The sequence below is a fragment of the Entelurus aequoreus genome, linkage group LG04 (genome assembly GCF_033978785.1).
Source record: "Entelurus aequoreus isolate RoL-2023_Sb linkage group LG04, RoL_Eaeq_v1.1, whole genome shotgun sequence".
Taxonomy (NCBI): domain Eukaryota; kingdom Metazoa; phylum Chordata; class Actinopteri; order Syngnathiformes; family Syngnathidae; genus Entelurus; species Entelurus aequoreus.
Genome location: NC_084734.1, coordinates 9,741,501 through 9,883,166, shown reverse-complemented (window position 1 = coordinate 9,883,166; position 141,666 = coordinate 9,741,501). Strand labels below are relative to the sequence as shown.

General features: G+C 41.1%; 2 protein-coding genes and 1 pseudogene across 2 annotated transcripts; all 3 read right to left on the bottom strand.

Moving 5' to 3' along the window:
• Positions 1-24,765: 24,765 nt before the first annotated feature.
• On the bottom strand, positions 24,766-44,431 carry LOC133648257 (oocyte zinc finger protein XlCOF8.4-like). Its single transcript, XM_062044166.1, has 4 exons — positions 43,977-44,431; positions 36,252-36,337; positions 34,600-34,675; positions 24,766-26,857 (listed from the first exon to the last, which is right to left on the bottom strand). Exons 1-4 carry the CDS (start codon positions 44,257-44,259, stop codon positions 26,130-26,132), a joined length of 1,173 nt encoding a protein of 390 aa, XP_061900150.1. The 5' UTR covers positions 44,260-44,431; the 3' UTR covers positions 24,766-26,129.
• A 5,768-nt stretch (positions 44,432-50,199) lies between these two features.
• smtnl1 (smoothelin-like 1) lies at positions 50,200-64,092 on the bottom strand (the record flags this gene model as incomplete). Its single annotated transcript, XM_062043933.1, has 4 exons — positions 50,200-52,850; positions 55,825-55,976; positions 62,711-62,825; positions 62,906-64,092. Coding segments are annotated over 4 exons (1,737 nt in total), but the record flags the coding sequence as incomplete, so codon positions are not given.
• Positions 64,093-74,732: 10,640 nt separating this feature from the next.
• LOC133648150 (equilibrative nucleobase transporter 1-like) lies at positions 74,733-140,086 on the bottom strand (annotated as a pseudogene).
• Positions 140,087-141,666: the final 1,580 nt, after the last annotated feature.

The window sequence follows — 141,666 nt, the reverse complement described above, 5'->3', positions numbered from 1 at the left end:
TTCTTACTATCTTATTTTTAGCATCCACTCATGAGTGTGAGTGTCACTGAAATAGAGGATTTTTTTTTATTTTTTTTCATGAAGAAATACAATCATGTGTGCTTACGGACTGTATACCTGCAGACTGTATTGATCTATATTGACATACACATACACAATATGTATATATTGTGTTGTTAATGTTGATTTAATTTAAAAAAAAAAAAAAAAAAAAATTTTTTTTTTTTTTTTTAAATTTAAATTTTTTTATTTTTTATTTTTATTTTTTATTTTATTTTTTTAAATTTCTTGCGCGGCCCGGTACCAATCGGTCCGCGGACCGGTACCGGGCCGCGGCCCGGTGGTTCGGGACCACTGAATTATAGCACTTCTTACTATCTTATTTTTAGCATCCACTCATGAGTGTGAGTGTCACTGAAAAGAGGATTTTTTTTTTTTTTTTTCATGAAGAAATACAATCATGTGTGCTTACGGACTGTATACCTGCAGACTGTATTGATCTATATTGACATACACATACACAATATGTATATATTGTGTTTTTTATGTTGATTTAATTTAAAAAAAAAAAAAAAAAAAAAATTTTAATATTTAATTTTTTTTTAATTTCTTGCGCGGCCCGGTGGTTGGGGACCACTGAATTATAGCACTTCTTACTATCTTATTTTTAGCATCCACTCATGAGTGTGAGTGTCACTGAAAAGAGGATTTTTTTTTTTTTTTTTCATGAAGAAATACAATCATGTGTGCTTACGGACTGTATACCTGCAGACTGTATTGATCTATATTGACATACACATACACAATATGTATATATTGTGTTGTTAATGTTGATTTAATTAAAAAAAAAAATTAAACCCTTTTTTTTTTTTTTTTTTTTTTAAATTTAAATTTTTTTTTTTTTTTTTTTTTTTTTTTTTTTTTAATTTCTTGCGCGGCCCGGTACCAATCGGTCCGCGGACCGGTACCGGGCCGCGGCCCGGTGGTTGGGGACCACTGAATTATAGCACTTCTTACTATCTTATTTTTAGCATCCACTCATGAGTGTGAGTGTCACTGAAAAGAGGATTTTTTTTTTTTTTTTCATGAAGAAATACAATCATGTGTGCTTACGGACTGTATACCTGCAGACTGTATTGATCTATATTGACATACACATACACAATATGTATATATTGTGTTTTTTATGTTGATTTAATTTAAAAAAAAAAAAAAAAAAAAATTTTTAATATTTAATTTTTTTTTAATTTCTTGCGCGGCCCGGTGGTTGGGGACCACTGAATTATAGCACTTCTTACTATCTTATTTTTAGCATCCACTCATGAGTGTGAGTGTCACTGAAATAGAGGATTTATATTTTGCCTCAACTTGTGGCAGTATTCAACCTTCTCCACTCTTTAGGGAACAGCCTATTTCAACATTTTCAATTATGCAAAGTACAAACCCCAAAAGCAGTGAAGTTGTGTAAATGCTAAATAAAAAACAGAAATCCTTTTCAACTTATATTCAATTGAATCGACTGCAAAGACAAGATAGTTCATGTTCACACTGAGAAACTTTGTTCTTTGTTTGCAAATATTGGCCCATTTGGAATTTGATGCCTGCAACATGTTTCAAAAAAGCTGGCACAAGTGGCAAAAAAGCGTGAGAAAGTTGAGGAATGCTCGTCAAAGACTTATTGGGAACATCCCACAGGTGAACAGGCTAATTGGGAACAGGTGGGTGCCATGATTGGGTCTAAAAGCAGCTTCCATGAAATGCTCAGTCATTCACAAACAAGGATGGGGCGAGGGTCACCACTTTGTCAACAAATGCCTGAGCAAATTGTTTAAAAACAACATTTCTCAACCAGCTATTGCAAGGAATTTAGGGATTTCACCATCTACGCTCCGTAATATCATCAAAAGGTTCAGAGAATCTGGAGAAATCACTGCACGTAAGCGGCAAGGCTGAAAACCAACATTGAATGCCCGTGACCTTGGATCCCTCAGGCGGTACTGCATCAAAAAGCCACATCAGTGTGTAAAGGATATCACCACATGGACTCAGGAACACTTCAGGAAACCACTGTCAGTAACTACAGTTGGTCGCTACATCTGTAAGTGCAAGTTAAAGCTCTACTATGCAAAGCGAAAGCCATTTATCAACAACACCCAGAAACGCTGCCGGCTTCGCTGGGCCCGAGCTCATCCAAGATGGACTGATGCAAAGTGGAAAAGTGTTCTGTGGTCTGACGAGTCCACATTTCAAATTGTTTTTAGAAACTGTGGACCAAAGAGGAAAAGAACCATCCGGATTGTTCTAGGCGCAAAGTGTAAAAGACAGCATGTGTGATGGTATGGGGGTGTATTAGTGGCCAAGACATGGGTAACTTACACATCTGTGAAGGCACCATTAATGTTGAAAGGTACATACAGGTTTTGGAGCAACATATGTTGCCATCCAAGCAACGTTACCATGGGCGCCCCTGCTTATTTCAGCAAGACAATGCCAAGCCAGGTGTTACAACAGCGTGGCTTCATAGTAAAAGAGTGCGGGTACTAGACTGGCCTGCCTGTAGTCCAGACATTGAAAATGTGTGAAGGCTAAAATATGAGAAGGGAGACTGTTGAACAACTTAAGCTGTACATCAAGCAAGAATGGGAAAGAATTCCACTTCAAAAATGTGTCTCCTCAGTTCCCAAACCTTTACTGAGTGTTGTTAAAAGGAAAGGCCATGTAACACAGTGGTGAACATGCCATTTTTGCAATGTGTTGCTGCCATTAAATTCTAAGTTCATGATTATTTGCAAAAAAAACAAGTTTCTCAGTGTGAACATGAAATATCTTGTCTTTGCAGTCTATTTAATTGAATATAAGTTGAAAAGGATTTGTTGTATTCTCTTTTTATTTAGCATTTACACAACGTGACAATTTATAATACGGGTGTGCTAATCCGATATTGGATATCAATCCGATATCAGCAACAACAAAAAAACAAGTATATCTAGCGACTGGCTTGTAAACTCTTGGATGTTAGGCTCCGATACAAGCATTCCTACTTGTGCAAAGGTAGACATGGTAAGCTATAGGCTACTAAGAGTTAGCAGCTACACTGCAGCTAAGCACACAATAGCACACAAGCTAGACATTCGTAAGTGTCCTTGATTGAAGAATATTGCAGTCTAAAACAACACATTGGTTCTTATGAACAATAATGATAAGTCCATATTAGAGATAAAGTCTCCAGGGAAGAAGCTTATTTTAAAGTATCCAGTAACAAACGTGTCCGCATCATTCAACTTACACAAAAACTATCATCAGCCCGGTTGAAATGAGAGAGAGCATAGGATGGTTCATAATAAATAGTTTAGTGTTCACTTCATCAAACCTTTCACAACAATCCACACTACAAACTACTGCAGACTATAAACCCCACTGCTATCTAAGCCACGCCCACTAAACTACCACAGACTATAAACTCCACTGCTATCTAAGCCACACCCACTAAACTACCACAGACTATAAACCCCCTGCTATCTAAGCCACACCCACTAAACTACCACAGACTATAAACCCCCCTGATATCTAAGCCACGCCCACTAAACTACCACAGACTATAAACCCCCTGCTATCTAAGCCACACCCACTAAACTACCACCGACTATAAACCCCCCTGCTATCTAAGCCACACCCACTAAACTACCACAGACAATCAACCCCCCTGCTATCTAAGCCACACCCACTAAACTACCACCGACTATAAACCCCCCTGCTATCTAAGCCACACCCACTAAACTACCACAGACAATCAACCCCCCTGCTATCTAAGCCACACCCACTAAACTACCACAGACTATAAACCCCCCTGATATCTAAGCCACACCCACTAAACTACCACAGACTATAAACCCCCTGCTATCTAAGCCACACCCACTAAACTACCACAGACTATAAACCCCACTGCTATCTAAGCCACACCCACTAAACCACCACAGACTATAAACCCCACTGCTATGTAAGCCACACCCACTAAACTACCACAGACTATAAACCCCACTGCTATCTAAGCCACACCCACTAAACTACCACAGACTATAAACCCCACTGCTATCCAAGCCACACCCACTAAACCACCACAGACTATAAACCCCACTGTTATCCAAGCCACGCCCACTAAACTACCACAGACTATAAACCCCACTGCTATCTAAGCCGCACCCACTAAACCACCACAGACTATAAACCCCACTGCTATCCAAGCCACACCCACTAAACCACCACAGACTATAAACCCCACTGCTATCTAAGCCACACCCACTAAACACCACAGACTATAAACCCCCCTGCTATCTAAGCCAAACCCACTAAACCACCACAGACTATAAACCCCCCTGCTATTTAAGCCACACCCACTAAACTACCACAGACTATAAACCCCACTGCTATCTAAGCCACACCCACTAAACCACCACAGACTATAAACCCCCCTGCTATCTAAGCCAAACCCACTAAACCACCACAGACTATAAACCCCCCTGCTATCTAGGCCACACCCACTAAACCACCACAGACTATAAACCCCCCTGCTATCTAAGCCACACCCACTAAACCACCACAGACTATAAACCCCCCTGCTATCTAAGCCACACCCACTAAACCACCACAGACTATAAACCCCCTGCTATCTAAGCCACACCCACTAAACTACCACAGACTATAAACCCCACTGCTATCCAAGCCACACCCACTACACTACCACAGACAACAAACCCCACTGCTATCTAAGCCACACCCACTAAACCACCACAGACTATAAACCCCCCTGCTATCTAAGCCACACCCACTAAACCACCACAGACTATAAACCCCCCTGCTATCTAAGCCACACCCACTAAACCACCACAGACTATAAACCCCCCTGCTATCTAAGCCACACCCACTAAACTACTGTGACTGTACTTTCTTCCTACACTTTGAACCCTGCGGTCTGAAGGACGGAGCGGCTGGATTCTTCTTCTCTGACGGCCATAATAAAAATGATTGGATGAAAAAAGAGCAAAAACACTGAGAGGGAGTTTAATTGTTTATGTTCTGAAACTATCTTTTGGACAAATTCACTCCCTGGAGGCTGCGGTGTCCTTCTATTTAGTGTTTTCCACAGGGTTCTAGTTTTATGTAAAACTGTTTGGACTTACTAAACCTTCCCATGTGTGATGGAGCATATTTGTACATGCTATTGTAATGTAGCGTCGTTAGCATTAGCTAATGAGTGTCTGTGTTAGTATTATTAACTTACATTCTTTTTGTATTGTTTCACTTTCACAAATTTCTCAGTAAATTCACCAAAACATCAGCGTGGAGTTATTAAGTCTGTGTAGCTGTTTTGTTTGATCGGCCGTTTTACTGCCGTGTGACTTGCACCGTTAGAGAACAATTCAAGTATGTAAATAAACATTTATAAAATAATACTCTGTAAATAACTCATTTGCAATGTATATACACTATATACATATACTTTATATACACTATTATAGTGTATATAATTGCGTCATTAGGCCTATTCTTAAGCCCCCCTAAATAATTTGGTGTTATATTTTATTTATTTCTTTTTTCTTTTCTTTTTTTTACAAATACATGCCGACATATTCATTATAAAGTGGCCCGAATATGAGTTTAAATAAATATTCATATAACTTGTCATTATTCACTCAGTTTCCCCTCACTTCATAGCGTAAGGTAGAGAGCCCCTTTAGTGCGTCGGTATCCAATCCATTCCACTTGTTCATATAGAAAATGCCCACATCACTCAAAATCCAGTCCGCATTTTCTCTGCGACCTTGCTTGCGGTCCTTGGACTTGTTCATACAGAAAATGCCCACATCACTCAAAATCCAGTCCGCATTTTCTCTGCGACCTTGCTTGCGGTCCTTGGACTTGTTCATATAGAAAATGCCCACATCACTCAAAATCCAGTCCGCATTTTTCTCTGCGACCCTGCTTGCGGTCCTTGGATTTGTTCATATAGAAAATGCCCACATCACTCAAAATCCAGTCCGCATTTTCTCTGCGACCTTGCTTGCGGTCCTTGGACTTGTTCATATAGGAAATGCCCACACCACTCAAAATCTAGTCCGCATTTTTCTCTGCGACCTTGCTTGCGGTCCTTGGACTTGTTCATATAGAAAATGCCCACCATCACTCAAAATCCAGTCCGCATTTTCTCTGCGACCTTGCTTGCGGTCCTTGGACTTGTTCATATAGAAAATGCCCACATCACTCAAAATCCAGTCCGCATTTTTCTCTGCGACCTTGCTTGCGGTCCTGCAGGTGTGCAGGCAGCTTTGAAGCACACAGCGCTGCAGAACAAGAACGTGAACGGATCCAAAATGGACATAAGAAACTTTTTCAAGAAAGTAAGTATTCATCACTGCTTGTAGTAAAATGTTTTAGCTCCACTTTACACCAGGTCTGTGATTGACAAATAAAAACCTGTCTACTATAGACAACCTCTGTGCACGTCGTACATTTGTTGTTTTGCAGGCAAAAGTTACATTCCCGCTGTAAAACAATGCTGCTACTTAGTTAGCTATAAGGCTGCAGCTAACGATTATTTTTCTATCGATTAATCTATAGATTATTTTTTCGATTAATCGGTTAATCTATAGATTATTTTTTTCGATTAATCTATAGATTATTTTTCCTTTTACCGATTATTTTTTTTATTCAAAATGAAGATGAAAAAATAAATGTAGGCCCGTTTTTTCAAAAGGCATGGCTTTTATTTACAAAAAAAAAGAAGTATGGCCACCCAGTCAACATTGACAACAACATGACTAAATATTCTGTAACAATGTAAACATTTAAAACTTTTAAAATTTAACAAAATTAAAAGTAGCTTATTTGCTTTTTAATGTGCAAATATAAGAGTCAACATCCAGTGCAAATCTTAATATTCTGCAATAGTATAAGCATTTCAAAAGTAAAAGTATTGCTTATTTTGCTTTAAAATGTGCAAAAATAAAGATAAACATCCAATACAAAAAAGTGCAAAACGAAATATTCTGTAACAACAGTGTAAACATTTCAACAAAAGTGAAAGTATTGCTTATTTGCTAAAATGTGCAAAAATAAAGATAAACATCCAATACAAAAAAGTGCCAATCTAAATATTCTGGAGCACTGTAAACATTAAGTATTGCTTTTAAAATGTGCAAAATAAACATCCAGTCCAACACAGTACACAATAACCAATTCTACTCATTCCAGTGAGTGTCTAACAGTTGTAATGAAGAAAGGTTAGCATGTCTACATGCTTTGGTTCTTTTCTTATTTACAATATTCCCAGCAGCTGAAAATAGGCGCTCAGAAGGGGTCGATGTGGCTGGAACTGAGAGCTAATTAGCCTTCACCTCAAGCCAGGATTGCGAGTGAGCTGAGCTGCAGTTTAAGTTTCTAGAAGGTCAACGGGCTCATAGTGATGTTACTAGTAGTTGACTGGGAGGTGTTTATTATCATTTGGGGAGAGTCCGCTGCCTGATGCTCACCTGCTAAACACCTATCTGCTCCACCCTGAAGCGCTGACTACATGCGCTCTGAATACACACTGCTGATTGGCTGATAATGCTTCGTGTGTACCAATCAGATGGTTGTGTGGGTGGGACAATGCTGCGTGCTGAGACAGAGGTAGACGGAGCAAAGCAGCTTGCTAAGACTTTAGCTTAGAAACTCGTTCGGTACACCCCCGTACCGAACCGAAAGCCCCGTACCGAAACGGTTCAATACAAAACACATAACGTTACACCCCTAGCAGATACAAATGACACATTCATGTTTTTGTGTAATGATGACAACGTATGCTCGCGCGGACGATTGACTAGTTGATGGTTTTCTTTCAAATGTTCGTTCATAGCCGTTGTGCTGCTATGATAGGCCATTTCCGCTCGACACAGTGTGCATACAACAACATTATTAGGCCGTTTATTGAAATACTCCCACACTTTTGACCACTTTTGGCATGCTTTTCCCCCCTCGCTCGCACCGCTCGCATCGTCTTCTTTGATCGTCTGCTTTGCGCTTCGCCATGACGGTAGTGTGACGTCATTATGCGACGCGTCGACGCACAAAAACGGCGTCGACGTATTTACGTAACCGATGACGTCGACTACGTCGACGCGTCGTTTCAGCCTTAGTTAGCTAGTTAGCCTGAAATGCATCATGAAGGTCCTGGTTATTTATAAAGTTAAATGTGCACTCTTTTTTTTACCATTTGCTATCTTTGGGGTTACTTCCTTCTGGAGCATCAGCGGTGTTTCTCACTTTACACATGGAGGAGAACAGGAGCTCATTCACGTATGACTATCATCAGTAGATAATAATAATAATAATCACTCCACAACCCCTATTGCCCTGTAGGGGTCAGGGCAGAGGAGCACAGAAAGTGAGAGGGGAGAGGCCTCTACTGGAAAGGTGAGTAGGAGAACTCCAACAATTAATGTTGAAGTAAAATAAAAATGATTAATATATGATATTTTACAGCAGTAGGTAGAATACTTGATTTCTCATAGTGTGAAGTGGTTTTAAGTACTTCAAGATTATGCCTGACCTGTACAAACGGAAGAGAAATGCATTCAATTGGATTCCTCTATCTCAGGAGTCACCAACGCGGTGCCCGCGGGCACCAGGTCGCCCGTAAGGACCAGATGAGTAGCCCGCTGGCCTGTTCTAAAAATAGCTCAAATAGCAGCACTTACCAGTGAGCTGCCTCTATTTTTTAAATGGAATTTATTTACTAGCGTGACAGTCCTGACAGCGTGGTTATTTACAGCTAGAATTCACCAACTCGAGTATTTCATATATATATATATATATATATATATATTTATTTTATTTACATAGGAAAAAAAACCAAAAAAAACTTGAATTTCAGTGTTCCGGTGGCTATCCATTAGATGGCAGTATTGTCCTGTTTAACTTCTCCGTTCATTGGGCAGGCAAGCTGTTTATATTGTGGGAAAGCGGACGTGAGAACAGGCTGTCCCCACTCAGTCTCAGGTCCGCATTGAGCTGGAGGGGGCGTGGCCTCCAGCTCCGGCTGAATACCGGGAGATTGTCGGGAGAAAATCTCTGCCGGGAGGTTGTCGGGAGAGGCGCTGAATACCGGGATTCTCCCGCTAAAAACGGGAGGGTTGGCAAGTATGGCTAAGAGTTGACTTATGAGTAAATAAATTCTTCGCTGAAAGCTGCACTTCAAAGTTAGTTATCAAGCGTCTTACTCACACTTTCAGCGAAGTGTAGGACTGAATCTTAAGTGTCACACTCAGAGCTGAATTACGACATTACTATGTGCCGTAAACGGAATTTTAGGTGACGTCATTTCTGTGTCCATAGAAATGACCAATCACGGAAGGGAATCCGTTGTCTAAGAATAAAGAAATATCTTGGAAATATTTAAGTGGACAATGGGAGTGTATATTTTGACAATAAACTACAAAATAATACAAAACAAACAATATTGGCAATGAATCAAAAATAAATGTTTCCTTTTCTTTCCAATTCATTAATTAGGGAACTAATTTGAAACTGGTGTTGTTGCTGATGAGATGACGCCCCTTATTAAATCTGTGACAAAAACAATACCCGCTCTGTCTAAACGAGACCGTTTGATCAGCTGCTCGTCATCAAACAAAGCCAGGACATTCGTGCACGTCTCTCCCGCCTCAATGCCATCCCCCGCTGGCAACTCCTAACCACTTAGGACACCTCTGAAGGTCTCTTAAATATCGTGGAGAGTAGGAGTGATTCTTAGACTTAAGAAAGTTGATAAATAGCTTTTATTCTTAAGTTTGAGAGTAGGACTAAATTTCGCAAATTCTCAGGACTTAAGTGTAAAATAGCACTCTAAGACGCTTGATAAATACGGCCCCTGGTCTCGCTTTGCTCGACATTTTTAATTCTAAGAGAGACAAAACTCAAATAGAATTTGAAAATCCACTAAAATATTTTAAACACTTGGTCTTCACTTGTTTAAATAAATTCATTTATTTTTTTACTTTGCTTCTTATAACTTTCAGAAAGACAATTTTAGAGAAAAAATACAACCTTAAAAATGACTTTAGGATTTTTAAACACATATACCGTATTTCCTTGAATAGCCGCAGGGGCGCTAATAATTTTAAAACCTCCTGTCACTCCGGCGCTTACCTTATCATGAAAAGCACATTTAATTAAAAAAACGTTATTATTGTCTTACCTTTAGGTACAAATGAGTCCATGCCAGCTCCTTTTGAAGAAAAGCATCGATATAGAAGTCTTACTTATCTTTCTTCAGTTTTAAAAGTCTCTCTGTCTCGATGGAGATCTTCCTTTTAAGTATTACCTCCTGCTTCGATTGAAAGTCCAGTTTAGATATGTAATCCTCCATGGTAAAAGTCCAAGCAAACAATGGCTGTGCACTCTTGCTGCCGGTTGTCTTCTTCTGCAGTACCAGCAGTCGCAAGAAGGATCACTAGCGCCCTCTACCACCAGGAGGCGGGAGTCATTTAATGACTCATATTTGACCCGGCGGAAGTGCCGAGCATGCGCTAATTAGTTTGCGAAACGAGTTTGACCCGGCTGTAATTCGAGGCATGCAAATACTATATTCCCGGCGGCAATTCAAGGAAATACGGTACCTTTTTACCTTTTAAATTCCTTCTTCTTCTTTCTTGACAATTTAAATCAATGTTCAAGTAAAAAAAAATTTTTTATTGTAAAGAATAATAAATACATTTTAATTTAATTCTTCATTTTAGCTTTTGTTTTTTCGACAAAGAATATTTGTGGAATATTTCTTCAAACTTATGATTAAAATTCAAAATGAATATTCTGGCAAATCTAGAAAATCTGTAGAATCAAATTTAAATCGTATTTCAAAGTATTTTGAATTTCTTTTAAAATCTTTGTTCTGGAAAATCTAGAAGAAATAATGATTTGTCTTTGTTAGAAATATAGCTTGGTCCAATTTGTTGTATATTCTAACAAAGTGCAGATTGGATTTTAACCTATTTAAAACATGCCATCAAAATTCTAAAATTAATCTTAATCAGGAAAAATTACTAATGATGTTCCATAAATTATTTATTTATTTATTTTTATTTTACATGAGTTATTATTTGTACAAACATGGTGCAAAGTAATTCATGTTTTGTTAAACAAATGTTAGTGGCTAGTTAGTTAAAATGGGATATTGTGATTTCACAAGACTGTCTTAGATGTGATCATTTGAAAATGTTCAATTTGAAAAATGTGCACTTAGAGAAAATATAAAAATAAAAGGTCGCATATTGATATTTATCTGTTTCAATATATATTTAATGTGAGAAATCATTAAGATGATCAGTGTTTCCACAAGATAAATATCATTAATTATTAATAATAACATAGAGTTAAAGGTAAATTGAGCAAATTGGCTATTTCTGACAGTTTGGCTGATACATGTTCGCTGCCATCTTGTGGACACTAGGAGTAAATCAGGCCCAATGGTCTTGAATTGTGCTACAAATGGATTTGCGCAGCATTTACCCATATGACACAATCCAAACAACCTTCCCTAAACATGGCGCAAAAAAATAAAATGCAACCAACACAAAAAGTCAACACACATGGTCACACAATCTGCTCACTGGACTTTGTGGAGATTACACCCAAACACCAAAAAACACACTTTAAAATTGCACCCATTTAAATGCATTGCAGTGCATGATGGGAAAATGCAAGACACTCTTGTCCACACTTACAGTATGTATGTTTGGCACATTTTAGCTGCTTAATATTTCTGCTTGATGACAAAGCTTTAAAGAAGTAAACAAGGTAGGAGTCAAACTTTCACATACTCTTAATATTCAATTATATTAATTATATATATATATATATATATATATATATATATATATATATATATATATATATATATATATATATATATATATATATATATATATATATATATATATATATTTGTGTGTGTACATATTAATATAATATATATATATGTGTGTGTGTGTACATATATATATATATATATATATATATATATATATATATATATATATATATATATATATATATATATATATATATATATATATATATATATATATATATATATATATATATATATATATATATATATATATATATACTGAATTGTCCAAAATGTTTTGGTATCCTGAAGCATTCAAAGTTCCTTTCACTGGAACAATGGGGCCAAGCCCAACTCCTGAAAAAAAAACTAACCCCACACCATAATTCCTCCTCCACCAAATTTCACACTAGGCACAATGGGGCCAAGCCCAACTCCTGAAAAAAACAACAACCCCACACCATATTTCCTCCTCTACCAAATTTCACCCTCGGCACAACGGGGCCAAGCCCAACCCCTGAAAAAACAACCCCACACCATAATTCCTCCTCCACCAAATTTCACACTCGGCACAATGGGGCCAAGCCCAACTCCTGAAAAAAAAAACAACCCCACACCATAATTCCTCCTCCACCAAATTTCACACTCGGCACAATGGGGCCAAACCCAACCCCTGAAAAAACAACCCCACACATCATAATTCCTCCTCCACCAAATTTCACACTCGGCACAATGGGGCCAAGCCCTACTCCTGAAAAAAAACAACAACCCCACACCATATTTCCTCCTCCACCAAATTTCACCCTCGGCACAACGGGGCCAAGCCCAATTCCTGAAAAAAACAACAACCCCACACCATATTTCATCCTCCACCAAATTTCACACTCGGCACAACGGGGCCAAGCCCAACCCCTGAAAAAACAACCCCACACCATAATTCCTCCTCCACCAAATTTCACACTCGGCACAACGGGGCCAAGCTCAACCCCTAAAAAAACAACCCCACACCATAATTCCTCCTCCACCAAATTTCACACTCGGCACAATGGGGCCAAACCCAACTGTTGAAAAAATAACCCCACACCATAATTCCTCCTCCACCAAATTTCACACTCGGCACAATGGGGCCAAGCCCAACTCCTGAAAAAAACAACCCCACACCATAATTCCTCCTCCACCAAATTTCACACTCGGCACAACGGGGCCAAGCCCAACCCCTGAAAAAACAACCCCACACCATAATTCCTCCTCCACCAAATTTCACACTCGGCACAATGGGGCCAAACCCAACTGCTGAAAAAATAACCCCACACCATAATTCCTCCTCCACCAAATTTCACACTCGGCACAATGGGGCCAAGCCCAACCCCTGAAAAAACAACTCCACACCATAATTCCTCCTCCACCAAATTTCACACTCGGCACAACGGGGCCAAGCCCAACCCCTGAAAAAACAACCCCACACCATAATTCCTCCTCCACCAAATGTCACACTCGGCCCAATGCAGTCCGAAATAGCGTTCTCCTGGCAACCTCCAAAGCCAGACTGGTCCATCAGGTTGCCAGATGGAAAAGTGTGATTCATCAGGTCCAGAGAAGGCTTCTCCACTGCTCTAGAGTCCAGTGGCGACGTGCTTTACACCACTGCATCCCACACTTTGCATTGGACTTGGTGATGTATGGCTTAGATACAGCTGCTCGGCCATGGAAACCCATTCCGTGAAGCTCTCTGCGTACCGTACGTGGGCTAATTGGAAGGTCACATGAAGTTTGTAGCGCTGTAGCAACTGACTGTGCAGAAAGTCTCTGTCAGTTTACGTGGCCTACCACTTAGTGGCTGAGTTGCTGTTGTTCCCAAACTCTTCACTTTTCTTATAATAAAGTTGACTTTGGAATATTTAGGAGGGAGGAAATTTTCACGACTGGATTTGTTGTGCAGGTAGCATCCTGTGACAGTTCCACGCTGGAAATCACTGAGAGCGGCTACTTCTTTCACAAATGTTTGTAGAAACAGTCTCCATCCCTAAGTGCTTGATTTGATACACCGGGCCAAGTGATGAGGACACCTGGTTCTCATCATTTGGATGGCTGGCCTAATACTTTTGGCAATGTAGTGAATATAGTTACTTTACATGCCGGCCCCCAAGTAAAAAAAAGTTTGACAGAAGGGAAAAACAAGGAAAATCTAAATGAGAAAGGGTTGTATTTATTCACAGTAAGACAACAAAACCACAGCAACTTTTGTTATAAATACAAAAAGTCAAGACATCAACAATGGAGGTAGGTTAAATATTTAATCTGTATTTGACCCCTAATGCTTGATTATTAAATTATCATATTATGCAGCTCAACTGGTCAAATATCCAAAACTATTAGTGAACAACTATTATCTAACATATAAACATCCCTACATAAAGTACAACTCATAAAAAACCGTATCACATCTCCAGTAGAACCTTGTATTGATTGATTGAAACTTTTATTAGTAGACTGCACAGTACAGTACATATTCCGTACAATTCACCACTAAATGGTAACACCCCAATACGTATTTTCAACTTGTTTAAGTCGGGGTCCACGTTAATCAATTCATGGTAAAGCCAACGGAATTTCAGAATCCATCATAAATAAACAAAAAACGAGCATATTTCCTCATATAGTGACCAGGAGAAGTGTGTTTACCCAGAGGGGAGACCTTTAGATTTACAAAATAATGTGGAATATTAAATACAGATTGCAATAACCTGTATGTTTAAAATGAAGTCCAGTCCATAGTGGATCTAACATAATAGTGTGAGAGTCCAGTCCATAGTGGATCTAACGTAATAGTGAGAGAGTCCAGTCTATAGTGGATCTAACATAATAGTGTAAGAGTCCAGTCCATTGTGGATCTAACGTAATAGTGAGAGAGTCCAGTCCATAGTGGATCTAACATAATAGTGAGAGTCCAGTCTATAGTGGATCTAACATAATAGTGTGAGAGTCCAGTCCATAGTGGATCTAACATAATAGTGAGAGTCCAGTCCATAGTGGATCTAACATAATAGTGTGAGAGTACAGCCCATAGTGGATCTAACATAATAGTGTGAGAGTCCAGTCCATAGTGGATCTAACATAATAGTGTGAGAGTCCAGTCCATAGTGGATCTAACATAATAGTGAGAGTCCAGTCCATAGTGGATCTAACATAATAGTGAGAGTCCAGTCCATAGTGGATCTAACATAATAGTGTGAGAGTCCAGTCCATAGTGGATCTAACATAATAGTGTGAGAGTCCAGTCCATAGTGGATCTAACATAATAGTGTGAGAGTCCAGTCCATAGTGGATCTAACATAATAGTGTGAGAGTCCAGTCCATAGTGGATCTAACATAATAGTGTGAGAGTCCAGTCCATAGCGGATCTAACATAATAGTGTAAGAGTCCAGTCCATTGTGGATCTAACGTAATAGTGAGAGAGTCCAGTCTATAGTGGATCTAACATAATAGTGTGAGAGTCCAGTCCATAGTGGATCTAACATAATAGTGTGAGAGTCCAGTCCATAGTGGATCTAACATAATAGTGAGAGTCCAGTCCATAGTGGATCTAACAAAATAGTGTGAGAGTACAGTCCATAGTGGATCTAACATAATAGTGAGAGTCCAGTCCATAGTGGATCTAACATAATAGTGTGAGAGTACAGTCCATAGTGGATCTAACATAATAGTGTGAGAGTCCAGTCCATAGCGGATCTAACATAATAGTGTGAGAGTCCAGTCCATAATGGATCTAACATAATATTGTGAGAGTCCAGTCCATAGTGGATCTAACATAACAGTGAGAGTCCAGTCCATAGTGGATCTAACATAATAGTGTGAGAGTCCAGTCCATAGTGGATCTAACATAATAGCGTGAAAGTCCAGTCCATAGTGGATCTAACATAATATTGTGAGAGTCCAGTCCATAGTGGATCGAGCATAATAGTGTGAGAGTCCAGTCCATAGTGGATCTAACATAACAGTGAGAGTCCAGTCCATAGTGGATCTAACATAATAGTGTGAGAGTCCAGTCCATAGTGGATCTAACATAACAGTGAGAGTCCAGTCCATAGTGGATCTAACATAATAGTGTGAGAGTCCAGTCCATAGTGGATCTAACATAATATTGTGAGAGTCCAGTCCATAGTGGATCTAACATAATAGTGTGAGAGTCCAGTCCATAGTGGATCTAGCATAATAGTGTAAGAGTCCAGTCCATAGTGGATCTAACATAATAGTGAGAGTCCAGTCCATAGTGGATCTAACATAATAGTGAGAGTCCAGTCCATAGTAGATCTAACATAATAGTGTGAGAGTCCAGTCCATAGTGGTGCTAACATAATAGTGTGAGAGTCCAGTCCATAGTGGATCTAACATAATAGTGTGAGAGTCCAGTCCATAGTGGATCTAACATAATAGTGGGGGTCCAGTCCATAGTGGATCTAACATAATATTGTGAGAGTCCAGTCCATAGTGGATCTAACATAATAGTGTGAGAGTCCAGTCCATAGTGGATCTAACATAATAGTGGGGGTCCAGTCCATAGTGGATCTAACATAATATTGTGAGAGTCCAGTCCATAGTGGATCTAACATAATAGTGTGAGAGTCCAGTCCATAGTGGATCTAACATAATATTGTTGTAATATTGTTTTTCTGTCTTGCCTCTTGGTGAGGGTGGTAACGCCTTCACCACTACCTTTTTAAGGAGCGCCCTAAGTGGCTGATCCGTTGGCGGTCCCGTCTTGTCTCCCTGTAACGTATGTCTGCTCTTAGCGGGATTGTGCCAAAAATGTACTTTCAGTTCTTATGTTGAACTCTTGGGGCCGGCCTCGGCCCATAAAGACAATTCCAACATCTCACCCAAGTTAATTGGGCATACATGCACGCAAAAGCACCTGGGTCGGACTCTTGAACATGTTAAGAATGGACAAATAAAGCTGCTCTGCTCTGCGAGTCTAGTCCATAGTGGATCTAACATAATATTTTGAGAGTCTAGTCCAAAGTGGATCTAACACAGTGGTTCTTAACCTGGGTTCGATCAAACCCTAGGGGTTCGGTGAGTCGGCCTCAGGGGTTCGGCGGAGTGTCTGCCGTGGGGGTCAAGACACACCCGACTCATCGTGTAAATAAAAACTTCTCCCTATTGGCGTATTGTGGATACCCCCGAACAATGTTCCCTCTAATTTTCCATCTGATCAGCAGGTGTGTCATTTGTTGTGAGTTCATGCACTGTGTTGGTTTTGTTCTTTGAACAAGGTGATGTTCATGCACGGTTCATTTTGTGCACCAGTAAAAAAAACATATAACTTCCAAACACTTTAGAAACACATTTCTCAAGTCAAGAACTATAGAAATGATCCCTGAAAGTCTTGAATTAAAAAAAAAAAACACATTTTATTTTTCACTAAAGGGTTCGGTGAATGCGCATATGAAACTAGTGGGGTTCGGTACCTCCAACAAGGTTAAGAACCACTGCTCTATGAACTTAGGCAATTAGTCAGAGGAATAGCGGTCACTATTTGAGGAAATATAACAGAACATGTGGAGAACTTGTTTGTAAATGAACTGGTTATGTAGTGCTGAAGTGAGAAGCACCAATGATTGACCACTGTCAAGGTTCACACGTTGCCAGAAAAGAACGGTCCAAATTCCAAAATGTCTGGGGGGGAGGCTGACTACAGAACCAGTTCAGAATCCAAATGTGTCATTTGGATATTTGTGAAAAACACCTTTATCTGGTCAAAGCAGTAGAATCCATGTTTACGCTTCTTCATTTGCTATTGCTGAAGTTTTGGTTCCTCATATCATGAAGGTTTGTAAAGTAGGTAAAGGTCCCCTATTATGCAAAATGTACTTCTTTATGACTAGGGTTGCAAAATTCCGGGATTATTCAAAGTCGGAAACTTTCCAATTAAAGGGAATATAATATATGGGTCCGCTCCCTGTACGATCAGTATCAGAGCTTGGTCCACTCCCTGTGTGATCAGTGTCAGAGCCTGGTCCGCATTACCCGTTTCCAGTGAGGGTTGGACGCCGCCAAGGCACGGTCAGGGCGTTGAGGGGATCTGGTTTGGTGGCTGCAGGATTAGGTCTCTGCTTTTTGCAGATGATGTGGTCCTGATGGCTTCATCTGTCCAAGATCTTCAGCTTTCACTGGATCGGGTGGCAGCCGGGTGTGAAGCAACCGGGATGAGAATCAGCACCTCCAAGTCCGAGTCCATGGTTCTTGCCCGGGAAAGGGTGGAGTGCCAGCTCCGGGTTGGGGAGGAGATCAAGTACCACGGAGTCTTGTTCACGAGTGAGGGAAGAGTGGATCGTGAGATCGACAGGCGGATCGACAGGCGGATCGATGCGGCGTCTTCAGTAATGCGGACGCTGTATCGATCCGTTGTGGTGAAGAAGGAACTGAGCCGGAAGGCAAAGCTCTCAATTTACCGGTCGATCTACGTTCTCATCCTCACCTATGGTCATGAGCTTTTGGTTATGACCGAAAGGACAAGATCATGGGTACAAGCGGCCGAAATGAGTTTCCTCCGCCGGGTGGCGGGGCTCTCCCTTAGAGATAGTGTGAGAAGCTCTGTCATCCGGGAGGAGCTCAGAGTAAAGGGTTCGGGCATCTGCTCAGGATGCCACCCGAACGCCTCCGTAGGGAGGTGTTTAGGGCACGTCCGACCGGCAAGAGGCCACGGGGAAGACCCAGGACACGTTGGGAAGACTATGTCTCCCGGCTGGCCTGGGAACGCCTCGGGATCCCCCGAGAAGAGCTGGACAAAGTGGCTGGGGAGAAGGAAGTCTGGGCTTCTCTGCTTAGGCTGCTGCCCTCGCGACCCGACCTCAGATAAGCGGAAGAAAATGGATGGATGGATATGGGAATTAATGGGAATAAACATTGAATGCAACATGCTAGATCTTGCAGCATGATTATTAGCTAAATCAACCTGATTTAATGCAAATTCAGTAGAATTTCAACCCTTTACTGTGCATTCCTCCATCACACGTGCAGTGCATTCTTCCATCACATGCACAGATAATTCCCAGCATGCTACACACTACAGCAGGGCTATTGAGGCCACACTAGTATTTGAGCCCAAGGACTGGTAAGTGTTGATATTACTGGGGTAAATATATTTGATCTATGGTATTTAAGTGTAATAGAGGTGTAATTGCTTGTTACTGTATGACTGTAGACTACTCTAGCTGACTTCCACTCAAGCTAGCTAGCTGTTCCTGTACTTGTTCAATGATTTTGCGGCCAACATCTCTAGCTAGCTAGGTTTATGTACCACCACCAGTCTCATACTGAACCAAAAATATTTATCCATTAGCCGTGATGCTAATTTTCTCCATGTTAAATCCCCCCACATCTGCGGTCCCCTCCAAGGTTTCTCATTGTCCCATTGGGTTGAGTTTTTCCTTGCCCTGATGTGGGGATATGAGCCGAGGATGTTGTTGTGGCTTGTGCAGCCCTTTGAGACACTCGTGATTTAGGGCTATATAAGTAAACTTTGATTGATGGAATTCTAATATTGATACGACACACGGCTCACATCCTCTGTGCTTTCAGCTTTTGAAGTCAGGGAGGCGCTACAGAGCTTTAAAATTATATTTTTAATTCCAAATGCCATCGCAACGTTTGACCTGACAAAGTAAACAAATGCCCATTTGACTTGAACTGCTCTACTTTTATGTTTTACTGATACTCTTTTGGATCTTAACTGATATTTACTTTTACTCCTATTTTACCTAACCTCTCTTATTACTGTCTGGTATATGTTTTTTATATATGTTGGTGAGCCTCAGTGGACAATAAAGATGTATCCTATTTTGTACCATTTTTAATCACAGTTATAATTAGTGTTGCGTCGACCAGCATTCCTCCAATGGGGAATTCAAATTGCTAGTCTCTCCCAGATTCTTTGTATGGCACATAAGCTGATGTTTATATTCAATCAACAGGCAGCAGTTGGTATTTTGTGGTTTATTCTCCAAGCTTAGAGGACAAACTGAGACCAATCCAGCACACCAGCGTTCCCCAGCCCGGTCTCCCCTGATACCCCCGGAAGTCCCGTGATCTTCCCTCTGTCCCCCACCTGCTGTTTCCCCAGTCTAGCTGTGCTCCTTATCTTAGGAATGTAATGGCAGTCTCAACAAAGAGAATAAACAGCGCTCTGACTCTAACCAAGGACACTCGAATCCACACTTTGTACCACACGAGACATTAGCTGATGTAAATATGACTATAGGAGTTTTTAGAAAGAAGTAACACTTAAATATGGATATGATTCTGATCTGCTTCCAACATTAGACAAAAAACAGATTATGGTGTAACAATATACAGTACAGGCCAAAAGTTTGGACACACCTTCTCATTCAATGTGTTTTCTTTATTTTCATGACTATTTACATCGGGAACCTTTTTGGCTGTGAGAGCCATGCAAGCCAAATATTTTAAAATGTATTTCCGTGAGAGCTATATAATATTTTTTAACACTGAATACAACTAAATGCGTGCATTTTTAAGTCAGACCAACATTTTTAATATCGGCAGTCCGATATTATCGTCCGATAAATGCCTTTAAATGTAATATCGGAAATTATCGGTATCGGTTTCAAAAAGTAAAATTTATGACTTTTTAATAAAAACGCTGCTGTGTACACGGACGTAGGGAGAAGTACAGAGCGCCAATAAACCTTCAAGGCACTGCCTTTGTGTGCCGGCCCTAACACATAATATCTACGGCTTTTCACACACACACAAGTGAATGCAAGGCATACTTGGTCAACAGCCATACAGGTCACACTGAGGGTAGCCGTATAAACAAGTTTAACACTGTTACAAATATGCGCCACACTGTGAACCCACACCAAACAAGCATGACAAACACGTTTCGGGAGAACATCCGCACTGTAACACAACATAAACACAACAGAACAAATACCCAGAACCCCTTGCAGCACTAACTCTTTCGGGACGCTACAATATACACCCCCCATTCCTCAACCTCCTCATGCTCTCTCAGGTAGAGCATGTCCCAAATTCCAAGCTGCTGTTTTGAGGCATGTTAAAAACAAATAACGCACTTTGTGACTTCAATAATAAATATGGCAGTGCCATGTTGGCATTTTTTTCCCATAACTTGAGTTGATTTATTTTGGAAAACCTTGTTACATTCTTTAATGCATCCAGCGGGGCATCACAACAAAATTAGGCATAATAATGTGTTCGTTCCACCACTGTATATATCGGTATCGGTTGATATCGGAATCAGTAATTGAGAGTTGGACAATATCGAATATCGGCAAAAAAAGCCATTATCGGACATCTCTAATTTTTAGAGTATAATAAGTATCAGTGTTTCCCACACATTCATTTATTTGTGCCGCCACGAAAGAATTACGTCCGCCACAAATAAAATAAAAAATAAACTTTTTTTTTTTTTTTTTTTCCCTGTCCCGCTTCTCAGGCAAATCATATAGTTGATGTAGATGCCCATATAGGCTGTTCAGATTTACTTTACAAAAGAGAAGTGTAGGATACTTCTCTTGTTGCCTTATTTGTATTTGACCACTACTGTTTTCTGTTTATTTCTTACTGACTGTGGCAGGACACCTCTGCCTCTGTTTCACTTTATGTTGCTGGTAAATAATATGGTTGTAGTAGTAGGCTAAAGTTAAATTATTTAGTATGCACTAATTAAAGGGGCAGAGCTTTAAGAGACATTTTAGCTTTTATATTTTATAAGATATATTTTTTGTAAGAACCACAATTAATAAATATATTTCAGTGAATAACTTATTGTTCAAATCTGTATATAAATATGTACATAAAGTGTTGTAATTATATTGTAAAATGGATGGATGGATGGACGTTTAAAACAAAACTGTTATTATTAATTAGTAAGTATACATTTTTTGAGCCTTTTTAGAGAAAATCATATCATTGTAGTACATTATGCAAATTACTCGATGATGTCATGGTGGCCACGCCCATAGCCACGCCCCCACCTCCACAGGTCTCTTGGCAGTTTATGGGAAACACTGAGTATCTTATTCTTTTAAATAACATTGTTATTCTGAAGCTAACCAATAATAAATAAAACACTTATTACCATTAATGCGACTTCTGGTGCTGCATGCTTTGGCTGATGGCTTTGTAGTCTGGTTGATAGGTGGTTATTTTTAACACTGATTACCAGCGGGATTATTCATTACTTATCGTGTTAAGCAGTGTCAGCTAAGATTTATCTGAGAGCCAGATGCTGTCATCAAAAGAGCCACATCTGGCTCTAGAGCCATAGGTTCCCTAACCCCGATTTACATCGTAGATTGTCACACTAGGAATGAACACATGTGGAGTTATGTACTTAACAAAAAAAGGTGAAATAACTGAAAACAGGTTTTATATTCTCGTTTCTTCAAAATAGCCACTTTTTGCTCTGATTACTTTTTTGCACACCCTTGGCATTCTCTCCATGAGCTTCAAGAGGTAGTCACCGGAAATGGTTTTCTCTTCACAGGTGTGCTTGAACACATTGAATGAGAAGGTGTGTCCAAACTTTTGGCCTGTACTGTGTATTCAATATTTTTGGCCACTGTAAAATTAGTTTGACTATAAGAAAATACAAACACGGTATTTTAATCAAGTGATTTTTTTGGCGGGAGCACATTACACCAGTTTTAAAGTCACTGCATTGGCTCTGTCGATTATTAGTTTTTAAATGTCTTAATGGCCTTGCGCCTCCTTATCTATCTGACCTGCTTTGACCGTATCAACCCTTGCGGATCCTGAGGTCCCCTGACACTGGCCTTTTAGCTTCACCAAAGACCCGCGGTGCGCTGGCGTTTAGCCAACCTTAATTTGAAGAAACTAGAATACAAAATCTGTTTTCAGTTATTTCACCTTTTTTTTTGTTAAGTACATAACTCCACATGTGTTCATTCATAGTTTTGATGTGACAATCTACAATGTAAATAGTCATGAAAATAAAGAAAACGCATTGAAATGAGAAGGTGTGTCCAAACTTTTGGCCTGTACTGTACATTAAATATGTATTTCATTCTACTGGCTCAGATTTAAATCCTTTACTGTCGTTATAAAACTATAGTATTAAAAGATCTATCCTAGGCCAAACTTATATAATTCATATCGTACATATTGCACAACCGTATTAGCATTGTTAGCGCTTATGGCGTCTATTATGTCGGACAGGTGCAAAGTTACTGTATATGTCAATGGGATAACATGCATAAAAGCCCTTCTGTACACAGGTGTGGACGACTGATTAGCAATAAGGCCCCTCATCCTTGGAACTTCATAAGATAGACTCATAGATTTCAGTTTTAGGAGTTCAATGGTGGAACAAGCTCAGTGATGAGCTGAAGACATGTAGTTCTTTGTTAAGGTTTAAGAATACCTTGAAAGGTGAAATAATTGAAAATTATCAAATATAGCAACAATTACCGTATTTTTCGGACTATAAGTCGCAGTTTTTTTCCATAGTTTGGCCGGGGGTGCGACTTATGTGTGAAATGATTAACACATTAGCGTAAAATATCAAATAATATTATTGATCTCATTCACGTAAGAGACTAGACGTATAAGATTTCATGGGATTTAGCGATTAGGAGTGACAGATTGTTTGGTAAACGTATAGCATGTTCTATATGTTATAGTTATTTGAATGACTCTTACCATAATATGTTACGTTAACATACCAGGCACGTTCTCAGTTGGTTATTTATGCCTCATATAACGTACACTTATTCAGCCTGTTGTTCACTATTCTTTAGACATTTTAAATTGCCTTTCAAATGTCTATTCTTGGTGTTGGCTTTTATCAAATACATTTCCCCAAAAATTCGACTTATACTCCAGTGCGACTTATATATGTTTTTTCCCTACTTTATTATGCATTTTCGGCCGGTGCGACTTATACTCCGGAGCGAGGTACTTTCATCCCATTGATTTTTTTTAACTATGTTCCAGACAATCTAATTTTCAGTGAAGGTATAGGATAGGCAAATATAAGCTTTGGCGTCAGCCTATTCCTTTTTCTTTTCTTTTTGTGTGTAAACGTGTATGATTGTTAAATATGTATCATCTGTACTGGTCACACAAAATGGTTGATGGTTTATGACCGAAATAAACTTATTTCATTATTTCAATATCCCTCTTTAAATCTAGACTCAAAACACCCCCATTCCTGACTGCTTATTCACTGTTAACCTTTGTTGTTGTTGTTTTTCTTCAATGGATTTTATTGTTTTGATTTTGTACGACATACTTGCCAACCTTGAGACCTCCGATACCGGGAGGTGGGGGGTGGGGCGGGGGGCGTGGTTAATAGGGGAGTATATTTACAGCTAGAATTCACCAACTCAAGTATTTCATATATATATATATATATATATATATATATATATATATATATATATATATATATATGTGTATATATATATATATATATATATATATATATATATATATATATATATATATATATATATATATGTATGAAATACTTGACTTTCCGTGAATTCTAGCTATATATATATATATGTATATATATTTATTTTATTATACATATAAATAAAATAAATACTTGAATTTCGGTGTTCCGGGGGCTATCCAGTAGATGGCAGTATTGTCCTGTTTAACTTCTCCTCCGTTCATGACCCTTCCCCTGGTTAATAGGGGAGTATATTTACAGCTAGAATTCACCAACTCAAGTATTTCATATATATACATATATATATATATATATATATATATATATATATATATATATATATATATATATATATATATATATATATATATATATATATATATATATATGTATGAAATACTTGACTTTCAGTGAATTCTAGCTATATATATATATATATGTATATATATTTATTTTATTATACATATAAATAAAATAAATACTTAAATTTCGGTGTTCCGGGGGCTATCCAGTAGATGGCAGTATTGTCCTGTTTAACTTCTCCGTTCATGACCCTTCCCCTTCGAACAGTTCTGGATGAACTGAAATTCTTGTTTCCATTCGTTTTGGAACTTGCAAGCGTATTTCTTCATCTTGCTCGTCGACGGCGTCGCCATGTCTGTAACTTCCTCGTTCTTCTGCTTCGTCTCCTTGTTGTGTGCGCAGTTGTGCACTCTACTCTCTAAAAGCCGTAGATGTTATGACGTCATTGGGCAGGCAAGCTGTTTATATTGTGGGAAAGCGGACGTGAGAACAGGCTGTCCCCCACTCAGGTCCGCATTGAGCTGGAGGGGGCGTGGCCTCCGGCTCCGGCTGAATACCGGGAGTTTGTCGGGGGAAAATTTCTGCCGGGAGGTTATCGGGAGAGGCGCTGAATACCGGGAGTCTCCCGCTAAAAACGGGAGGGTTGGCAAGTATGTTGTACGGTGTCCTTGAGTGCCCAGAAAGGTGCCTTGTAAGTAAAATGTGTTTGTTAGAATAATTGTTTCGAAGTTATCACAAAAACTTTGGTGAGAAGCAAAAGCTGTCTTTGAAACCTACCAAGGGTAAGGCTCGTAAAACTCCACTGTGTAGGGGGGGAAGCAAGATGAAGGTGTTCCTGTTTCTTTCATGTATTATCAATCAAACAGAAAGATATTGTCTGACCCGAGGACTACAAAAGCGGAGAGGAAGCAGGACCAGAATCCCCTCCAGGCGACCTCTTTTTTTCAACTCTTTTACGACCTCTTCTTTGAACTGTTTTATGACCTTTTCTGTGAAGTGTTTACGACCTTTTCTTTTGAACTGTTCTGTAACCAAAGGCAACGCTGTTTACGACCCACTTCCCTTTTGGAAGCAGCTGTGGTCATGTGGTCAGGGAAAGTCAAATAAAGGAGGAGGCGTACAATCTTTCGCCAGAGCGTGCTGGACACTGTACTCTTTGTGTCCCGGCGTCTCTCCTCAATTGAGCCAAATTGAATTCTGTCTGTTTGATTCTTTGCTTCTTGTCTTGTTTAATAGATGTCATCAGTGTTTGAACCTGACAGTATTATTATTATTATTAAAGCTAAAGACACACGCCATGGTGTGTTCCCAGTCGAGCACTATAAGCACTTTTAAACCATCTAAATGCCATTATTATTAAGGCTGGACTGTCGTGGGACCTCTAAGATTTACTAGGTAGAATAATAGGGGACCTTTCACTCCTGAAAAAAGGTCAAAACTACAATGAGACAAATAAAGACCAGAAAAAAAAAAAGATTTCACGGCCAGATGGAGCCGTTAGAGTTGTGCGTGAACATGTGCCGGCGCAGGTTGCTGGGGTTGTTAAAGCTGGCCGTGCACTGAGAACAGGAGTAGGGCTTCTCCCCGGAGTGCGTCCTCAGGTGTATCTTCAGGCTGCCGCTCTGCGTGAAGCGCTTGCCGCACAGCGAGCAGGCGTACGGCTTCTCCCCCGTGTGAATGCGCATGTGGATGCCCAGCGTGGTCTTGTTGGCGAAGGACTTGCCGCACATGGCGCAGGAGACGGGCTGCTCCCCCGTGTGGGCGGCGCGGTGCACGATCAGGTCCTCGCGGCTGGCGAAGAGCATGCCGCAGAAGCTGCAGTCCAGGGACTTGCTGACGGTTTGGGACTGGACGGCGGGGAGCGGCGGGAAGTGGCCGGCGTGACTGGGATGTCCTCCGTTGCCGGTAGCGACCTGAGAGGAAGAAAGTCGTTCCAACTGGCCGCTCCTCTCGTCCTGCATCCCTCGCATTGTGGCTCGATCGCCGGCACCGAGGGGGACGCCCATGAAACCGTCGTGAGTGACTGCAAGATCCTGAGTGCTGAAAACCTCCTGGTCATTCGCGGCAAAGACAATATCCATCTCGTCCTGCAGAGGCCCTTGTCCTCGTCCGTGGACGCTCACGATCCTCAGCTCCTCGTTACTTTCTGTGTGGCGGGAGGATCCGACGGGCTCCGTGTTCTGTGTTTGTGCACGGTTCTTCTGACCTGAAAGTACACACATCAATGAAGCACTCGGGTGCAGTCGGCATGTCCAGACTGCACTGCAAAAACTGCAATCTAAGTAAGATGAAATATCTCAAATAAGGGTGATATTTGCTTATTTTCTGTCTGATAAGATAATTCTTCTCACTAAGCAGATTTTATGTTAGAGCATACTTGCCAACCTTGAGACCTCCGATACCGGGAGGTGGGGGGTGGGGGCGTGGTTAAGAGGGGAATATATTTAAGCTAGAATTCACCAACTCAAGTATTTCATATATATATATATGTATGAAATACTTGACTTTCAGTGAATTCTAGCTATATATATATTTATTTTATTATACATATAAATAAAAGAAATACTTGAATTTTAGTGTTCTGGAGGCTATCCAGTAGATGGCAGTATTGTCCTGTTTAAGAGTGTCACAACATTGCTGTTTACGGCAGACGAACTGCTTTACGGTAGACTAAACGTGACTGCTGTTGTTGTGTGTTGTTACCGCGCTGGGAGGACGTTAATGAAACTGCCTAACAATAAACCCACATAAGAAGCCAAGAACTCGCCCTCGATCATTCTACAGTTATGACGTCCTTGGGCAGGCAAGCTGTTTATATTGTGGGAAAGCGGACGTGAGAACAGGCTGTCCCCACTCGGGGCCGCATTGAGCTGGAGGGGGCGTGGCCTCCAGCTCCGGCTGAATACCGGGAGTTTGTCGGGAGAAAATTTCTGCCGGGAGGTTATCGGGGGAGGCGCTGAATACCGGGAGTCTCCCGCTAAAAACGGGAGGGTTGGCAAGTATGTGTTAGAGTGTTTTACTTGTTTTAAGTGTTTTGGTCCTAAATGATCTCAGTAAGATATTACAGCTTGTTGCTGAGATTTGATTACCTATATTGAGTAAAACATGCTTGAAACTAGAATATCAAGTGTTGCAAAGCTGTGTCATCAACACTCACAAGCATAAAACTACTTTTTTAAAGTAATCATTTCTTATTTCAAGCATGAACAAAAATAACCATGACTTTGACACAATTGTGTCTCATAATTCAAACAGATGACAGCCAAATGGACTTTGCTGTTTTATTTTCAATGAAACAATAGAAAATAGGCACTCATATAGTAGTACAGTTGGCACAGTACAGTAAACTGACAGTTAATATTTTAACATTTGACATTTCTAACAATTTTGAACAGAAATAGTTCATGCACATTCAGATAAATTCCTCAAAATTACAATTAAAAAGATTTTGGCCGGGGGGCCGGGCTGTATATATGCGCACTGATTGACTGAAAGAGCACGCACTTGGCGCGATGATGTCATGTTATCCATGGAAAAATGCATTTTTAGACAATATGATTTGCCTGAGCGACTAGGAGACCCCGAGAGTAACAAGCGCTTGCCTGGTTGCCTTTCCATTAAGAAACATAAACTAGTTTTTAGTATAAGTTTGCTGGTTTCAAGAAATGTAATGCCGAGCGCATATCATTATGTCAAGATAATGGCACTAGCATTTACTTCATTTAGGATTATTTTTCAACATATTGAGCAAAAAGGTCTCTTTTTTTTTTCTACCAAGAAAAGTGCACTTGTTATTAGTGAGAATATACTTATTTTAAGCTATTTTTGGGTTCATTGAGGTTAGCTCATTTTACTGGTTTTGGGAAAGTCTTGACAAGCCAAATTTTCTTGTTCTATTGGCAGATAATTTTGCTTAGTTCAAGTAAAATACCACTTATTTTTGTATTTTTAGGGTCCGCATGTACCCATGAACAAAGGACTCTATTGAAATGGTAAGGTTTTATTATTATTATTATACCGGCCGCCTCTTCGAGCTGCAATTTGACCCACTTAACATACTTCAAAACTCACCAAATTTGACACACACATCAGGACCTGCGAAAATTGCCATCTAATAAACCCCCCCCCCCCCCAAAACTCAAAATTGCGCTCTAGCGCCCCCTAGGAAAAAACAAAAACAAACTGCCTGTAACTCCCACTAGGAAGGTCGTAGAGACATGAATCAAAAACCTCTATGTAGGTCTGACGTAGACCTACCGTACATTTCATAATTTGACATCCTCGGGCAAAAACCAACAGGAAGTTGGCAATTTCCCCTTCAAGACAAAAATGTACTAAAAACACAAATTTTTGTCTCTTTGAGCTGTAATTTGACCCCCTTAAAATACTTCAAAACTCACCAAACTTTTCACACACATCAGGACTGGTGGAAATTGCGATCTAATAAAAAAAACGAACCCCAAAACTCAAATTTGCGCTCTAGCGCAATTTTAGAATAAAACAGAGACAAAACTGCTCCTCAGAGGAAAACACAGACAAAACTGCTTGTAACTTCCGGTAGGAACGTCTTAGAGACATGAAACAAAAACCTCTATGTAGGTCTCACTTAGACCTGCATTTCATACATACATACACCCTTCAGCAAAAATCAACAGGAAGTTTGGAATCCCTCCATCAAAACTAAATTTTTGTTAAAACCGGTCACGAAACATCAAACATTATCTCCTCTGAGCGCGTTTGTCGTTTCGGCTTCAAACTACTACAGGAGAGAGATTGAACCCTTCTGATTGACGGATACTCAAAGAGTTTTGATAAGTGCTACGGTTTTGATTTTACGAGCCTTCAAAGAACCGCTGCGCTGATAATGCTGCTGTGATTTTACGAGCCTTAATAGAACCACTGTACCACTGCGCTGATGTCAACAAAAGTATTGGGACACTTAGGACTAGCAGTAGACAAAAGTTTTTGGACACTTAGGACTAGCACCTGCCAAATATGCGGGCCCGACCAACGCTGTGCAGCTTTAATTTTTTCTTGTTTTTGAACACTGACTTTTTGCAGTGTGCACATTTATCTTCCAGTCACATAGTCTTAAAATATGCTTTTGTGTGTAGACTACAGGCAGCATGCAGATTTGCCAGATCATATTCATTTTATATCAATACCGTATTTTCCGGACCATAGGGCGCACCAGATTATAAGGCACACTGCTGATGAATGGTCTATTTTCGATCTTTTTTCATATATAAGGCGCACCGGATTATAAGGCGCATTAAAGGAGTCATATTATTATGATTTTTTTCTAAAAGTAAAAGACTTCCTTGTGGTCTACATAACATGTAATGGTGGTTCTTTGGTGAAAATGTTGCATAGATGATGTTTTAAACATCATCTTCAAGCCGCTTTCTGACTGTCTCTTCAGGATGCGCCGTTTTGTGGGCGGTCTTATTTACGTGCCTCACCTTCGACAGTCTTCTCCCCGTCGTATTTGTTGTCGTTGTTGTTGACATTCAGACTTTACTTCAATCAATAACGGAGCAGCATCTCCTCATCCGTGGCTCACTAGTGCAACAACAACGCCCGGAATGTGTCCCGTGAAAAAACGGAACTCTCTAAAGTTCCTTGGTTGAATAATGTAAACTCACTACACCGGTATGTTTTAGCGCTTTCATAGCGAGATATAAGTAAGAACATTACACTTCTTTATATTATAAATGGCAACAGCGGAGGATGAATGTCACATAACAAGAAGATAGAGGAAAAGAAGAAGCTTATCGACTACGGTGTCGGCACGGACTACAAAGGCGGACGTGCGCAAATTTTCAAGATGTATGCAGATCTCAAATACACATCAGCGGGTACCAGAAGGTAAGAAAAGTTGGTTTTGCATGATATTGTGAAACAAAACACCAGATAATATGTCTGCTAATAGGTGCCATTTTGCAGTCCTTATATACACACCATAATAATACTCGTATCTCTGACTAAGGTAGCCGTAATGGGCCGACAATCCATCAAGCGGTGGGGCTTCAAAGTCATACTAAAACATTTCGACATATTTTTGAGTGTCGTGTGTAACGTTCTATATTCTCAATGGAACATTTAAAGTTTTGGTGTTGTTTACTGCCGTCATATTGCAATCTACACGTGTGCAATAATGTTGTATGTGTATATGTATATATATGCATATGCATGTGTGTGGATATATACATATACTGTATATAGATACATATCTTCTTTCTTATCTTTTTTACTATTTATATTACTAAATTATTGTGTATGCACCTTATGGGATCTGCTCCAATTTCGTTGTTCTTTGAACCTGTTCACTGTAATAATGACAATAAAACTATTTTCTATTCTATCCCTTATATGTGACTGCCATCTACTGGTCACACTTATCATTACACCATGTACCAAATAAAATTGCTTCGAGGTCGGTAAGCACAACCAGAATTATTCCGTACATTAGGCGCACCGGGTTATAAGGCGCACTGTTGATTTTTGAGGGAATGAAAACATTTTAAGTCCGCCTTATAGTTCGAAAAATACGGTATCTTCCAGTCACGTAGTCTTAAAATATGCTTTGGTGTCCAGACTACAGGCAGCATGCACAGATCAACAGGTCACATTTGCCGGATCATATTAATTTTATATGAATATATTTCGCATTCAAGCTCCATGCTTTCAGTGCCGTTTTTTTTTTATGTTGTCCACCAGATGGCACTACTCGTTTCCCATTCAAAGCATGCAGCAAAATGTCATGGCCTTGTACTGTACTAAGTGTGTGTCTCTATTGGCGTTGGACAATTGAGTGTAAGTGGAAAAAATACCTGTCAGTTAATATTATTTTTGTATTAAAAAACTGGGTAGTTATGTAGACTTAGTGGCCTTTAAAATGTTTTTAAAAAATCAACAATAATTTACATTTGATATGAATATTATAAGCTAAAGCAGTTTTAAAGGATGGACATGTTTAAAGTGGAGAAGTACCGTATTTTCTGGACCATAGGGCGCACCACATTATAAGGCACACTGCTGATGAATTGTCTATTTTCGATCTTTTTTCACATATAAAGCGCACCGGATAATAAGGTGCATTAAAGGAGTCATATTATGATTTTTTTCTAAATGTAATAGACTTCCTTGTGGTCTACATAACATGTAATGGTGGTTCTTTGCTCAAAATGTTGCATAGATGATGTTTTACACATCATCTTCAAAATGCTTTCTGACAGTCGCTTTTGTGGGCGGGTCTTATTTACGTGGCTCACCTTCGACAGCGTCTTCTCTCTTTGTTGTAGCGGTGTAGCGTGCAAGGACGGGAGTGGAAGAAGTGTCAAAAGATGGCGCTAACTGTTTTATTGACATTCAGACTTTACTTCAATAAATACCTGAGCAGCATCTCCTCATCCGTGGCTCACTAGTGCAACAACAACAACGCCCGGAAATGCGTCCCGTGAAAAACCGTCCGACCGGAACTCTCTAATAACTCAAGTTCCTTGGGTGAATAATGTAAACTCACTACACCGGTATGTTTTAGTGCTTTCATGGCGAGTTTACTGACAGATATAAGTAAGAACTTTACACTACTTTATATTAGAAATGGCAACAGCGGAGGATGAATGTCACATAACAAGAAGATAGAGAAAAATAAGCTTATCAACTCCGAAGTCGGCACGGACTACAAACGCGGACGCGTGCAATTTTGCAGGACTTATGCAGATCACAAATACAGATCAGCAGGTACTAGAAGGTAAGAAAAGTTGCTTTTGCATAATATTGCGAAACAAAACGCCAGATAATATGTCTTACCTTATACACACACCATAATAATACTCCTATGTTGAAGCACAGTACAATCCATCAAGCGGTGCGGCTTCATAGCTTACCAAAGTCCTACTAAAACATTTTGACAACATTTTTGAGTGCCGTGTGTAATGTTCTATATTTTAAATGGATCATATAAAATGTTGGTGTTGTTTACTTGAGTCATATTGCAGTCTACACGTATCTCTTATGTGTGACTGCCATCATATTGCAGTCTACACGTATCTCGGTGGCCTAGTGGTTAGAGTGAGATGGGTAGGTTGCGAGTCAAGTCATACCAAAGACTATGAAAATGGGACCCATTACATCCCTGCTTGGCACTCAGCATCAAGGGTTGGAATTGGGGGTTGAATCACCAAAAATGATTCCCGGGCGTGGCCACCGCTGCTGCCCACTGCTCCCCTCACCTCCCAGGGGGTGAACAAGGGGATGGGTCTAATGCAGAGGACAAATTTCACCACACCTAGTGTGTGTGTGAGACAATCATTGCTACTTTAACTTTAACTTATGTGTGACTGCCATCTACTGGTCACTCTTATCATTACACCATGTATCCAACAAAAAAGCTTCGAGGTCGGTAAGCACAACCAAAATTATTCCGTACATTAGGCACACCGGCTTACAAGGCGCAGTGTCGAGTTTTGAGAAAATCAAAGGCTTTTAAGTGCGCCTTATAGTCCGAAAAATATGTATTTTCTTGTTTTTGTTTCTATTTTTTCTCTAGACATGAATAATTGACATAAGAGTTATTACCGTAATTTTCCGACTATAAGTGGCAGTTTTTTTTCATAGTTTGGCCGGGGGTGCGACTTATACTCAGGAGCGACTTATGTGTGAAATGATTAACACATTAGCGTAAAATATCAAATAATATTATTTATCTCATTCACGTAAGAGACTAGACGTATAAGATTTCATGGGATTTAGCGATTAGGAGTGACAGATTGTTTGGCAAACGTATAGCATGTTCTATATGTTATACTTATTTGAATTGGAGTGTTTTAAGTCTCGTCTTAAGACCCACTTTTATTCTTTGGCTTTCAACACTACGTGAGTTGTGTGGTCTTCTGTCCTCTGTGTTTTTTTTAATTGTATTTTTTTTATTTTTTATTTTTAATACATTTTGATTTCTATTTACTGTTTTAATTGGTTTTACCCTTTAAAATCGTTTTTAATCATATTTATTTTTATATTGGTTTTATATTTATTTATTTTTTGTTTTTATTCAGTCATTGGTGGAGCATAATATTGTTTTTAATATTGTTTTTAACATGGCTGTGCAGCACTTTGGCAACATTCTTGTTGTTTAAATGTGCTATATAAATAAAGTGGATTGGATTGGATAGTTATTTGAATGACTCTTACCATAATATGTTACGTTAACATACCAGGCACGTTCTCAGTTGGTTATCAGCCCTTTGAGACACTTGTGATTTAGGGCTATATAAATAAACATTGATTGATTATTTATGCCTCATATAACGTACACTTATTCAGCCTGTTGTTCACTATTCTTGATTTATTTTAAATTGCCTTTCAAATGTCTATTCTTGGTGTTGGCTTTTATCAAATACATTTCCCCAAAAAGTGCGACTTATACTCCAGTGCGACTTATATATGTTTTTTTCCTTCTTTATTATGCATTTTCGGCCGGTGCGACTTATACTCCGGAGCGACTTATACTCCGAAAAATACGGTATATATTTTGTACTTCTATTCCTTTTGAACTTTTTTATCATGTCTCTATTTATATTTCATCATTATTTACTCCTCCTACTCCTTTATGGACATGATGAACTGTGTACAAAGTGAATGTGAGAGTTCGTCCCTTAGATGCATGTTCGTAATAAACTCAACATACATTTTTACAGCAGTTATTAGGAAGCCGACATGTTTTAAGGTGGCAAAATATGTGATGTATAACATGGAAGTCGTGAGGCTGTTTTTCATTGATTCAACTAACCACATAAACACACGCAGATGTTTACATGATCCTGCAAATAAAACATGCTACTGGATGCAATTTGTGGATCTAAAGTGAGATACATAGAATTGTACAAAATGCCCAAGAAGAGGGTCGAGCCACCTCCTGCGTAAGTGTGTGTCCACGTGACTCACTTTGACTTGGATCGCATCCTGCGGTGTCATCTTCATCTTTGATCAGGATGATGTCCGGAGTCTCTTCAACTTGAAACTAAATAAAAAGGGAGAAAAGTCAAATGTTCATACAAATAATAACTCCAAACCCCAAAAGCAGTGCGGTTGTCACGTTGTGTAAATGGTAAATAAAAACAAAATACAATGATTTGCAAATCCTTTTCAACTTATATTCAACTGAATAGACTGCAAAGACAAGATACTTAACGTTCAAACAGGAAAACTTTATAATATTAACTCATTTGGAATTTGATGCCGGCAACATGTTTCAAAAAAGCTGGCACAAGTGGCAAAAAAGACTGAAAAAGTTGAGGAATGCTCATCAAAACACTTATTTGGAACATCCCACGGGTGAACAGGCTAATTGGGAACAGGTGGGTGCCATGATTGGGTATAAAAGCAGATTCCATGAAATGCTCAGTCATTCACAAACAAGGATGGGGCGAGGGTCACCACTTTGTCAACAAATGCGTGAGCAAAATGTCCAACAGTTTAAAAACATTTCTCAATGAGCTATTGGGAGGAATTTAGGTATTTCACCATCCACGCTACGTAATATCATCAAAAGGTTCAGAGAATCTGGAGAAATCACTGCATGTAACATTGAATGCCCGTGACTTTGGATCCCTCAGGCAGTACTGCATCAAAAACAGACATCAGTGTGTAAAGGATATCACCACATGGGCTCAGGAACACTTCAGAAACCCACTGTCAGCAACTACAGTTGGTCGCTACATCTGTAAGTGCAAGTTAAATCTCTACTATGCAAAGCGATAGCCATTTATCAACAACACCCAGAAACGGCCCTCGCTCATCTAAGATGGACTGATGCAAAGTGGGAAAAGTGTTCTGCGGTCTGACGAGTCCACATTTCACATTGTTTTTGGAAACTGTGGACGTCGTGTCCTCCGGACCAAAGAGGAAAAGACCCATCCGGATTGTTATAGGCGCAAAGTTCAAAAGCCAGCATCTTTGATGGTATGGGGGTGTATTAGTGCCCAAGACATGGGTAACTTACACGTCTGTGAAGGCGCCATTAATGCTGAAAGGTACATACAGGTTTTGGAGCAACATATGTTGCCATCCAAGCAACGTTACCATGGACGCCCCTGCTTATTTCAGCAAGACAATGCCAAGCCACGTGTTAACAACAGCGTGGCTTCATAGTAAAAGAGTGTGGGTACTAGACTGGCCTGCCTGTAGTCCAGACCTGTCTCCCATTGAAAATGTGTGGTGCAATATGAAGCCTAAAATACCACAACAGAACAACTTAAGCTGTACATCAGCATCTGAAAAGCTTCAAAAATGTGTCTCCTCAGTTCACAAACGTTTACTGAGTGTTGTTAAAAGGAAAGGCCATGTAACACAGTGGTAAAAATGCCCCTGTGACAACTTTTTTGCAATGTGTTGCTGCCATTAAATTCTAAGTTAATGATTATTTGCAAAAAAAAAATGAAGTAATATCTTGTCTTTGCAGTCTATTCAATTGAATATAAGTTGAAAGGGATTCGCAAATCATTGTATTCTCTTTTTATTTACCATTTCCACAACGTGACAACTTCACTGCTTCTGGGTTTGGTATATCATGGCAACGTGTCAGTACAACAAGTGACCTCTTTAGTTTCAGGAGGGCACGTATCAGCCTGTAGATGCACTGAGGTGGAAGGAGTTTCTTGGGCGGCAGGTGGCTTTAGGACAACTAAAAAAAAAATGTGAAAAGCAAAATGAAAGATCATGACCAAGCAAAGAATGTTTTGCACTGCAAAAATGGTGAATGAATTAAGTCCTGGACACAAAAATGCACCTAAAACTGTCATATGTAGGCATCCACTGTGAAAACCAATCAAACATGACACAGTATTGGTTATGGTTATAAGAAGAAGAAGCACAACTTGTATTTAATCCTACCCCTTTCTCTATGTCCATCCATCCATCCATTTTCTACCGCTTGTCCCTTTTGGGGTCGCGGGGGGTGCTGGAGCCTATCTCAGCTGCATTCGGGCGGAAGGCGGGGTACACCCTGGACAAGTCGCCCCCTCATCGCAGGGCCAACACAGATAGACAGACAACATTCACACACTAGGGCCAATTTAGTGTTGCCAATCAACCTATCCCCAGGTGCATGTCTTTGGAGGTGGGAGGGGCCTATCCCCAGGTGCATGTCTTTGGAGGTGGGAGGAAGCCGGAGTACCCGGAGGGAACCCACGCAGTCACGGGGAGAACATGCAAACTCCACACAGAAAGATCCCGAGCCTTGGATTGAACCCAGGATCTTCATATTGAAAAATGAATTTTACCTTTGCAACCTCATTATACTATTGGCTAAGTTGTATATATTTATAAATGTAAGTTTCTCAATACCTGACCTGTTTTGTGCCTTTAAAAAATGCACTAATAGCTTGTTTTAAAATGTCTCTGACAATCTTGCACTTTCTGTTTTGGAAATGACATGAATGTTTGTGCCACTGCTTAATAACTGTTTAATAAATACACTTTTGGTCAATTGACTTAGTTGTAATTTCCCTCTCCGCATGAAAGTTTAAAATGAGCATATATTAGGGGTGTAACGGTATTTGTATTGAACCGTTTCGGTACGGGGGTTTCGGTTCGGTTCGGAGGTGTACCGAATGAGTTTCCACACGGTAGAGATGCGCGGTTTGCGGACACAACCGCGGAGTCCGCGGATAATCCGCGGGTCGGGCGGATGCATGACAAAAAAATAGATTTTAAATAGATTCGGGCGGGTGGCGGTTGAATCAATTCTCTCGAATGTGTGCTGATTTTCACCCAATCAACAATAATAAGGGCGTGCCGTGTTGGTACTGCCTTTATCACCCTTTTCAACATGTACAGCCAGCGTGCTAGCCCGGCCACATGTTGGACGCAGCATCTGCTTGAACACGTAAGTGACAGCAAGGCATACTTGGTCCACAGCCATACAGGTTACACCAGGGGTGTCAAACTCATTTTAGATCGGGGGCCACATGGAGAAAAATCTACTCCCAGGTGGGCCGGACAGGTAAAATCACAGCACGATAACTTAAAAATAAAGACAAATTCAGATTGTTTTCTTTGTTTAAAAATAGAACAAGAAAATTCTGAAAATGTACAAATCATAATGTTGTTGTTTTTTTTTTTACACTTACATGTTGCGGTTAATAGTATTCTATCTTTATTTGTCGTTATTTATATTTTCTGAATACATTATGTGATAATGTTCATCAGTCAACTCATTGGTGTTAATTTTCAATCTATTACGATAAAAAAATTATATCAAAATCAAATTACAGGATGTCATTCATGTAAGTTTGCTCATTTTCCTTAACTGGTGCACTAACATCATGTGGTTTATTTTATTTTTTTACATATGTAGCATAATCTACAAAGATGCAAATAATTGCTATTGTGACATCTAGTGGACACATTTAGAACAGCAGTTTCTTTCATTCAAAAATTTTGGTTCATTTTTATACTTAGCAAACTCATCCCGCGGGCCGGATAAAACCTGTCCGCGGGCCTGATCCGTCCCACGGGCCGTACGTTTGACACCCCTGGGTTACACTGACGGTTGCCGTATAAAACAACTTTAACACTCTTAATATGTGCCACACTGTGAACCAACACCAAACAAGAATGACAAACACATTTCGGGAGAACATCCGCGCACCGTGAGACAACATAAACACAACAGAACAAATACCCAGAACACCTTGCAGTCCTAACTCTTCCTGGCTGAAATATACACCCCCCTCCCGCTACCACCAAACCCCGCCCACCTCAACCGACGCACGAAGGGGGGTGGGGGGGTTGATGTGTGGGGGCGCAGTGTAGGGTGGGCGGGGTTTGGTGGTAGCGGGGGTGGGGGGGTTTGGGGGGGTGTATATAAAAATATATATATAAAAAAAAAAAAAAAAACATTGCAACACATGCCAATACGGCCGTGTTAGATTAGTAAAGTGCAATTTTAAATTTCCCGCGAAATATCCTGCTGAAAACGTCTCGGCATGATGACGTTTGCGCGTGACGTCACGGATTGTAGCGGACATTTTGGGACAGCATTGTGGCCAGCTATTAAGTCGTCTGTTTTCATCGCAAAATTCCACAGTATTCTGGACATCTGTGTTGGTGAATCTTTTGCAATTTGTTTAATGAACAATGGAGACAGCAAAGAAGAAAGCTATAGGTGGGAAGCGGTGTATTAGCGGTCGGCTGCAGCAACACAAACACGTAGCTGGTGTTTCATTGTTTACATTCCCGAAAGATGACAGTCAAGCTTTACCATTGGCCTGTGGAGAACTGGGACAACAGAGACTCTTACCAGGAGGACTTTGAGTTGGATACGCGGTACCGTGAGTACGCAGCTGCGGCTTCCAAACATTTGATTGCTTGCCCGTACATGCGTGCCGCTATGTGCATGTCACGTACGTAACTTTGGGGAAATATATGTGCTGTATGAACTTTGCGGAGGTGAACGGTACTTTGGGCTGTGGGATTGAGTGTGTTGTGCGGGTGTTTGATTTGTATTGGTGGGTTATATGGACGGGAGGGGGGAGGTGTTTGTTATGCAGGATTAATTTGTGGCATATTAAATATAAGCCTGGTTGTGTTGTGGCTAATAGAGTATGTATATGTCTTGTGTTTATTTATTGTTTTAGTCATTCCCAGCTGAATATCAGGTCCCACTCGCCTCTCACAGCATCTTCCCTATCTGAATCGCTTCCACTACCCTCTAGTCCTTCACTCTCACTTTCCTCATCCACGAATCTTTCATCCTCGCTCAAATTAATGGGGAAATCGTCGCTTTCTCGGTCCGAATCGCTCTCGCTGCTGGTGGCCATGATTGTAAACAATGTGCAGATGTGAGGAGCTCCACGACCTGTGACGTCACGCTACTTCCGGTACAGGCAAGGTTTTTTTATCAGTGACCAAAAGTTGCGAACTTTATCGTCAATGTTCTCTACTAAATCCTTTCAGCAAAAATATGGCAATATCGCGAAATGATCAAGTATGACATATAGAATGGATCTGCTATCCCCTTTTAAATAAGAAAATCGCATTTCAGTAGGCCTTTAAGACCTTTGTTGGATCGGAATCTGGGTTTAACGTGGTTAGTGGAGCTCCCCCTGGTGTTGTGGTTAAGGCGGTCATTTACGTTATGGAAGTAGTTTGACATGTACTTCGGTATCAGGGAGGTGTAGCGAATTTTATAGACTAGGCTCAGTGCAAGTTGTTTTACTCTGTCCTCCACCCTGAGTCAGCCTACTTTGGAGAAGTAGGTAGGAGTGAGGTGGGATCTGGGGTGGAGGTCTACAAGTCATCTGACTAGCTTGTTCTGGGATGTTTGGAGTCTATATTTGAGGGTTTTGGAGGTGCTAGGGTTGAATGAGAGTTCCCGCTAGAATCTTCCTGGTGCTTTTGTTTGCCAGAGAGGAGATTCTGTAGAGAAATCTCGTTCGTTGGTTGACCTTTTTGATTACCTTGGTTGAAGGTTGGGGATTGAACCAGGAACCCTCAGGTTGCGCCACGCCGGGTCAAATGCAGAGGACAGATTTCACCACACCTAGTGTGTGTGTGTGTGTGTGAGACAATCATTGGTACTTTAAAGGCCTACTGAAATGATTTTTTTTAATTTAAACAGGAATAGCAGATCCATTCTATGTGTCATACTTGATCATTTCGCGATATTGCCATATTTTTGCTGAAAGGATTTAGTAGAGAAAATCGACGATAAAGTTCGCAACTTTTGCTCGCTGATAAAAAAAAGCCTTGCCTGTACCGGAAGTAGCGTGACGTCACAGGAGCTAGCATTCCTCACAATTCCCCGTTGTTTACAATGGAGCGAGAGATTCGGAGCGACAAAGCGACGATTACCCCATTAATTTGAGCGAGGATGAAAGATTCGTAGATGAGGAACGTTACAGTGAAGGACTTGAGAGGCAGTGATGGACGTATCTTTTTTCGCTCTGACCGTAACTTAGGTACAAGCTGGCTCATTGGATTCCACACTCTCCTTTTTTTATTGTGGATCACGGATTTGTATTTTAAACCACCTCGGATACTATATCCTCTTGAAAATGAGAGTCGAGCACACGAAATGGACATTTAAAGTGACTTTTATCTCCACGACAATACATCGGTGACACACTTAGCTACTGAGCTAACGTGATAGCATCGTTCTCAAATGAAGATAGAAACAAAAGAAATAAACCCCTGACTGGAAGGATAGACAGAAGATCAACAATACTATTAAACCATGTACATGTAACTACACGGTTAAAAATTCTCAGCCTGGTAAGGCTTAACAATGCTGTTGCTAACGACGCTAAGGCTAATTTAGCAACTTAGCAACCGGACCTCACAGAACTATGATAAAAACATTAGCGCTCCACCTACGCCAGCCAGCCCTCATCTGCTCCTCAACAGCCGTGCTCACCTGCGTTCCAGCGATCGACGGCGCGACGAAGGACTTCATCCGTGGGTTTGGCGGCAAGCATCGGCTAGGCGTAGTAAGTAGTCCTTGTTGTGTTGCTGTAAGTATTGTACTTAGCCGCTAATACACCGATCGATCCCACCTACAACGTTCTTCTTTGCAGCCTCCATTGTTCATTAAACAAATTGCAAAAGATTCACCATCACAGATGTCCAGAATACTGTGGAATTTTGTCGAAGAAAACAAGAGGTCTTTGTATCGGGTCGATGGGGTACAACCACTTCCGTGGATTTTGTGACGTCACGCGCATAAATCATATCCAAAGGAAGTTTTCAACCGGAAGTGTGGCGGGAATTTTAAAATTGGCATGTGTTTCAATGTTAAGATTTCATCATTGATATATAAACTATCAGACTGCGTGGTCGGTAGTAGTGGCTTTCAGTAGGCCTTTAACTTTATTGCGTGTACAACCCCCTGGCGCTGTTTTGTACGGTTTCTGTACTTGTTTTGATTATTATTACGTATTGATTGTATGTAAATGATGCATATTATAAATAAAGGTTTATCAAATTAAAAAACTAATTAAAGCTGCAAGCAGCGTTGGTCGGGTCCGCCTTTTGGCAGGTGCTAGTCCTAGGTGTCCCAATACTTTTGTCCAGTGGTAGTCCTGAGTGAGACCTACATAGAGGTTTTTGTTTCGTGTCTCTACGATATTCGTACTGGGAGTTAGAGGAAGTTGTGTCTGAGTTCACATTGTCATTATAGGGTATTGTGTGTATTGAGGCCAAAGAAGGAGTAATTGCATTTTCGTTGTCATTTTTGGCACCGGAGCAACTTTAGTGCTGCGGGTCTTTGAAGGCTCGTAAAATCAAAACGGTAGCAATTATTAAAAATCCGTAAAGACGGTTTAATCAGAAGGGTTCAATCTCTCTCCTGTAGCAGTTTGAAGCCGAAACGACAAACGCGCTCAGAGGAGATAACGTTTGATGTTTGGTGACCGTTTGTAACAAAAATTTTGTTTTGAAGGAGGAATAGCAAACTTCCTGTCGATTTTTGCTGAAGGATGTCAATCTATGAAATGTAGGTCTAGGCGAGACCTACATAGAGGTATTTGTTTCATGTCTCTAAGACGTTCCTACCGGAAGTTACATGCAGTTTTGTCTGAGTTTTCCTCTGAGGAGCAGTTTTTTCTCTGTTTTTCCCAAAAAATTATGTAGAACACAATTTTGAGTTTTGGGATTCGGTTTTTTTTTAGATCGCAGTTTCTACCAGTCCCGATGTGTGTGAGAAATTTGGTGAGTTTTGAAGTATTTAAGGGGGTCAAATTACAGCTCAAAAATAAAAAAAACGAGTGTTTTTAGTAATTTTTTGTCTTGAAGGGGAAATTGCCAACTTCCTGTAGATTTTAGCCCGAAGAAATTAATTAATGAAAAGTAGGTGTAAGCGAGACCTAAATACAGGTTTTGGTTTCATGTCTCTACGACATTCCTAAAAGGCTCTTATCATGTTATATAATTCTTTTGTACTCCCTTATCTTAATTATTGTGTCGAAATCTGGGGTAACAATTACAAAACAAACATTAAATCTATATTCTTACTTCAAAAGAAAGCGATTAGAATTGTAAATTATGCAGATTATCATGACCATACCAATGCTCTGTTTATTAAATTAAAAACATTAAAACTGCACGATCTTGTTGACCTCAACACTGCTATTGTGACGTACAAAGCTCATAACCACATGCTGCCTGGGTGTCTACAGGAGAGGTTTAAACCCAGAGAGAATCCCTATGACCTCAGAGGTTCAGCTGTCTTCCAGAAAGCTAAGATAAGAACAAGCTTAAAAAGTAGATGTGTTTCTGTCAGGGGGGTTCAACTGTGGAACAGCTTGGATAATTCCTTAAAATGTTCCAGTTCTATTCACACATTTAAAAAACACTTTAAGACCAATGTCTTGAAAAAATATATCACTCTAGAATCAACACAGTAGTTAATACTATGATCAATGTTAATTCAAATACTAAATGTGGGTTATAAATAATAATGGAAGTACAATTGTTTGTATATAGTATATAAATTGGTACAAAGGTTTAACATGTCTACAAGGATATTTCACATGCCTTTACTGTGTATATAATTGAACTGTGTTTATGTTATGTATAATGTGTATTTATAATATGTTGTACAATGGACATTCAATAATTTTCGGAAGTTTATTTTGTACTTGACATTGTTTATAGGGTTAGGCGCAATAAGTGTTCAACTTCAGCCTAAACCCTTTCGGTCTGCAACATTTTCATTTTCAATTTAAGAATGTACAACTGTTTGTTTATTTTGTTGACGATTGACCGAAGAATAATAAACTTGAACTTGAAACTTGAACTTGAGTTAGAGGCAGATTTCTTCATAGGGGGCACTAGAGAGCAATTGGGATTTTTGGGGTTTGGTTTTTTCACCAAAGAGTTTTGTTCGCGTTTTTTTATGTGTGCGAAAAATTTGGTGAGTTTTGAAGCATGTTAAGGGGGGCAAAGTAGTCCGCAAAGCTGCGGAATAATAATAATAAAGAATAATAAAACCTTACAATTTCAATAGGGTCCTTTCGTCCCATTGCAAAAGGACTCCCTTTGGGAGTCCTTTTGAAAAGGTCCTGTGCGGACCCTAATAATAATTAAAAAAACGTGTACGGCATTGTTGACGTGCACTACTTATACTCAACCAGCAGAGGCGCTGTTGATTTCGTCTCAACGTGTCTTCAGCGCGAAGAAGAAAAAGCACTCTGAAAACACATTAAGTCGCCATTATGTGTACGATTGACAAACTTAGTAAGGGATTCGTTTGAATTGATTTGAAATGAATAAACGTGATTGACTGTAGTGGTTGAAACTTGTGTTAGTCCGCTCCTGTTTACCTGTTGTTTTGCTGCGGGCTTTGGGCGCGTTCGCCTTGAAGGTGGCGACGCGACTCAGCGGCCGGTTGGCTCTGGTCTGCAGGCGGAGGGAGAAGAGCTCGCCCCGCATCACCTTCATCCTCGTCCTCAGGTTCTCGTTGTCCCGCAGGCTCTGGTTGAGGTGCAGCCGCAGGGACGACGAGCTCTCCGAGAAGAGCTGACTTATTTCTAACACCGCCGCTTTCACCAGGACGTCCATGATGGAAGAGAGCTGAGACTCTATGTTCAGAGTGTCCGTCGGCATGTTTGCTTGCTTAGCCGTGGCACAAACACTTCTCTACCGGTTAAAAAAAAAAGTCGACTAATTTGGGTAACGATACTTCTGTGCCGGTAAAAAAAAAAAAGTCGACTAATTTGGGTAACGATACAGTCGCTGGTGTTGCCTGCTAAAAGCTACAAAACAATGGCACTTCCGGTGTGTGACACCGATACCGTAATGCTTGGACTACAGCCGCAACAATAAAAAAAAAAGTTGTTTTTGCATGAAATAAAAGTAACATGCCACTTTTGCTTTTTGTTATGCGGTGTCCTTTGTAAACGCTAATTATTTCATCGTAATGACGTATTTACAATGTAAAGCCGTTTATAAATATGCTTAGCTATATGTCATATACGTATTTTTTATTTTTATTTTAAATAAACCTTTATTTATACATTTCAACATTTGCAAAGAGTTGATAAATAATAATCAAAGTAAGTACAAAAACAGTACAAAACAGCGCCAGGGGGCTTGTACATTCAAAGTAACTCAATTTGGAATGCAAAATATATACAGGTATTGATTGATGGATTGAAACTTTTATTAGTAGATTGCACAGTACAGTACATATTCCGTACAATTGACCACTAAATGGTAACACCCGAATAAGAGATACCGTCTATAAAATATATAGATATCTAATGTATTCATACATTGTTTATGTACATACTTGCCAACCTTGAGACCTCCAATATCGGGAGGTGGGGGTGGGGGGTGGGGGGCGTGGCTAAGGGCGTGGTTAAGAGGAGAGTATATTTACAGCTAGAATTCACCAAATCAAGTATTTCATATATATATATATATATATATATATATATATATATATATATATATATATATATATATATATATATATATATATATATATATATATATATATATATATGTATGAAATACTTGACTTTCAGTGAATTCTAGCTATATATATTTTTTTATTTTATTTTTTATTTTATTATACATATAAATAAAAGACATACTTGAATTTCAGTGTTCTGCAGGCTATCCAGTAGGTGGCAGTATTGTCCTGTTTAAGAGTGTCACAACATTGCTGTCACTATTATGTTAGATCCACTATGGACTGGACTCTCACACTATTATGTTAGATCCACTATGGACTGGACTCTCACAGTATTATGTTAGATCCACTATGGACTGGACTCTCACACTATTATGCTCGATCCACTATGGACTGGACTCTCACTATTATGTTAGATCCACTATGGACTGGACTCTCACACTATTATGTTAGATCCACTATGGACTGGACTCTCACAATATTATGCTAGATCCACTATGGACTGGACTCTCACTATTATGTTAGATCCACTATGGACTGGACTCTCACTATTATGTTAGATCCACTATGGACTGGACTCTCACACTATTATGTTAGATCCACTATGGACTGGACTCTCACACTTTTATGCTAGATCCACTATGGACTGGACTCTCACTATTATGTTAGATCCACTATGGACTGGACTCACACTATTATGTTAGATCCACTATGGACTGGACTCTCACACTATTATGTTAGATCCACTATGGACTGGACTCTCACACTATTATGTTAGATCCACTATGGACTGGACTCTCACAATATTATGTTAGATCCACTATGGACTGGACTCACACTATTATGTTAGATCCACTACGGACTGGACTCTCACACTATTATGCTAGATCCACTATGGACTGGACTCTCACTATTATGTTAGATCCACTATGGACTGGACTCTCACAATATTATGTTAGATCCACTATGGACTGGACTCACACTATTATGTTAGATCCACTACGGACTGGACTCTCACACTATTATGCTAGATCCACTATGGACTGGACTCTCACTATTATGTTAGATCCACTATGGATTGGACTCTCACACTATTATGTTAGATCCACTATGGACTGGACTCTCACTATTATGTTACATCCACTATGGACTGGACTCTCACACTATTATGTTAGATCCACTATGGACTGGACTCTCACACTATTATGTTAGATCCACTATGGACTGGACTCACACTATTATGTTAGATCCACTATGGACTGGACTCTCACTATTATGTTAGATCCACTATGGACTGGACTCTCACACTATTATGTTAGATCCACTATGGACTGGACTCTCACACTATTATGTTAGATCCACTATGGACTGGACTCACACTATTATGTTAGATCCACTATGGACTGGACTCTCACACTATTATGTTAGATCCACTATGGACTGGACCCTCACTATTATGTTAGATCCACTATGGACTGGACTCACACTATTATGCTCGATCCACTATGGACTGGACTCTCACTATTATGTTAGATCCACTATGGACTGGACTCTCACAATATTATGCTAGATCCACTATGGACTGGACTCTCACTATTATGTTAGATCCACTATGGACTGGACTCTCACACTATTATGTTAGATCCACTATGGACTGGACTCTCACTATTATGTTAGATCCACTATGGACTGGACTCTCACTATTATGTTAGATCCACTATGGACTGGACTCACACTATTATGTTAGATCCACTATGGACTGGACTCTCACACTATTATGTTAGATCCACTATGGACTGGACTCTCACACTATTATGTTAGATCCACTATGGACTGGACTCTCACACTATTATGTTAGATCCACTATGGACTGGACTCTCACTATTATGTTAGATCCACTACGGACTGGACTCTCACACTATTATGCTAGATCCACTATGGACTGGACTCTCACTATTATGTTAGATCCACTATGGACTGGACTCTCACACTATTATGTTAGATCCACTATGGACTGGACTCTCACACTATTATGTTAGATCCACTATGGACTAGACTCACACTATTATGTTAGATCCACTATGGACTGGACTCTCACTATTGTGTGAGATCCACTATGGACTGGACTCTCACTATTATGTTAGATCCACTATGGACTGGACTCTCACACTATTATTTTAGATCCACTATGGACTGGACTCACACTATTATGTTAGATCCACTATGGACTGGACTCTCACTATTGTGTGAGATCCACTATGGACTGGACTCTCACTATTATGTTAGATCCACTATGGACTGGACTCTCACTATTATGTTGGATCCACTATGGACTGGACTCTCACACTATTATGTTAGATCCACTATGGACTGGACTCTCACTATTATGTTAGATCCACTATGGACTGGACTCTCACTATTATGTTAGATCCACTATGGACTGGACTCTCACACTATTATGCTCGATCCACTATGGACTGGACTCTCACACTATTATGTTAGATCCACTATGGACTGGACTCACACTATTATGTTAGATCCACTACGGACTGGACTCACACTATTATGTTAGATCCACTATGGACTGGACTCTCACTATTATGTTAGATCCACTATGGACTGGACTCTCACTATTATGCTAGATCCACTATGGACTGGACTCTCACAATATTATGCTAGATCCACTATGGACTGGACTCTCACAATATTATGTTAGATCCACTATGGACTGGACTCTCACACTATTATGTTAGATCCACTATGGACTGGACTCTCACAATATTATGCTAGATCCACTATGGACTGGACTCTCACAATATTATGTTAGATCCACTATGGACTGGACTCTCACTATTATGTTAGATCCACTATGGACTGGACTCTCACTATTATGTTAGATCCACTATGGACTGGACTCTCACACTATTATGCTCGATCCACTATGGACTGGACTCTCACTATTATGTTAGATCCACTATGGACTGGACTCACACTATTATGTTAGATCCACTATGGACTGGACTCTCACTATTATGTTAGATCCACTATGGACTGGACTCTCACACTATTATGCTCGATCCACTATGGACTGGACTCACACTATTATGTTAGATCCACTACGGACTGGACTCTCACACTATTATGTTAGATCCACTATGGACTGGACTCTCACTATTATGTTAGATCCACTATGGACTGGACTCTCACACTATTATGCTCGATCCACTATGGACTGGACTCTCACACTATTATGTTAGATCCACTACGGACTGGACTCTCACACTATTATGTTCGATCCACTATGGACTGGAATGAGGTTTTTTTTTTAACCGTAAAATCAACTTTGGTACTGTTATTTTCCATATACAATAAGACACTAAAACATTACAAAAAAAAAAAAAAAACATTAAAACAACAATATTTTACAGTTTTTAAAAAACTGGCAGCTCTGTTGCTTGAATTTTACCGCTAAAAACAGTGGTATTGTTTCTTTTTTTAAATATATATATATACAGTATGTACATATATACATACATATACATATATACATATGTATGTATATATATACATATATACATACAGGGACGTGCACATGATTATAGAGGGGCAGGGGCTCAAAGTCAGAAAAGGGCAGAAACATTTTTTTTGGTCCTTTACACAATATGGAAATGAATGTAAAATTAAATTTGCTAATAGGAAGCTAACTACTTAGCTGTGTGTCCTTTGTAGGTAAAAGTAAATGCCATTTCTTTTGTGTCAACAAATTATTGTCATAATGAGTTAATTCACATTATCATAGGCTTGGAAGACATGAAGACTGGTTTATTATTAGGCTATTTATTGTTAAAGATAAGCACTTTAATATTGAACATTGAACAGTGCAACATGAACTTTGAAAAAAAAATACAACAATAAATACCCAAATGGAAAAAACTTCAATGTGAAAATCTGTCCTTCTTCCCTTAACTTGATGAAAACACCATCAAGTTGTAACTTATGGTCTTTCTCACTTAATGCTCAGACTAAACAACTGAAACGCAATACAGGGCCACAAATATGGACCAGGGGCCAGTAGAGGGCTGCAGGATGGAGGCCAACATGAATCAAGTTTAAATACAGATGGTAATATTCCTAACAGATAACCTACATCTTATATCCCCAGAATGATGAAATTATTATTATTATTAATACTACTAATACTACTACTAATAATAATTATTATCATTATCATTATTCTTCTTACTATTATTGTTATTATTATCATTATTATCATTGTTATTATTATTATTTTGTTAACCCACACAGTAATAGCAAAGTCACAATACACTTTATATCGAAACCTCTACTGTGAGAGAAATGTGATCCGCAGTTATGCTATATATATATATATATATATATATATATATATATATATATATATATATATATATATATATATATATATATATATATATATATATATATATACATATATATATATATATATATATATATATATGTGTGTGTATATATATATATATATATATATGTGTGTGTATATATATATATGTGTATATATATATATATATATATATATATATATATATATATATATATATATATACGTGTATATATATGTGTATATATATATATATATATATATATATATATATATATATATATATATATATACATATATATATGTGTATATATATATATATATATACATATATATATATATATATATATATATATATATATATATATATATATATATATATATATATATATATAACATAACTGCGACGTGGCCCTCAATGAAAACCAGTTCCACACCCCTAGTTTAAACTGGGTGCAATGTTACAGTGGCTAACCTATAAATAACACAGCTGCCTTGCTTCAAATGTATACTTAGGCCCACTATGCTACTGTAATAGAATGCTGGTCATTATGGAGGTACTTGGAGAACCAAATAAAAACGTTTGACAACAAATAACCACCAAATAGCTTACAAAAGGCTGCACTATTTAATTGAATAAACTCAAGTATTTTGACTCGGGGGCCACATTGAGAGAAACAATGTGTCTGGGGGGGCCAATGTGTATGTGTGTATAAATGATATATACACATTTAGCTGTAAAAATCTGCTGTACAGTATGTGTGTTTGGCTCCCTCTTTTTCCAGGAATGCCAATACCAAAAGTCACAATGTCCGATAGAGTTCTAAAAAAGTTATGACAGACCACCTCAAAAAAACGGAATGGAATTTTTACAGTTTTTTACTGAATGGGACACACAAAAATGTACAAAACCCAGAAGCAGTGAAGTTGTCACGTTGTGTAAATGGTAAATAAAAAGAGAATACAACAAATCCTTTTCAACTTATATTCAATTGAATAGACTGCAAAGACAAGATATTTCATGTTCACACTGGTAAACTGGTTTTTTTTTTGCAGATAATTAGAGATGTCCGATAATGGCTTTTTTGCCGATATCCGATATTGTAGCGTCCCGGAAGAGTTAGTGCTGCAAGGGGTTCTGGTTATATTTGTTCTGTTGTGTTTATGTTGTGTTACGGTGCGGATGTTCTCCCGAAATGTGTTTGTCATTCTTGTTTGGTGTTAACAGTGTTAAAGTTGTTCATACGGCCACCCTCAGTGTGACCTGTATGGCTGTTGACCAAGTATGCCTTGCATTCTCTTGTGTGTGTGAAAAGCCGTACATATTATGTGATTGGGCCGGCACGCAAAGGCCGTGCTTTAAGGTTTATTGGCGCTCTGTACTTCTCCCTACGGCCGTGTACACAGCGGCATTTTAAAAAGTCATACATTTTACTTTTTGAAACCCATCCATCCATCCATTTTCTACCGCTTATTCCCTTCGGGGTCGCGGGGGCAACCGATACCAATCATTTCCGATATTACATTTTTAAAGCATTTATCGGCCGATAATATCGGCAGTCAGATATTATCGGACATCTCTACAAATAATCATGAACTTAGAATTTAATGGCAGCAACACATTGCAAGAAAGTTGTCACAGGGGTATTTTTACCACTGTGTTACATGGCCTTTCCTTTTAACAACACTCAGTAAATGTTTGGGAACTGAGGAGACACATTTTTGAAGTGGAATTCTTTCCCAATCTTGCTTGATGTACAGCTTAAGTTGTTCAACAGTCTCCCTTCTCATATTTTAGCCTTTACATTTTCAATGGGAGACAGGTCTGGACTACAGGCAGGCCAGTCTAGTACCCGCACTCTTTTACTATGTAGCCACGCTGTTGTAACATATGTCTTGGCGTTGTCTTGCTGAAATAAGCAGGGGCGTCCATCATAATGTCGCTTGGATGGCAACATATGTGGCTCCAAAACCTGTATGTAACTTTCAGTGCCTACAACAGTCCGGCGGCGTTTATGGGTGTTGTTGATAAATGGCTTCCGCTTTGCATAGTAGAGTTTTAACTTGCACTTACAGATGTAGCAATAAACTAGTAGTTACTGACAGTGTTTTTTTGAAGTGTTCCTGAGCCCATGTGGTGATATCCTTTACACACTGATGTCGCTTTTTGATGCCTGAGGGATCGAAGGTCCATAATAACATGGCTTACGTGCAGTGATTTCTCCACATTCTCTGAACCCTTTGATGATATTACGGAGCGTAGATGGTGAAATCCCTAAATTCCTTGCAATAGCTGGTTGAGAAATGTTGTTCTAAAACAATTTGCTCACACAATCTTTTACTACCAAGCCACACTGTTGTAACACGTGTCTTGGCATTGTCTTGCTGAAATAAGCAGGGGCGTCCATGATAACGTTGCTTGGATGGCAACATATGTTGCTCCAAAAGCTGTATGTACCTTTCAGCATTAATGGCGTCTTCACAGATGTGTAAGTTACCCATGTCTTGGGCACTAATACACCCCCATACCATCACACATGCTGCCTTTTACACTTTGCGCCTAGAACAATCTTTGTTCCGGAGGACACAACGTCCACAGTTTCCAAAAACAATGTGAAATGTGGACTCGTCAGACCACAGAACACCTTTCCACTTTGTATCAGTCCATCTTAGATGAGCTCGGGGCCCAGCGAAGCCGGCGGCGTTTCTGGGTGTTGTTGATAAATGGCTTTCGCTTTGCAAAGTAGAGGTTTAACTTGCACTTACCGATGTAGCGACCAACTGTAGTTACTGACAGTGTAGTTTCTGAAGTGTTCCCATGTGGTGATATCCTTTACACACCGATGTCGCTTTTTGATGCAGTACAGTGTATTGTCCGTGTTTTGAAAGTGTAACTGTAAGTATTTCCATGTTAGTGATACACAGCCCAGGAAACGATACTGTGGTGATATACAACACTGATATCATCACAGAACCGCAATTGTTTCTTACTTCCCATTCCCTGACCCTTCAATAATCATTGAAATAAATAAAAACAAACAAGTGTGTGTAGAAATAAGTCCTCATGCTTTTGAAGCAACAACAAACTAAGACCTTCTCAATTTTTGGTGGTGCCTTCCTTAGGACTCTGCTTCCACCAACAGGTCTCCACCTTCCTCCATCTCACAACCCTCCTCTTCCTCTCCTGGTTTTTGGGCCTCAGAGGCATCTTTGCTTGCTTTCCCTTCTTTCTCCTCCTTTTCTTTCCTCTCCTTCTCCTCCTTGTCTTTCCTGTCCTTCTCCAGCTTGGAGAGGCCCTGGCACAGGGACTGGACGTAGGTGAACACACACATGGGGTCCGGGTGGTTGCCCATCATGAGCATGTCGGGGACCTCCAGCAGGGGGCAGCAGTCAGCCAAGGACCTGGAGTGAAGCGCATGGTGGAGATGGAGAAAAATAATTAACATGCTGAAATGAATTTTAACTAAATCAATAATAATTTAAAAAAAAATTAAAATATAAATATATATAATAAAAATAATATGTAAATATATGTATATATATTAGGGTTGTACGGTAAACCAGTACTAGTATAGTACCGCGCTACTAATTAATCATAATCGGTACTATACCGCCTCAAAAAAAGTCCCCCTTTTTTTTAATTAACGGGCAAGACGGCGCGTCGTCATCACGTGGTGACATTGCTGGTTTTATGAGCAGAGGAGCATGTTCGGCAGCGCGCACACACACGGAGTACTTACAAGCAGACACAGTGTGTAGACAGAAAAGGGAGAACGCACGCATTTTGGCCTAAAAAGTAAAGATAAAGGTGAAGTTATAACACTGAAACACCCTCAGGAAGAGCTGCTTTAAGACATGGCTAGCTACTTCTAAATCACTAATCCTCATCTCCATGGCGACAAGTAAAGTACGTTTATTCCAAGTAGCATTATCACTGGAGGACGAGGAATAGCGAAACATGCTTGACTACGCACCGTAGGAGGATACAATAGCTCACCGGCGTCACAATGTCAACAAACGCCATGGGTTGGATCTACACCTGACATCCACTGTAATGATACCAAGTACAAGAGCGTATGTAGTCCATACTACTATGATTACATCAATATTTTTTATCGTCATATGATATGCAAAATTCATATAATGTTTATGAAGTCAGTAAATATGTCCCTGGACACATGAGGACTTTGAATATAAACAATGTATGATCCTGTAACTACTTGGTATCGGGTCGATACCTAAATGTGTGGTATCATCCAAAACTAATGTAAAGTATCAAAGGAGAGAAGAATAAGTGATTATTACATTTGAACAGAAGTGTAGATAGAACATGTTAAAACAGAAAATAAGCAGATATTAACAGTAAATGAACAAGTAGATTAATAATCAATTTTTTACAGTTTGTCCCTCATGTGTACAAAATAATAGGTGTATAAATGACACAATATGTTACTGCATACGTCAGCAGACTAATTAGGAGTCTTTGTTTGTTAAATTACTACTAAAAGACAAGTTGTCTAGTATGTTCACTATTTTATGTAAGGACTAAATTGCAATAATAAACATATGTTTCATGTGAAGTGAAGTGAATTACATTTATATAGCGCTTTTTCTCAAGTGACTCAAAGCGCTTTACATAGTGAAACCCAATATCTAAGTTACATTCAAACCATTGTGGGTGGCACTGGGAGCAGGTGGGTAAAGTGTCTTGCCCAAGGACACAACGGCAGTGACTAGGATGGCGGAAGCTGGGATCGAACCTGCAACCCTCAAGTTGCTGGCACGGCCGCTCTACCAACCGAGCTATACCGCCCCAATGTACACTAAGATTTTTTGTTATAATAAAGCCAATAATGACATATTTTGAGGTCCCCTTTATTTAGAAAAGTATCAAAATATACAAAATATTAGTATCGGGACAACCCTGATATATATATATATATATATATATATATATATATATATATATATATATATATATATATATATATATATATATATATATATATATATATATATATATATATAACATATATGGCCGTATGAATATATATATATATATATATATATATATATATATATATATATATATATATATATATATATATATATATATATATATATATATTCCCTACGATTTATTGTCATTACTGCCTCAAGTGGTGCAAAAGTGTATTACAACTGAGTACCGCTGCAGCCCATACGGACCACAGTTGAAAAACAGATATTTTTTGGCGGTCCAGGGGGCGCTCAGTTAAGAAACACCTTTATATGTGACAAAGCGCATTATTATTAACTATTAGGATCTATATTTGCCCTAGTGCGGGGGTCGGCAACCCGCGGCTCTAGAGCCGCATGCGGCTCTTTAGCGCCGCCCTAGTGGCTCTCTGGAGATTTTTCAAAAATGTATGAAGAATGGAAAAAGATGAGGGGGAAAAAAAAAATCATTTTTTTTGTTTTAGTATGGTTTCTGTAGGAGGACAAACATGACACAAACCTCCGTAATTGTTATAAATCACACTGTTTATATTAAATATGCTTCACTGATTCAAGTATTTGGCGAGCGCCGTTTTGTCCTACTTATTTTGGCGGTCCTTGAACTCACCGTATAGTCTGTTTACATGCATAACTTTCTCCGACTTTCTAGGACGTGTTTTATGCCACTTCTTTTTCTGTCTCATTTTGTCCACCACACTTTTAACCTTGTACATGAGTGCACAAAGGTGAGTTTTGTTGATGTTATTGACTTGTGTGGAGTGCTAATCAGACATATTTGGTCACTGCATGACTGCAAGCTAATCGATGCTAACATGCTATTTAGGCTAGCTATATGTACATATTGCATCATTATGCCTAATTTGTAGCTATATTTGAGCTAATTTAGTTTCCTTTAAGTCCTCTTAATTAAATGTATATCTCATGACACACTATCTGTATGTAATATGGCTTTTAATTTTTTGCGGCTCCAGACAGATTTGTTTTTGTTTTTTTGGTCCAATATGGCTCTTTCAACATTTTGGGTTGCCGACTCCTGCCCTAGTGTGTGAATGTGAGTGTGAATGTTGTCTGTCTATCTGTGTTGGCCCTGCGATGAGGTGGCGACTTGTCCAGGGTGTACCCCGCCTTCCGCCCGATTGTAGCTGAGATATGCTCCAGCGACCCCGAAGGGAATAAGCGGTAGAAAATGGATGGATGGATGGATCTATATTTTTGCTTTTCTCATTACTTGACATTTATTTGCTGTTTTTTGTTACATTTTTTACTTGTATTTTTTCGTTTGATTGTATTTCGACGAACTGGAGCTGCGGGCCAAAAGTGCCCCCCCCCCCCCCCCGGATCACACTTTGGACGGCCCCGATCTGCATGGAGGACCTACTCTGCAGTCTGGAAGGCCAGTGTGAAGTTTTTCTCCCTTTCTGTGGGTTTCAAGGTGCTGTAGTCGAAAGCATCAGGGAAGTAGCGGTGGATCAGCGCACAAAAAGCCATCCCATCACACCAAGACGATGAGAAGTTTTCAATGTTCACACCCTGGGGGGGGGGGAAATAACAAAAAAACAAGGTTGTTATGTCATGAAATAAAATATTATACTTGAAGATATGGTTAATTTTTTAAAATTCTTTTTTGTAAGTGCCATTAAAGGCCTACTGAAAGCCACTACTACCGACCACGCAGTCTGATAGTTTTTATATCAATGATGAAATCTTAACATTGCAACACATGCCAATACGGCCGGGTTAACTTATAAAGTGCAATTTTAAATTTCCCGGGGAACTTCCGGTTCAAAACGCCTTTGAGGATGACGTTTGCGCGTGACGTAGCCAGTAGAACACAGGTATGGCTTCCCCATTGAAGCCAATACGAAATAGCTGTTTCCATCTCATTATTCCACAGTATTCTGGACATCTGTGTTGGTGAATCTGTTGCAATTTGTTCATTGCATTATGGAGAAAGAAGCTGAGCAAGCAGAGCAGAAAGTCGGTGCGAAGCGGAGTATTTTGCGAGGGAAGTCAGCAACACAACACAGTCGGTGTTTCATTGTTTACATTCCCGAAAGATGCAGTCAAGATCGAAGAACTCGGACAACAGAGACTCTAACCAGGAGGACTTTGACTTTGTTAACAGACGCAGATGCGATACCGTGAGTACGCTTCCAAACATTTGATCGCTTGCTATAACTAGCTCGAGCTAGTAGCTAGGAGCTAGGAGCTAGCATAACAAACACCTAGGTGTTTGTTATGCAGGATTAATTTGTGGCATATTAAATATAAGCCTGGTTGTGTTGTGGCTAATAGAGTATATATATGTCTTGTGTTTATTTACTGTTGTAGTCATTCCCAGCTGAATATCAGGTCCCACCCGCGTGCTTCCAAACATTTGATTGCTTGCCCGTACGTGCGTGTCACGTACGTAACTTTGGTTAAATATATAAGCTTTATGAACCTTGGGTTAGGTGAACGGTTCTTTGGGCTGAGTGAGTGTGTGTGTTGTGCAGGTGTTTGAATTGTATTGGTGGGTTATATATACGAGATCCCGTCCATATTACCCGCTCAAGTTATAACTAGCTCGAGCTAGTAGCTAGTAGCTAGGAGCTAGCATAACAAACACCTAGGTGTTTTTATGTGGGATTAATTTGTGGCATATTAAATATAAGCCTGGTTGTGTTGTGGCTAATAGAGTATATATATGTCTTGTGTTTATTTACTGTTGTAGTCATTCCCAGCTGAATATCAGGTCACCCCCGGCTCTCACAGCATCTTCCCTATCTGAATAGCTTCCACTCCCCACTAGTCCTTCACTTTCACTTTCCTCATCCACAAATCTTTCATCCTCGCTCAAATTAATGGGGAAATTGTCGCTTTCTCGGTCCGAATCTCTCTCACTTCATGCGGCCATCATTGTAAACAATAGGGAACTTTGCGTATATGTTCAACTGACTACGTCACGCTACTTCCGGTAGGGGCAAGCCTTTTTTTTATCAGATACCAAAAGTTGCAATCTTTATCGTCGTTGTTCTATACTAAATCCTTTCAGCAAAAATATGGCAATATCGCGAAATGATCAAGTATGACACATAGAATAGATCTGCTATACCCGTTTAAATAAATGATAAATGTGTATGTGTGTATAAATGATATATACACATGTAGCTGTAAAAATATGCTGTTTGGGTCCCTTTTTTTCCAGGAACACTATGTTAGAATAATTATGTATAAGTTATCACACAACTCTTATGCTTAAAGTGCTATAGTTATTATCAATTGTGCTGAAGTTGTACTTTTCTATCTGTGCAAAGGCACACGACTTGTAATCTTCCATTGCGAGTTGTCTCGCATATCAGCAGTTTGTTTCCACACCCTGCCTGCTGACAGCCAAGGACGGACATCGAGTACCTCAACGCAGACAAAGCAGAGACAGGGCGAAATCACGAGTGTCAGCACATTTCCATTCTGAATAATCACGTATTGTGTCTACTGGGGCGGCTTGCATTCACCCCTCCCTTCAGAAGCAGCCTCAGTGGTGTTAACTAGGGACCTCCCGAATATATAGAGGAGCACGTGGGACTGTACCTTAGAGCGTAGGGTGAAACTGTAACTGAGTGTACAGCCCCAAACGTTTCTCCTCATGAGCTAAATTGAACTCTGTCTCTGCTTGATTCCTTGCTTCTTGTCTCGTTTAACAGATAATAGGTGTTTGAACCTGACACACTAATACCAAAAGTCACAATGTCCAAAAGAGTTCTAAAAACGTTATGACAGACCACCTCAAAAAAACGGAATGGAATTTTACAGTTTTTTACTGAATGGGACACCCAAAATGTCATGTCCAAGTCTACCTGGTAGCTGTGTGTCTTGCTACCGTCATGTCCAAGTCTACCTGGTAGTTTTGTGTCTTGCTACCGTCGTGTCCAAGTATACCTGGTAGTTTTGTGTCTTGCTACCGTCGTGTCCAAGTATACCTGGTAGTTGCATGTCTTGCTACCATCATGTCCAAGTCTACCTGGTAGTTGCGTGTCTTGCTACCATCAAGTCCAAGTCTACCTGGTAGTTTTGTGTCTTGCTACCATCAAGTCCAAGTCTACCTGGTAGTTTTGTGTCTTGCTACCGTCATGTCCAAGTCTACCTGGTAGTTGCGTGTCTTGCTACCGTCATGTCCAAGTCTACCTGGTAGTTGCGTGTCTTGCTACCGTCGTGTCCATGTCTACCTGGTAGTTGTGTGTCTTGCTACCGTCGTGTCCAAGTATACCTGGTAGTTTTGTGTCTTGCTACCGTCGTGTCCAAGTATACCTGGTAGTTGCGTGTCTTGCTACCATCGTGTCCAAGTATACCTGGTAGTTGCGTGTCTTGCTACCATCAAGTCCAAGTCTACCTGGTAGTTTTGTGTCTTGCTACCATCAAGTCCAAGTCTACCTGGTAGTTTTGTGTCTTGCTACCGTCATGTCCAAGTCTACCTGGTAGTTGCGTGTCTTGCTACCGTCATGTCCAAGTCTACCTGGTAGTTGCGTGTCTTGCTACCGTCATGTCCATGTCTACCTGGTAGTTGTGTGTCTTGCTACCGTCATGTCCAAGTCTACCTGGTAGTTTTGTGTCTTGCTACCGTCGTGTCCAAGTCTACCTGGTAGTTGCGTGTCTTGCTACCGTCATGTCCAAGTCTACCTGGTAGTTTTGTGTCTTGCTACCGTCGTGTCCAAGTCTACCTGGTAGTTGCGTGTCTTGCTACCGTCATGTCCAAGTCTACCTGGTAGTTGCGTGTCTTGCTACCGTCGTGTCCAAGTCTACCTGGTAGTTGCGTGTCTTGCTACCGTCATGTTCAAGTCTACCTGGTAGTTTTGTGTCTTGCTACCGTCGTGTCCAAGTCTACCTGGTAGTTGCGTGTCTTGCTACCGTCGTGTCCAAGTCTACCTGGTAGTTGCGTGTCTTGCTACCATCAAGTCCAAGTCTACCTGGTAGTTTTGTGTCTTGCTACCGTCGTGTCCAAGTCTACCTGGTAGTTGCGTGTCTTGCTAGCGTCATGTCCAAGTCTACCTGGTAGTTGCGTGTCTTGCTACCGTCGTGTCCAAGTCTACCTGGTAGTTGCATGTCTTGCTACCGTCATGTCCAAGTCTACCTGCTAGTTGCGTGTCTTGCTACCGTCATGTCCAAGTCTACCTGGTAGTTGCGTGTCTTGCTACCGTCGTGTTCAAGTCTACCTGGTAGTTGCGTGTCTTGCTACCGTCGTGTCCAAGTCTACCTGGTAGTTGCGTGTCTTGCTACCGTCGTGTCCAAGTCTACCTGGTAGTTGCGTGTCTTGCTACCGTCGTGTCCAAGTCTAACTCGTAGTTGCGTGTCTTGCTACCGTCGTGTCCAAGTCTACCTGGTAGTTGCGTGTCTTGCTACCGTCATGTCCAAGTCTACCTGGTAGTTTTGTGTCTTGCTACCGTCGTGTCCAAGTATACCTGGTAGTTGCGTGTCTTGCTACCGTCATGTCCAAGTCTACCTGGTAGTTGCGTGTCTTGCTACCGTCGTGTCCAAGTCTACCTGGTAGTTGCGTGTCTTGCTACCGTCGTGTCCAAGTCTACCTGGTAGCTGTGTGTCTTGCTACCGTCATGTCCAAGTCTACCTGGTAGTTTTGTGTCTTGCTACCGTCGTGTCCAAGTATACCTGGTAGTTGCGTGTCTTGCTACCATCATGTCCAAGTCTACCTGGTAGTTGCGTGTCTTGCTACCATCAAGTCCAAGTCTACCTGGTAGTTTTGTGTCTTGCTACCGTCGTGTCCAAGTCTACCTGCTAGTTGCGTGTCTTGCTACCGTCATGTCCAAGTCTACCTGGTAGTTGCGTGTCTTGCTACCGTCGTGTCCAAGTCTACCTGGTAGTTGCGTGTCTTGCTACCGTCATGTCCAAGTCTACCTGGTAGTTTTGTGTCTTGCTACCGTCGTGTCCAAGTCTACCTGGTAGTTGCGTGTCTTGCTACCGTCATGTCCAAGTCTACCTGGTAGTTGCGTGTCTTGCTACCGTCGTGTCCAAGTCTACCTGGTAGTTGCGTGTCTTGCTACCGTCATGTCCAAGTCTACCTGCTAGTTGCGTGTCTTGCTACCGTCATGTCCAAGTCTACCTGGTAGTTTTGTGTCTTGCTACCGTCGTGTCCAAGTCTACCTGGTAGTTGCGTGTCTTGCTACCGTCGTGTCCAAGTCTACCTGGTAGTTGCGTGTCTTGCTACCATCAAGTCCAAGTCTACCTGGTAGTTTTGTGTCTTGCTACCGTCGTGTCCAAGTCTACCTGGTAGTTGCGTGTCTTGCTAGCGTCATGTCCAAGTCTACCTGGTAGTTGCGTGTCTTGCTACCGTCGTGTCCAAGTCTACCTGGTAGTTGCATGTCTTGCTACCGTCATGTCCAAGTCTACCTGCTAGTTGCGTGTCTTGCTACCGTCATGTCCAAGTCTACCTGGTAGTTGCGTGTCTTGCTACCGTCGTGTTCAAGTCTACCTGGTAGTTGCGTGTCTTGCTACCGTCGTGTCCAAGTCTACCTGGTAGTTGCGTGTCTTGCTACCGTCGTGTCCAAGTCTACCTGGTAGTTGCGTGTCTTGCTACCGTCGTGTCCAAGTCTAACTCGTAGTTGCGTGTCTTGCTACCGTCGTGTCCAAGTCTACCTGGTAGTTGCGTGTCTTGCTACCGTCATGTCCAAGTCTACCTGGTAGTTTTGTGTCCTGCTACCGTCGTGTCCAAGTATACCTGGTAGTTGCGTGTCTTGCTACCGTCATGTCCAAGTCTACCTGGTAGTTGCGTGTCTTGCTACCGTCGTGTCCAAGTCTACCTGGTAGTTGCGTGTCTTGCTACCGTCGTGTCCAAGTCTACCTGGTAGCTGTGTGTCTTGCTACCGTCATGTCCAAGTCTACCTGGTAGTTTTGTGTCTTGCTACCGTCGTGTCCAAGTATACCTGGTAGTTGCGTGTCTTGCTACCGTCATGTCCAAGTATACCTGGTAGTTGCGTGTCTTGCTACCATCAAGTCCAAGTCTACCTGGTAGTTTTGTGTCTTGCTACCATCAAGTCCAAGTCTACCTGGTAGTTTTGTGTCTTGCTACCGTCGTGTCCAAGTCTACCTGGTAGTTGCGTGTCTTGCTACCGTCGTGTCCAAGTCTACCTGGTAGTTGCGTGTCTTGCTACCGTCATGTCCAAGTCTACCTGCTAGTTGCGTGTCTTGCTACCGTCATGTCCAAGTCTACCTGGTAGTTTTGTGTCTTGCTACCGTCGTGTCCAAGTCTACCTGGTAGTTGCGTGTCTTGCTACCGTCGTGTCCAAGTCTACCTGGTAGTTGCGTGTCTTGCTACCATCAAGTCCAAGTCTACCTGGTAGTTTTGTGTCTTGCTACCGTCGTGTCCAAGTCTACCTGGTAGTTGCGTGTCTTGCTAGCGTCATGTCCAAGTCTACCTGGTAGTTGCGTGTCTTGCTACCGTCGTGTCCAAGTCTACCTGGTAGTTGCATGTCTTGCTACCGTCATGTCCAAGTCTACCTGCTAGTTGCGTGTCTTGCTACCGTCATGTCCAAGTCTACCTGGTAGTTGCGTGTCTTGCTACCGTCGTGTTCAAGTCTACCTGGTAGTTGCGTGTCTTGCTACCGTCGTGTCCAAGTCTACCTGGTAGTTGCGTGTCTTGCTACCGTCGTGTCCAAGTCTACCTGGTAGTTGCGTGTCTTGCTACCGTCGTGTCCAAGTCTAACTCGTAGTTGCGTGTCTTGCTACCGTCGTGTCCAAGTCTACCTGGTAGTTGCGTGTCTTGCTACCGTCATGTCCAAGTCTACCTGGTAGTTTTGTGTCCTGCTACCGTCGTGTCCAAGTATACCTGGTAGTTGCGTGTCTTGCTACCGTCATGTCCAAGTCTACCTGGTAGTTGCGTGTCTTGCTACCGTCGTGTCCAAGTCTACCTGGTAGTTGCGTGTCTTGCTACCGTCGTGTCCAAGTCTACCTGGTAGCTGTGTGTCTTGCTACCGTCATGTCCAAGTCTACCTGGTAGTTTTGTGTCTTGCTACCGTCGTGTCCAAGTATACCTGGTAGTTGCGTGTCTTGCTACCATCATGTCCAAGTCTACCTGGTAGTTGCGTGTCTTGCTACCATCAAGTCCAAGTCTACCTGGTAGTTTTGTGTCTTGCTACCGTCGTGTCCAAGTCTACCTGGTAGTTGCGTGTCTTGCTACCGTCGTGTCCAAGTCTACCTGGTAGTTGCGTGTCTTGCTACCGTCGTGTCCAAGTCTACCTGGTAGTTGCGTGTCTTGCTACCGTCGTGTCCAAGTCTACCTGGTAGTTGCGTGTCTTGCTCTGGCACCACTGCAGCATCCTCTGCTTGATGGAGGCGCCAGTGGCCGAGGCGGACGCAGACTTTTGAAGTTTGAAGTTTGGTGTGACGGGCGTCCTGAGGACAAAACACCGATAGATTGTCTGTGAGTCCGAGTCATCAAACTTTATCAGTTGTGTGTGTTTTCCAGGACTTACTCGGGTGCGCCTTGCTGGAACTTGGCCAGGATGTCCCTCCTGGCGGACGCCCTGCCAGAGCGGGCTGAGGGTCTTGGGCGAGACACGGCCGGAGGTGCAGACTTTGGGTTCTTCTTGGACTTTCCTGACTCTTTTTCTTTTGCTTCTGTTTCCTTGCCTTCTTTCTTCTTCACCTCCTTTTCTGCTTTTTCTTCTTTCACCTTATCAACAACACCCTTTTCCTTATTCACCTTATCAGTGTCCTGTTCCTGGCTCACCTTATCAGCACCCTTTTCCTCTTTCACCTTATCAACAACACCCTTTTCCTTATTGACCTTATCAGTGTCCTGTTCCTGGCTCACCTTATCAGCACCTTTTCCCTCTTTCACCTTTTCGGTCCCCTTTTCCTCGCTCACCTTATCAGTCCCCTTTTCCTCGCTCACCTTAGCAACACCTTTTTTCTCTTTCACCTTATCAACCCCTTTTTTCTCTTTCACCTTATCAACACCCTTTTTCTTATTGACCTTATCAACACTTTTTTCCTCTTTCACCTTATCAGTCCCCTTTTCCTCGCTCACCTTATCAACACCTTTTTTCTCTTTCACCTTATCAACACCCTTTTTCTTATTGACCTTATCAGTGTCCCGTTCCTTGCTCACCTTATCAACACCTTTTTCCTCACTCACCTTATCAACATCTTTTTCCTCTTTCACCTTATCAGGCTTTTTTTCTTTTCCCACCTTATCAACCTTTTTTTCTTCTTTCACCTTATCAGTCCCTTTTTTCTCTTTCACCTTATCAACACCCTTTTTCTTATTGACCTTATCAGTGTCCCGTCCCTGGCTCACCTTATCAACACCTTTCTCCTCTTTCACCTTATCAGTGTCATTTTCTTCTTTCACCTCATCAATAACTTTTTTCTCTTTCACCTTATCAGTATCCCTTTCCTTGCTTACCTTAGCGACACTTTTTTCCTCTTTCACCTTATCAGCGCCCATTTCCTCACTCACCATATCAATATATTTATCCTCATTCATCTTTTCCGGTACTCTCCCAGTCTGCATCTCCTCTCCATCTTTGAGAGCCTCTCTATTTTGGACCTCCTCCACCTGTTCTTCACCCTCCCCCTCCTCCCCCTGCGCTCCATCCAGTTCCTCTCCAGGTTCCTCCCTGTCAACACCAGGAGACGCCTCGTCCTTATCTTCAGTCCACTCTGAAGCAGCTGCTCGGGGTTCCTCACCTCCCCCTTGTGCCACCTTATCCTCCACCCCCTGGACCCCCTGACCTTCTGTGTCCCCTTTTGGAGTCCCGCCTCCTGGGTCTTTACCCTCCACAAGCTCCGGTCCGTCTGTCTGCGGAGTCATCAACACAAACACATTGGGCACTTTATTCCCATCATGTTGTGTAATACAACATAAATCACACTGGTGGCTTTCTAGTGTGATGCCTTGAGTAACATCACACAAGACCACCTAAAATTAGCCGGTCCTCTCTGCTCTGGGGATACCATGGCCCTGACAGACTGCAATGCAACGGGAGATAGGAAACGCCACTCTGGGATCTGGCATCTCGATTTAGATTTCACATTTGGACACTCGTAGTAAAAGACTTGTCATCTCTGGAGGACGTTGCCAAGTGGAGTCAAAATAGTTGTTCGCGTACATCGCTCATCACTGAGCTCAAGTGTGGGCTAAAAACAAAACAAAGATGGAAGGTTCATTATCTTGTTTTTTATATTGTACACGATAGTGTGTATCTCGGACAAATCTGGATGTGAATTTATTTGAGCTGGAAATGACACAGGAATGAAGAAGTAAAAAACTACTTTTGCTTTTTTAAACGTAATTTACACGCCCCGGGTTCTCCTGTCTTATTCTACAGGGTTTTACCCAGAGACATGTTCTAAGGCAGGGGTCACCAACCTTTTTGAAAGCAAGAGCTACTTCTTGGGTAGTGATTAATGCGAAGGGCTACCAGTTTGATACACACTTCAATAAATTGCCAGAAATAGCCAATTTGCTCAATTTACCTTTAGCTCTATGTTATTATTAATAATTAATGATATTTACACTTAATTGAACGGTTTAAAAGAGGAGAAAACATGAAAAAAATTACAATTAAATTTTGAAACATAGTTTATCTTCAATTTCGACTCTTTAAAATTCAAAATTCAACCGAAAAAAAGAAGAGAAAAACTAGCTAATTCGAATCTTTTTGAAAAAAAAATAAAAATAAATTATGGAACATCATTAGTAATTTTTCCTGACTAAGATTAATTTTAGAATGTTGATGACATGTTTTAAATAGGTTAAAATCCAATCTGCACTTTGTTAGAATATATAACAAATTGGACCAAGCTATATTTCTAACAAAGACAAATCATTATTTCTTCTAGATTTTCCAGAACAAAAATTTTAAAAGAAATTCAAAAGACTTTGAAATAAGATTTAAATTTGATTCTACAGATTTTCTAGATTTGCCAGAATAATTTTTTGGAATTTTAATCATAATAAGTTTGAAGAAATATTTCACAAATATTCTTCATCGAAAAAACAGAAGCTAAAATGAAGAATTAAATTAAAATGTATTTATTATTCTTTACAATAAAAAACATAAATTTACTTGAACATTGATTTAAATTGTCAGGAAAGAAGAGGAAGGAATTTAAAAGGTAAAAAGGTATATGTGTTTAAAAATCCTAAAATCCTTTTTAAGGTTGTATTTTTTCTCTAAAATTGTCTTTCTGAAAGTTATAAGAAGCAAAGTAAAAAAAATAATGAATTTATTTAAACAAGTGAAGACCAAGTCTTTAAAATATTTTCTTGGATTTTCAAATTCTATTTGAGTTTTGTCTCTCTTAGAATTAAAAATGTCAGGCAAAGCGAGACCAGCTTGCTAGTAAATAAATAAAATTTAAAAAATAGAGGCAGCTCACTGGTAAGTGCTGCTATTTGAGCTATTTTTAGAACAGGCCAGCGGGCTACTCATCTGGTCCTTACGGGCGACCTGGTGCCCGCGGGCACCGCGTTGGTGACCCCTGTTCTAAGGGTACGCAGCATGGAGCGCTACTGCCTACTGGCGCTGACGAGACGCGGGGCCGCCATCTTGGAGTGGTGATCCGCTCCACTCAGTGCAATTCATTTGGCGGGAGCAATGAACTGTCAGCGCATTTCATTCATCTTACCTCACTGAATACCACTGATTTTCACCCGCTTTTTCGTCAGACGTGTAGCTATGATAAAGGGCGCATGTTTTGGCATGTTTTATTATTCATAATTTGTTTAACAGTAGTAGAATATTCTTATATGCTATAAGTGACCAAACGTCCGAGATCAAAACTGGGAATATAATCCCAGAGAAGGGGGAAAAAAACGGTCAGCTATTTTTAAATTGAAGAAACAATATGATTAGGTTATATATACATACATATATACATATATATATACATATATACATACATTGTTTCTGGACTTCAGCTCAGCATTCAACACCATCATCCCGCAGCATTTGGTGAGCAAACTGGCCCCCCTTGGATTCAGTACCCCCCTATGCAACTGGCTGCTTGACTTCCTCACAGACAGACCCCAATCTGTGAGAGTGGGCAACAACACCTCCAGTGCCATCTCCCAGAGCACCAGCTCCCCCCAGGGCTGCGTCCTGAGTCCACGTTGATGACCCATGACTGCTGCGCCAGGTCCACTACCAACCACATTGTGAAGTATGTGGACGACACGACAGTAGTGGGCCTCATCCGTGACAACAACGACATGGACTACAGGGAAGAAGTGCAACATCTGGTTGACTGGTGCAGAACCAACAACCTGGTCCTGAATGTCGTCAAGACCAAGGAGATCATCGTCGACTTCAGGAAGCACCAGTCCAGCCACGCTCCACTCTTCGTCAACGGCACAGTGGTGGAGATGGTAAGCAGCACCAAGTTCCTGGGGGTGCAGATAACTGACAATATGACCTGGTCCCTACACACCGGAGCTCTTGTAAAAAGAGCTCAGCAGCGCATGCACTTTTTGCGTGGGATGAAAAGAGCACAGCTCCCTCCCCCCATTCTCAGCACATTCTACAGAGGCACTATAGAGAGTCTACTGACCAACTGCATCTCTGTCTGGACTGGAGCCTGCAGTGCCTCAGACTGGAAGTCTCTCCAGAGAGTGGTGAGGACGGCGGAAAAGATTATCATGACTCCTCTTCCTCCTATCCAGGAGATTGCAAAAAGCCGCTGCCTGACCAGGGCTCAGAAAATCTGCAAAGACTCCTCCCAACCCCACCAAGGACTGTTTTCACTGCTGGACTCTGGAAAGAGGTTCCGCAGCCTCCAAAGCAGAACCTCCAGGTTCTGTAACAGCTTCTTCCCTCAAGCCGTAAGACTCTTGAACGCATCATAATTAAATGATCCCCTCAACTCCCCCCAAAATAGATTAACTCGCTGGAATAAAAAAGACAATATAACATACATCCATAAACGTGGACGCATGTGAGAAAGTGCAATATATTTATCTGTACAGTAACCCACATCTGCGGTCCTCTCCAAGGTTTCTCATAGTTATTCACATCGACGTCCCACTGGGTTTTGAGTTTTTCCTTGCCCTGATGTGGGGTCTGAACCGAGGATGTCGTTGTGGCTTGTGCAGCCCTTTGAGACACTTGTGATTTATGGGCTGTATAAATAAACATTGATTGATTGATTGATTGATTCACTATGCAAAAGTGCTTTGAGTCACTACAGAAAAGCGCCAGATAAATATAATTCACTTCACTTCACTGTTTTCACCTCAGAAAACCCTTGGCTCTCCATGTACCACCATAATGACCAACGTTAAATACAGATGCGTAGTAGGCCCAAGTAGTCATTAAAAACAAGTCAGAGGTTTAATTTAACTAGTATATTTTTGGACAGTGTACATTACACACAGTTTGATTAACAACACTGTGTTTAAGTGTAGGAAGATAAAGCACTCTAACTCAAGCTTGCTAGCTTGTACATGCTAGCTTTTCTGAGACTCTTATTTTGTTAGCGCAGGCAGGATTAGGCAGGGCTTTTATTGTGAAGACAGGAACTGTGCGGTCGGTCTTTAGAGTGTTGACGGCAGGTACGGCGCGAGAGTCTGTTGAAATAAAAAAGTGTTTCTCGCTTTACTGTCGGTCATTTTTTCTTAATAATGATCTGGCAGTCTCACAAGACCCTCGGGTGCCGTGAATGTCAATCAAGTGACCAAAGTGACGTCTTGGTGAAGATTGATGATCGCACATTTTTAGGTCTATTTCTTTTAATGCCTGGCTGGCGATTGACCGGCAGCTCACGATCCTGACTTATATGATGAATCAAATATTCGACTGACCACTAGATGTAGCCAGTGTACCACCACTACAGCAGTTTGAGAATCACTATTCTCAAACCGGAAAAGGGTGGAGTGCCATCTCTGGGTTGGGGAGGAGACCCTGCCCCAAGTGGAGGAGTTCAAGTACCTCGGAATCTTGTTCACGAGTAAGGGAAGAGTGGATCGTGAGATCGACAGGCGGATCGGTGCGGCGTCTTCAGTAATGCGGACGCTGTATCGATCCGTTGTGGTGAAGAAGGAGCTGAGTCGGAAGGCAAAGCTCTCAATATACCGGTCGATCTACGTTCCCATCCTCACCTATGGTCATGAGCTTTGGGTTATGACCGAAAGGACAAGATCACGGGTACACGGGTTTCCTCCGCCGGGGATAGGGTGAGAAGCTCTGTCATCCGGGAGGAACTCAAAGTAAAGCCGCTGCTCCTCCACATGGAGAGGAGCCAGATGAGGTGGTTCGGGCATCTGGTCTGGATGCCACCCGAGGTGTTTAGGGCACGTCCGACCGGTAGGAGGCCACGGGGAAGACCCAGGACACGTCAGGAAGACTATGTCTCCCGGCTGGCCTGGGAACGCCTCGGGATCCCCCTGGGAAGAGCTGGACTAAGCGGCTGGGGAGAGGGAAGTCTGGGCTTCCCTACTTAGGCTGCCGCCCCCACGACCCGACCTCGGATAAGCGGAAGAAGATGGATGGATGTTCTAGAACATTAGTCTGGTTTGGGTTTGTTAAAAGTGGTTGACTTTGAAATACAGTCCTGTCAGTGAGGATGATGAAGGCAAACAAGACATTTACATTTCCGACGAAGAGTTAAAGAGGCCAAAAGTACCGTCTTGTCGCCGCCTGTGTCCGTTCGCCGGGTTCTCTCTGCATCTCCGTCCATTACGCCGATAGAACGCCTTGAGAGTAGAGATTGATCTAACAAAGTCGATCCTGTCCGCGCTGTCCCGTCTCTCTGTTCGCACGCTTTGTTGTGTGTGTGTAAGTGATGTGTGTGTGTGTGTAAGTGATGTGAGTCTCTGCTCCTTCTACCCGACACCTTCTCTCCTCCCTGCTCTGCTGGGATGCCTTTGCTTCTTTATCTGACCTTTGTAACAACACATGTCCCCAAAATAGATTTTCGGTGACATAGGGGCAGTCCAACGGGCCGGACAGCTGCATGTGCTGTGGAAACCACAGAAGTGCACACACCGACAGACCAACACACAAGTAGCGGCACGTGTTCGCCAATAAATACAAACATGATCGACCCTTTCTGTTTTTGAGGGATTTTGACAGCCCTAATTTAAACACATTCTTTTTAACTCAAGACATCCTCAAGTGCCTGGGAAGGTTTATTTTAAATGAGTTAATATCAGGGGTGGCCATTACGTGGATGGCGTGCTAGCGGTGGATGGCGGAGGGTGTGTCAGTCCATCGCCGGCCAGGCATTAAAACAATAGACCTAAAAATGGAGGAGTTGGAGGAGTTCAAGTATCTCGAAGTCTTGTTCACGAGTGAGGGAAGAGTGGATCGTGAGATCGACAGGCAGATCGGTGCGGCGTCTTCAGTAATGCGGACGCTGTATCGATCCGTTGTGGTGAAGAAGGAGTTGAGCCGGAAGGCAAAGCTCTCAATTTACACCCGAATAAGTTTTTCAACTTGTTTAAGTCGGGGTCCACGTTAATCAATTCATGGTACAAATATACTGTATACTATAAGCATAATACAGTCATCACACAAGTTAATCATCAGAGTATACACATTGAATTATTTACAATCTGGGGGGAGGGATGTGGAGGGGGGTGGGGTTAGGTTAGGTTGCTATCAGCATACTCCAGTCATCATACAAGTTTATCATCTGAGAAATGGACATTGTAACAGTGTAGGTCTGACTTGGTAGGATATGTACAGCGAGCGGTGAACATAGTGAGCTCAGAAAGCATAAGAACAAGTAAATACATTTGATTATTTACAATCCAGGGAGGTGGGATGTGGTGCGGGAGGGGGTTAGGCTAGGGTTGTAGCTGCCTGGAGGTGTTCTTTTAGTGCGGTTTTGAAGGAGGATAGAGATGCACTTTCTTTTACACCTGTTGGGAGTGCATTCCATATTGATGTGGCATAGAAGGAGAATGAGTTAAGACCTTTGTTAGATCGGAATCTGGGTTTAACATGGTTAGTGGAGCTCCCCCTGGTGTTGTGGTTATGGCGGTCATTTACGTTCTGGAAGTAGTTTGACATGTACTTCGGTATCAGGGAGGTGTAGCAAATGTAATAGACTAGGTTCAGTGCAAGTTGTTTTACTCTGTCCTCCACCCTGAGCCAGCCCACTTTGGAGAAGTGGGTAGGAGTGAGGTGGGATCTGGGGTGGAGGTCTAGAAGTAACCTGACTAGCTTGTACTGGGATGTTTAGAGTCTAGATTTGAGGGTTTTAGAGGTGCTAGGGTACCAGGAGGTGCATGCGTAACCAAAAAAGGGTTGAATGAGAGTTCCCGCTAGAATCTTCATGGTGCTTTTGTTGACCAGAGAGGAGATTCTGTAGAGAAATCTTGTTCATTGGTTGACCTTTTTGATTACCTTGGTTGCCATTTTATCACAGGAAAAGTTAGCGTCTAGTATGGAACCTAGGTAGGTGACCTCATCTTTCCTGGTGATAACACCCACTTTAATAGTGAAGTCTCTAACTTTCTTGGGGCTGGTTAAATTTAAGCATTATTGTCACGGACCAGCCTTCCACGTGTGGCAGATTAAAACAGCAGAAATAAGTGCATGAAAAATACAACTCACCATAACGCTGAATTAGTAGGAGCCCTGGGCTTGTTTCTTTGCGATGAGATGGTCCATGGTCTTACGAACAGCTTAAGCCAGAATAGGACCCAAAAGCAGAGATGGACACTTAAAGCTCAGGTACCTAAGTTATATCCTTTAACTAAAAAAAAAAAATCATATTAGCATAGTACAGTATATCGTAACAGTAATCATTTCTGGAGAAAAAAAAAAGTATGTCTGCGTGCTTTCTGTGCCTTATAATTAAGTATTTTAATAAATAAAACCCCAGAAGACAAACTCATTTGTCTTCGTGGCGGTCAAAACCTCCAGATCCAACCACAGGATTTAGAGAAAGGATGGGTAAGCAGAGCCCACCAGGGAGACTCTTTATTGGCTGACGCGATATATAGTGAAGCGTGTGCGGTCCATTATCTTCTGACTTGTTTTCTTCGTCATACCTCTTGGCTTCTTCTGGGTCTCCTTTCCCGTTCTTCAATTCTCCTCGCTAACAATACAAGTCGTGACTCATGGTTTCTTCGTGCGCTGGTGTTTTAATATATATCTGACTGTTTCAACAGGCAGAGAACGAGACTCTGTCCCAGGTGGAGGAGTTTAAGTATCTCTGGGTCTTGTTCACGAGTGAGGGAAAGATGGAGAAGGAAATCAGCCGGAGAATCGGAGCAGCTGGGGCAGTATTGCAGTCTCTCTGCCGCACTGTTGTGACCAAACGAGAGCTGAGCCAGAAGGCAAAGCTATCAGTCTACCGAGCTATCTACATTCCTACTCTCACCTATGGTCATGAAGTTTGGGTCATGACCGAAAGAATAAGATCGCGGATACAAGTGGCCGAAATGAGTTTCCTCAGAAGGGTGGCTGGCATCTCCCTTAGAGATAGGGTGAGAAGTTCAGTCACCCGAGAGAGACTCGGAGTAGAGCCGCTGCTCCTTCGCTTGGAAAGGAGCCAGCTTAGGTGGTTCGGGCATCTCGTGCGTATGCCTCACGAGCGTCTCCCTAGGGAGGTCCTAGTTGCACGTCCCACTGGGAGACCCCGCGGCAGGCCAAGGACCAGATGGGGGGATTACATCTCCTCTCTGGCCTGGGAACGCTTTGGGATTACCCAGGAGGTAGTTGCTAATGTTGCTCTGGAGAGGGAAGTCTGGGGGTCTCTGATAGAGCTGTTGTCCCCACGACCCGATTCCGGATAAGCGGTTGAAGATGGATGGATGTTTCAACAGTTGCATTGTTGAATGTTTCAATTGCCGAATTCAGGTGGAAGCGTCACTCGTCAAGTACTGTCAGAGGTGCAAATTTCACTCCAACCATTGCCTAAAATTCCTCTCTTATTATTGGGCCCTTCAGTTAATCAAGATTGAACCACATCTCATCATCTTTGGTTTAGGGATCTTCTTTAAGCGTCCGCTGAATGTCGCCAAGGACCAGATGTGGGGATTACATCTCCTCTCTGGCCTGGGAACGCTTCGGGATTCCCCATGAGGAAGTTGCTAATGTTGCTCTGGAGAGGGAAGTCTGGGGGTCTCTGATAGAGCTGTTGTCCCCACGCCCGATTCCGGATAAGCGGTTGAAGATGGATGGATGTTTCAACAGTTGCAGTGTTGAATGTTTCAATTGCCGAATTCAGGTGGAAGCGTCTCTCGTCAAGGACTGTCAGAGGTGCACATTTCCCTCCAACCATTGCCTAAAATTCCTCTTATTATTGGGCCCTTCAGTTCATCAAGATTGAACCACATCTCATCATCTTTGGTTTAAGGATCTTCTTTAAGCGCCCTATGAATGTCGCCATCATCAGATGGTGGTCACTTCCAATACCCGCCCCGTACGAGGTGTGCTGCTTTGACCCCGGCTCGGAAGCGTTTGCGGACTATGATGTTATCGATGTGGTTTTGATGTTGGACATCAGGACTGCGCCAAGTGTATCTCCTTGAATTCTTGTGGGAAGCCAAGAGTGTTCGCTAATTCAGGTTGGTAACGCCAGCAAAAACGAGTAGTCTGTGGTTTGTTACTGTCGTCGTATTCGTTTAATCTGGAGCCAGAATATGTTTAAAGAGGACACGATGTGTAAACTTAAAATCAGAAGTATTTATTCCCCATTGGATACAATTCTACGTTTGTAATACAATTTGTCTGAGAGCTATCTGTCCCTAGTAGCATTGAATACGGGCGACTTACACAGGGCTGTCCGAACGCGCCCTTCCCCTCGCGCTCTTACAATATATAACACAATGTATGAATATGCAATGAGGTGTCTGCTTCCAGGCGTGGAATCTTCCTCTGCCTTCTCCTTCCTGGACTCCGACTTCATATCTGGTGTTGTCCTTCAGACCTCGGCAAAGAAGCCACATCAACAGTGGCAAGAATGTGGGTGATAAGAGTGAATGTGCGTATGCTTGAAGTTGGACCCAGTTTCAACTGGAACTTAGAGGATATGATTAGTTGCATGGCCTATTCTAAGCATATATATATTAAACATTTCTTAATCCATCCTTCATTATCTTAATTATATCCCAACATAATATATCCCAACATTACCTTGTTGTAGGATTGTCCATAAGTTCCTGTCCACTGCGCTCGAGCATCCTCGCCAACCTTAGCATTCCAGTAACTAATTTGTAATTATTTGGTGACTGATCAGTGACCTCTTGCAGCTGGTTGTAGAAGTCTTCAATGCTCATCTGGCTTCCCACTCTAGTTAGCTCTATGCATAGTAGAGTTTTAACTTGCACTTGCAGATGTAGCGACAAACTGTAGTTACTGACAGTGGTTTTCTGAAGTGTTCCTGAGCCCATGTGGTGATATCCTTTACACACTGATGTCGGTTTTTGATGCAGTACCGCCCGAGGGATCACAGGTCATGGGCATTGCCCCTTACATTTCAGTGATTTCTCCAGATTCTCTGAATCGTTTGATGATATTACGGACCGTAGATGGTGAAATCACTAAATTCCTTGCAATAGCTGGTTGAGAAAGGTTGTTCTTAAACTGTTGGACAATTTGCTCACGCATTTGTTCACAAAGGGGTGGCCCTCGCCCCATTCTTGTTTGTGAATGACTGAGCATTTCAAGGAAGCTGCTTTTATACCCAATCATGGCACCCACCTGTTTCCAATGAGCCCGTTCACCTGTGGGATGTTCCAAATAAGTGTTTGTGTTGTGTTTGCAGGAAGGAGTTGTGATGACACAGTTCCACAAGAGGGCGATGTTGCCCTATGACTTATTATATATATATATATATATATATATATATATATATATATATATATATAAATATATAATAACAAACAATATAATATAAATCAAGGGAATGGCGTGTGTGAACTAGATCCAAAAGGGGTGTATGGTGGAAGACTATGTGTATAAATAATTAGCTGTTGAGTATTACCATAATTGTTGGATGAGGAAGTACACAAATCCAAAGGGGCTATAGGCAAAAGGGGTCTGTGATCCAAGAGAGGTCCGCGGGGCAGAGAGAGGTGTCAAGAGGTCCGTGTCCAGAGCGGGGGTCGAGGATCAAGGGAGGCAGTCGAGATCCGTTTGATGAGCATTCCTCAACTTTCTCAGTCTTTTTTGCCACTTGTGCCAGCTTTTTTGAAACATGTTGCAGGCATCAACTTTCAAATGAGCTAATAGTTGCAAAAAATAACAACGTTTTCCAGTGTGAACATTAAATATCTTGTCTTTGCAGTCTATTCAATTGAATATAGGTTGAAAAGGATTTGAAAACCATTGTATTCTGTTTTTATTTACCATTTACACAACGTGACAACTTCACTGCTTTTGGGGTTTGTAATTATAATGTAAAGATCGGACGAAACTTAGCCAGTCAGAGTTTGCAGCCCGACAATAAAAAGAGTGTAAATACTACCAATATACTTGGTAACTTTTATTGCTGTTCAAGTTCTTTGACTCGCTGGGATTGAAGGTTTCGACAGTGCAGAAAGACAACGAGGGGGTGAATGAAGGAGAACAGGATGAGCAGCGTCAGAGCGATGTTCACCTGCAGTCACATGGGAGATTTTGTCACCGATTTGTAATCTGCTTTGTGGTGAAGCCACAGCCCTCCTTGATCCGTGAAGCAAACTGACATCCTGTATGGTCAGAAGATACTCACGTATAAGGGATCTCCTTCCAGAACTGATTCCACCAAAGCGAAGCAGGCGTACTGCAGTAAGGAGAAGATTGCTCCCAGACCTTGTATGAGTCCGTACAACTTGCCGAAGTGACAAGGTGGGAAACTACACACGCATAAGAAGAACACAAAGGAGAGGGTACTTCAGTGCGGGAGACAAAAGGGTATGGACATGTTATCACACTATGGTAGTGACCAAAGTTATCAGTATTACATGATTTATTACCAATGTCCTTCACCCAGCCCACACATTAAGAAGTTGTAGACCTCCATGCTTTGCCAAGTTTTCATCTGTTTTGTGGTGTGGAATGACGTCTGGAGCACCAGATAGTTCGATATGTCTAGCAATGTGACCGACATGTAATCCTTGACACATACTTGCCAACCTTGAGACCTCCAATAAACCTTTTTCTGGCGCTTTTTTGAGAAATTACGAAACTTGTCCTGACGGCTGCATCTCTGGGGGTGTGAAATTTGGCAAAAAGTCCTTGTTGGGTTTGCAGTTATACCATCAACGCATCAGCCTCCCTTGCGCGCGCTTCATCAGACACATTCCGGTATTTTCCCTCGTGTTTCTTCGTGTAGTGGAGATTAAAATGATATTCTTTAAACACAGCAAGCTGTGTACCACAAATTAAGCACACGGCTTTACCATTAATTTATGTAAAGAAATACTTGGCAGTCCATGTCTTGTTGAAAACACGCCATTCGTCATCAACTTTTCTTTTTTTAGCGTCTCATCACTTGTCTCTATGCACCTTCACTCACAGGTTCTCCCCGGACATACGGCATAAATAACACATTTCAAAATAAAAGCAGCACATTTGTATTGCGCGCACGACATAGATGTTTTTTAAACTTTATTTTGTAATTTGTAAAATTGCGCCGTTCAATTCACTCACAATCGCACACGCGCATACGTCCACACGGAAGTAATACAAATAACGCTTTTCAAAACAAAAGCAGCACCGTTGTATTGCACACTCGACAGAGATACTTTTTGAAATTTATTTTGTAATTTATGATTGGCCTCACGCGGGCCGGACAGGGATGCGCAAAGGGCCGGATGCGGCCCGCGGGCCGTACAATGCCCAGGTCTGCACTATGGACTGGACTCTCACTATTATGTTAGATCAACTATGGACTGGACTCTCACTATTATGTTAGATCAACTATGGACTGGACTCTCACTATTATGTTAGATCAACTATGGACTGGACTCTCACTATTATGTTAGATCCACTACGGACTGGACTCTCACTATTATGTTAGATCCACTATGGACTGGACTCTCACACTATTATGTTAGATCCACTATGGACTGGACTCTCACACTATTATGTTAGATCCACTATGGACTGGACTCTCACACTATTATGTTAGATCCACTATGGACTGGACTCTCACACTATTATGTTAGATCCACTATGGACTGGACTCTCACTATTATGCTAGATCCACTATGGACTGGACTCTCACTATTATGCTAGATCCACTATGGACTGGACTCTCACACTATTATGTTAGATCCACTATGGACTGGACTCTCACAGTATTATGTTAGATCCACTATGGACTGGACTCTCACAATATTATGTTAGATCCACTATGGACTGGACTCTCACACTATTATGTTAGATCCACTATGGACTGGACTCTCACTATTATGTTAGATCCACTATGGACGGGACTCTCACACTATTATGTTAGATCCACTATGGACTGGATTCTCACTATTATGTTAGATCCACTTTGGACTGGACTCTCACACTATTATGTTAGATCCACAATGGACTGGACTCACACACTATTATGTTAGATCCACTATGGACTGGACTCTCACTATTATGTTAGATCCACTATGGACTGGACTCTCACACTATTATGTTAGATCCACTATGGACTGGACTCTCACACTATTATGTTAGATCCACTATGGACTGGACTCACACACTATTATGTTAGATCCACTATGGACTGGACTCTCACTATTATGTTAGATCCACTATGGACTGGACTCTCACACTATTATGTTAGATCCACTATGGACTGGACTCTCACTATTATGTTAGATCCACTATGGACTGGACTCTCACTATTATGTCAGATCCACTATGGACTGGACTCTCACTATTATGTTAGATCCACTATGGACTGGACTCTCACTATTATGTTAGATCCACTATGGACTGGACTCTCACAATATTATGTTAGATCCACTATGGACTGGACTCTCACAGTATTATGTTAGATCCACTATGGACTGGACTCTCACACTATTATGTTAGATCCACTATGGACTGGACTCTCACAGTATTATGTTAGATCCACTATGGACTGGACTCTCACAATATTATGTTAGATCCACTATGGACTGGACTTTCACACTATTATGTTAGATCCACTATGGACTGGACTCACACTATTATGTTAGATCCACTATGGACTGGACTCTCACACTATTATGTTAGATCCACTATGGACTGGACTCTCACTATTATGCTAGATCCACTATAGACTGGACTCTCACTATTATGCTAGATCCACTATGGACTGGACTCTCACACTATTATGTTAGATCCACTATTGACTGGACTCTCACAGTATTATGTTAGATCCACTATGGACTGGACTCTCACACTATTATGTTAGATCCACTATGGATTGGACTCTCACACTATTATGTTAGATCCACTATGGACTGGACTCTCACACTATTATGTTAGATCCACTATGGACTGGACTCTCACTATTATGTTAGATCCACTATGGACTGGACTCTCACTATTATGTTAGATCCACTATGGACTGGACTCTCACACTATTATGTTAGATCCACTTTGGACTGGACTCTCACACTATTATGTTAGATCCACTATGGACTGGACTCTCACACTATAATGTTAGATCCACTATGGACTGGACTCTCACACTATTATGTTAGATCCACTATGGACTGGACTCTCACACTATTATGTTAGATCCACTATGGACTGGACTCTCACTATTATGTTAGATCCACTATGGACTGGACTCTCACACTATTATGTTAGATCCACTATGGACTGGATTCTCACTATTATGTTAGATCCACTTTGGACTGGACTCTCACACTATTATGTTAGATCCACTATGGACTAGACTCTCACACTATTATGTTAGATCCACTATGGACTGGACTCACACACTATTATGTTAGATCCACTATGGACTGGACTCTCACTATTATGTTAGATCCACTATGGACTGGACTCTCACACTATTATGTTAGATCCACTATGAACTGGACTCTCTCACTATTATGTTAGATCAACTATGGACTGGACTCTCACTATTATGTTAGATCAACTATGGACTGGACTCTCACTATTATGTTAGATCCACTATGGACTGGACTCTCACTATTATGTTAGATCCACTATGGACTGGACTCTCACACTATTATGTTAGATCCACTATGGACTGGACTCTCACTATTATGCTAGATCCACTATGGACTGGACTCTCACTATTATGCTAGATCCACTATGGACTGGACTCTCACACTATTATGTTAGATCCACTATGGACTGGACTCTCACAGTATTATGTTAGATCCACTATGGACTGGACTCTCACAATATTATGTTAGATCCACTATGGACTGGACTCTCACACTATTATGTTAGATCCACTATGGACTGGACTCTCACTATTATGTTAGATCCACTATGGACTGGACTCTCACACTATTATGTTAGATCCACTATGGACTGGATTCTCACTATTATGTTAGATCCACTTTGGACTGGACTCTCACACTATTATGTTAGATCCACAATGGACTGGACTCACACACTATTATGTTAGATCCACTATGGACTGGACTCTCACTATTATGTTAGATCCACTATGGACTGGACTCTCACACTATTATGTTAGATCCACTATGGACTGGACTCTCACACTATTATGTTAGATCCACTATGGACTGGACTCACACACTATTATGTTAGATCCACTATGGACTGGACTCTCACTATTATGTTAGATCCACTATGGACTGGACTCTCACACTATTATGTTAGATCCACTATGGACTGGACTCTCACTATTATGTCAGATCCACTATGGACTGGACTCTCACTATTATGTTAGATCCACTATGGACTGGACTCTCACTATTATGTTAGATCCACTATGGACTGGACTCTCACAATATTATGTTAGATCCACTATGGACTGGACTCTCACAGTATTATGTTAGATTAGTGCCTGTGGTCAAGGCTCATATCGTTCAGTTTCGCTCCCACACCAACGGCACAACATCATTTTTACTTCATAAAATAGATTTACTGGTAGTAAGTAAGATACCAAAAGTTCGGAAATTGACACCTAGCCCATTTTGTGTAATCGGTGTTGAAAGCCGGTACTATTTTTCAGTGAGGCGCAGTGATATCTAGTGGGGAGTGGCGCGGTTTTGGTCACATGGACCAATCAGGTAGCAGCTTTATTCTAACAACATACCTGCTATGGCGACGACAACATCCGAGAGTGAAGAGGAACGAAAGACCTCAAAAGTTAGAAAAAAAGTGCGTAAAGAGGAAAATAAAAGATGCTATATGCATCTTTCATCTGTGAACAATGAGGACGTCCAGCACTTCACTCGGACACGGTGGGACACATACAGAAACTATTTAAAACAGTGGCTTTGTCTGCAAGACCAGAACAAGCATCTGGCAGAAATCTATAAACATTGCTCGGATGTAGATTTTGACGCTATTCCTGACGACGCTGGGTTTCACGCAACATGCTACCGACGTTTTACAGATAAATCTGCATTGTTTTATGCCGAGAAAAGGACCGCACGGGCGGTGGGAGAACCATCTGCAGCCGCAGGTCAGTCAGCAGGCACGTCTGAAACTCCCGAAAGAAACTTCGATCTCGTTCAGGTTTGCCCGTTGCTTCTGCCGGCCCCGTCCTGCCAGCCATCTGTATAATTTGTCAAAAAGTGGAAAAGTACACTCGTGTGGGAGGAAAACGCCAGAGGGATCAACTCACACAAGCAGAAACCGTGTCGGCAGGTATGTGACACACACACACACACACACACACACACACACACACACACACACACACACACACACACACACACACACACACACACACACACACACACACACACACACACACACACACACACACGTGTGTGAATCTATAGTAATAATGTTACAGTACATAGCGTAGGATTGAAAGAATGTGTTGTTACTTTGTAATAACCAAATGGACCATTTATACACTGTCAGAGTTAAGGGGAGACCTTGGAATTTAAAAGTTTGAGAACCACTGGCCTAGAAAAGGAAGCCCCACCCATCCCCCCATTCCCTGCCCATTTTGGGCAGGGACTTCAGCTTGTACATAGCACATGGAGAACTGTGTCACTGTGTTACTGTGAAAGAGGGTTCACAAACTGTCAGTGCTGTTCACGAACTGACATGTGACCATGAGGAATGTGACACTAGGGTGTTTTTACATGCACAGCATGCTGCACAAGAACATCAAACTGTTGTCATCAAAAGCCCTGACACTGATGTGGCAGTGATTGCTGTAAGTCTTCAAAGAGCTTTACAGTGTAGCTTGTATTTTTTCACGGGAGTAGGCAACAGAACGAGGATCATAGACGTGGCTAAGGTGGCAGCAGCTCTTGGCAACAGTGTTTGTTCTGCACTCATTGGCATCCATACCTTCACAGGTTGTGACTCGACCAGTGCCTTTCATGGCAAGGGCAAAAGGAAGACATTTTCTCTTGCTTGTCAGAAAGACGAATACCTGACTGCTTCAAAAAGGAGATTGCGCTTCTCAATGTGATTCAAGATGGAGTGCCAAACCCCAAAAAAAGTAATCCAGTAAATGTTTCAAAAATGTTTGAAAAGGTAGCACATCCCAAAATTAAGACTAGTAGGACAAAATACTCACATTTCACTTGATTTATTGCTCACATCAAAAAAGAGGAACGCTTACGCTCTGACGAAGGCCATGTGCCGAAACGCGTAAGCGTTCCTCTTTTTTGATGTGAGCAATAAATCAAGTGAAATGTGAGTATTTTGTCCTACTAGTCTTAATTTTGGGATGTGCTACCTTTTCAAACATTTTTGAAACATTTACTGGAATACCTGACTGCGTTCTCAAATCTGGGCAGCAGTTTTAACCTTGACCAGTCTACGTTCAAAACACTGAGCAAATATGTGTGCCACCTGTATGGACAGGCATCTGCCAAAGACGTGAACGATGCAAGATACAAAGCATTCTGTATGGCATCGTCAGCTTTGCCAGAACTGTCCATTCCCCCAACAAGTGATGCCCTCCACCAACACTGCAAAAGGGCAAACTACCAAGCAGCAGTAATGCGACATTCCCTGACTGGTATGATGTGTGCCCCTTCACCCATTGGCAATGGATGGTACATTGAGGATGGGGAGTTAACAGTAAGATGGATGACTAGAAATCCTGCCCCAGATAGTGTGCTGCAGGTAGTCCACTGTGGTTGCAAGACAAGCAAATGTGAAACAGAAAGATGTTCATGTATGTCTGCAAAAATGTCTTGTACTGATTTATGTCACTGCCAGAACTGTGGAAATGTTTCAAAGGAAACAGAAGAAAGAGGTGCATGGGATGATGACACAGATGAAAGTGATATTGATGAGTAATTACGCACCATGTCACCATGTAAAATTTGCCACTTTTGTTTCTTTATCAAGATGTTTGATTATCGAGATGCCACACTGCCATTTTAACGGTAAAGCTTAAATAATGTCTGTATTACCTTTTTTTTCAAATTTGTTTTGGTCTTTTGTGTGTGTTTGTGTGTGTGTGTGTGTGTGGGGGGGGGGGGGGGGGGGGGTATAAATGACACATGCTGTGAAACAATTTGCTACTTTAATAAATATTTATCATATTTTATACCAATTTGGGCCTTTACTGCATCTATTTTAATCTTGTCCATTTTTGCCTTATTCCAGTTTTGGGGTGCATGGTAATATTTTGCTAGATTTTAAGCCACTTTTGGCCACGGTGTGTTACTTCTTTTGTACCTTTGATTACATAGAAGGTTGTGACATTTTTTTAATGTATGATACATAAGCTTTTAGCTAAATTTAATAAGTGTGTGCTTCATTGTGCTGGGGCAAATCACTTCAGTTGAATCGTTTTTTAAGAAATTTGCTACATTTCATGATCTAAATTCACATATGAGTATACTAAGGCACCAATATTTGTTTCAGATGTTAGGTATATGTATTTATGATATTTGAGAAAGATTTTGTGTTGCCAAAATGAATAAGACATATTTTACAAGCCAAAACTGCAGCACAAGATTTTCGTTTTTTGTGATTTACCTCTATATACATTTCTGGCTTGTGACAAAATTTGGCTAGGTATCATGTTCTGAACTTTTAACCCAAAGTCCAGAAGGGTATTATCTATGCAAAAATGCATTGAACAAGTTGTGCTTAGACGTGGGAGCGAAATTCATTTTCTAGGCACTTTTTCTCATGTCAGCTCACCGTCTAGATCCACTATGGACTGGACTCTCACACTATTATGTTAGATCCACTATGGACTGGACTCTCACAGTATTATGTTAGATCCACTATGGACTGGACTCTCACAATATTATGTTAGATCCACTATGGACTGGACTTTCACACTATTATGTTAGATCCACTATGGACTGGACTCACACTATTATGTTAGATCCACTATGGACTGGACTCTCACACTATTATGTTAGATCCACTATGGACTGGACTCTCACTATTATGCTAGATCCACTATAGACTGGACTCTCACTATTATGCTAGATCCACTATGGACTGGACTCTCACACTATTATGTTAGATCCACTATGGACTGGACTCTCACAGTATTATGTTAGATCCACTATGGACTGGACTCTCACACTATTATGTTAGATCCACTATGGACTGGACTCTCACACTATTATGTTAGATCCACTATGGACTGGACTCTCACACTATTATGTTAGATCCACTATGGACTGGACTCTCACTATTATGTTAGATCCACTATGGACTGGACTCTCACTATTATGTTAGATCCACTATGGACTGGACTCTCACACTATTATGTTAGATCCACTTTGGACTGGACTCTCACACTATTATGTTAGATCCACTATGGACTGGACTCTCACACTATTATGTTAGATCCACTATGGACTGGACTCTCACACTATTATGTTAGATCCACTATGGACTGGACTCTCACTATTATGTTAGATCCACTATGGACTGGACTCTCACACTATTATGTTAGATCCACTATGGACTGGATTCTCACTATTATGTTAGATCCACTTTGGACTGGACTCTCACACTATTATGTTAGATCCACTATGGACTAGACTCTCACACTATTATGTTAGATCCACTATGGACTGGACACACACACTATTATGTTAGATCCACTATGGACTGGACTCTCACTATTATGTTAGATCCACTATGGACTGGACTCTCACACTATTATGTTAGATCCACTATGAACTGGACTCTCACACTATTATGTTAGATCCACTATGGACTGGACTCTCACAGTATTATGTTAAATCCACTATGCACTGGACTCTCACACTATTATGTTAGATCCACTATGGACTGGACTTTCACACTATTATGTTAGATCCACTATGGACTGGACTCTCACTATTATGTTAGATCCACTATGGACTGGACTCTCACACTATTATGTTAGATCAACTATGGACTGGACTCTCACACTATTATGTTAGATCCACTATGGACTGGACTCTCACACTATTATGTTAGATCCACTATGGACTGGACTCTCACACTATTATGTTAGATCCACTATGGACTGGACTCTCACTATTATGTTAGATCCACTATGGACTGGACTCTCACACTATTATGTTAGATCCACTATGGACTGGACTTTCACACTATTATGTTAGATCCACTATGGACTGGACTCTCACTATTATGTTAGATCCACTATGGACTGGACTCTCACACTATTATGTTAGATCAACTATGGACTGGACTCTCACACTATTATGTTAGATCCACTATGGACTGGACTCTCACACTATTATGTTAGATCCACTATGGACTGGACTCTCACACTATTATGTTAGATCCACTATGGACTGGACTCTCACTATTATGTTAGATCCACTATGGACTGGACTCTCACACTATTATGTTAGATCCACTATGGACTGGACTCTCACTATTATGTTAGATCCACTATGGACTGGACTCTCACAATATTATGTTAGATCCACTATGGACTGGACTCTCACTATTATCTTAGATCCACTTTGGACTGGACTATCACACTATCATGTTAGATCCACTATGGACTGGACTCTCACACTATTATGTTAGATCCACTATGGACTGGACTCTCACTATTATGTTAGATCAACTATGGACTGGACTCTCACACTATTATGTTAGATCCACTATGGACTGGACTCTCACACTATTATGTTAGATCCACTATGGACTGGACTCTCACACTATTATGTTAGATCCACTATGGACTGGACTCTCACTATTATGTTAGATCCACTATGGACTGGACTCTCACTATTATGTTAGATCCACTTTGGACTGGACTCTCACTATTACGTTAGATCCACTATGGACTGGACTCTCACACTATTATGTTAGATCCACTATGGACGGGACTCTCACTATTATGTTAGATCCACTATGGACTGGACTCTCACACTATTATGTTAGATCCACTATGGACTGGACTCTCACACTATTATGTTAGATCCACTATGGACTGGACTCTCACTATTATGCTAGATCCACTATGGACTGGACTCTCACTATTATGCTAGATCCACTATGGACTGGACTCTCACACTATTATGTTAGATCCACTATGGACTGGACTCTCACAGTATTATGTTAGATCCACTATGGACTGGACTCTGGCAATATTATGTTAGATCCACTATGGACTGGACTCTCACACTATTATGTTAGATCCACTAAGGACTGGACTCTCACTATTATGTTAGATCCACTATGGACTGGACTCTCACACTATTATGTTAGATCCACTATGGACTGGATTCTCACTATTATGTTAGATCCACTTTGGACTGGACTCTCACACTATTATGTTAGATCCACAATGGACTGGACTCACACACTATTATGTTAGATCCACTATGGACTGGACTCTCACTATTATGTTAGATCCACTATGGACTGGACTCTCACACTATTATGTTAGATCCACTATGGACTGGACTCTCACACTATTATGTTAGATCCACTATGGACTGGACTCACACACTATTATGTTAGATCCACTATGGACTGGACTCTCACTATTATGTTAGATCCACTATGGACTGGACTCTCACACTATTATGTTAGATCCACTATGGACTGGACTCTCACTATTATGTTAGATCCACTATGGACTGGACTCTCACTATTATGTCAGATCCACTATGGACTGGACTCTCACTATTATGTTAGATCCACTATGGACTGGACTCTCACTATTATGTTAGATCCACTATGGACTGGACTCTCACAATATTATGTTAGATCCACTATGGACTGGACTCTCACAGTATTATGTTAGATCCACTATGGACTGGACTCTCACACTATTATGTTAGATCCACTATGGACTGGACTCTCACAGTATTATGTTAGATCCACTATGGACTGGACTCTCACAATATTATGTTAGATCCACTATGGACTGGACTTTCACACTATTATGTTAGATCCACTATGGACTGGACTCACACTATTATGTTAGATCCACTATGGACTGGACTCTCACACTATTATGTTAGATCCACTATGGACTGGACTCTCACTATTATGCTAGATCCACTATAGACTGGACTCTCACTATTATGCTAGATCCACTATGGACTGGACTCTCACACTATTATGTTAGATCCACTATTGACTGGACTCTCACAGTATTGTGTTAGATCCACTATGGACTGGACTCTCACACTATTATGTTAGATCCACTATGGACTGGACTCTCACACTATTATGTTAGATCCACTATGGACTGGACTCTCACACTATTATGTTAGATCCACTATGGACTGGACTCTCACTATTATGTTAGATCCACTATGGACTGGACTCTCACTATTATGTTAGATCCACTATGGACTGGACTCTCACACTATTATGTTAGATCCACTTTGGACTGGACTCTCACACTATTATGTTAGATCCACTATGGACTGGACTCTCACACTATAATGTTAGATCCACTATGGACTGGACTCTCACACTATTATGTTAGATCCACTATGGACTGGACTCTCACACTATTATGTTAGATCCACTATGGACTGGACTCTCACTATTATGTTAGATCCACTATGGACTGGACTCTCACACTATTATGTTAGATCCACTATGGACTGGATTCTCACTATTATGTTAGATCCACTTTGGACTGGACTCTCACACTATTATGTTAGATCCACTATGGACTAGACTCTCACACTATTATGTTAGATCCACTATGGACTGGACTCACACACTATTATGTTAGATCCACTATGGACTGGACTCTCACTATTATGTTAGATCCACTATGGACTGGACTCTCACACTATTATGTTAGATCCACTATGAACTGGACTCTCTCACTATTATGTTAGATCAACTATGGACTGGACTCTCACTATTATGTTAGATCAACTATGGACTGGACTCTCACTATTATGTTAGATCCACTATGGACTGGACTCTCACTATTATGTTAGATCCACTATGGACTGGACTCTCACACTATTATGTTAGATCCACTATGGACTGGACTCTCACTATTATGCTAGATCCACTATGGACTGGACTCTCACTATTATGCTAGATCCACTATGGACTGGACTCTCACACTATTATGTTAGATCCACTATGGACTGGACTCTCACAGTATTATGTTAGATCCACTATGGACTGGACTCTCACAATATTATGTTAGATCCACTATGGACTGGACTCTCACACTATTATGTTAGATCCACTATGGACTGGACTCTCACTATTATGTTAGATCCACTATGGACTGGACTCTCACAACACTATTATGTTAGATCCACTATGGACTGGACTCTCACACTATTATGTTAGATCAACTATGGACTGGACTCTCACACTATTATGTTAGATCCACTATGGACTGGACTCTCACACTATTATGTTAGATCCACTATGGACTGGACTCTCACACTATATGTTAGATCCACTATGGACTGGACTCTCACTATATGTTAGATCCACTATGGACTGGACTCTCACACTATTATGTTAGATCCACTATGGACTGGACTTTCACACTATTATGTTAGATCACTATGGACTGGACTCTCACTATTATGTTAGATCCACTATGGACTGGACTCTCACACTATTATGTTAGATCAACTATGGACTGGACTCTCACACTATTATGTTAGATCCACTATGGACTGGACTCTCACACTATTATGTTAGATCCACTATGGACTGGACTCTCACACTATTATGTTAGATCCACTATGGACTGGACTCTCACTATTATGTTAGATCCACTATGGACTGGACTCTCACACTATTATGTTAGATCCACTATGGACTGGACTCTCACTATTATGTTAGATCCACTATGGACTGGACTCTCACAATATTATGTTAGATCCACTATGGACTGGACTCTCACTATTATCTTAGATCCACTTTGGACTGGACTATCACACTATCATGTTAGATCCACTATGGACTGGACTCTCACACTATTATGTTAGATCCACTATGGACTGGACTCTCACTATTATGTTAGATCAACTATGGACTGGACTCTCACACTATTATGTTAGATCCACTATGGACTGGACTCTCACACTATTATGTTAGATCCACTACGGACTGGACTCTCACACTATTATGTTAGATCCACTATGGACTGGACTCTCACTATTATGTTAGATCCACTATGGACTGGACTCTCACTATTATGTTAGATCCACTTTGGACTGGACTCTCACTATTACGTTAGATCCACTATGGACTGGACTCTCACACTATTATGTTAGATCCACTATGGACGGGACTCTCACTATTATGTTAGATCCACTATGGACTGGACTCTCACACTATTATGTTAGATCCACTATGGACTGGACTCTCACACTATTATGTTAGATCCACTATGGACTGGACTCTCACTATTATGCTAGATCCACTATGGACTGGACTCTCACTATTATGCTAGATCCACTATGGACTGGACTCTCACACTATTATGTTAGATCCACTATGGACTGGACTCTCACAGTATTATGTTAGATCCACTATGGACTGGACTCTCACAATATTATGTTAGATCCACTATGGACTGGACTCTCACACTATTATGTTAGATCCACTATGGACTGGACTCTCACTATTATGTTAGATCCACTATGGACTGGACTCTCACACTATTATGTTAGATCCACTATGGACTGGATTCTCACTATTATGTTAGATCCACTTTGGACTGGACTCTCACACTATTATGTTAGATCCACAATGGACTGGACTCACACACTATTATGTTAGATCCACTATGGACTGGACTCTCACTATTATGTTAGATCCACTATGGACTGGACTCTCACACTATTATGTTAGATCCACTATGGACTGGACTCTCACACTATTATGTTAGATCCACTATGGACTGGACTCACACACTATTATGTTAGATCCACTATGGACTGGACTCTCACTATTATGTTAGATCCACTATGGACTGGACTCTCACACTATTATGTTAGATCCACTATGAACTGGACTCTCTCACTATTATGTTAGATCAACTATGGACTGGACTCTCACTATTATGTTAGATCAACTATGGACTGGACTCTCACTATTATGTTAGATCCACTATGGACTGGACTCTCACTATTATGTTAGATCCACTATGGACTGGACTCTCACACTATTATGTTAGATCCACTATGGACTGGACTCTCACTATTATGCTAGATCCACTATGGACTGGACTCTCACTATTATGCTAGATCCACTATGGACTGGACTCTCACACTATTATGTTAGATCCACTATGGACTGGACTCTCACAGTATTATGTTAGATCCACTATGGACTGGACTCTCACAATATTATGTTAGATCCACTATGGACTGGACTCTCACACTATTATGTTAGATCCACTATGGACTGGACTCTCACTATTATGTTAGATCCACTATGGACTGGACTCTCACACTATTATGTTAGATCCACTATGGACTGGATTCTCACTATTATGTTAGATCCACTTTGGACTGGACTCTCACACTATTATGTTAGATCCACAATGGACTGGACTCACACACTATTATGTTAGATCCACTATGGACTGGACTCTCACTATTATGTTAGATCCACTATGGACTGGACTCTCACACTATTATGTTAGATCCACTATGGACTGGACTCTCACACTATTATGTTAGATCCACTATGGACTGGACTCACACACTATTATGTTAGATCCACTATGGACTGGACTCTCACTATTATGTTAGATCCACTATGGACTGGACTCTCACACTATTATGTTAGATCCACTATGGACTGGACTCTCACTATTATGTCAGATCCACTATGGACTGGACTCTCACTATTATGTTAGATCCACTATGGACTGGACTCTCACTATTATGTTAGATCCACTATGGACTGGACTCTCACAATATTATGTTAGATCCACTATGGACTGGACTCTCACAGTATTATGTTAGATCCACTATGGACTGGACTCTCACACTATTATGTTAGATCCACTATGGACTGGACTCTCACAGTATTATGTTAGATCCACTATGGACTGGACTCTCACAATATTATGTTAGATCCACTATGGACTGGACTTTCACACTATTATGTTAGATCCACTATGGACTGGACTCACACTATTATGTTAGATCCACTATGGACTGGACTCTCACACTATTATGTTAGATCCACTATGGACTGGACTCTCACTATTATGCTAGATCCACTATAGACTGGACTCTCACTATTATGCTAGATCCACTATGGACTGGACTCTCACACTATTATGTTAGATCCACTATGGACTGGACTCTCACAGTATTATGTTAGATCCACTATGGACTGGACTCTCACACTATTATGTTAGATCCACTATGGACTGGACTCTCACACTATTATGTTAGATCCACTATGGACTGGACTCTCACACTATTATGTTAGATCCACTATGGACTGGACTCTCACTATTATGTTAGATCCACTATGGACTGGACTCTCACTATTATGTTAGATCCACTATGGACTGGACTCTCACACTATTATGTTAGATCCACTTTGGACTGGACTCTCACACTATTATGTTAGATCCACTATGGACTGGACTCTCACACTATTATGTTAGATCCACTATGGACTGGACTCTCACACTATTATGTTAGATCCACTATGGACTGGACTCTCACTATTATGTTAGATCCACTATGGACTGGACTCTCACACTATTATGTTAGATCCACTATGGACTGGATTCTCACTATTATGTTAGATCCACTTTGGACTGGACTCTCACACTATTATGTTAGATCCACTATGGACTAGACTCTCACACTATTATGTTAGATCCACTATGGACTGGACACACACACTATTATGTTAGATCCACTATGGACTGGACTCTCACTATTATGTTAGATCCACTATGGACTGGACTCTCACACTATTATGTTAGATCCACTATGAACTGGACTCTCACACTATTATGTTAGATCCACTATGGACTGGACTCTCACAGTATTATGTTAAATCCACTATGCACTGGACTCTCACACTATTATGTTAGATCCACTATGGACTGGACTTTCACACTATTATGTTAGATCCACTATGGACTGGACTCTCACTATTATGTTAGATCCACTATGGACTGGACTCTCACACTATTATGTTAGATCAACTATGGACTGGACTCTCACACTATTATGTTAGATCCACTATGGACTGGACTCTCACACTATTATGTTAGATCCACTATGGACTGGACTCTCACACTATTATGTTAGATCCACTATGGACTGGACTCTCACTATTATGTTAGATCCACTATGGACTGGACTCTCACACTATTATGTTAGATCCACTATGGACTGGACTTTCACACTATTATGTTAGATCCACTATGGACTGGACTCTCACTATTATGTTAGATCCACTATGGACTGGACTCTCACACTATTATGTTAGATCAACTATGGACTGGACTCTCACACTATTATGTTAGATCCACTATGGACTGGACTCTCACACTATTATGTTAGATCCACTATGGACTGGACTCTCACACTATTATGTTAGATCCACTATGGACTGGACTCTCACTATTATGTTAGATCCACTATGGACTGGACTCTCACACTATTATGTTAGATCCACTATGGACTGGACTCTCACTATTATGTTAGATCCACTATGGACTGGACTCTCACAATATTATGTTAGATCCACTATGGACTGGACTCTCACTATTATCTTAGATCCACTTTGGACTGGACTATCACACTATCATGTTAGATCCACTATGGACTGGACTCTCACACTATTATGTTAGATCCACTATGGACTGGACTCTCACTATTATGTTAGATCAACTATGGACTGGACTCTCACACTATTATGTTAGATCCACTATGGACTGGACTCTCACACTATTATGTTAGATCCACTATGGACTGGACTCTCACACTATTATGTTAGATCCACTATGGACTGGACTCTCACTATTATGTTAGATCCACTATGGACTGGACTCTCACTATTATGTTAGATCCACTTTGGACTGGACTCTCACTATTACGTTAGATCCACTATGGACTGGACTCTCACACTATTATGTTAGATCCACTATGGACGGGACTCTCACTATTATGTTAGATCCACTATGGACTGGACTCTCACACTATTATGTTAGATCCACTATGGACTGGACTCTCACACTATTATGTTAGATCCACTATGGACTGGACTCTCACTATTATGCTAGATCCACTATGGACTGGACTCTCACTATTATGCTAGATCCACTATGGACTGGACTCTCACACTATTATGTTAGATCCACTATGGACTGGACTCTCACAGTATTATGTTAGATCCACTATGGACTGGACTCTGGCAATATTATGTTAGATCCACTATGGACTGGACTCTCACACTATTATGTTAGATCCACTAAGGACTGGACTCTCACTATTATGTTAGATCCACTATGGACTGGACTCTCACACTATTATGTTAGATCCACTATGGACTGGATTCTCACTATTATGTTAGATCCACTTTGGACTGGACTCTCACACTATTATGTTAGATCCACAATGGACTGGACTCACACACTATTATGTTAGATCCACTATGGACTGGACTCTCACTATTATGTTAGATCCACTATGGACTGGACTCTCACACTATTATGTTAGATCCACTATGGACTGGACTCTCACACTATTATGTTAGATCCACTATGGACTGGACTCACACACTATTATGTTAGATCCACTATGGACTGGACTCTCACTATTATGTTAGATCCACTATGGACTGGACTCTCACACTATTATGTTAGATCCACTATGGACTGGACTCTCACTATTATGTTAGATCCACTATGGACTGGACTCTCACTATTATGTCAGATCCACTATGGACTGGACTCTCACTATTATGTTAGATCCACTATGGACTGGACTCTCACTATTATGTTAGATCCACTATGGACTGGACTCTCACAATATTATGTTAGATCCACTATGGACTGGACTCTCACAGTATTATGTTAGATCCACTATGGACTGGACTCTCACACTATTATGTTAGATCCACTATGGACTGGACTCTCACAGTATTATGTTAGATCCACTATGGACTGGACTCTCACAATATTATGTTAGATCCACTATGGACTGGACTTTCACACTATTATGTTAGATCCACTATGGACTGGACTCACACTATTATGTTAGATCCACTATGGACTGGACTCTCACACTATTATGTTAGATCCACTATGGACTGGACTCTCACTATTATGCTAGATCCACTATAGACTGGACTCTCACTATTATGCTAGATCCACTATGGACTGGACTCTCACACTATTATGTTAGATCCACTATTGACTGGACTCTCACAGTATTGTGTTAGATCCACTATGGACTGGACTCTCACACTATTATGTTAGATCCACTATGGACTGGACTCTCACACTATTATGTTAGATCCACTATGGACTGGACTCTCACACTATTATGTTAGATCCACTATGGACTGGACTCTCACTATTATGTTAGATCCACTATGGACTGGACTCTCACTATTATGTTAGATCCACTATGGACTGGACTCTCACACTATTATGTTAGATCCACTTTGGACTGGACTCTCACACTATTATGTTAGATCCACTATGGACTGGACTCTCACACTATAATGTTAGATCCACTATGGACTGGACTCTCACACTATTATGTTAGATCCACTATGGACTGGACTCTCACACTATTATGTTAGATCCACTATGGACTGGACTCTCACTATTATGTTAGATCCACTATGGACTGGACTCTCACACTATTATGTTAGATCCACTATGGACTGGATTCTCACTATTATGTTAGATCCACTTTGGACTGGACTCTCACACTATTATGTTAGATCCACTATGGACTAGACTCTCACACTATTATGTTAGATCCACTATGGACTGGACTCACACACTATTATGTTAGATCCACTATGGACTGGACTCTCACTATTATGTTAGATCCACTATGGACTGGACTCTCACACTATTATGTTAGATCCACTATGAACTGGACTCTCTCACTATTATGTTAGATCAACTATGGACTGGACTCTCACTATTATGTTAGATCAACTATGGACTGGACTCTCACTATTATGTTAGATCCACTATGGACTGGACTCTCACTATTATGTTAGATCCACTATGGACTGGACTCTCACACTATTATGTTAGATCCACTATGGACTGGACTCTCACTATTATGCTAGATCCACTATGGACTGGACTCTCACTATTATGCTAGATCCACTATGGACTGGACTCTCACACTATTATGTTAGATCCACTATGGACTGGACTCTCACAGTATTATGTTAGATCCACTATGGACTGGACTCTCACAATATTATGTTAGATCCACTATGGACTGGACTCTCACACTATTATGTTAGATCCACTATGGACTGGACTCTCACTATTATGTTAGATCCACTATGGACTGGACTCTCACACTATTATGTTAGATCCACTATGGACTGGACTCTCACACTATTATGTTAGATCAACTATGGACTGGACTCTCACACTATTATGTTAGATCCACTATGGACTGGACTCTCACACTATTATGTTAGATCCACTATGGACTGGACTCTCACACTATTATGTTAGATCCACTATGGACTGGACTCTCACTATTATGTTAGATCCACTATGGACTGGACTCTCACACTATTATGTTAGATCCACTATGGACTGGACTTTCACACTATTATGTTAGATCCACTATGGACTGGACTCTCACTATTATGTTAGATCCACTATGGACTGGACTCTCACACTATTATGTTAGATCAACTATGGACTGGACTCTCACACTATTATGTTAGATCCACTATGGACTGGACTCTCACACTATTATGTTAGATCCACTATGGACTGGACTCTCACACTATTATGTTAGATCCACTATGGACTGGACTCTCACTATTATGTTAGATCCACTATGGACTGGACTCTCACACTATTATGTTAGATCCACTATGGACTGGACTCTCACTATTATGTTAGATCCACTATGGACTGGACTCTCACAATATTATGTTAGATCCACTATGGACTGGACTCTCACTATTATCTTAGATCCACTTTGGACTGGACTATCACACTATCATGTTAGATCCACTATGGACTGGACTCTCACACTATTATGTTAGATCCACTATGGACTGGACTCTCACTATTATGTTAGATCAACTATGGACTGGACTCTCACACTATTATGTTAGATCCACTATGGACTGGACTCTCACACTATTATGTTAGATCCACTACGGACTGGACTCTCACACTATTATGTTAGATCCACTATGGACTGGACTCTCACTATTATGTTAGATCCACTATGGACTGGACTCTCACTATTATGTTAGATCCACTTTGGACTGGACTCTCACTATTACGTTAGATCCACTATGGACTGGACTCTCACACTATTATGTTAGATCCACTATGGACGGGACTCTCACTATTATGTTAGATCCACTATGGACTGGACTCTCACACTATTATGTTAGATCCACTATGGACTGGACTCTCACACTATTATGTTAGATCCACTATGGACTGGACTCTCACTATTATGCTAGATCCACTATGGACTGGACTCTCACTATTATGCTAGATCCACTATGGACTGGACTCTCACACTATTATGTTAGATCCACTATGGACTGGACTCTCACAGTATTATGTTAGATCCACTATGGACTGGACTCTCACAATATTATGTTAGATCCACTATGGACTGGACTCTCACACTATTATGTTAGATCCACTATGGACTGGACTCTCACTATTATGTTAGATCCACTATGGACTGGACTCTCACACTATTATGTTAGATCCACTATGGACTGGATTCTCACTATTATGTTAGATCCACTTTGGACTGGACTCTCACACTATTATGTTAGATCCACAATGGACTGGACTCACACACTATTATGTTAGATCCACTATGGACTGGACTCTCACTATTATGTTAGATCCACTATGGACTGGACTCTCACACTATTATGTTAGATCCACTATGGACTGGACTCTCACACTATTATGTTAGATCCACTATGGACTGGACTCACACACTATTATGTTAGATCCACTATGGACTGGACTCTCACTATTATGTTAGATCCACTATGGACTGGACTCTCACACTATTATGTTAGATCCACTATGGACTGGACTCTCACTATTATGTTAGATCCACTATGGACTGGACTCTCACTATTATGTCAGATCCACTATGGACTGGACTCTCACTATTATGTTAGATCCACTATGGACTGGACTCTCACTATTATGTTAGATCCACTATGGACTGGACTCTCACAATATTATGTTAGATCCACTATGGACTGGACTTTCACAGTATTATGTTAGATCCACTATGGACTGGACTCTCACACTATTATGTTAGATCCACTATGGACTGGACTCTCACAGTATTATGTTAGATCCACTATGGACTGGACTCTCACAATATTATGTTAGATCCACTATGGACTGGACTTTCACACTATTATGTTAGATCCACTATGGACTGGACTCACACTATTATGTTAGATCCACTATGGACTGGACTCTCACACTATTATGTTAGATCCACTATGGACTGGACTCTCACTATTATGCTAGATCCACTATAGACTGGACTCTCACTATTATGCTAGATCCACTATGGACTGGACTCTCACACTATTATGTTAGATCCACTATTGACTGGACTCTCACAGTATTATGTTAGATCCACTATGGACTGGACTCTCACACTATTATGTTAGATCCACTATGGACTGGACTCTCACACTATTATGTTAGATCCACTATGGACTGGACTCTCACACTATTATGTTAGATCCACTATGGACTGGACTCTCACTATTATGTTAGATCCACTATGGACTGGACTCTCACTATTATGTTAGATCCACTATGGACTGGACTCTCACACTATTATGTTAGATCCACTTTGGACTGGACTCTCACACTATTATGTTAGATCCACTATGGACTGGACTCTCACACTATAATGTTAGATCCACTATGGACTGGACTCTCACACTATTATGTTAGATCCACTATGGACTGGACTCTCACACTATTATGTTAGATCCACTATGGACTGGACTCTCACTATTATGTTAGATCCACTATGGACTGGACTCTCACACTATTATGTTAGATCCACTATGGACTGGATTCTCACTATTATGTTAGATCCACTTTGGACTGGACTCTCACACTATTATGTTAGATCCACTATGGACTAGACTCTCACACTATTATGTTAGATCCACTATGGACTGGACTCACACACTATTATGTTAGATCCACTATGGACTGGACTCTCACTATTATGTTAGATCCACTATGGACTGGACTCTCACACTATTATGTTAGATCCACTATGAACTGGACTCTCTCACTATTATGTTAGATCAACTATGGACTGGACTCTCACTATTATGTTAGATCAACTATGGACTGGACTCTCACTATTATGTTAGATCCACTATGGACTGGACTCTCACTATTATGTTAGATCCACTATGGACTGGACTCTCACACTATTATGTTAGATCCACTATGGACTGGACTCTCACTATTATGCTGGATCCACTATGGACTGGACTCTCACTATTATGCTAGATCCACTATGGACTGGACTCTCACACTATTATGTTAGATCCACTATGGACTGGACTCTCACAGTATTATGTTAGATCCACTATGGACTGGACTCTCACAATATTATGTTAGATCCACTATGGACTGGACTCTCACACTGTTATGTTAGATCCACTATGGACTGGACTCTCACTATTATGTTAGATCCACTATGGACTGGACTCTCACACTATTATGTTAGATCCACTATGGACTGGATTCTCACTATTATGTTAGATCCACTTTGGACTGGACTCTCACACTATTATGTTAGATCCACTTTGGACTGGACTCTCACACTATTATGTTAGATCCACTATGGACTAGACTCTCACACTATTATGTTAGATCCACTATGGACTGGACTCACACACTATTATGTTAGATCCACTATGGACTGGACTCTCACTATTATGTTAGATCCACTATGGACTGGACTCTCACACTATTATGTTAGATCCACTATGAACTGGACTCTCTCACTATTATGTTAGATCAACTATGGACTGGACTCTCACTATTATGTTAGATCAACTATGGACTGGACTCTCACTATTATGTTAGATCCACTATGGACTGGACTCTCACTATTATGTTAGATCCACTATGGACTGGACTCTCACACTATTATGTTAGATCCACTATGGACTGGACTCTCACTATTATGCTAGATCCACTATGGACTGGACTCTCACTATTATGCTAGATCCACTATGGACTGGACTCTCACACTATTATGTTAGATCCACTATGGACTGGACTCTCACAGTATTATGTTAGATCCACTATGGACTGGACTCTCACAATATTATGTTAGATCCACTATGGACTGGACTCTCACACTATTATGTTAGATCCACTATGGACTGGACTCACACTATTATGTTAGATCCACTATGGACTGGACTCTCACACTATTATGTTAGATCCACTATGGACTGGACTCTCACACTATTATGTTAGATCAACTATGGACTGGACTCTCACACTATTATGTTAGATCCACTATGGACTGGACTCTCACACTATTATGTTAGATCCACTATGGACTGGACTCTCACACTATTATGTTAGATCCACTATGGACTGGACTCTCACTATTATGTTAGATCCACTATGGACTGGACTCTCACACTATTATGTTAGATCCACTATGGACTGGACTTTCACACTATTATGTTAGATCCACTATGGACTGGACTCTCACTATTATGTTAGATCCACTATGGACTGGACTCTCACACTATTATGTTAGATCAACTATGGACTGGACTCTCACACTATTATGTTAGATCCACTATGGACTGGACTCTCACACTATTATGTTAGATCCACTATGGACTGGACTCTCACACTATTATGTTAGATCCACTATGGACTGGACTCTCACTATTATGTTAGATCCACTATGGACTGGACTCTCACACTATTATGTTAGATCCACTATGGACTGGACTCTCACTATTATGTTAGATCCACTATGGACTGGACTCTCACAATATTATGTTAGATCCACTATGGACTGCACTCTCACTATTATCTTAGATCCACTTTGGACTGGACTATCACACTATCATGTTAGATCCACTATGGACTGGACTCTCACACTATTATGTTAGATCCACTATGGACTGGACTCTCACTATTATGTTAGATCAACTATGGACTGGACTCTCACACTATTATGTTAGATCCACTATGGACTGGACTCTCACACTATTATGTTAGATCCACTATGGACTGGACTCTCACACTATTATGTTAGATCCACTATGGACTGGACTCTCACTATTATGTTAGATCCACTATGGACTGGACTCTCACTATTATGTTAGATCCACTTTGGACTGGACTCTCACTATTACGTTAGATCCACTATGGACTGGACTCTCACACTATTATGTTAGATCCACTATGGACGGGACTCTCACTATTATGTTAGATCCACTATGGACTGGACTCTCACACTATTATGTTAGATCCACTATGGACTGGACTCTCACACTATTATGTTAGATCCACTATGGACTGGACTCTCACTATTATGCTAGATCCACTATGGACTGGACTCTCACTATTATGCTAGATCCACTATGGACTGGACTCTCACACTATTATGTTAGATCCACTATGGACTGGACTCTCACAGTATTATGTTAGATCCACTATGGACTGGACTCTCACAATATTATGTTAGATCCACTATGGACTGGACTCTCACACTATTATGTTAGATCCACTATGGACTGGACTCTCATTATTATGTTAGATCCACTATGGACTGGACTCTCACACTATTATGTTAGATCCACTATGGACTGGATTCTCACTATTATGTTAGATCCACTTTGGACTGGACTCTCACACTATTATGTTAGATCCACAATGGACTGGACTCACACACTATTATGTTAGATCCACTATGGACTGGACTTTCACTATTATGTTAGATCCACTATGGACTGGACTCTCACACTATTATGTTAGATCCACTATGGACTGGACTCTCACACTATTATGTTAGATCCACTATGGACTGGACTCACACACTATTATGTTAGATCCACTATGGACTGGACTCTCACTATTATGTTAGATCCACTATGGACTGGACTCTCACACTATTATGTTAGATCCACTATGGACTGGACTCTCACTATTATGTTAGATCCACTATGGACTGGACTCTCACTATTATGTCAGATCCACTATGGACTGGACTCTCACTATTATGTTAGATCCACTATGGACTGGACTCTCACTATTATGTTAGATCCACTATGGACTGGACTCTCACAATATTATGTTAGATCCACTATGGACTGGACTCTCACAGTATTATGTTAGATCCACTATGGACTGGACTCTCACACTATTATGTTATATCCACTATGGACTGGACTCTCACAGTATTATGTTAGATCCACTATGGACTGGACTCTCACTATTATGTTAGATCCACTATGGACTGGACTCTCACTATTATGTCAGATCCACTATGGACTGGACTCTCACTATTATGTTAGATCCACTATGGACTGGACTCTCACTATTATGTTAGATCCACTATGGACTGGACTCTCACAATATTATGTTAGATCCACTATGGACTGGACTCTCACAGTATTATGTTAGATCCACTATGGACTGGACTCTCACACTATTATGTTAGATCCACTATGGACTGGACTCTCACAATATTATGTTAGATCCACTATGGACTGGACTTTCACACTATTATGTTAGATCCACTATGGACTGGACTCACACTATTATGTTAGATCCACTATGGACTGGACTCTCACACTATTATGTTAGATCCACTATGGGCTGGACTCTCACTATTATGCTAGATCCACTATAGACTGGACTCTCACTATTATGCTAGATCCACTATGGACTGGACTCTCACACTATTATGTTAGATCCACTATTGACTGGACTCTCACAGTATTATGTTAGATCCACTATGGACTGGACTCTCACACTATTATGTTAGATCCACTATGGACTGGACTCTCACACTATTATGTTAGATCCACTATGGACTGGACTCTCACACTATTATGTTAGATCCACTATGGACTGGACTCTCACTATTATGTTAGATCCACTATGGACTGGACTCTCACTATTATGTTAGATCCACTATGGACTGGACTCTCACACTATTATGTTAGATCCACTTTGGACTGGACTCTCACACTATTATGTTAGATCCACTATGGACTGGACTCTCACACTATAATGTTAGATCCACTATGGACTGGACTCTCACACTATTATGTTAGATCCACTATGGACTGGACTCTCACACTATTATGTTAGATCCACTATGGACTGGACTCTCACTATTATGTTAGATCCACTATGGACTGGACTCTCACACTATTATGTTAGATCCACTATGGACTGGATTCTCACTATTATGTTAGATCCACTTTGGACTGGACTCTCACACTATTATGTTAGATCCACTATGGACTAGACTCTCACACTATTATGTTAGATCCACTATGGACTGGACTCACACACTATTATGTTAGATCCACTATGGACTGGACTCTCACTATTATGTTAGATCCACTATGGACTGGACTCTCACACTATTATGTTAGATCCACTATGAACTGGACTCTCTCACTATTATGTTAGATCAACTATGGACTGGACTCTCACTATTATGTTAGATCAACTATGGACTGGACTCTCACTATTATGTTAGATCCACTATGGACTGGACTCTCACTATTATGTTAGATCCACTATGGACTGGACTCTCACACTATTATGTTAGATCCACTATGGACTGGACTCTCACTATTATGTTAGATCCACTATGGACTGGACTCTCACACTATTATGTTAGATCCACTATGGACTGGATTCTCACTATTATGTTAGATCCACTTTGGACTGGACTCTCACACTATTATGTTAGATCCACAATGGACTGGACTCACACACTATTATGTTAGATCCACTATGGACTGGACTCTCACTATTATGTTAGATCCACTATGGACTGGACTCTCACACTTTTATGTTAGATCCACTATGGACTGGACTCTCACACTATTATGTTAGATCCACTATGGACTGGACTCACACACTATTATGTTAGATCCACTATGGACTGGACTCTCACTATTATGTTAGATCCACTATGGACTGGACTCTCACACTATTATGTTAGATCCACTATGGACTGGACTCTCACTATTATGTCAGATCCACTATGGACTGGACTCTCACTATTATGTTAGATCCACTATGGACTGGACTCTCACTATTATGTTAGATCCACTATGGACTGGACTCTCACAATATTATGTTAGATCCACTATGGACTGGACTCTCACAGTATTATGTTAGATCCACTATGGACTGGACTCTCACACTATTATGTTAGATCCACTATGGACTGGACTCTCACAGTATTATGTTAGATCCACTATGGACTGGACTCTCACAATATTATGTTAGATCCACTATGGACTGGACTTTCACACTATTATGTTAGATCCACTATGGACTGGACTCACACTATTATGTTAGATCCACTATGGACTGGACTCTCACACTATTATGTTAGATCCACTATGGACTGGACTCTCACTATTATGCTAGATCCACTATGGACTGGACTCTCACACTATTATGTTAGATCCACTATGGACTGGACTCTCACACTATTATGTTAGATCCACTATGGACTGGACTCTCACTATTATGTTAGATCCACTATGGACTGGACTCTCACTATTATGTTAGATCCACTTTGGACTGGACTCTCACTATTACGTTAGATCCACTATGGACTGGACTCTCACACTATTATGTTAGATCCACTATGGACTGGACTCTCACTATTATGTTAGATCCACTATGGACTGGACTCTCACTATTATGTTAGATCCACTATGGACTGGACTCTCACACTATTATGTTAGATCCACTTTGGACTGGACTCTCACACTATTATGTTAGATCCACTATGGACTGGACTCTCACACTATTATGTTAGATCCACTATGGACTGGACTCTCACACTATTATGTTAGATCCACTATGGACTGGACTCTCACTATTATGTTAGATCCACTATGGACTGGACTCTCACACTATTATGTTAGATCCACTATGGACTGGATTCTCACTATTATGTTAGATCCACTTTGGACTGGACTCTCACACTATTATGTTAGATCCACTATGGACTAGACTCTCACACTATTATGTTAGATCCACTATGGACTGGACACACACACTATTATGTTAGATCCACTATGGACTGGACTCTCACTATTATGTTAGATCCACTATGGACTGGACTCTCACACTATTATGTTAGATCCACTATGAACTGGACTCTCACACTATTATGTTAGATCCACTATGGACTGGACTCTCACAGTATTATGTTAAATCCACTATGGACTGGACTCTCACACTATTATGTTAGATCCACTATGGACTGGACTCTCACACTATTATGTTAGATCCACTATGGACTGGACTCTCACTATTATGTTAGATCCACTATGGACTGGACTCGCACTATTATGTTAGATCCACTTTGGACTGGACTCTCACTATTACGTTAGATCCACTATGGACTGGACTCTCACACTATTATGTTAGATCCACTATGGACTGGACTCTCACACTATTATGTTAGATCCACTATGGACTGGACTCTCACTATTATGTTAGATCCACTATGGACTGGACTCTCACACTATTATGTTAGATCCACTATGGACTGGACTTTCACACTATTATGTTAGATCCACTATGGACTGGACTCTCACTATTATGTTAGATCCACTATGGACTGGACTCTCACACTATTATGTTAGATCAACTATGGACTGGACTCTCACACTATTATGTTAGATCCACTATGGACTGGACTCTCACACTATTATGTTAGATCCACTATGGACTGGACTCTCACACTATTATGTTAGATCCACTATGGACTGGACTCTCACTATTATGTTAGATCCACTATGGACTGGACTCTCACACTATTATGTTAGATCCACTATGGACTGGACTCTCACTATTATGTTAGATCCACTATGGACTGGACTCTCACTATTATCTTAGATCCACTTTGGACTGGACTATCACACTATCATGTTAGATCCACTATGGACTGGACTCTCACACTATTATGTTAGATCCACTATGGACTGGACTCTCACTATTATGTTAGATCAACTATGGACTGGACTCTCACACTATTATGTTAGATCCACTATGGACTGGACTCTCACACTATTATGTTAGATCCACTATGGACTGGACTCTCACACTATTATGTTAGATCCACTATGGACTGGACTCTCACTATTATGTTAGATCCACTATGGACTGGACTCTCACTATTATGTTAGATCCACTTTGGACTGGACTCTCACTATTACGTTAGATCCACTATGGACTGGACTCTCACACTATTATGTTAGATCCACTATGGACGGGACTCTCACTATTATGTTAGATCCACTATGGACTGGACTCTCACACTATTATGTTAGATCCACTATGGACTGGACTCTCACACTATTATGTTAGATCCACTATGGACTGGACTCTCACACTATTATGTTAGATCCACTATGGACTGGACTCTCACTATTATGTTAGATCCACTATGGACTGGACTCTCACACTATTATGTTAGATCCACTATGGACTGGACTCTCACTATTATGTTAGATCCACTATGGACTGGACTCTCACAATATTATGTTAGATCCACTATGGACTGGACTCTCACTATTATCTTAGATCCACTTTGGACTGGACTATCACACTATCATGTTAGATCCACTATGGACTGGACTCTCACAGTATTATGTTAAATCCACTATGGACTGGACTCTCACACTATTATGTTAGATCCACTATGGACTGGACTCTCACACTATTATGTTAGATCCACTATGGACTGGACTCTCACTATTATGTTAGATCCACTATGGACTGGACTCGCACTATTATGTTAGATCCACTTTGGACTGGACTCTCACTATTACGTTAGATCCACTATGGACTGGACTCTCACACTATTATGTTAGATCCACTATGGACTGGACTCTCACACTATTATGTTAGATCCACTATGGACTGGACTCTCACTATTATGTTAGATCCACTATGGACTGGACTCTCACACTATTATGTTAGATCCACTATGGACTGGACTTTCACACTATTATGTTAGATCCACTATGGACTGGACTCTCACTATTATGTTAGATCCACTATGGACTGGACTCTCACACTATTATGTTAGATCAACTATGGACTGGACTCTCACACTATTATGTTAGATCCACTATGGACTGGACTCTCACACTATTATGTTAGATCCACTATGGACTGGACTCTCACACTATTATGTTAGATCCACTATGGACTGGACTCTCACTATTATGTTAGATCCACTATGGACTGGACTCTCACACTATTATGTTAGATCCACTATGGACTGGACTCTCACTATTATGTTAGATCCACTATGGACTGGACTCTCACTATTATCTTAGATCCACTTTGGACTGGACTATCACACTATCATGTTAGATCCACTATGGACTGGACTCTCACACTATTATGTTAGATCCACTATGGACTGGACTCTCACTATTATGTTAGATCAACTATGGACTGGACTCTCACACTATTATGTTAGATCCACTATGGACTGGACTCTCACACTATTATGTTAGATCCACTATGGACTGGACTCTCACACTATTATGTTAGATCCACTATGGACTGGACTCTCACTATTATGTTAGATCCACTATGGACTGGACTCTCACTATTATGTTAGATCCACTTTGGACTGGACTCTCACTATTACGTTAGATCCACTATGGACTGGACTCTCACACTATTATGTTAGATCCACTATGGACGGGACTCTCACTATTATGTTAGATCCACTATGGACTGGACTCTCACACTATTATGTTAGATCCACTATGGACTGGACTCTCACACTATTATGTTAGATCCACTATGGACTGGACTCTCACACTATTATGTTAGATCCACTATGGACTGGACTCTCACTATTATGTTAGATCCACTATGGACTGGACTCTCACACTATTATGTTAGATCCACTATGGACTGGACTCTCACTATTATGTTAGATCCACTATGGACTGGACTCTCACAATATTATGTTAGATCCACTATGGACTGGACTCTCACTATTATCTTAGATCCACTTTGGACTGGACTATCACACTATCATGTTAGATCCACTATGGACTGGACTCTCACACTATTATGTTAGATCCACTATGGACTGGACTCTCACACTATTATGTTAGATCCACTATGGACTGGACTCTCACTATTATGTTAGATCAACTATGGACTGGACTCTCACACTATTATGTTAGATCCACTATGGACTGGACTCTCACACTATTATGTTAGATCCACTATGGACTGGACTCTCACACTATTAAGTTAGATCCACTATGGACTGGACTCTCACACTATTATGTTAGATCCACTATGGACTGGACTCTCACTATTATGTTAGATCCACTATGAACTGGACTCTCACTATTATGTTAGATCCACTATGGACTGGACTCTCACTATTATGTTAGATCCACTATGGACTGGACTCTCACTATTATATTAGATCCACTATGGACTGTACTCTCACACTATTATGTTAGATCCACTATGGACTGGACTCTCACACTATTATGTTAGATCCACTATGGACTGGATTCTCACAATTATGTTAGATCCACTTTGGACTGGACTCTCACACTATTATGTTAGATCCACTATGGACTGGACTCTCACACTATTATGTTAGATCCACTAGGGTCCCCACATCTGCGGTCCCTTCCAAGTTTTGTCATTGTCATCCCATTGGGTTGAGTTTTGTCTTGCCCTGATGTGGGATCTGAGCCGAGGATGTCGTTGTGGCTCGTGCAGCCCTTTGAGACACTGGTGATTTAGGGCTATACAAGTAAACATTGATTGATTGATTTGTACAGCTAAATGTGTATATATCACTTATACACACATACACATTGGCCCCCCCAGACACATTTTTTCTCTCAACGTGGCCCCCGAGTCCAAATATTTGCCCAGCTCTGATCTATTGCGATAATCTGAGAATGTTTACTCACGCCACACTGACGAAAGCCGCCAGGCCGCCATACAGGAAGGCGCGACTGATCACAGCCATCACGAAGGTGAAGTACTGAAGAGGCAGTACAGCAGGGGTCACCAACCTTTTTGAAAGCAAGAGCTACTTCTTGGGTAGTGATTAATGCGAAGGGCTACCAGTTTGATACACACTTAAATAAATTGCCAGAAATAGCCAATTTGCTCAATTTACCTTTAACTCTATGTTATTATTAATAATTAATGATATTTACACTTAAGTGAACGGTTTAAAAGAGGAGAAAACACGAAAAAAATTACAATTAAATTTTGAAACATAGTTTATCTTCAATTTCGACTCTTTAAAATTCAAAATTCAAACGAAAAAAAGAAGAGAAAAACTAGCTAATTCGAATCTTTTTGAAAAAATAAAAAAAATAATTTATGGAACATCATTAGTAATTTTTCCTGATTAAGATTAATTTTAGAATTTTGATGACATGTTTTAAATAGGTTAAAATCCAATCTGCACTTTGTTAGAATATATAACAAATTGGACCAAGCTATATTTCTAACAAAGACAAATCATTATTTCTTCTAGATTTTCCAGAACAAAAATTTTAAAAGAAATTCAAAAGACTTTGAAATAAGATTTAAATTTGATTCTACAGATTTTCTAGATTTGCCAGAATATTTTTTTTGAATTTTAATCATAATAAGTTTGAAGAAATATTTCACAAATATTCTTTGTCGAAAAAACAGAAGCTAAAATGAAGAATTAAATTAAAATGTATTTATTATTCTTTACAATAAAATACATTTTTTTACTTGAACATTGATTTAAATTGCCAGGAAAGAAGAGGAAGGAATTTAAAAGGTAAAAAGGTATATATGTTTAAAAATCCTAAAATCATTTTTAACGTTGTATTTTTTCTCTAAAATTGTCTTTCTGAAAGTTATAAGAAGCAAAGTAAAAACATTTATGAATTTATTTAAACAAGTGAAGACCAAGTCTTTAAAATATTTTCTTGGATTTTCAAATTCAATTTGAGTTTTGTCTCTCTTAGAATTGAAAATGTCGGGCAAAGCGAGACCAGCTTGCTAGCAAATAAATAAAATTTAAAAAATAGAGGCAGCTCACTGGTAAGTGCTGCTATTTGAGCTATTTTTAGAACAGGCCAGCGGGCTACTCATCTGGTCCTTACGGGCTACCTGGTGCCCGCGGGCACCGCGTTGGTGACCCCTGCAGTACATGGATGGCAGCGCAAATGGAGAAAACCAAGGCTATCAAGGAGGTCAGGAAGAGAGACAGAACCGTTGAGCACAAGTCCGCTTCCCTGTCACTCAGCACTACACAAGCCAGGGGAAATCATGTTACTACCGCTCGCAAATATGGATAAGACTATTGAAAGGTAATGGGGAAAAGTCAGTGGTGGTTAACTCACCTGTCACCCGGGGTTTACGCTTGTGTCTGTCCAGGATAAGACCGTTCCAGGGAGAACACAACCCCGCACACAGTTGTGTGATAGCAAAGGCGTTGGTGTACTTGCTGACTGCAAACACATCGGAGCAAAGATAACACCTTCATGTTTCTTGTTGACATAGCTGACTATTGATGGAGATAAATATCTACATATATCCATATTTAAGAGTTATTTCTTTCTATAGTCATGTTTGAAATAGCTAGTGTTCAATCTTGTGCTCTTTCTCTTTTTTCTCCATCTCATGACCGATGGTACACTGTGGACTACCTTGGACTCGGAATGCAGGGAGTTGCAATACTCCTTTTTATTTGTTATCGCATCCTGTCTCAAGCTAAAGTAGAACAATAGACATGTGTATTCGTTCCGGAGGGTGGGGGGCGAGGGACATATTGAAGAACACAGCACTTCCGTGAGCTCCTTCAGATCAACTTGGCTGCGCATTTTGAATGTGTTGTCCTAGGCTGGTCTCTATCTCCGAAGCTTTGGAAATAAATTGCAAAATACCTATTCTGTTCTGGGTGATCATTTAAACTCAGTTTATGTGTCATCAAAAGAACTTGGGATTGACCAGTAACTTAAATTCCCTTGGAGGAACATCTGGTCCAAACGCAACACTATCATACTTACAATGTGTAGTATTCAGTGTGTTATTTTCTTTTGTTAGTTTTAGGGTTGTCCCGATACCAATGTTTTGGTACCGGTAGCAAATTGTATTTCCATACTTTTCTATATACCGAGCACCACAAAAATGGTGTCAGTTTTCGGTTTCATAATACACCTTACGGTGCAACCTGGACACATCATCAGTGATTCTTTCGGGTCTTAATCAAACACCCTCTCCCGGGCGACCCAGCCTGGGGTGATCAGTCCCTCGACTTGTGTCCAGGTAGCGCTCCACGCCACGCGTCCCCCCTCCGACGGTCTGCCCCGGGGTTACGCTGGTGGTGCTTGGAGGTTCCAGGCACTGTGGGGAGTGTCCGGGCCTGGGTCCTCCTCCGTCTCGTCAGGGCCGTACAAGGTACTGGCCCTGTGCGTTGCACCACGGGTTTCCTCAGGCAGCCTATCTTGATCTTATGTGTCTTCAGGGTTTTTCGCAACGTTATATGGGTGCTCCCTTGCGGGAGCTGCAGCTTGGGATGCTACCCCTCCCTGCCCCGGTTGCAGTCTTTCCGGGCTGTCAACTGTCTCTCCAGTTGTCACCACTCTTTCGGGGTTGTCATCCAGCCTCTTCCTGGAAGTCAATGGCGATGCCATACTGGATCGGTTTTCATAATACACCTTACGGTGCAATCAGAATAATTGTATAGAAGTTATCACACAACGTCTGTGTTACATTGAGTTCAGGTCCCCTGCGAGAAGAAAAAAGCTGTCTTTCATCTGATCAAGCAAAAAGGCTTGTAAAACTCCACTGTGTGCGATGGGATGTGACATGGAGGTGTCGGTTTCTTTGATCTTTTGACAGCCACAGCAAGACCTTGTCCTGACCCGAGATCTACAAAGCAGAGAGGAAGCAGGACCTGTGAGACTGTACGAAGTCACAGCCCAGACGTTTGTCCTCATGAGCTAAATTGAATCCTGTCTCTGTTTGATTTCTTTGCTTCTTGTCTTGTCTAAAAGACGTCATCGGTGTTTGAACCTGACAAATGTTATTATTGGCTTTATTTGAACAAAAAATCTTAGGGTACATTAAACATATGTTTATTATTGCAACTTTGTCCTTCAATAAAATAGTGAACGCACAAGACAACTTGTCTTTTAGTAGTAAGTAAACAAGCAAAGGATGCTAATTTAGCTGCTGACGTATGCAGTAACATATTGTGTCATTTATCTACCTATTATTTTGTCAACATTATGAAGGACAAGCGGTAGAAAATGGATTATTAATAACCTCTTAAGGCCCAAGCTGTTTGTTTACATGCTTTTTTTTATTTCTCTCTGCTATTTGGGCTTATTGGACCCTAATTAGAATAAAAACTAAGAATCATATTTTGATATGATACTGGTACTTAGTCCATAAGTACACAAACGTGTACTTCATGTTTAGTGACATGCTAATTCTTATTTTTACACTTTTTTTTCTCCAAATTCCATTGTATGTTATACTCTTCTGACACCACCAGGTGGCAGTATAAGTGTCCACATAAGCAGCCACAAGACCCCAATTCAGTAGTGTACACAATATTGGAAATAAGAGCTAAAAGGTGCTGTCCACGCATGTGGCCACTAAGCCTTTACTTGTTCATTTACTGTTAATATCTGCTTATTTTCTGTTTTAACATGTTCCATCTACACTTTTGTTAAAATGTAATAATCACTTATTCTTCAGTTGTTTGATACTTTAAATTAGTTTTGGATGATACCACAAATTTAAGTACCAGGTATGTACAGGATCACACAATGGTCATAATTTAAGTCCTTGTGTGTCCAGGGACGTATTTCCTGAGTTTATAAAGAAAATATAAATAAAAAAAACCTTAAAAAGATTTTGTGGTGCTAAAAAATATTGATGTAATCACAGTAATCACTTGGTATCATTGCAGTGGATGTCAGGTGTAGATCCACCCATGGCATTTGTTTACGTTGTGACGCGGTGAGCTAATGTATCCTCCTACGGTGTGTAGTGAAGCTTGTTTAGCTATTCCTCGTCCTGCATCAGGCTAGAATGAAGGTTTTAGAATGACCTTCCCAAAGTCCAGACTTAAATGTGTGGACAATGCTGAAGAAACAAGTCCATGTCAGAAAAGAACAACACATTTAGCTGAACTGCACCAATTTTGTCAAGAGGAGTGGTCAAAAATTCAAGCAGAAGCTTGTGGATGGCTACCAAAAGCGCCTTATTGCAGTGAAACTTGCCAAGGGACATGTGAGCAAATATTAAAGGCCTACTGAAAGCCACTACTACCGACCACGCAGTCTGATAGTTTATATATCAATGATGAAATCTTAACATTGCAACACATGCCAATACGGCCGGGTTAACTTATAAAGTGCAATTTTAAATTTCCCGCTAAACTTCCAGTTGAAAACGTCTATGTATGATGACGTATGCGCGTGACGTCAATAGTCAAACGGAAGTATTCGGACACCATTGAATCCAATACAAAAAAGCTCTGTTTTCATCTCAAAATTCCACAGTATTCTGGACATCTGTGTTGGTGAATCTTTTGCAATTTGTTTAATGAACAATGAAGACTGCAAAGAAGAAAGTTGTAAGTGGGATCGGTGTATTAGCGGCTGGCTGCAGCAACACAACCAGGAGGACTTTGACTTGGATAGCATACGCGCTATCCGACGCTAGCCGCCGACCGCACGGATGATCGGGTGAAGTCCTCCGTCCTTCCGTCGATCGCTGGAACGCAGGTGAGCACGGGTGTTGATGAGCAGATGAGGGCTGGCTGGCGTAGGTGGAGCGCTAATGTTTTTATCATAGCTCCGTGAGGTTCTGTTGCTAAGTTAGCTTTAATGGCGTTGTTAGCAACAGCATTGTTAAGCTTCGCCAAGCTGGAAAGCATTAACCGTGTATTTACATGTCCATGGTTTAATAGTATTGTTGATTTTCAGTCTATCCTTCCAGTCAGGGGTTTATTTCTTTTGTTTCTATCTGCATTTAAGCACGATGCTATCACGTTAGCCCCGTAGCTAAAGTGCTTCGCCGATGTATTGTCGTGGAGATAAAAGTCACTGTGAATGTCCATTTCGCGTTCTCGACTCTCATTTTCAAGAGGATATAGTATCCGAGGTGGTTTAAAATACAAATCCGTGACCCACAATAGAAAAAGGAGAGAGCGTGGAATCCAATGAGCCAGCTTGTACCTAAGTTACGGTCAGAGCGAAAAAAGATGCGTCCTGCACTGCACTCTAGTCCTTCACTCTCACGTTCCTCATCCACGAATCTTTCATCCTGGCTCAAATTAATGGGGCTATCGTCGCTTTCTCTGTCCGAATCTCTCTCGCTGCTGGTGTAAACAATGGGGAAATGTGAGGAGCCTTTCAACTTGTGACGTCACGCTACTTCCGGTACAGGCAAGGCTTTTTTTTTATCAGCGACCAAAAGTTGAGAACTTTATCGTCGATGTTCTCTACTAAATCCTTTCAGCAAAAATATGGCAATATCGCGAAATGATCAAGTATGACACATAAAATGGATCTGCTATCTCCGTTTAACTAAAAACATTTCATTTCAGTAGGCCTTTAACATTGCTGTATGTATACTTTTGACCCAGCACATTTGCTCACATTCGGCGTGGCGAAGTTGATAGAGTGGCTGTGCCAGCAATCGGAGTGTTGCTGGTTACTGGGGTTCAATTCCCACCTTCTACCTTCCTAGTCACGTCCGTTGTGTCCTTGGGCAAGACACTTCACCCTTTGCCTCTGATGGCTGCTGGCTACCGCCATCAGTGTGTGAATGGGTAAATGTGGAAATACTGTCAAAGCACTTTGAGTACCTTGAAGGTAGAAAAGCGCTATACAAGTATAACCCATTTATCATTTATTTATTACCAACAAGTATGTGTTCCTGTCACTCTATCACAAAAAAATAAGGGTTGTGGAAAATACTGGAAAAACAGCCATGACATGATGTTCTTTACAAGTGTATGTACACTTTTGACCAGGACTGTAAGTATGACCGATTGTTGTTTGTGCGCTTGTGTGCCTACCGAGTGAGGAATCTCCATTAGTTAGCTTCTGCAGCGTGGGGTTGAGAGTCCCAATGAACAGATGATTTCTCAGTTGGATCACAGACAACCAAATTGTAGAAAAAAAGGAAGAATCTAGAGAGAACACACTCGCGGAAGGTTTTTCCTGCAAGAGAGGAGAATGCATACATATTTACATAACGAACTGACTTGTAATTCAAATTGACAAACATCACATGTGGTTCAAGTAAAAAGCATTGTAAGTAGCCCAAAAAAGTTGCATAATAAAATGATACTCTGTTTTGTTATTTTCCCGTAAAATCAAACATATTATATCAGACTGTTTGGTTTGTCTTAAAAGACGTTTCACCGCTCATCCGAGTAGGCTTCATCAGTTCGTGCTCATAGACTTAGATTGGTCAAATCTAGTCTTAGACTTGGATTGGTCAGATCTAGTCCAGCAGGTGGTGCTAAAACCCCAAATATTTCTACTCCAAAAACCAAGAGGGTGTGCCTGGGCAAGGATGATTTCACCCTGTCATAGTGAGAAAAACAACTGTTTTGATGCAAACAAGCAATCCTAACTGTTAAAGCCAACGACAGTCGTTGAAGTGTAATTTTCCTTCGTTAGCATTGAGGTATTGTGTGGCAGAATGATTGCTGTGGATCGACTACTACTAGTCCAAAATAGTCGGAAACCCCCACGTAAACATTCCATTCAGTTGTAAACACTCTGGTCAGAGATGGTGACCAGACTGTTTCTAACTCCTGTTATTTGTTGGAGGCTAAATCGCAGAGTCTTGTCGGAATGGTTGTGCGGTGAATTATAGCATGTACCATTTTCTTATATTATTGTGGACTATCATATATTTGTATTAGGTCACATAATCATTTAGAGGATTATCCTATTAAGGAAATATGCCCTTAGATAGCTTCAAGTGCAGATGTCCGTCACAGCTCTCCAGAGAGTGGTGGCTCTTACCCCCCCAGGACAATTGGACTCCTAAAAGAATGCAGGTTTGGATTTTAGGAGTGATTATAAAAACATTAGCAACATCTGGTAGGAAGCCCTCACAGGTAGGAGTAGAGGATAGGGGTCGGAGGTCACCCAACTCAAACCGATCAGAGGAAATACAAACCCTGTTTCCATATGAGTTGGGGAATTGTTAAACGGAATACAATGATTTGCAAAACATTTCCAACCCATATTCAGTTGAATATGCTACCAAAGACAACATATTTGATGTTCAAACTGATAAACATTTTTTTTTTTGCAAATAATCATTAACTTTAGAATTTGATGCCAGCAACACGTGACAAAGAAGTTGGGAAAGGTGGCAATAAATACTGATAAAGTTGAGGAATGCACATCAAACACTTATTTGGAACATCCCACAGGTGTGCAGGCTAATTGGGAACAGGTGGGTGCCATGATTGGGTATAAAAACCGCTTCCCAAAAAATGCTCAGTCTTTCACAAGAAAGGATGGGGCGAGGTACACCCCTTTGTCCACAACTGCGTGAGCAAATAGTCAAACAGTTTAAGAACAACGTTTCTCAAAGTGCAATTGCAAGAAATTTAGGGATTTCAACATCTACGGTCCATAATATCATCAAAAGGTTCAGAGAATCTGGAGAAATCACTGCACGTAAGCGGCATGGCCGGAAACCAACATTGAATGACCGTGACCTTCGATCCCTCAGACGGCACTGTATCAAAAACCGACATCAATCTCTAAAGGATATCACCACATGGGCTCAGGAACACTTCAGAAAACCACTGTCACTAAATACAGTTGGTCGCTACATCTGTAAGTGCAAGTTAAAACTATGCAAAGCGGAAGCCATTTATCAACAACACCCAGAAACGCCGCCGACTTCTCTGGGCCCGAGATCATCTAAGATGGACTCATGCAAAGTGGAAAAGTGTTCTGTGGTCTGACGAGTCCACATTTCAAATTGTTTTTGGAAATATTCGACATTGTTTTATCCGGACCAAAGAGGAAGCGAACCATCCAGACTATTATCGACACAAAGTTCAAAAGCCAGCATGTGTGATGGTATGGGGGTGTATTAGTGCCCAAGGCATGGGTAACTTACACATCTGTGAAGGCACCATTAATGCTGAAAGGTACATACAGGTTATGGAACAACATATGCTGCCATCTAAGCGCTGTCTTTTTCATAGACGCCCCTGCTTATTTCAGCAAGACAATGCCAAGCCACATTCAGCACGTGTTACAACAGCGTGGCTTCGTAAAAAAAGAGTGCGGGTACTTTCCTGGCCCGCCTGCAGTCCAGACCTGTCTCCCATTGAAAATGTGTGGCGCATTGTGAAGCGTAAAATACGACAGCAGTTGAACGACTGAAGCTCTACATAAAACAAGAATGGGAAAGAATTCCACTTTCAAAGCTTCAACAATTAGTTTCCTCAGTTCCCAATCGTGTTATTGAGTGTTGTTAAAAGAAAAGGTGATGTAACACAGTGGTGAACATGCCCTTTCCCAACTACTGTGGAACTTGTTGCAGCCATGAAATTCTAAGTTAATTATTATTTGCAAACAAAAAATAAAGTTAATGAGTTTGAACATCAAATATGTTGTCTTTGTAGTGCATTTAATTGAATATGGGTTGAAAAGGATTTACAAATCATTGTATTCCGTTTATATTTACATCTAACACAATTTCCCAACTCATATGGAAACGGGGTTTGTAGGTGGACTGGCCAAACAACAAACTGGGCTTTGTCCAGACTGGCCGGCTTCAAGGCTAGAGTTACAAAGAGTGGGGGTCTTTGTGTAAGGGGTATTTAGAGACAGTAGTCCGAGAGGATACCAGAAGAGTAATCAGGCCCATACTCTTTCTGTGACGACCTGGGCGCATAGTGATGCGAAATGGTTCTCTCAGGGATGCAGATCGGGCTTCGGACACAGCTTGCAGGTAAAGAATTGATTTATTAAAGCATAAATCAGACAGGAACAAATAAACACGTGCTCATAGCACTTAAAGTACAAAACTAAAAGACTAGCGTGGGAGCTAGCCAGCCAAAATAGCCTAGTGTGAAAACTAGTCGCTAAAGAGCAAGAAACAAAAGTCGTCAACTGTTGTGTGAACATAAACTACGAAGCCAGACCGACTGGCTGGGGAGGCAGGCTTTAAATAATAATGTCAGTGATGACCAACAGGTGCGAGTCGGGAAGTTGCTATGGTAACAAACTCAGGTGCATAAACAGATACTAAAAAGGAGTCCAAGACTAGCAGAAAAACACAAATGACCCGAAAACCCAAACAGAAATATGATCCGGGCAGCGGATCATAACTCTTTCTCCTGGAAGCTGCAGTTCCAGTCTGAGGCTCGCTGAAACAAATAAAGCTTTTTGTTCAACGATTCCTCGTTGGCATCTTTTTGGCTCATCACCCATCACACGACCAACAAATATACAACAGTTGAAAGGACAGTGTTGTATATTTTAAACAGGTGGTGTCGCAGACCACCTTCTCTGTTCAGGGATGGTTTTTCAACCTTGACATAGATGGCTTCCCTCACCCCTCTTTCGCACCATCCGTCCTCCCTGTCCAGAATCTGTACTTTTTTTTTCTCAAAGGAGTGCCGTCTGTCCCTGAGGTGCAGGTAGACAGCCGAGTCTCGGCTCTGACCAATCTAAGTCTATGAGCACGAACTGATGAAGTCTACTCGGATGAGAGGCGGAACGTCTTCTAAGACAAACCAAACAGTCCGGTTGCGATTGAATGCCCTGAGATGACAAGGACCCGAATGAAGAACATTCATAGTATTTGACAGTTTGTGAATAAACATGACAAATAATACTGAAGTTATGTAACACATTACAGTTGATGAAACCGTAATAACCAAAGACTTTCCACTGACAGTAGCTAGTGGTATGAAGTTATACACTCGATATTAGAGTACGGGATAATGAGTTACGAGTTGTGTCACTGAATGATTTAAACGTGTTTGTGTCAACAGTTCTAGCACCACTGTACCTGGTGTCGCTGGCTCCGTGGTTACAGGTTGTACTTCATCTGTTGTCTGAGGGTCAAAATTCTCTTTTGGCTTCTTTGATTTTCCACAGGTCAACCTGAGGTTGCAATCGTTTGGGAGAGAGTGACAAAGCACAATGAAACCACTTTTCAATGACAAATGAAATCATGCAAAACAAATTTAGTACAGTATTAGACTTTGACTATAGTCACAAAATATGAGACTTGAATCTTTTTTAAACATGAACAAATAGGACGGCAATATGAGTTGGAAAATTGTGATAGATGTAAATATAAACGGAATACAATGATTTGCAAATCCTTTTCAACCCATATTCAGTTGAATGCACTACAAAGACAACATATTTGATGTTCAAACTCATAAACTTTATTTATTTTTTGCAAATAATAATTAACTTAGAATTTCATGGCTGCAACATGTGCCAAAGTAGTTGGGAAAGGGCATGTTCACCACTGTGTTACATGGCCTTTCCTTTTAACAACACTCAGTAAAGGTTTGGGAACTGAGGAGACACATTTTTGAAGCTTCTCAGGTGGAATTCTTTCCCATTCTTGCTTGATGTACAGCTTAAGTTGTTCAACAGTCTCCGTTGTGCTATTTTAGGCTTCATAATGCGCCACACATTTTCAATGGGAGACAGGTCTGGACTACAGGCAGGCCAGTCTAGTACCCACACTCATTTACTAAGAAGCCATGTTGATGTAACATGTGGCTTGGCATTGTCTTGCTGAAATAAGCAGGGGCGTCCATGGTAACGTTGCTTGGATGGCAACATATGTTGCTCCAAAACCTGTATGTACCTTTCAGCATTAATGGCGCCTTCACAGATGTGTAAGTTACCCATGTCTTGGGCACTAATACACCCCCATACCATCACACATGCTGGCTTTTACACTTTGCGCCTATAACAATCCAGATGGTTCTTTTCCTCTTTGGTCCGGAGGACACGACGTCCACAGTTTCCAAAAACAATTTGAAATGTGGACTTGTCAGACCACAGAACACTTTTCCACTTTGTATTAGTCCATCTTAGATGAGCTCAGGCCCAGCGAAGCCGACGGCGTTTCTGGGTGTTGTTGATAAACGGTTTTCGCCTTGCATAGGAGAGTTTTAACTTGCACTTACAGATGTAGCGACCAACTGTAGTTACTGACAGTGGGTTTCTCAAGTGTTCCTGAGCCCATGTGGTGATATCCTTTACACACTGATGTCGCTTGCTGATGCAGTACAGCCTGAGGGATGGAAGGTCACGGGCTTAGCTGCTTACGTGCAGTGATTTCGCCAGATTCTCTGAACCCTTTGATGATATTACGGAGCGTAGATGGTGAAATCCCTAAATTCCTTGCAATAGCTGGTTGAGAATGTTTTTTCTTAAACTGTTCAACAATTTGCTCACGCATTTGTTGACAAAGTGGTGACCCTCGCCCCATCTTTGTTTGTGAATGACTGAGCATTTCATGGAATCTACTTTTATACCCAATCATGGCACCCACCTGTTCCCAATTTGCCTGTTCACCTGTGGGATGTTCCGAATAAGTGTTTGATGAGCATTCCTCAACTTTATCAGTATTTATTGCCACCTTTCCCAACTTCTTTGTCACGTGTTGCTGGCATCAAATTCTAAAGTTAATGATTATTTGCAAAAAAAAAAAGTTTATCAGTTTGAACATCAAATATGTTGTCTTTGTAGCATATTCAACTGAATATGGGTTGAAAAGGATTTGCAAATCATTGTATTCCGTTTATATTTACATCTAACACAAATTCCCAACTCATATGGAAACGGGGTTTGTAGGGAGTTTCAACATTCCTAACAGTCATTCCTGATTTCTAATAATCAGTGAAGAGGCATATTGTTGCAGTCTGATGAAAATTCTATCTCCACTTTTTCATGTTTTTTTTACATGAGATATTCTGGGCAGTTGTGTGTGTCTGTGAAGTGAATTAATGAACTCATAATATGTTGTGCATATGGTGAATGTTCATATTCATCTGTCACCATCTTGAACTCAAACTTATAATAAATATGCTTGCTGCGAAGTTCGTTCCCCCGGGATGCAAACGGAACACTACGGACAGGACTTGCAGGTAGGAACATGATTTAATTCTCAAACAAATCCAAGCACCACCAAGAACAGAAAACAAGTCGAAAGAAACACGTGCCAATCGCACTCGAGACTAAACGTAGCATAGGCTAGGAGACAAGAACTACTTACGTGACGAGAGCATGAAGCAAACAATGACGCCAGACTGAGCGTGGCGAGCAAGGTGACTAAATAGCTCTCTGATTAGTGGTTGACAGCAGGTGAGCGTGGGACCACTAACCAGAGGCATGGGGGGAACCCAATTAATCCCCATGGTGACCAAAATAAACCCAGGAGTGCACAAACAGGAACTAAGGGAGTCCAAAACTAACAGAACATAACAAAACATGATCCGGACCACGGATCATGACAATAAATTATTCACCCCTATACAATATCCTACCCTAACACCCTACTGTGCAATATTACCCTTCGAGTGCAATAAGTCCAACACGGATTGTCATTACTTTATTACTCCCGTACTCTTGTTTTGTTATGTATATTGTACAGTATTTTGTATATTGTTTTGTATATTGTACAGGATTTCTGTTAGAATAATTATGTATATATTATCACACTAACTTTAGTATTTAGTCATTAGCTATTGTGCTCAAGTTAGACTTTTCTAATCTATGCAAGGACGAAACTTCTTGTCTGAGGGGTGGTCTCAGCCACAGATGTTATCTTTGTTTTAGCCCGCTAACAGCCAAGGACTTCAACGACCTCAACGAACATAAAATGACAGCACGCAGACGAAGCAGAGACTTCAAGGACCTCAACGACGATAAGATGACAACACGCAGACGAAGCGGGGACAAGGCGAAATCACAAGGCCCCCAGCACATTCCGTCACATACTGTGCGTCCTGGACCTGCTTTGCATAATATACACTACCGTTCAAAAGTTTGGGGTCACCCAAACAATTTTGTGGAATAGCCTTCATTTCTAAGAACACGAATAGACTGTCGAGTTTCAGATGAAAGTTCTCTTTTTCTGGCCATTTTGAGCGTTTAATTGACCCCACAAATGTGATGCTCCAGAAACTCAATCTGCTCAAAGGAAGGTCAGTTTTGTAGCTTCTGTAACGAGCTAAACTGTTTTCAGATGTGTGAACATGATTGCACAAGGGTTTTCTAATCATCAATTAGCCTTCTGAGCCAATGAGCAAACACATTGTACCATTAGAACACTGGAGTGATAGTTGCTGGAAATGGGCCTCTATACACCTATGTAGATATTGCACCAAAAACCAGACATTTGCAGCTAGAATAGTCATTTACCACATTAGCAATGTATAGAGGTATTTCTTTAAAGTTAAGACTAGTTTAAAGTTATCTTCATTGAAAAGTACAGTGCTTTTCCTTCAAAAATAAGGACATTTCAATGTGACCCCAAACTTTTGAACGGTAGTGTATGTGACCACTCCTTTTAGAGGCGGCCTCAGTGATGTTGACTATGGAACTCTGAATAAAAAGAGGGACGCGGGAGCTGAACCTTAGAGCGTAGGGTGACACTGTGACTAAGTGTGCAGCTCCATGCGTTCTCCACATGAGCTAAATTGAACTCTGTCTCTGCATGATTCCTTGCTTCTTGTCTGATTAATAGATGTCATCACCGGTCCTCTCCAAGGTTTCTCATAGTCATTCACATCGACGTCCCTTGTGTGGGCTCTGGATGTCGTTGTGGCTTGTGCAGCCCTTTGAGACTTTTGTGATTTAGGGCTATATAAATAAACATTGATTGATTGATTGATCAGTGCTTGAACCTGACACTTAAAGCAATTGTTTTCCAGACACTTACACACGAACATCTCCTTTTATGGTCAGGATGTGCTCTCCTGACTTAGCACACACCCTGAGACAGGAAGGAGGAATATAAAAACGGATGCTTTGGCTTCTCCAAGTTAGGAGTGCCTCATGTTCTTGAGCTGACCTCCTCCAGGAACTGCAGTCCTGTATAATGACACTCGCTTGAAATAAAGCAACTTTCGGTTCAGTAAAGCGTCTCCGACGTCTCTTTGGATCCAGCCACACTGCCATGTCACCCTTCTGTCCGGACGAGGGTGACAAGACCAGAAATACACATCATCTGCTAAAAGGCTCATACCCAAATATGTAGTGATCAGGAAGAGGGTTTGGAATGATGTGTCTGGGTAACAGGAAGACAGTCCTCAGCACGTGTATGATGCTGCAGGCTGACAGGAACAGGAAACTGTTTCGATGAGATATTCCAGCCTCAAATACCAACTGTAGGAGTAAAAAGTCATTTTCAGTTCATAACATGTCGGTAAAAATAAAAAAATAAAAAATACATTAGGACAGTGACAACGATAACAAAATCTCCCCACCTTAATGATGAGGAAGACTGCTGGGGAAGAGCCAAAAGCCCCGTTTAAAATAGTGATGACGGTGGACCGATTGTTGGTGAACAGATTTGCCACCTAGGGAAGTAGAATAGTTCAAATGAAAGTTTGTTGCGCCTTCTAGTCTGGTTCATTTAGTCAAGTGTGAATGCAATGGTTATGATTTAAGTGGATTTCGAACAGGGGTGTCAAACTCGTTTTAATTGAGGGCCACATGGCAGTTATGTTTGCCCTCAGTGTCACGGTCCGGGCGCATTCATCTGTGCGCAGCTCCCAGCGCAGAAAGCGAACAGATGCAATCAATCGCCGGCAATCTGCACACCTGCAGCTGATGATCAGACCTGCCTTCAAAAGCCTGCACAACCTGCCATCCCGGACCGTAACATAACCTTCTATTGGCGTACAGTAAGCGATCATCTGATGCTTGACGCAATCCTGCTCTCTCTCTGTTTTCCCCTCCGTGTTTCATTGTCGTGTCGTGTCTATCCTGCAGCAAAGCCCCGTTCCTGCGTGGCGAGCTGTGCGTCTCGTTTTCCTCTCGTCGTCCTCGTTTTTCCTCTCTGGTTCTCTGGCTGCCCTAGGATCTCGACCCCTTCGCTTTGGACACGGACCTGTTGACGCCCCGCTTAGCCCCTGACTTCCTGCTCGTCTCACGGACCTCCGAGCTCCCCCTGTCCGCCTCTCACTCATCACTTCTGGTAAACACTCAGCAATTAATTCCTACACAGCCTTACACCGGGAAAAGAAAAAGTCGCCGAGTCGACGAGGCAATGCGAGTCTGCACCGTACTGAAAATCTAAACGACAGACATTTAACCATGAAAACATGGAGAAGCTGTTGATGGTGTGTTTTGAAGAGGAACAGCTGGAAGGAGATACCGTAAAAGTCCATAACTTCTTAAAACTCGTAGTTGTTTGTACTACATTCTATTGTATTGTTTTCATACTATTTTTTTTTTTAATCTAAAAGTTTGTTTTGCTTTTTAAAAGGCATGTTCCATGTAAAGTGTGTGGGGGACCAAGCATCAATTATAGTGTTTTCAATTGATTTCAATGGGTGATGCTATCTGTGTGGTTTTAGCCGTAATATTGGTTTTATTATTTACGATTTTATTATTGGGGCAGCGTGGCTCAGTTGGTAGAGCGGCCGTGCCAGCAACTTGGAGGGTTCCAGGTTTGATCCCCAATTCTGCCAACCTAGTCTCTGCCGTATCGTCCTTGGGCAAGACTCTCTACCCAGCTGCTTGCCAGTGCCAGCCACTCTGATTTAAATGTGGCCTAAAGACGTGGATAACGGCCTACTCAGTGGCCTGGTGGTTAGAGTGTCCGCCCTGAGATCGGTAGGTTGTGAGTTCAAACCCCGGGCGAGTCATACCAAAGACTATAAAAATGGGAGCCATTACCTCCCTGCTTGGCACTCAGCATCAAGGGTTGGAATTGGGGGTTGAATCACCAAAAAATGATTCCCGGGCGCGGCCACCGCTGCTGCTCACTGCTCCCCTCACCTCCCAGGGGGTGATCAAGGGTGATGGGTCAAATGCAGAGAATAATTTGTGTGTGTGTGTGTGTGACAATCATTGGTACTTTAACTTTAACTTTCACAATGTAAAGCACTTTGGCGTCTGTACAGAAAAGTGCTATATAAATATAATTCACATCACTAATTGTTGCATTTGTTCAAGAGCACAACAAGTGGCAAGGAAGCTTTCTATTATATTCTAACTGTGAATGATCGAGGGTTAGTTCTTTGTTTCTTTAGGTGGGTTTATTGTAGGCAGTTTTCATGAACGTCCACTCAGTGCGGCAACATCACACAACAACAACAGACACGTTTTTGTCCTACCGTAAAGCAAGTCGTCTGCCGTAAACATCAATGTTGTGACACTCTCAAACAGGGCAACACTGCCATCTAGTGTACATGCATATGTGACATCTCCCTTCTTTTCAAGTTATATCAAATAACTGCAAAGTGTATCTCAACAGGTAATAATAGCTCAATTGAAATGAACAATATTACAATCGTGATGCCACATCATTGTCTAATACTTTCAAACCGCAAGTGGGCTATGTAACAGTAAATTAAAATCTGTAAAAATAGGTCTAAGTTGCAAATAACTCAAAGTGTACTTCCTTTGTCGCAATAAAAAAGGAAGCAATTACTCTTATCAAAATGTACACAAATGTTCCGTAAAACATAACTCAATGTGCATTCTCAAAGTAAACAGATGATTGTGTCATCTCTCTTCTTCTTCTTACCCCCCAAAGGCCATAGGTGTTTTTTGGGGGGGTTTTTTCACCCCATTGTCCAATGTGAAACACCCAAAACACTTCTCTACAAGTCCAGTTTAGCGGCTGGCTTACTGACACGGCCAGACCTGGTCAAAACATGTCCTGGTGTTTGTGTTGGGGTTGTCAGCTCACTTGGATTGGGGCAGCTATCCTCTGTAACGGTGGCACACAGTGATTGAGAAATCATCCCACCACTCTCATTGGTGTGCACAGGTGGGGTAGTCTTTTCCGGCTCGGGGATTGGTTGTGCCCGAAGATGAAGTCTGTTATGCCGTAGCACTGCTCCTCCCTGTGTATTGACGATATAAGATCTCGGAGTAATACTTTCTTTTGAGACAACTGCTGGCGTCTTCCAAGATTTTTCGTTGTCCAGCTTGATGTAGACATTATCTCCCGGCTGTAGAGCAGGAAGATGTCTGGCACCATGACGGCGATTGTAATAGAAGGCTTGTTTAGTCTTCTCTTTAGCATCCTTTTGCTTGACAGTCTTTCTGTTGGGCCATTTAGGTTGCAGATTTTTCTCGAGCGTAGGGAGGGTTGTTCGGATCTTCCTCCCCATCAGCAGTTCTGCTGGGCTAACTCCTGTGGTAGTGCAGGGAGTCGAACGATAGCACATGAGAGCTATCAGTGGATCGTCCCGTCGGAGGATTCTCTTTGCTGTCTGCACTGCTCTTTCTGCATGTCCGTTTCCTTGAGGGTGGTGAGGACTAGACGTAATGTGTCTGAAGTCCAGTTGTCGCGCCACCTCCTGGAATTCCGCACTGGAAAATTGAGGTCCGTTGTCACTCACCACCTCGTCCGGGATACCAAACCTAGCGAAGGTTGCTTTCAGTCTCTGAATAACCTGAGCGCTGGTTGTTGATGGTAGATGCAGGATTTCCAGGTACCGTGAATAGTAATCAGATATCACCAGATAATCGTGCTTGTTGTGTTCGCAAAGGTCAAGAGCTATTCGTTTCCATGGACGGTCTGGCAGGGGTGTGGAGATGAGTGGCTCCTTCTGCTGAGCTCGCTTCTGCTCCTGACAGGTCCTGCACGACTCTACAATGTTCTTAAGTCCTACAGAGAGTCCTGGCCACCAAACCGATGTTTTGGCCCTTTCTCTGCACTTTGTGAGCCCTTGATGTCCATCGTGTATTTTCTGCAAAATATCTGCTCTTAATAACTTTGGAATAACAATTCTGTTTCCTCGTGTGACCAAGCCATCAGCTTCTGATAGTTCATTTTTCACTTTTAGAAAGTCTCTGGCACACGGTGGGACATTAGCAATGTGTTCTGGCCATCCTGACCTGATTAGTTTGATGACAGCCTGTAGCTGGCTGTCGGCCATTGTTGCTGTCCTGATGCTCTCCATTCTGGTTGGAGATGCTGGGATGCCCGGCATCACTGTGGCTACGTAGTACGCCACATCATCCTGAGTGTCAGTCTCTCCTTTTGTGTGCGTTTGTGGGCTACGAGACAGGGCATCTGCAACTACAAGAGTTTTCCCTGGCACATATTCTGCTACCGGTTTGTACCTCAGGAGTCTCATCAGTAACCGCTGACATCTTAAAGGAACATTGTCCAGACTTCTATTGTTGACAAGCTGTACTAATGGTTTGTGATCGGTCTCAAGCCTGAACTGATCCAAGCCGCAAACATACTTGTCAAATTTTTCACAGGCCCATACACCAGCCAGACACTCTTTCTCGATCTGGGCGTAACGTGTTTCGGCTTCAGTGAGACGTCTGGAGCAGTAGGCTAGTGGCTTCCACTCCTCTCCATGGAGTTGGAGCAGTACGCCCCCCAGGCCATAACTACTGGCGTCGGCGGACACAGCTGTGGGCTTAGCAACATCGTAGAAGGAAAGAACCGGTGCTGTGGTCAGCATCTCCTTAATGTTCTCAAATGCTGCCTGCTGTGTGTGGCTCTAGGTCCAGATGTTCCTGCTTTTCAAAAGCTCATATAATGGTTGACCTATTGTAGATAGGCTAGGAACATACCTCCCCAGGTAGTTCACCATGCCCAGAACTCTTTTAAGCTCCTGGACATTTCTTGGTGGGGCCAGCTGTCGAATGGCCTCAACTTTGTCAGGGTCGGGTCTGACCCCTGACTGATCGATGAGGTGTCCCAAAAAACGTAGTTGGCTTTGTCTGAGGGAGCATTTGTCTTTATTGAGCTTCAGGCCTGCTGATTCAACACGTTGAAGTACCTTTTCAAGTCTAATGTCATGCTGTTCCATCGAGGTCCCATAGACCAGGATGTCGTCCATAAAAACTTCAACACCTTCCAGCCCTTGCAGCGTCTCCAGCATTTTTCTCTGGAAGATTTCCGGTGCACTTGTGATCCCGAATGGTAATCTCTTAAAACAGTATCTGCCAAACGGTGTAATAAAAGTTGTTAGCTTGCAGCTGTCTGAGTGCAGCGGGATCTGCCAGAACCCACTCGCAGCATCAAGAGAGGAGAACACCGTTGCTCCACTGAGCTTGGCCGTGATCTCATCCGAGGTAGGTAAAATATAACGCTCTCTTTTGACTGAATCGTTAAGCCGTTTCAAGTCCACACATATCCTGGCTTTGCCAGTGTTCTTCTTCAGAACAGGTACCATTGGTGCACACCATTCAGTTGGCTGTGTTACTGGCTCTATGATGCCGTTATACTCCATCCTGTGTAGTTCATCTTTGACTTTTTGTAATATTGGGAAGGGCACACGTCGTGCGGAATGAACAGCATACGGTTGGGCACCATCTTTCAGCTGTATTCTAACTGGTTCAGTGTTTAGTGTGCCATGCTCACCGTAAGCTTGCTGATGTCCTGTGGTGGTGTGTGTCACTTCGTCGACTCGTCGCACCAAGTTCATTCTTACTGAAAGGGACCGGCTGAGTAGATTGTTGACACTACTGCCGCGCACCACGTATGCTTTAAAGGGGTAATCCTTCCCTTTGTAGCTAACTGTTGCTTTAAATCGGCCCAGACACAACAGTTCACCTCCTGGGCTGTCCAGAGGAATGTCAGCAGGTTCCAGGGCTCTCAGTGGGGTGAGTGTGTGAAACGCATCCTCACTTAATACACTGACATCAGCTCCTGTGTCAATTTTAAATTCCATTGGGATGGAATCCACCTGTAGTTGAACAGTCCACTGTTCTTTCTCATCTCCACAGCACACTGAACCTAAGAAATAGGATGTCTGTTCAACATGCCCACTTTCTGTGACTTCATTCACTGACTTGTTGCTGTTGCGACACAATCTGGCCCAATGTCCGATTTTTTGGCAGTTATGGCAAGTAGCTTTTCTTGCAGGGCATTTTCCCTCTCTGCCATGCTCAGCTTTCCCGCATTTTCCACATTTATTTTCACTCCCCCATTTTCTGTCTTTTGTCTTGCCTTGTTGTTGTTTCCAATGATGTTGTTGTTTGTAACGCACCTCCTGTACTGATCCCATCTTGTCTCCCTGCAGGTTTACTTGAGCCGCAACCTCCTCTGACCGTTAGGTCCGCCATTAGCTGTAGCCTGCGTGAGAGCTCCTTGTCAATTATCCCGACAACAATACGGTCGCGGATATTTTCATCCCGGCAGGCACCGAACTCACAGTGCTCTGACAGATCGTACAGGGATCTGATAAAACACTCTGCCTTCTCCCCAGGCCGCTGGACACGCTGGTGAAAAAATGCTCTCTCATGGATAATATTCCTCCTCGGGAAAAAATACTCGTCGAACTTTTTCACCACGCGGTCAAAGTTGTTTCTATGTCCGTCTTCAGCAAAGGTGAACGATTCATATATATTTTCTGCTTCGTTGCCCATTGCATAAATCAGGCAGCTCACCTGCACGTCACCATCCTCATTGTTGAGTTTCGTTGCGAGTCTGTATCGCTCAAAGCGCTGTCTCCAGTCGAGCCATTCCGTCGGCTTGTCAAAGGCAAAACTCGCTGGGGGATTAAACTTCGCCATATCGTCTATTTCCGTCTTAAATTGAACTTCGTGACTCACGGACCACTTCTGACACCATGTGAATGATCGAGGGTTAGTTCTTTGTTTCTTTAGGTGGGTTTATTGTAGGCAGTTTTCATGAACGTCCACTCAGTGCGGCAACATCACACAACAACAACAGACACGTTTTTGTCCTACCGTAAAGCAAGTCGTCTGCCGTAAACATCAATGTTGTGACACTCTCAAACAGGGCAACACTGCCATCTAGTGTACATGCATATGTGACACTAACCCCATTCTACATTTTGGCAGGCTATATGTACATTTTTAAATTGTTCTTTGAGTGCAATAAGAAAAGCCCAATGTGTTTAATGCCTTTAAAATATTAAAACAAAAAAATGTATATTGCATTATTTTTATGATAAAATATTTCAATGTTTACATTTAAATCAACAGTTTAATTTTGATTTAAAAAATATATGTATTTTTTAAAAGGTTACCTTTTTATATATTTTGAAAAAGTTACTCTACAAATGTGCATTTCTATTATTTATAATATTTTTAAAAAATAGCATTATTTTTATGAAAAAATATTTAATTGTTTACATTTAAAACAACAGTTTAATTTTGATTAAAAAATATATGTATTTTTTAAAAGGTTACTTTTTATATATTTTTTAAAAAATGCATTATTTTTATGATAAAACATTTCAATGTTTACATTTAAATCAATAGACTAATTTTGATTAAAAAATATATGCATTTTTTAAAAGGTTATTTTTTAAATCTATTTTTAAAAGTTTACTTTACAAATGTGGAGTTCTATTATTTAAAATGTATTTTAAAAAATTGCATTATTTTTATGATAAAATATTTAAATGTTTACATTTAAGTCAATAGTTTAATTTCGATAAAAAAAATATATGTATTTTTAAAAGGTTACTTTTTATATATTTTTAAAAGGTTACTTTATGAATGTGCATTTATTATATTAAAAAAAAAAATATATATATATATATATATATATATATATATATATATATATATATATATATATATATATATATATATATATATATATATTGCATTATTTTTATCATAAAATATTTAAATGTTTTTATTTAAATTAATAGTTTAATTTTTACTAAAAAATATATGTATTTTTGAAAAGGTTACTTTTTATATATTTTTTAAAATGTTACTTTACAAATGTGCATTTATATTATTTAAAATATTTAAAAAATATATTGCATTCTTTTTATGATAAAATATTTAAATGTTTATATTTAAATCGATAGTTTAATTTTTATTAAAAAATATATGTATTTTTAAAAAAGTTACTTTTTATATTTTTTTAAAAGGTTACTTTACAACTGTGCATTTCTATTATTTAAAATATATTTTTTTTAAATTGCATTATTTTTATGATAAAATATTTAAAATTTAAGATTTTTTATCAAAATAAAGCCAATAATGACCTAATTTGTGGTCACTTTTATTTTGAAAAATATCAAAAAACATATTGGTACCGATACACACATGTTGGTACCTGGACGACCCGACTCTATGGTTATTATATGGTCATGCTCACTGAGCTGAGGTCTCAACATTCATCAGTTGCTGAAATCTCACAAGGTGTATTTTTTACCACATCGTTTTAGTCCAACCTCCACGTTTGAGGCGTTCAACGTTGGACGTTTTGCTGAATCATTATTTCAAGAAATACTAAATTCAAACAAAACATAGAAATGTATATCATATCAATGAGCAAATATATAGTTTGTGACACCTACCTGGAAGTTGGTGAGGAGCAACATACTGCCACCCACAGCTATAAAGGAAAGAGCTGGATAAAGCAGACTGGCTCGAGCTGAAGGGAAACGAAACAGCATAGACCAGATCTCAGCCTTATTTCAATATACTGGCTATTTTTATTATAGATATTAGGCATAGGAAAGTCTATATCATTTACCCGAAGTGGAGAAGGCAATCATCAAGGTACCCATGAGGTGAAGGCATCTAAAAGACATTTCATGCATGGTATTACAACACATTTAGACTGATAATGATTGGAGTATTTATATTCTTTTGAAGCAGGTGAAGTGTAAAACAGCCATGTTTTACTCCTGCATGTTAGCCTCACATTTAGTAGATAGAGCAGGGGTCTCAAACTCACGGCCGGCAGCACCCCCGAGGCAATATTAGCTCATTTGGAATTTGATGCCTGCGACATGTTTCGAAAAAAGCTGGCACGAGTGGCAAAAAAGACTGAGAAAGTTGAGGAACGCTCATCAAACACTCCCACAGGTGAACAGGCTAATTGGGAACAGGTGGGTGCCATGATTGGGTATAAAAGCAGCGTCCATGAAATGCTCAGTCATACACAAACAAGGACGGGGCGAGGGTCACTACTTTGTCAACAAATGCCTGAGCAAATTGTTTAAGAACAACATTTCTCAACCAGGAATTTAGGGATTTCACCATCTACGCTCCGTAATATCATCAAAAGGTTCAGAGAATCTGGAGAAATCACTGCACGTAAGCCATGATATTACAGACCTTCGGTCCCTCAGGCGGTACTGCATCAAAAACCGACATCGGTGTGTAAAGGATATCACCACACGGGCTCAGGAACACTTCAGAAAACCACTGTCAGTAACTACAGTTGGTCGCTACATCTGTAAGTGCAAGTTAAAACTCTACCCTGCAAAGCCAAAGTCATTTATCAACAACACCCAGAAACGCCGCCGGCTTCGCTGGACCCGAGCTCATCTAAGATGGACTGATGCAAAGTGGAAAATTGTTCTGTGGTCTGACGAGTCCACATTTCACATTTTTTTTGGAAACTGTGGACGTCGTGTCCTCCGGACCAAAGAGGAAAAGAACCATCCGGATTGTTATAGGCGCAAAGTTGAAAAGCCAGCATGTGTGATGGTATGGGGGTGTATTAGTGCCCAAGACATGGGTAACTTACACATCTGGGAAGGCGCCATTAATGCTGAAAGGTACATACAGGTTTTGGAGCAACATATGTGGCCATCCAAGCAACGTTATCATGGACGCCCCTGCTTATTTCAGCAAGACAATGCCAAGTCAGCCCTTTGAGACACTTGTGATTTAGGGCTATGTAAATAAACATTGATTGATTGAAGTCACATGTTACAACAGCAAGGCTTCATGGTAAAAGAGTGCGGGTACTAGACTGGCCTGCCTGTAGTCCAGACCTGTCTCCCATTATGAGACCAATCTCGCATTATGAAGCCTGAAATACCACAACAACTTAAGCTGTACATCAAGCAAGAATGGGAAAGAATTCCACTTCAAAAACGTGTCTCCTCAGTTCCCAAACCTTTACTGAGTGTTGTTAAAAGGAAAGGCCATGTAACACAGTGGTAAAAATGCCTTTTTTGCAATGTGTTGCTGCCATTAAATTCTAAGTTAATGGTTATTTTCAAAAAAAAACAACTAGTTTCTCAGTGTGAACATTAAATATCTTGTCTTTGCAGTTTATTCAATTGACTTAAGTTGAAAAGGTTTTGCAAATCATTGTATATGTATATACTGTGTATATATATATATATATATATATATATATATATATATATATATATATATATATATATATATATATATATATATATATATATATATATATGCATATATATGTATGAAGACAGATACCTGCCAATGAACGGCCGATGAACCTAAATATAAAGCAGAGCCTCTGAAGAATGCTTTTGTTAAGAATGCTAGTCTAGATGACAGAAGACAGGCTCACTGACACTGTAAGCTAAGACATCTGAGACACAATCTTCCATCAAATTCTGGTCCAAGATTGTCATCAAGAAACTTGATACAACAAGAACAAGTGGCGCAGATGGCATCTCAGCCTTAGTCTTGAAGAGCTATGCTCCAGAGCCTTCCCCTATTCTTTCTAACATATAACATATAACATATGACATGTAACATATAACATATAACATGTAACATGTAACATGTAACATGTAACATATAACATATTGTGGTGACCCAAACCATATAATGAGAGACATTCACCTAAGAGGACACTGTAGCTTTAAGAGAAGAAGCGGAGCGGGAGTCGGGAACTTCCGCTTCCGGGTTGAGAGGTCGTTGTTGTTGTCGAATGTATGACATGCTAGGTTGGAGCTAGTAAACTTCCTCGACTACGCTCACGTCTCCTGTCTCGTTGTTTACAAACTCCACAATATAACATATAACTAGCAACACAGTACTGCCAGAAAGGAAAAGGGCTCAGGTTGTATCAGTGCCTAACGATTGGGACCCGTTTTCATTTTTTATTAAAAGAAAAATGATACAATTAATTAATTTTTCAAACTGAGACTCACTGACTTTGGCTCATTTTCCGTGAAGAACATATATCAGAATACATATTTAATGACCACACACCATACACCCCTCCTACACATTTCTATTACGTATAAGATGTCCGGGTCCACTGGACCCGGGGCTAATAGAAGAGTGGAAATTGATGTTCTGTACCACACACACACACACACACACACACACACACAAACACGCACACACACACACACAGCAGGCCTAGACAGGAGGAGGACAGAGTGTAGGTACACAGAACATCAGAGGGTCAAATGTGCGAGAAAATGAGAGCAGACAGTGTTGACAAACAATGTTGCAACCTTGTGTGGCGCTCTTCTGGACTGAGGCTTCATATGTTGTTTGGGGGTTACTGCTCCGAGCGCCCCCACCACCACGGTGTACCACGCTAGCCTTGACCTTCCACATCCGTTCCAGCTGCTCTTTCAACCCTTGGTACTTTCTCAAGTTTCTCGTGTTCCTTCTTCCTGAGGTTGGCGTCAGCTGGGATTGCCACATCTAACACCACCACCCTTTTCTGCTCTTTGTCCAACACCACTATGTTTCTGGTTGGTTGGCCAGAAGCTGTTTGTCAGTCTGGAAGCTGAAGTCCCACAGAACCTTGGCCCTGTTGTTCTCAGCCACCTCCTGTGGTATGGCCCATTGGGATTTGTATACTATCCCAGCCACTTGGTTGTGCCTCTCCATGATCCAGCTAGCATCTTACAGCCTGCGTCTTTGCATAGTCTATATCTTGGGTCTGATCTACTCTGGTAGATCCTGGCCTCTATGGCTCTTGTGCTTATGGCCCGTTCTTGTGCTGCCATGATTAGTGCCTCTGTGCTGTCTGCCAGTCCTGCATTTTCCAGCCACTGGTAGGATTTCTTGATATCAGCCACTTACTCTATCTGACGGTGGTACATGCCATGTAGGGACTTGTCCGTCCTGGTTGTCTGCTCCACCTCCTCCTCTGCACTCTCACCAGGGTTCTGCTGCCTGAGACATTCACTTAGCAGTTCATCTTTCGGGGCCATTTTTTCGATATATTCTCGAATTTTCGTTGTTTCATCGTGGACTGTGGCCTTGACGTTCACTAGCCCTCGGCCTCCCACTTTTCGCTTAGTGTATAGCCTCAGGGTGCTGGACGTGGGGTGGAACCCTCCGTGCATGGTAAGGAGCTTTCTTGTCTTGATATATGTGGCTTCTATCTCCTCCTTTGGCCAGTTTATGATACCAGCGGGTTATCTGATGACTGGTAGTGCGTACATGTTGATGCCGCAGACTTTTTTCTTACCATTCAGCTGAATTTTCAGGACCCGCCTTACTCTCTGGAGGTATATATAAATATATATATGTATGAAGACAGATAACGGCCAATGAACGGCCAATGAACCTAAAGACAAAGCAGAGCTTCTGAAAAATGCCTTTGTTAAGAATGCTAGTCTGGATGACAGAAGACAGGCTCCACTGACCCTGTAAGCTGAGGCATTTGAGACACAATCTTCCATCAAGTAACGGGCAATGAACGGCCAATGAACCTAAAGATAAAGCAGAGCTTCTGAAAAATGCCTTTGTTAAGAATGCTCGTCTGGATGACAGAAGACAGGCTCCACTGACACTGTAAGCTAAGGCATCTGAGACACAATCTTCCATCAAGTAACGGCCAATGAACCTAAAGATAAAGCAGAGCTTCTGAAAGATGCCTTTGTTAAGAATGCTAGTCTGGATGACAGAAGACAGGCTCCACTGACACTCTTGACACATCAAGAGTGTTACTAAAACGGCCTTCTTTCATCTCCGCAATATCGCTAAAATTCCTTTTTATTTTGTCCACTAGCGACGCTGAGATCATTATTCATGCGTTTGTTACGTCTCGTCTCCATTACTGTAACGTATTATTTTCGGGTCTCCCTATGTCTAGCATTAAAAGATTACAGTTGGTACAAAATGCGGCTGCTAGACTTTTGACAAGAACAAAAAAGTTTAATCATATTACGCCTTTACTGTATATACCTTATATACATATATACCTATATACATACACCTATACTGTATATACCTTATATACAAATATACCTATACTGGCTCACTTGCACTGGCTTCCTGTGCACTTAGATGTGACTTTAAGGTTTTACTACTTAGGTATAAAATACTGCACGGTCTAGCTCCATCCTATCTTGCTGATTGTATTGTACCGTATGTCCCGGCAATAATTCTGCATTCAAAGAAGTCCGGCTCATTAGTGATTCCCAGAGCCAAAAAAAAAGTCTGCGGGCTATAGAGCGTTTTCTATTGGGGCTCCAGTACTCTGGAATGTTCTACTGGTAACAGTTAGAGATGCTACCTCAGTAGAAGCATTTAAGTCCCATCTTAAAACTCATTTGTATACTCTAGCCCAGGGGCGTCACTAGCTTTTAAGGACAGGGGGGGGCTTAGCCCCCAGGAGATACACAGGATGCGAGCGAACGTAGCGCACAAGCACAAAACTTCACAAACGGCTAACAAATACTTATAAATTATTCATTGTTATTATTATTATTTCAGTCGGTTTATTTTCAATCTGTGTTCAGTACAATAACAAACATGGGTTTGCACAGTGGCATTTTGTTTACAGCATCAACAAGAAACAATTACCTGGTGGATGGAAGCATCAAAGAATGCCGTTTTTAAGGGTGGCAAATCGGTCTGTCACTCTGTTGTGACTCAGATGCTGAAGCTTATTCATTTTACATTTTATATTAAATGTCTTGGTTTTTCCTCCCTCTGAAAATCCTATCAAATGTTTAACAAGCCATCCTATAATAATACAACAGCTATTAATGTAACAATACAATAAAACAAATATATGTAATGATGTTTTTTTCATTATTTTAACAATAGGCTAATGTATATTACTTTATATAGATTCTACAAGAAACACAAAACTTAAAAACTAAATTATTTACAATTGCAGACACAAGGTTTCGTGCAGCTTCACTCATTGTAAAGGAAGACGGAAGTCCACGCAGGAGAAAAATTACTACAAAGATGGTGTCTGGGTTTTTCTATATATATATATATATATATATATATATATATATATATATATATATATATATATATATATATATATATATATATATATATATATATATAATGCTCTAGCCTTTAAATAGATCCCCATTTTAGACCAGTTGATCTGCCGTTTCTTTTCTGCTCTGCCCCCCTCTCCTTCGTGGAGGGGGGGCATTTACAGTAATACAACGTAAAAACCACAGATTTTGCAGTAAAACAGCGGTACTGTTTTCCCATTTACATTTACAGTATACATTGTAAAAAAAACGTGGTACATTTTTATGGTAAAATTTCGTCAGCTAAACTTTACTCTAAAATCGACATGTCTTTCTTACAGTGTACGTTAAAATATCTAATCATAAATAATTGTGTAATATAAAATGTATACATTATTCACTGTTACAAGTGGCCCTCAGAGGGCCGCCATAACTGCCATGTGGCCCCCAATGAAACCAGTTTGACACCCCTGCTCTAACTCATCTGCCTACCCCGGGGGTCCAACTGGAGCCCTGTGGCTCTTTGATGCCGCCCTAGTGGCTCCCTGGAGCTTTCTCAAAAATGTATGAAAATGGAAAAAGATGGGGGGGAGTGGGGGGAATATATTTTTCGTTTTAATATTGTTTTTTTATAAAAATAAATCAATAAATAGTGCTGCTAGGATCCTGATGAGAGTGCGGAAATACGACCACATCACACCAGTTCTCAAATCCCTTCACTGGCTTCCTGTTCCACTCAGGATTGAATACAAAGTCTCCCTACTAACTCACCAGTGCCTCCATGGAAATGCCCCCCTCTACATCAAAGAACTGCTCACCCCCAAATCCTCCACACGAGACAGGCTAACCTCCTCCAAACTCCGAGGACAAAGCTCCGAACTATGGGAGACCGGGCTTTCTGCTCCGCCGCTCCCGGTCTGTGGAACGCTCTCCCTGACCACCTGAGGGCACCACAGACTGTGGATGCTTTTAAAAAAGGCTTAAAAACCCTTCTTTTTTAAAAAAAAGCCTTTTTTTTTTTTTAGATATATGCATGCTAGTTCTAGCTATTAGACTGTTCTAGTTTTTATTTTATTTTAATTATTTTTTAATGCACTGTAGCGCTTTGAGGTTGTTTGCTCAACGTGAAGTGCTTTTACAAATAAAATCTACTATTATTATTATTATTATTCTGTAGGAAGACAAACGTGACACAAACCTTCCTAATTGATAGAAAGACCGCAATTTAATATGTTTGTGTTAATGCTTCACTGGTGAGAGTATTTGGCAAGCGTTTATTTGTCCTACTAGTTTCGGCGGTCCTTGAACTCGCCGTAGTTGTGTGGACTGTGACGCAACAGTTTGTTGACATGTATGACTTTGTCTGACGTTTTATGCCACTCATTCTTTGTCTCATTTTGTCCACATTATAACACTTATATAAGACTTTTAAATTCATTTTGATAGTAGGCTAATATCGACACTTACATCATGTGTTGCCTTCGTTATAACACTTCTATAAGGTTTTTAAAGTCATTTTGATAGTAGGCTAATATAGGTAATATAGACACTTACATCATATGTAAGTGTCTATATTGGTCTTGGTTGACAAGACTCTGCAGCATCGCGTGGACATCGGGGGCGGTACCTCTGGATTGGCAGACCGGGGTGGTGGTTCCTCTCTTTAAGAAGGGGAACCGGAGGGTGTGTTCTAACTATCGTGGGATCACACTCCTCAGCATTCCCGGTAAGGTCTATTCAGGTGTGCTGGAGAGGAGGCTACGCCGGATAATCGAACCTCGGATTCAGGAGGAACAGTGTGGTTTTCGTCCTGGTCGTGGAACTGTGGGCCAGCTCTATACTCTCGGCAGGGTCCTTGAGGGTGCATGGGAGTTTGCCCAACCAGTCTACATGTGTTTTGTGGACTTGGAGAAGGCATTCGACCGTGTCCCTCGGGAAGTCCTGTGGGGAGTGCTCAGAGAGTATGGGGTATCGGACTGTCTGATTGTGGCGGTCCGCTCCCTGTATGATCAGCGTCAGAGCTTGGTCCGCATTGCCGGCAGTAAGTCGGACACGTTTCCAGTGAGGGTTGGACTCCGCCAAGGCTGCCCTTTGTCACCCATTCTGTTCATAACTTTTATGGACAGAATTTCTAGGCGCAGTCAAGGCGTTGAGGGGATCCGGTTTGGTGGCTGCAGGATTAGGTCTCTGCTTTTTGCAGATGATGTGGTCCTGATGGCTTCATCTGGCCAGGATCTTCAGCTTTCACTGGATCGGTTCGCAGCAGAGTGTGAAGCGACTGGGATGAGAATCAGCACCTCTAAGTCCGAGTCCATGGTTCTCGCCTGGAAAAGGGTGGAGTGCCATCTCCGGGTTGGGGAGGAGATCTTGCCCCAAGTGGAGGTGTTCAAGTTTTGGGAGAGGGGGGGGGGGGGGGGGGGGGGGGGGGGGGGGGGGGGGGGGGGGGGGGGGGGGGGGGGGGGGGGGGGGGGGGGGGGGGGGGGGGGGGGGGGGGGGGTAATGCAGACGCTGTATCGATCTGTTGTGGTGAAGAAGGAGCTGAGCCGCAAGGCAAAGCTCTCAATCTACCGGTCGATCTACGTTCCCAGCCTCACCTATGGTCATGAGCTTTGGGTTATGACCGATCACGGGTACAAGCGGCCGAAATGAGTTTCCTCCGCCGGGTGGCGGGTCTCTCCCTTAGAGATAGGGTGAGAAGCTCTGTCATCCGGGGGGAGCTCAAAGTAAAGCCGCTGCTCCTCCACATGGAGAGGAGCCAGATGAGGTGGTTCGGGCATCTGGTCAGGATGCCACCCGAACGCCTCCCTAGGGAGGTGTTTAGGGCACGTCCGACCGGTAAGAGGCCACGGGGAAGACCCAGGACACGTTGGGAAGACTATGTCTCCCGGCTGGCCTGGGAACGCCTCGGGATCCCCCGGGAAGAGCTGGACCAAGTGGCTGGGGAGAGGGAAGTCTGGGCTTCCCTGCTTAGGCTGCTGCCCCCGCGACCCGACCTCGGATAAGCGGAGGAAGATGGATGGATGGATGGACATCATATGTTGCCTTCATTATAACACTTATATAAGACTTTTAAAGTCATTTTGATAGTAGGCTAATATAGCTAATACAGACACTTACATCATGTGTTGCCTTCATTATAACACTTCTATAAGGTTTTTAAAGTCATTTTGATAGTAGGCTAATATAGACACTTACATCACGTGTTGCCTTCATTATAAAACGTATATAAGACTTTTAAAGTCATTTTGATAATAGGCTAATATAGCTAATATAGACACTTACATCATGTGTTGCCTTCATTATAAGACTTATGTAAGACTTTTAAAGTCAGTTTGATAGTAGGCTATTATAGCTAATATAGACACTTACATCACGCGTTGCCTTCATTATAACACTAATATAAGACTTTTAAAGTCATTTTGATAGTAGGTTAATATAGACACTTACATCACGTGTTGCCTTCATTATAACACTTATATAAGACTTTTAAAGTCATTTTGATAGTAGGCTAATATAGCTAATATAGACACTTACATCATGTGTTGCCTTCATTATAAGACTTATGTAAGACTTTTAAAGTCAGTTTGATAGTAGGCTATTATAGCTAATATAGACACTTACATCCCGCATTGCCTTCATTATAACACTAATATAAGACTTTTAAAGTCATTTTGATAGTAGGCTAATATAGACACTTACATCACACGTTGCCTTCATTATAACACTAATATAAGACTTTTAAAGTCATTTTGATAGTGGGCTAATATAGACACATCACGTGTTGCCTTCATTATAACACTAATATAAGACTTTTAAAGTCATTTTGATAGTAGGCTAATATAGACACTTACATCACATGTTGCCTTCATTATAACACTAATATAAGACTTTTAAAGTCATTTTGATAGTAGGCTAATATAGACACTTACATCACGTGTTGCCTTCATTATGAAACATATATAAGACTTTTAAAGTCATTTTTATAGTAGGCTAATATAGCTAATATAGACACATCATGTGTTGCCTTCATTATAACACTTATATAAGACTTTTAATATTTTTGTGGCTCCAGACAGATGTGTTTTTTTGTATTTCTGGTTCAATATGGCTCCTTCAACATTTCGGGTTGTCGACCCCTGGCCCACCCTGACCACACGTCCCCGGCTAAGCGATGATCAAGGTGCACTTACATTGCATAGACTCCAGCCACTGTTGTTCCAAAGCGATCGAAGATGAACCCGTTGAAGAGAGAGACAAAATTGGCCAGGAAGGACGCAATGGTGAAGACCAGCGAGAACTGTTCATCCTGTCCCCCTGCAGTCTGACACACACACAAACACATTGGGGTAGACACGGGTGTGTCTCGTTCACATTTGTTTTCAAACATACCTAAGACCTGCGAGCCGTTTATTCCTGTGGCGTTGACACAGAAAGAGCTGAAGAAGCCCTGCGTCTTCAAGATGAAAACTAGTGAGGCCCAGCCAAAGAGGATCCCTGCAAAACACAAACACTCCACCATGCCCGTCAACATGGAGAGGCCTCTTCGCACCCCCAAACATGTTGGCCAATTCAACATTGTCCCAGTTTGTGTAACCCTCTACCGCACACACACACACCAGTTGATCTGCCAAAAAAGAAGAGTAATATAAGCAATTGATTTTCTATCTAACACATAAATTAAACTACCAAGGTCTTTCCTACTTACGCAAATATCGCCGGATCCTCTCAGGTCTCTGCGCTACTGTATCGCACTCCCTTTCTTTATAGGGCAGTCCCTCGAAACGAAACATTGGTAAGAATGCTCGCTGTAGAACGTGTGAAACCATGCGTAGTACACCACACAACTGTATCAGATCAGATTGACGACAGGACATCGTTAACGCCATGATTGTCGAAGACTTAAGTCACAACATTTGGGACTGACCTCTATCCCTCTCAACACTTGCAGGTTTATCCACTAAAAGATCTGCGTGTTTTAAAAACGCAGCACGTGCAAATCTGAGCTGCAGAACCCCAAAAGCAGTGAAGTTGTCACGTTGTGTAAATGGTCAATAAAAAGAGAATACAATGATTTGCGAATCCTTTTCAACTTATATTCAATTGAATAGACTGCAGGGATAAGATTGAACCGTAAAATGGTGTTATATTTTGCAAATGTTAGCTCCTTTGGAATTTGATGCCTGTAACATGTTTCACAAAAGCTGGCACGAGTGGCAAAAAAGCCTGAGAAGGTTGAGGAACGCTCATCAAACACTCCCACAGGTGAACAGGCTAATTGGGAACAGGTGGGTGCCATGATTGGGTATAAAAGCAGATTCCATGAAATGCTCAGTCATTCCCAAACGAGGACGGGGCGAGGGTCACCACTATGTCAACAAATGCCTGAGCAAATTGTTCAAGAACAGCATTTCTCAACCAGCTATTGCAAGGAATGTAGGAATTTTAGAATCTTTTGTCTGTCACGGCCAGAATCAATCATCTGACGAGGGCACCGCGAGCCACACCCACATGCGCTCTCTCTCCGCTGACAGCGCGCTCAGACACGCCCCTGCTCGCGCTGAGAGCAGCACGCCCACGTAGCTACAAGCCTGCAGACGATTGGCAATCCACACACCTGGAATTGATGAGCTGCTTAAAGGACCAGTGGACCCAGGGATCCTTGCGGGAACTTACTTCTCATATGGTGAACCGTAAGCGACTAGCTTGATTCTCTCTTAGTTTCCTCTCCGTGGCTTGATTTGTCCCTTGTCTTCTCCCGTGTTTCAGCAGTGTTTTCCTTCCATTGCCCCGGATCACCTGCCTGCCCCATGGTCTGCCTCGTTCCTTCACTCATCAACACTTGGTAAAACACACTTCAGCTAACTACCCACAGAGCTTCACACACACAAACACTCTTGGGTTTGACACACTCCATTTCTTAGGTTAGCTTATTTGTTAGTATTGTTTTGCATTATTATATATATATATATATTGATTATATATATAATAAATTATTGTACATACTGCCCTCTGGTGTCTGTTGCCGTCACCTCCCCTTTAGTAAACATAACATTTTCGTTTAAAAAAAATCATATGTTTATAAGCTCAGTAAATATGTCC

Bases quoted from the DNA above. Each gene is read 5' to 3' on its own strand.
- LOC133648257 (XM_062044166.1), bottom strand. From the start codon at position 44,259: ATGCCGACGGACACTCTGAACATAGAGTCTCAGCTCTCTTCCATCATG. The intron at 36,338-43,976 runs GTAAACAGGAGC...TTTTTTTTTTAG, and splicing joins AGCCCGCAGCAAAACAACAG to TTGTCCTAAAGCCACCTGCC. The intron at 26,858-34,599 runs GTGAGTCACGTG...GTGTACTTTCAG, and splicing joins AGGATGCGATCCAAGTCAAA to GTCAGAAGAACCGTGCACAA.